The sequence below is a fragment of the Chiroxiphia lanceolata genome, chromosome Z, assembly GCF_009829145.1.
Source record: "Chiroxiphia lanceolata isolate bChiLan1 chromosome Z, bChiLan1.pri, whole genome shotgun sequence".
Classification (NCBI taxonomy): Eukaryota; Metazoa; Chordata; class Aves; order Passeriformes; family Pipridae; genus Chiroxiphia; species Chiroxiphia lanceolata.
In genome coordinates, this window is record NC_045671.1 from 49,482,993 (window position 1) to 49,616,671 (window position 133,679).

At 38.6% G+C, this 133,679-nt stretch overlaps 1 protein-coding gene across 1 annotated transcript; it reads left to right on the forward strand.

Moving 5' to 3' along the window:
• Positions 1 to 61,208: 61,208 nt before the first annotated feature.
• On the forward strand, positions 61,209 to 121,555 carry CHD1 (chromodomain helicase DNA binding protein 1). Its single transcript, XM_032676890.1, has 37 exons — positions 61,209 to 61,303; positions 63,021 to 63,229; positions 80,550 to 80,754; positions 81,793 to 81,897; positions 83,190 to 83,257; positions 87,399 to 87,548; positions 87,843 to 88,120; positions 91,274 to 91,499; positions 92,353 to 92,453; positions 92,713 to 92,891; positions 93,915 to 94,042; positions 94,542 to 94,758; positions 95,300 to 95,389; positions 96,208 to 96,398; positions 97,224 to 97,412; positions 97,728 to 97,890; positions 98,262 to 98,414; positions 98,882 to 98,953; positions 101,887 to 102,036; positions 102,621 to 102,769; positions 103,015 to 103,111; positions 103,229 to 103,324; positions 104,281 to 104,457; positions 104,625 to 104,785; positions 106,125 to 106,166; positions 106,894 to 107,024; positions 107,400 to 107,538; positions 108,256 to 108,406; positions 109,438 to 109,560; positions 109,927 to 110,064; positions 112,286 to 112,549; positions 112,976 to 113,116; positions 116,424 to 116,602; positions 118,273 to 118,369; positions 118,570 to 118,627; positions 119,581 to 119,791; positions 119,980 to 121,555. The coding sequence occupies exons 2-37, from the start codon at positions 63,177 to 63,179 to the stop codon at positions 120,341 to 120,343; spliced, it is 5,436 nt and encodes a 1,811-aa protein (XP_032532781.1). The 5' UTR covers positions 61,209 to 61,303; positions 63,021 to 63,176; the 3' UTR covers positions 120,344 to 121,555.
• The last annotated feature ends 12,124 nt before the right edge of the window (positions 121,556 to 133,679 follow it).

Consider the following 133,679-nt stretch of genomic DNA (forward strand, 5'->3'; position numbering starts at 1 on the left):
GCTGTTTGGTCGCTAAAGGTGCAGGGCCTGCAGGGGGCGCTGTTGGACCGCCGAAGATGTAGGGCCTGCAGTACCCGGTCGTGGTCGGCAGGGGGCGCTGTGGGCTTCGGCAGCCACCCCGTGGGCAGAGGGGTCTGGAGGGAGCAGTCCCGGCCCGCAGGAGAAGCCGGGAGGGAAATAGGGGGACCCCTTCTCCTCAATGGAGGGAAGGGGTGGGGGAAAAAAAAAAGTTCACCCCTCAAGAGGACTCACTGTTCCCAGATGGTAGTGTTCCAAGGCTCTCCCCTCTTTCTCCCAGCAAGCACAGACCTCTCCGATGAAAAGAAGCAACAAAGACTCGTCGGCCCCGGCGGGAATCACAAGACACTGGCGGTGCAGGGCCGGCAGTCAGGTCTCACCAGGACGAAAAAACCAGGGAAGAGAGCTGGCTCCCAGACTTTCCTCTAGAAATGCGTGAAAACAGTCCCCGTCCCTGTCCTGGCCCGAGCACTCTGTCGTCTCCCGTGTCCTCCTCGTCTCTCTCCAAAACATCCTCCCCTCACCCCAGCAGTTAATGGCCCATTAAGCAGATCAGCCAGTTCTTTTGTAAGGCTAATCGACTCCCTTCCCCCTTCGAACTCTGTTTCTCTTACAGGGAAAGCAGTGGAAGGGAAAATTCCTCTCTCAGATTTATAACCCATAACAGTATCCATCTTGCAGTATGTAGCAAAGCCAAGGAGGAACTCGGCTCTGATGATAGGGGATATCAAGCTGACTTGCTAAAAAACACAGAGGATCTCACAGTTAATTTATGCCATAAAGTTACATTGTACAATACTCTGTCTGGTTTCACATCCTAATATAATGTCTTTCTCACGCCTCTATGCTCCACTGATCATCTAATTCAAAAGTACCCCCCTTACACCTGGACAAAAAATTAGACAAGACTTGACTTAAATTGGGATAAAAGTATATAGTGGTTAGTGAAAATATGAGCAAGAAGAGCAACAATCTTCTTGTAGATTGAACAAGGCTATGAAAGCAGGAAGCAGTTGCCTGACCACTTGATGTACTTGTATTCTCTCTGAGAATTGTAAAAGGTGCATATGTAGTTTTATTTGGTTTTTACTATATTTACATATTCATATAGTCCCTACATTATACTCTGGAGTTTTTCCTGATATGTCCACCTATTGCAGGTTAGTCCTTTTGGTGATGACTTTGTAGGGTTGCTGCAGGAGAAGTCTCAGAGATCACACAGAAAGATGTGATCTAGTAGTTAATTTATTGAGTTATATTCAGTAAATTTAGGTACGGAAGATATTTAATATGTACTGGTGGACTGGCAGTCAGTACTGCTTACTGTAATTACTGTTAGTATGACATTAAAAGTTTATTATTTAAGCTTAGCTAAACATATCTTAAATATTCTATGCATGCAAAAATTGTTCCTTACCAACCCCCTGATGCCTAGTGTCAGGTAAGGGACCACTCAGCCTCAATGGGTAGCCTTGAGAGGTGCCCCTGTTCTAGGGGAGATACTGTACCACGGCACAAACAGATGCTAATGGAAGGAGAGCTCAACATACCCTGATGGCTGCAAATATTTCTATTGTGAAGCAGTTGATTTGTAGTTCTGCTGTCAGATTTTTCATGCAGTTTTGGCCATTTATCAGCCTGGTCTCCAGCCAAACCTTTTGGAGGTGTTGGTGCTCAGGTCCCACTGATAGCCTCCCACAATAGGCTTAAGTTAGGTTAGTTCTACTTGCTGAGCATTGCCTTGAACCAAATTCTGTTAGTTCAAATGGGAGAAGTGCTTCCGTCACAAAGGTGAAAGGAGCGAACCTACTGATAGGAAGTGGGGTTGTACAAACCTGGCCATGAGCAACCTCAAGGCCCTTGGTATACAACTGTAAAGGTGCAAAACATGCAAGAAGAAGGTGAAAATACCCATATGCCTACATCTTTATTTCTCCTGAAACTTTGCCTTGTCAAAAATTTCCATTTCAAGATCCCTCATAACTTAGTTTCCCCTTGCTTGTGGCTAGAAGGAAGATAGTCCTTTCCTTGCTACCATCTCTATCCCCTTTCCCTGGCTTTGATTACCCCAGTTTACAATCTCTGAACAACCTCTGACCCCCTTCAAAGACCTTCCTGCCTTCTCTTGACAAGCCTACAGCCTTACTGTTCTCTAGTGCTTGAGAACCTCTCTTTTTTTCTCAACATTATCAACTGTGTCGTAAAAAGTAGCTCTGAAATATTTCTTTTTACAGAGTGTTGGTCTGTTCGTGTGGCTGAGATTCTTGTTTGTTTGCTTGGCTTTCTTCCTTTCCTACTTACTTCCTCTTCAGCAGCCTTTCACTGGCTCGTTTTCCAACAAAAAGGCCTCACAGACAAACCTGTGAGGTCTGTAACACAACTCTCAGCCATTTTAGAAAATAAGTATGACTCGGTCTGAATCTTTATAAATAAGCACAGATTCACTTTCTGGGGAAGAATCCATGGCATTAAATTGTCTGAAAGACAGGACGAAGCCTGAAAATTCTGGATTTAAGTGCTACATGTTTTGAAAAAGTACTTAACTAGATACTGCATCAGCTCCAATTCTGGTCCTTTATATTTTCAACTGGGGAGAAGAGGCAAAAGAGTTAAGCTTACAAACAAATCATAATTTTGAGGCTTTTTTCTTTTTATAATGATATAACTAGAACATTGTATTATACTAAGTCAATTACAGGATTAGGGGATATTATTTTAAATACTTAATAAGGGAAAAGCATACTGAATTACTTATGAATAAATTTGTAAGTTTAAATCTGTGCAGATACTTATAGGTGTTTAGTTTTGATATGAACTTCTTTATTTCTTCTACATTCAAAGCTCTCTTTGAATGATATATAAAGCAGAGATAATAACATACTTTCTTTTTAAGTGTAAGAAAATTGACCCTTTAACACAGTAATTGCATCACTTTGTTTCAAGTTCTTTCTTACCCTGTGGCCTCTGAATATAATTCTCCAGATTATTATTCTTTTAGATCTTTCAGATTGCAGTAAAATTGCTGCAGCAAAAATGAGCAACATAATCTTAAGAGTTTTTCCAATGACAAGCCTGCTTCAAACTGATTGTTTTATATCTCCTTTGGGCTTCCATGCTGTTATTCCCTTTCTTCTTTCTCTCACATTTGTATTTTTCAATAATTAAGCAACTTATGTCACCCATTCAGCTATGTGCACAGCATTAACACCTTTGGAATTCAAAATGCAGAAGTTCCGTACCATTCAAAGGCAGGCAAACAGAACTGACAAGGAAAGTGGACAAATACATCCATAAATGTAAGTGAAACAGCAGTTTTGAATACTTTAGAACTTGTTGCAGCGTGCATGAGTGATAACAAATTTTCTCCCTTCCTACAGTAATTAAAACACTTGATGGGTTTTTACTGTTTTGTGGCTCTATGGTGAACTTGCCACTGGCTGCCGCATGAGAGGAGCCCCGAAGAAAAGATACAAGGACTCCCTGAAACAACATCTCAGCCTTGGCCATATTGATCACCATAACTGGTCTACTCTGGCCTCAAATCGGGAGGCCTGGAGACACACCATCTATAACGCAGCTGTCTCCTTTGAGAACACACGCAGGATCACTCTCGAGGAAAAAAGGCAACGCAGAAAGAACCGTGTCTTGCAAAATACACCATCTAAGGAGTCTTTCTGCTGCGCCTTTTGCAATCAGATATGTCTGTCACGTATTGGCCTCATAAGCCACCAGCGTGCCTGTAGCAAATGTGGATAAAGCCTTCCCAAATCTTCGTTCGCGAAGCCCAGCCATGTTATGGTATGATTAAAATAGGGAGTTGACAATGGGTTTTGCTTACAGCACAGAGACGCTCAAAAGCCTAAATTATGAGGGACTGTCATTTACGCTAATGAATCTTAGCTCCATAACTTTCATATACCCTAATACACAGCTTCCGGAATTAATAATAGGACACAAAGACTTTCACTTCTGAATTACTGGGCTGAGTTAGCACAAGTTTAGGTTGAGTAAAGGACATCTGTACATACTGACCCATGTATAAAATAAGATTCTGTTGTTAATTTAGTTCCTAGTGGACATGTCCCCATAGGGCAATACAAACTGACAATACAAATTGACAATAATTCATGGTGTTTAAAGATCTCACTTCAGATTCTGGACCCATGAGGAGTAATGGCCATAAACTAAAACACATGAGGAAAAACTTTTCCTCAATGTGAGGAAAAACCTCTTTACACTGAGGATGGCAGAGCACTGGAACGGGCTGCCCAGGGAGGTCATGGAGTTGCCTTCTCTGGAGACAGTCCAAACCCAACTAAGCTAGTTCCTGTGTCACCTGTTCCAGGTGACCCTGCCTTGGCAGGGGGGTTGGACTGGATGATCTCCAGAGGGCCCTTCCAACCCTAATAATTCTGTGGTTCCATGATTCTGTAACTGGGCATAGCACAGGCAAATTCTTAGAAAATAGATGAAAGGCTTTGACTATGTTGCATTATATTTTGAAGCTTAACAAGCCTCGAAAGTGAAAACAAATCACATACAACAAGTCCACATGACAGAAATATTTATAAGCAACCTGATAGAATAGTTTCACAAAAACACAGCTGAAGTTACTTGTAAACTGTTACAATTGTCAGTTGCTTCATATACATAGCTATGCAAAACCAGTTACATATTGGGACTTTGTGATTAAAAACATTGGCACTAAAAGAATGTTCTAAAATAAAAAGGTAGTGTCTTCAGTCAGTTTAAAGCTTGCACAAATCTGTGTAACTGGGAAGTTAAATAATTTGTTAAATGTTATTTCTAGAACTTCAACCTTTTCTCTGTTTTTATTTTCCCATGCTTCTTTGGGAAGCTATCTTCTTTCAGAGACAGCAATACCTGATAAGCCTTTTTACCTCACCACTCTGTGAACTTGAACTTACACTTCAAAATACTTCTGGAGAACTGGCAGCAGGTTCTATATCCTTCAAATTTGAGTGGTTCTGGCTACATCTTTCTGTTCCAGATGGACTTTTCAGTCTCTGCATACTTGCTCTTGTACCATCATGATTTTCTGTACCAATCTTCATAATCTATTCAGACATCATGCTGGAGTCTAGATCATGAGTGCTGTCCACCAGTATAAGCAATCTTTTTTCCTGAACATATGCAAAATGTAATTGTTTTAAAGCTTGCTAGCACACAAAAGAGCAGCAGATATGTAGCTCAAAGTTTCAACCTCTTGTCTTCAACATCTTGATGACTTAACTTTTTATAGATGTCGGAGGACAAACAATACTGTCTTGTGAACAATACTTCACAAGAATCTTCTCCAGAAGCTTTTTCAGTGTTTTCATCAAATAAAGGGAGATAAAGAAAAGGGGGGAGGGAGGAAAGTGGACAAAAGAATAAGGGAGAGAGAATCTGGGAATAAGTGGTTTAAAATATCTCGGAACCTACTGATGAAAAAGCAGGCTGAAAGAGTGAAGAGCACAAATTCAAGGTTTTGATGTGAATTACAGGGAACTGAGAGGTAAGAAGTGGCATGTCCAAAATACAAGGGAGACATCTTATAGAAACCACTCATTACAACTAGCTCTCACTTATTTTAAGGCAACAAAAGAGCTGTCTTTTCTTTTGACATGAAATTATTTTCAACAGAAAGATTGATGAAGACCTAGATCCTAAAAGAGGGTGGTAGGAGGATGAAGTTCTTGCAAATAAGTATTTTTGATGGAAAGCAAATTCCCAAGAAAGTTCCAACTTGTCATGTTCTCAGAGCTAGCTGCTCCTTGTACTGCACTGAAAGGGAAATTCTAAGCCACTCTGAAATAGCAAAACCTAACTGTAAGACATTAGGAATGGAGGGAGGAGAAAGAAAAGTCCCATATGGCCAGAAGGTGATAATAGAATAGTTCTGCTGGAAGGGGCCTACAGTGATCACATACTACAACTGCCTGACCAATTCAGAGCTCACCTAAAGTTAAAGCATATTAATCAGAGCATTATTCAAATGCCTATTAAACACTGATACTCTTGGCTGTCAGTGTCTTAAACACTGACTCATTGATCACCTCTTCAGGAAGCCTGTTCTGCTGTTTGAGCTCCTGGTAAAGAAATGTTTTCTGCTGTCAAGTCTGAACCTCCCTTGCTGCAGCTCTGAACCATTCTCACACATCCTGTCACTGGATCCCAAGAAAAAGAAATCAGCATCTCCCTCCTCAGGCACCTGCAGAGAGCAATGAGGTCACTCTTCACCCTCCTTTTCTTCAAACCAGACAAACCCAGAGTCCTCAGCCACTCCTCAAAGGACACACCTTCCAGCTCTTCCACCAGCTTGGTTGCCCTCTGTATTGTGTCTGGCTGGAGTTCATTTCCCCACAATAGCCCTCACAGTGCTGTGCTGTGCATTGGCAGCTAGAAAGGTGTTGGTAACACACCTTTTGGCTATGGCTGAGCAGCACTGGAACAGCATCAGCACTTGTCCAACATCCCCACCCCTCAGCGTCCCATCAAGGGTGTGGGCAAGATCCTCCAAGCAGTTTCAATCACTTTCATATTCAGGCCCTGTCATTTCTCATAACTATCTACTTGTGCCATTTGGCTTAATGCCAGATATGTTTTTCCCATCTGTTTGATAATTTTGGACTTGGAATGGCAAGGCAATAGAAATCTGAAAGTCAGTGTTGATAACATTTAAAAGAACAAAAAACTTCCACCAGCAAAAAGTCAGTAAGTACCTGCAGGTATGAACAGTATGGTTGTAATGAGGAAGTATAACTCTTGGAGTATCATTGTGGAATCCTAGGTCTTCTCTTTTCCACTTGTCCCTCACTTTGTTTTCTATCAGTACTCAAAGGAGACACAAAGCAGTTATGTATTGCACAAAATTTCTCTTGGAATTAAAATCATCATTAATTGTTCAGTGAACCCTTTGTCCAGAATAAGGGATACAGCATAAAACTGCTGACAAAAACCAACAAGTGTAAAATTAAAAGGTCCATCTGTGGACTGATGTGTGCTTTAAAGACGTTACCAAATTTATGTGGGCTGATGCCTATTTCCTTTTAAATTAATTTCATATTCTAAAGGAAAAAGCTAAAGTTTTTCACGTTACATTAGCATATTATTTAAAACAGAGCTTAAAGAAAATAATTCAAGCAAATACTCAAAAACTACAACTTTTACCTGGAAATCAAGGCAAAACAACCTTACCTGAGGAAGAATGAGGAAGGAACCTAATACACTGCATTTGTGAAATTTTTCGTGAAAATAACTGCCCAGAAAAATATCTCTTATTTTCCTCCTGTTGTAGAAATATTTTCCCTTATGTTCCATTGGTTCGATTCAGAAAAATGCAAGCTAAGAAGAGACTATTATTAGTGTTAGATAAACAGGTAAATAGTGTAAAAATTTGGTGGTTGCAGGTTTAGGGGTTTTTTAGTAAAACAATATTTCATTTTAAAAAGGACTTTATTCTTTTTGTTTCTGCTACTTTTTAGTGTGAGAAGAAAACACATTTCCTATTTTTCAGGCTGGCAATTATATCTAGTGGTTTGCGGAAACAAACCCCAAAACTCGCAGAGTATTGAAGCAGGTATGTTTATTTACAGCGCTGGGTGCATGGCGAATAATTTCACCAAACATGCACACCTGTTGCCTTTGTTCAGCTTCTTTTATGTGATACAATGTTACATATGCATTAGCTGTGTCAGCAAATTCCTGAAAATTGGGAGGGGAAATCATTAACATACACCACTCCTACAACTCTGGCTTGGAATGCCCCTTGGGGGTCTTCATTTGAGGGTCTTTTGGATGAAGTAAGGGTCTTCCTCGGCTCTGAACTACTCACCTTTGCAAAGAATGCTGAGCTGGCACTGGCCACTCACCTCAAAACCGGTTTCATCTTGTCTCTTTCTCTCGGAGCCCCCCTTTATCAATCTTCAAGGTCTCCCTCAAAGCTCCTTATCACAACTCCAAGGTTTTTGCTTCTGCTAGAATCCTCATTATAAAGTTAACCATGTCCTGTCTGTAAGTCAGCATAAGCCAGCAAGGCCCTATTCTAATTTAACAGCCATCATCATGGCTGGGCTTTGCGAATGAAGATTTGGGAAGGACTCTACCCACATTTGCTACAAGCGTGCTGGTGGCTAAAGAGGCCAATGCGAGATAGACAAGATCAGCTGCAAAAGGCACAAAGACTCTTTGGATGGTATCGGCAAGACACGATTCTTTCTGCGTTGTCTTTTCGACGGTGATCCTGCGTGCATTCTCAAAGGAAGCAGCAGTGTTATAGATGGTGTGTCTCCAGACCTCCTGATTGGAGGCCAGAGTAGACCAGCGATGGAGATGAATGTGGCCAAGGCCAAGATGTTGCATCAGAGAGTCTTTGTATCTCCTCTTCGGGGCTCCTCTCTTGCAGCAGCCAGTGGCAGGTTCACCATAGAGCAAGATCTTAGGGAGGTGGTGGTCCTTCATCCTGGAGACGTGCCCTGCCCAGCGCAGCTGTGTTCTCATCAACATGGCCTCATTGCTCATAACTGCTGCTTGTTCTAGAACAGATGTATTAGTTATGTAATCTGACCAGTGGATGTTTAGGATTGTACGGAGATAGCGTTGATGGAAGCGTTCTAGGAGTCGCAGATGGTGGCAGTAAATGACCCGTGATTCGGACCCATATAAGAACAGGCTAGACACATGTCTGTTGGCTTGGTTAAATTGTAAGTCACCCTGTCTTCGGACTGGTGTTCAGGTTCCTACCGGCCCTGTGATTCATCTACTATAGCCATTAAAATAGACAAGCAGAGAGATTATAAAGAATGGAGAAAAAGATAATCCACAAGTATCAATGGTGCCAGTAGTTTAAATACCAATTACCAACATTTTCTGAATACACAGGTAGGAGAACACTCCAATTAAATGTTTGGTTTTTACTTTCTTTGTCTCTATGAGAAAATGCAATGAAGAAAATTATTTTAAATTACAGTTGCTGTAAAGTTATTTCAGTTAATACATGAAGAGGAAAAAACATTTTTTCAATATTTTCTTGTCTCCTTTAAAAAGAAAATAAGATTAGAATGCAAAAGACAGAAGATACTGAATATCTAGTCATTTTGCAAGAATGCAGTGACTTGCTGCAGTTTATGGACAGATAGGTTTTAATCTTATTTGTGTGCTTCTCCTCCTTCACATCCCTTGAAAACTCTGTGACTTTCTCCACTGTGGTTAGAGGCAAGTGTAAACAAAGAAAGTGACTTTGAACTTTGTGTCACAAAGCAAATGGTTTCCCTGGAAACATCCATCACAATATCTTGAATTTCACTGCCTTCAGTTTAGCTTTGGATGCATCAGTTTGAAAGGAGAATCAAATGTGTCTGGTTTTAAAACTTAGGTGAAATGAAGCAAGAGTTTGTTAGTGTAATTGAATCATGACTGAATGAGCATGCAAAGTGTATTCTCCCTGCACTTGGAGTTAGACTAGATGGTTGTTTCTTTTCTAAAGTGCAGACCACTAGAGAATGTATCTATGATTAGACAAAACATGCAAACTATCAAGAATGCAGAACAAGCCAGAGAGACTTTTTAACACAAGCTAAAGAAGTCATGCATTCACCATTTCCTCATTTTTTTTGATTTACAGTATGCTTTCACTTTCCGCAGTGAAAATTATTTGTAACTTAGTTGTTTGCCTCTCTAAAAACTGTTGGCATGCCATACAGCATAACTTTCTAATCTTCAGACTGACATTAATTGTAATAGAATATTTTTAAATTTTGTGTGTGATTTGTGGCTGTCTTGAAAATTATACAAGTGTTCCTTCTTTGTGTCAAGAAAAATTGCCACTAGTACTGTCTATAATTTAGCAATTGTGATTGCTGAATAACAGCTAAAAATATGAGTGAGAAGTTGGTGATTTTTATAGATCTGAGAACAGTAAGAGGGTAGTTCTTACTTTGCTGTATTGATCCTGACAGGAAGACTTCAAGGAGTTAGTGATCCATACTCAGCTAACCTGGGTGATCCCCGCCTGTGCTGTGCTGCACTAAACTGCATGTGAAGGGTGGCCTTCAGGTCTATGTTGTGCTGCACAAATCTGCTCGTTCCAGAGTAAATTTAACCAACTAATTGTGGCACAGTTGCCTGCAAGCAGTTCCCCCTAGGAAATGACTAATCATGCCAGTAATTACACAACCAGCATGGCCTTGTCTGTATGTAACAGTGCAGCAAAAAGTTCTCATGCAAACAAAGTTTGTGTTGTGCTGTCCCTGGCAATTTGTCAAGAACTTTCCCAAACAAAAACAGCAGCAAAAGCAGCCCTTCACTAAAACAATTCCCTGATAAAGTATGCATATATACTTTTTTTTCCCAATTAAAATTCTTATTGTATAATGTTAGATCATTTGCACTTAAATTATTTAAAAAAAAGAAACCAAACATGTTTTTCCGTAGGGGACATGTAAGGCAACTACACCATAAGTCTCTCATGACATGTTATTTCCTGCTAGTTCTGTAATATTAAAATATTACACAGGGCAGCTGGAGACACTTTCTTTGCTATTAAGGACTTTTTTTTTTTTTTTTTCACCATAGTAAATTATTTTCATCTGTAAATTACAATGTTGCCTAACAGGCAGATGATACATTTAACTACAACTTGTAAAAAGAAGTGATCTAATTTTTGCAAAGAATGTCTCCAACTATATTTCAGCTGAGGGCTTTCCTTGTGGTGGAAACATTTGACAAATAATTGAAAGATGTGTGGAAGAGGAATATCCAAGAAATTACTGTTTGTTATGCTGTCTTCTGAAGTCATTTCATAAGTAGATTATGCTGACATATGAGATGCTGCTTTTGTAGTATATACAGCACAGTAATAATTTACAAGTTGCTGGTGTCTCACAAGACAACCTGCCTTTGGAGCCCAGAATACAACTTGGTTTTCTCAGTGGGCCTGATAAGTTCTAATGGAAAGATAATTGTCCTTTGTGTAATGAAAAGGATGAGAAAATAAAGATAAATGTGAACCAGCAGTATTTATTCCTGCATTTCCTTCATCTCATGTTCAGTGTTATTTCATTGCAGTTTTGTATGCATTCTGTTTTATCCTCTTCTACTTTCTGGAAGTTAATCAAAATCAGAAAGGATAAAAAGAAAGAAGCTGCACCAACAGTTATGGTTGCTACAGTTTTGATTTGACATGTGCCAGAAACTTAATAATAAGAGTTATATGTTGCGGCCTGAGTTTCAAAATCAGCAGCACAACAGTTAGGTGAACTTGCTTTGCATTAGCTAGCAAACATTTTGGTTTTCCACCCTTCACTACTGTTTTTGTTGTTGTTGTTCTTTCCATGAGAACCTGATGATTTTGCCTATGTAATGCAAAATTGATCTTTATAAATCATTAATGAGCTTCCATGAGTTTATGAGCTTTAATTACTGCACTGCACCTCAAAAGATCTGTGTATTTTCAGCTGTAATTGTGCATCAGCATAAGAATTTTAACCTTCCAAATTCCTTTAAAGGATACTTGTTTTCCCTTTCAGAAGTAATTTGACTTTGTTAGCATATTTGTCAAATCTACACTTCTATGGGCCAGAGATCAGATGCTTGGCAAGGTCCATGTCAAAATAACTAGAAAATGAATGTAATTACAGTATATGCTAGAGTTTCTTGATGTCAACATTACTTGTAAAGGCATATAATTGCAGTGTATGTGTGGATCAAGCTACCACTGAAACCTGAGTTTCAGTGTTGACTGTGATGGGAACCTCTAGAAACTATTTAAAACTAATTTTCCTACCTTTTGGTATCTTGAAAACTGTAAATATCACTGATCCTTTATCTAAAAAGATGAATATTGCTGATGAGTTTATAAACACTTCCTGACTATCTTGTATCGAAATTTCTGTGTTGTTTTTTTTTTTTCTGGTGACTGATGCTTTCTTGCTAGCCAGACTCTGCCCCAAACTTGTATTCCTTATTTTGTAAGGATTTTGGAACTATTTCTCCTATACTCACAGATCACTAACCCTGAGGTGCCCCTCTACCTTGGGAATCAAACTAGACTTTTAAATAGCTTTGGGTTGTATAAATGAACTGCAGAAATTATGATATAACAATCTGTTACAGCATAATGCAGTGATTCGTTCTCTTGGTGCTCAAATAACAAGACACAACAGCTTCTCTGTGCTGAATGGCCTGTGTTTGCTGCTGCCACTCGATCATCTGTACCTGGGTCTCCAGTGGTCCTGTTAAGAATATCTTTGGGATTTTGCCATGGCTCCCTCCTGGCTGACCTCATCACACTGCATGGCTGTGGAAATGTTTGAACAGGTAGATGGGACCAGTGTTCAGACAGAGGAGCTGGACACCTTCATCACCCACAGCACAGATGTAGCCCCTAGAGCTAAACAGGCAGAGTTTAGTCTTTTGGAGCCCATCTACAGCCTGATTTTGATCTGTGAACTATATGAATTAAGACAACATACAAAAGTGTTATTTTTAATTGAATTTGTCATCTTTGCAAAAAAAAAAAAACCAAACAATTGCCTTCTCATTTTCTCTCATAGTCAGACTTGTAGCTGCTTGGATTTACTTGTCAATCAGTTTGGTTTTTTTTAGTGAGGTATCCTAAATGAACATAGTCTACATTACACATTTTTCTTCAACTAATTTGCAAAACTTCAGCTGAGAAGTTTTAAAATAAAGTTTTTAAATAAATCTGCAGGTGAGTTTGTACTGATAACTCACTTGATTTCATACATTTTGGTGACATTGCCTACCTGCTGTAAGAGCCTAAGAGATGAATGGCAGAATTCTTTTATCTTATTATGAAGTTCATATTAATTCTTTTCCTTTAGTGGAAAAATGGCTTACCTGCTCCTAAAGAAGGCCACTCACTTTACTACAGAGACACCATAAGAGATTGTCTTTTCCAGTTATACAATTTTAACTTCTGATATTTTTCAGAACAAAGCAAAAATATTTCTTGCCTCTAGTTATCTAAATTATGTTGGTGGAAGGTTTTTTTCCCCGACTTTATTTGGTTAATATGTAACAATAATATAGTAAGAAAAGAGATCTGTGAAGAAGTAAAAAGTCCATTCTTTTCAACATCTGATTTAATCATGAGATGTTGATCACCGGTCTCAAGAATTCAGATACTTCAAATGATCTGCAAGTTCAGTTGTAGATAGAGATAAACTAGATACTTCCTTTTAGGACAACAATATATTTGTAATATTGGTGCACTTTTTGCTATACAAAGATTGTTGGGTCATTGAAAATAAAACTTACAGGCCAAAAATTAAAACAGGTAAAAACATTTGAGGTTTGTAGTTGGAAATTTTCCTCAGAAACAGTATGGTAGTTTAAGAAAAATCATTATCATGTATTCCAGACTGTTCTCTTTCAAGGAGTACTAGGACTTCCCTTTGTAAAACTTCACTTTGAAGTACATGGAACTATCACAGCATAAAATCTAAGTAATATTTTAAGTTTTAATTATAAATTCTTCAGCAGACTTTACACTGAATTCCCTACAGGAATTTTTCATCAGTTCCCCAGGACTTGCTTAAATTGTAAGATTGTTCAGGTTGTTAAAGTTGTTAAGCCCTCAAAGACACCTGAATAGAAGCAGTTGCTGTGACAATGTAGTTCAAATAATGTGTTTAAAAGGTTCTTAAGCGTCTCCATGCCTTGTTAATTAATGTATTCAGTTACTGCCACAGAAGGTGAATTTTCTTGGGTTTTGCCCCTGTCTCTGGGAGGGGGGAGAAGAGTGAAGCTTTTCCTGGCAACTAGGTGGAGAGAGATTCTGTTGTCCAAATCCCTGTCCTAGAGGAGAGAAAACAAAGCATAACAAACTGAAATCTCCCCATCACCCAGTTTAACTCTTATTAACTGTTTAACTTACATCAATATGGGGGAAGATTTTCTTTGTTGTCTAAAACCTTTAAAATTGCCTTTTGAGTTTATCTCCACAAAACCAGGACACTAGATGCCTGCCAAAGCAAACAAGACAAACTGCTTTCAGTGAGAATGAAGAAAACTTTTCTGATTCCTGTGATATCCACGAATGATTCCAGTGCCAACGTGGTAAAGGGTTTGATTTTGTTATTAAGATAATGTTCAAAATATTTATTCTCTGTTTAATAATTGTTTCAGCAAGTGAAAGGATTCCCTGATAATTTATATAAAGACTTACATAGGATTTCATGTGAAGATTGAGAATGATAAACACATATTTGATCCCTTCTGCCCTTACAGCATTAAAACATACAACACATGGAGTTACAGACAGCCTTCAGCCTTGAGGTAAAAAGACAATAAAAGCATAAAATTACTTGCTTTTGCTTCAAACGCCAGCAAAAGGCAACTTTGAAGTAAAAGACACTGAAAAGCCATCAAATGACTTCTACTGCTTTACTTCAAAAGGCCATTCCTAGACAAATCTGCAGAGAAACTGCATGTTTGCCTAACCTCTACATCTATTTCTACCATAATAGCCACCTGAGATTATTTAAATTATTATTAACATGTTTGTTAAATTGTTACTAAGGGCAAAAAGCAGCTAACAGAAATGGATGGACAAAGACTGAAAAATTAACTGCATTCTGGACACTGAGGACAGCTTGGTCTTGTTTACACGAGATGCTGAGTTTTAAGCTATGTTAACATATTGTGATGGTAACTTGTGTATGTATCTTTGAATTTATTGACTTCTGGTTTTCTATAACAAAAAAGGCGGGGGGGGGGGATACATCAGGTAGGACATTTAGGTTTGTTAAGCCTTATATTCTTCGTATTAATTCCTTTTCAAATTTTCAAAATAGGTATAGTCGTCAGACATGACTACCAGAAGTGACAAACTGAGAAACATACAACTAATAACCACTACAAAAACTCAAACTCTGTGATTTAAATAGAGACATAATAAAAATTCTAAGTATGAGTGTGTGAAGTGAGAATGACTGAAGTGGCCACTTCTGTATGAATGAGAGAAGCTGTGTGAACATGTTTGTGTGTAGATATTTCATGCTTCATGTGCCTTAAACAAATTACATTTGTATCATAATATGAGAAATAAAATAATCCGGTTTTATTACAAGTAAATTGATTTAAGTGGAAAGCAGAAGGTGTTGGAATTTTTTTGCATTTTCATTAAATTTCAGGAATTTTAGGTGCCTCACGAAGATTGTAAGGTGAAAAAGCCCCATCGGGGCTTGACACCAAGGGAATGTCGTGGTCGAGGTAGGTACAATACATAAACCCGAAAAATTTACTCTGGCCGCGTGGTAGGTCTTTGTATGCAAAAAGACCCCCCTGTGCTGTACAGGGGGGTACGTCATCAATCAATCAGGCGGGAGGGCGACACCCCCCTCCCGAGTTCGAAAAATTGCCCTTTAAGGTAAACTGTTACCTGTTGAATATTCAACATCTTAGGTGGCCAAGAGTACAAAGGGCGCGCGGTTTTCGAATGGGGTGTGCTTTTCCATGCGTGCGGCTTGGGACTGCACCCAGCGCTGCCAATAAAGGATTTCTTACTGCAAGTTTCCTTCTCCTGCAAGTGTTTTTCTTTTTGCTGTTTTTTATAAATTAAAGAGATTTTTCTCACAATAACACCTGTTCTCTAAGGGCCATTTCCTTGAAATAGAGATGAACTTCTCCTGGTTGCACAAAATCCTTCAGATAGATAAAGTTATCAGTTACATGTAGGCCCTTCGGGAAGTGGGAGTCGATGTTCTGCCCGGTTATGCAAAAACCCTCAGGTTAATAAAGTTGTTGTTTATCCCAAATAAACACAAACCCTTAGGAAATACAGGTTCAAATTTATGTCAAGTAAGTTTCAAGGATTACAGATAAAGGTTCAAATAAGTAAGTTTGTTGAGAGACCAAGGTGAGCAGTGAGCTGAGTCACTGTGACACAGGGGGTTTACAAAGTTTACAATGTACTGTTATATGCAATATTCTGTACTTCCTCATAATAATAAAGAAGAGGGTGATGTAGGAGTCGGGTTACAGGAAGGATGCTGGATGAGGCATCCTGGGAAATGAAGTCCCGAAGTGCTTTCACACATGAGCAGTGAGATGCCCTTGATTACTGGTCAAGGGAGTCACATTACTTTGCATATAAAAAGTCACGTGCATATAAAAAGTGGTGATTCATTTGAATAAAGAGGATTTGGCTCTGAACCCCCAACAAGCTAGCCGGTTCTGTATGGTTTATTTACGTATTATATTAATACACTACAGGAGAGGGCAGTCTAAAGTGAGAAGCATTAACTGTATAAAACACTGGGCATCAAAGTTGTTAATCAGATAAATGTCATCTCAGTGTAACACTGTTCAAAGAGACTAAAGTGAATGCTGCTTATATAAAAAAAGGATTCTCATTATTTAAAAAAATTAAGGTGGAAGTGTATTTAAATTTTAAGAAGGAAGCTGGTAAATTACAACAGGATTAGAAAAAAAAGGATAAGAAAGCTAATTAAAAGGCTTTAAGAGGTAAGACAGAAATTCAATGAGCTTGCTCAGGTTATCACATTAAAGGACTCTTCTGAGGATAAGAATGAAAAACATTTTATCCTATCCTTAAATATCGTATGAGGAATGGGCATTTATTAGTCTGTTTAACACAGTTGTCAAAGGTTTCCAGCATCACGGAAAATTTTCAGACAACCAAGTTCCTACAGGCAGTACTTTAAGTCATTAGTAAATTATTTATGATATCAGATTATTTGTTAAAAACTTCCACGAAGGAGCACAGAGTGATGATGGTAGGCAAGGGAGCCCAAATAATACCCCATCCTAGATGGTCCCAGGCCCATAAACAGTAATGGACCAATCACAGGTCCACCACAAGCCCAAAGGAACAGAGCGACACAAAAGCAGGCAGAGTCAGGAGAAGGCACACTCTGTTGAGGCTCATCCTGGGATTTTCTCAGGAGGGGTTCAGCCCTGGTATCCAGACCCTGTTGTGTGTGTGTGTGTGTGTGTAGGAGGTCCAACTGCCAGCAGGTGGGAGGCAGACCCTGGAATTTCCATCCTGTTCAGTCAGAAAGGGGAACAGAAAGGGTGCACTGATGCTGCCTGTGTTTGCATGTTCACAGTCTGTGTGTCTTATCTGTTTAACTGAACATGTGTACATGTACTGTTGTGGTGGGTTGACCTTGGCTGCATGACAGGTGTTCACTTAGCCACTGTCACTCATCTTCTCAGCTGGGGAGCAGACAGCAAAGCTCATGGGCTGAGATAAGGACAGGGAGAGATCACTCACCGATTTCCATAATGGGCAAAACAAACGACTTAATTAATTTAATTTATTGCCAATCAAAAGCCAGAGTAGGATAATGAGAAATAAAACCAAATCTTAAAACACCTTCCTCCCACCTCTTCCTTGTTCCCAGACTTAACTTCACTCCTCATTTCTCTGCCTCCTCCCCTAAGTGTTGCAGGGGAACAGAGAATAGAAGTTGTAGTCAGTTCATCACACATTGTCTCTTCCACTTCTTTTACCTCACATTCTTCCACTGCTCCAATGTAGGGTCCCTCCCATGGGAGACAGGACTTCACAAGCAGCTCTAGCATGGGTTCATCTCACAGGCTGCAATTCTTCACAAACTGCACCAACATGGGTCCATCCCATGGTATGTAATCTGGGGCCATGGGGTGCAGACTGATCCAGACTGGATCTCCAGCTCCTGCCAGCAAACCTGTTCCAGCATGAGCTCCTCTCTCCACAGGGCCACAGGTCCTGTCAGGAGCCTGCTCCATTGTAGGCTTCCCCCAAGGCCACAGCCTCCTTCAAACATCCACCTGCTCCAGGATGGGATCCTGCATAGGCTGCAGGTGGATCTCTGCTCCACCATGGACCTCCATGGGCTGCAGGGGCACATCTGCCTCACCATGGTCTTCTCCATGGGCTGCTCTGGCACCTGGAGCACCTCTTCCCCCTCCTTCTTCACTGACCTTGATGTCTGCAGAACTGCTTTTCTCACATACTCTCCCTCCTCTCCTGGCTGCTGTTGTACAGCTGCTTTGGCTCCTTCTTAAATCTGTGGAATAAATCTCTGTGCAGCCATTTACACTACATAATTTCAAATTCCTGAAACAAAATCGAGTGCAGTGCAGAGCATTGTCTCTTCCATTATGTAAATCAGATTCCTCTCCTGAACATACCAATACTGAAGGGAGGCATCTTTTCAAACCACTAAGATAATATTGGGTAAAAACAACCAGGTAGAACTCTGAAATTTCCTGAGAACTAAATGTATCACAGAGCAAATCAAAACTTGACTGGCATGCTATTAGAACTCAGGAAAGCTTTCTGAGTTTAAATGTGAAGACCTTTAATTTCTAGGACAATATTTCCAAAAATAAAACTCTAACCTTTAAAAGACTGTGACCTATATTCTGTGCTGCTCAAGAAGAGCAAGCTTGTCACCTGAAGAATGCTTCTAACCCTTTCTACATGGTAATTTTAAGCTGCTAAGTAATTTTGTCTTGTTTTAGAATAGAGACAAGATACTGAGCTATTGATTAATTTTTCTTTTCATCTCATGTACATGGTGCATTTCTAGCTGAAATTTTAGTAAGTAAACAAAAGGCAAGGTGTGAGTGGAAGCATATTTGTGTTTCTTTAAGAAGTCAATAAATAAATTTTCACTTTAAAGACTTTGAAAATCTAGTTGTATTCATGCATGAATAATTGGCTTTTCTAGTCCTGATGACTTTTTCCTGGTTATTGCCTCCTACTTGCATAGAATTTTCAAATGTCTCATAGCATTCCTCAGCATCAAAATTATTTGATAGGATTATGTTTTACTCCGTAGCTTTAAACTATTTGGCCACAGTCTCTCATCTGTTTCCATATGACAGAGAGGCAGAATTCTGGTGGAAATCTCTGAGGTAAAACAACCCACCTAAAGGCACAGTCAGTTGCAGATTACTGTCTAGCACCTTATCAGTTTCTAATATAAATTAAAGGTAAAAAGTCACTGGGGTGGGAAATCACTGTTGGGTGGAAAATGGAAATTCTGACATTTTCTGAGGGTTTACAGGAAATTTAGCGATTACAGATTTAAGTGTGAGAAGTTTTTTTGACTTCAGCTCTATACAGTCAATTGACTCAGAGTGAGAAAGTCGTGACTGTTCAGCTTGGAGAAGAGAAAGTTGCGTGGAGACCTCATAGCAACCTTCCAGTATCGCAAACCCCAAGTGAGGGGGCCTACAGGGAAGGTGGAGAGAGATTCTTTGTCAGGCACTATAGTGATAGGACAGGGAGTAATGGGTAGAAACTTAAAGAGGGAAAATTTGGGCTGGATATTAGGAAAAAATTCTGTACTAGGAGGGTGGTGAGGCACTGGAACAGGTTGCCCAAGGAGGTTGTGGATGCCCCATCCCTAGAAGTGTTCAAGGCCAGGTTGGATAAGGTCTTGAGAAACCTGGTCTAGTGGAAGGTGTCCCTGCCCATGGCAGGGGTTTGGAACTAGATGATCTTCAAGATCCCTTGCAACCCTTAAAATTCTATGATTCCATGATTTGATGATAATTTACATTTTTAAAAATGCACTAATGGTCAAGTGCAAAGAGAAAAAAGGCTACTGAGCAACTCACGTGGACAAACTAAAAGCAACCAATATATTCAGCAATAAGGTCATTATGGCATAAGTTTAGCAAAGTGAAGTGTATACAAGAAATAAAAGTTCATACAACTTACAAAGCTGTATTGGTTCACTGCTGAAAAAGTGCATTTTAGAAGTCCTTATGAATTAAAACTTCCAGACACTGTTCTACCATCCTGGATTCAAAACATTCACATAAGAGAAAATTATGCCATGAGACTAAAAGACTGTTTCAACTGGTTTTAACAACATGTTAAGTGTTGAATCAAAACTTCAGCTACGTATGCTTGTGCAGAAAGTCACTGAGCAGCCCCTGGTGTACGAAAAGGTAAATAATAGGAACTCTAGAACAGTTATGTAAAGACCTCTGTTATTGTTGAAGATAATAATTATTTTGTTCTTGACAGTTCTGTAAAAAGCATAACTACATACAGCTCTGTCTCAAAATACGCTTTTCAGTTCAATAGTGGATGATAGAAAGTAAGTTTTGCCTGAAAAGTTTTACAACAGGTATATATAATGATTTTAAAAATAAGTATATTCCTGAATGAGGCATACAGTAGCAATGAGCAAGTGGATAAGTATTTTTAAAATATCAGTTTCAATAACTATTCAAAGCTCTGCTGAGATACTGTATTTCTTTGTCATGAAAAACAAGCTAAAACCCTTAAAAAGGTTTTTGCACCTGTTATGATGACTTTTACTTTCAATTCAGTCAAATACATCTTTAAATATTTTTAAAATTATTAACTAATTAATTAACTATTATGTTAGGATGGTGGTTAATCTTTCCAACTCCATCACAGAGAAAGTTTACAAATGAAAAGATTCTGTCTTTGGAATGATTCATAGCCTAAATTTAAGACACAAACTACCTTACACTCTCATAAATATTTGGAGAGCCAGATTGAATTAGAAAATCATTGTCAGGTTTGGAAGCTCTTAATTCACTTGTCTACCATTGGTTTCTGTGTTGCCATAGTTATTATATTGTCTCCTTGCATTGGCTAGCCAAATGGCCAATCCCCTGCTTGGCCCAGCAGCCCTTATAAGCTGCAGGAAATTTGAATAAAGTCTCTTCTTCGCTGCTGGATTCCCTGCGTGCTGCGTGGTCTCTGTCTCCGGGCTTGAGTGCCTCCGCCGCCTGTCCCTGCCATGAGGGACGGGCGGCGGGGGGGTGACTCCAGCCCTGGAAGCCTTCTCAGAGCGGCCGGCAGTGACCCCCCAGAAACCCCACAAACTGTGACAAATCACTGATTACACTTGGCTGATATGAGAGCAGATCACAAGAGAAAGAATGGGTCAGTGGTTGCAGTGCTAAAATGAAAACTGGAACAATGGACTTTTGTTCTCTGAACATCTTTAAACAAACTATTCAAGTTCCCTGTTGGAAAAATTATCATCCTTTTGCCTCCTACCCTTCTTTTTCTCCAAAAGCTTTGAGAAATGAGCTGATGCTAAAATTTTGCTGTTTAACTGAAGAGGTCACTAAGCATGTTGATACAAAAAAGAGTATAGAGATATTCCAAAATGAAACAAGTAAGAAGAGAGGGAAGGGGGCTGTAATTCTTCTCTATTTCAGAAGGCTGTTTAATTTAAGATAATCCAATCAAACAGAACAGAATGAGTAAAGCAGATCTCTCAATACACAAGAGAAAAGCAGGTGAATAATGAACCTTACCAAAACCAACTCTGCCTCACTGCAATGCCATTGACAGGGGGTTGTCCTTCTCAATAATACTGCTCACAGAATTTGTAGCAAGTCTTGATTAGTGAAAAGTGCTCATTAACAACTAAAATAATAAACTTGTCAATACAGCTCTTATTTCTGAATCTTAAATCAGAAACATTAAGAGTTAGATATAAAAAGAGGGTGCCATATTATTAAAAAATAGAAATTCTCTGGAGATGTTTATAGGAGTCACTTGATGAAGGCTTCACTGCTTACTGAAATACTTTACAAAAAAAAGAGGGCTTTTTTGTTGGTAGTTGTTAGTTTTTTTAATGGTTGAAAACTCTGGGCCTGTTCAGCCTCAAAGAGACATGACTGAGAGGGAACCTTATCAATGTCTGTAAGTACCTGAGGAGAGGGTGTCGAAAGGATGGACCAGGCTCTTCTCGGTGCTGCCAGGCAACAGGACAAGGGACAATGGGCAGAACCTGATGCACAGGAAGTGCCACCTGAGTATGAGGAAGAACTTTACTGTGCAGGTGATCGCATGCGGGAACAGATTGCCTAGAGAGGCTGTGGAATCGCTCTCAGTGAAGATATTCAAGAACTGTCTGGACAAAATCCTGTGTGATGTGCTCTGGGATGACCCTGCTTGAGCAGGAGGTTGGACTAGACTGTGGTCCCTTCCAATCTGACCCATTCTGTGATTGCATGATTCTGTGATGTTGATGGGTGGAATTCTGAATATGCATTGACTTCTCTTAGCTCATAGATAATCAAGCTAATCAACCTAAAAAGAAATTTAAAAATGCAAAGAATTTCAAAACTACTAAGGGCTTTGCCATAGCTCTTGGCACAAGGTTGTCAAGACAAGAGTCAAGAAAGCAAAAGCAAATAGGAAGTTCTCAGTTTCAGCCACAAGCTTTGTCAAACTTTTAAGTTTCAAATTATGTATTCATCTTCCACAGCACTTAAAGTATAAAGGAGGTATTTTTATAAATTATTCACAGTCACTTCATTGTACAAGCCTGAGGAAGAAAACACTTAAGGAGTGATACTATTAAATATAGAAATCTTATTTTTTCTACTTTGTGTTGTACATAAAACAAAAAAGAGTCAATCATGCATATTTTATGGTTATTAGTGTGGTTAAAACACAGACTTTAATTAATAAAAGAAGGATTTTCATTAAAATGGAAATGTTAGAGAATTTCATTGTCAGTGCCACCAGAACTATAAAATAGTCTTTTGGACCTTCATCTTTGGTTTTTTGTTTGTTTGTTTGCTTGTTTTTGTATGCTATAATAGCTTGAATGGACTAGTAACAATGCAATTAAATTGAAGCTATAAACATTGATGCTATGGCATAATACAGTCTCTGTACTCTGTGCCTCTTGACCATGCAGAGATACCAATCACCAAATTTAGGCGTTAGAAACCCTAGAAATGTTAACCATCTTTTATCTAACTTTTCATTTTTCTTTTGTTATGAAATGTGTCAGAAAGAATCGTATTAAAAACAGCAAAAGCCACACTGCTACACACAGAGCATGCCAGTCTCCACACCAGTGTCTGCATCATGAATTTAGTTGTGAACATTGGCATAAGTTTCAAGAAGCCACTTCAAGAAAACGTTTCTCAAGAGAACAGGAGAGAAAGTTCACCAATACTAATCTTTGGTTCTTTCTTTTCTTTCTCAAATGATCTCATTTGTAAGGCTGTTCCTTCTTCAAAGGGACTATCCCTAGAACCTGAAAGGCAATTGCAGGAAAATTATGAACTTCTTCCCTACAAAGATGGTCAAATGCTGGAAGAGGTGATCAGAGAGGCTGTGGACTCCAGCCTGGGGATTCATGTGGCTATGTCCCGGAAGCTGGAGAGATCTGAGATCCGGGATATGTTACTGGGATGACTGAGCATGTGAGTCAGTTCTTGGGGGTCTAGACTTGTCCATATACCTATTTCCCACTAACAGATATTTATCTGCCAGAGGGAACAGTCTAAGGACATTGATGTTTTTCTGAATTTTCAAGAGTGGTGTGTTTTCTCCTATGATCTGTGTTGCCTCCTTGCATGATGTGGACCACATACATCTATTTGGTGTGACTTCTGGGAATACACGTACAGCATTGTTACTGATTGGGACTAGGGGCATGGAGCAGCAGCGCACTACCACATTCAGCAACCTCTAACACAGAATATCCTTCCAGGACAATTTTTCTTGGATTCTGAGTTCTGAAAGAATCTGAAGGAAAGCTAGATATCTGAAGGGAATATCAAGAAAAGGAATGGAGATGGAGGTTAAAAATGGTAACTCCTCCTTCTAGGATGGACAATGACCTCCTAAGAATTTCATACAATTATAATGATGTCTAGATTTTAGGCACAAAATGTTGAAATCCAAGGAACAAGAAACTAGCCTGTATGACCTTTAAGATCAAACACAATACAAGAGGTTACATACTTTTTACTTCAGTTCTTTAGGACAGCAATAATTAAACTTGGCCTGTGTGCATCTTTTCATTCCCTGTCCCAACGCAACAGCAAAAGTTAGCCTTGTTAACAACTAGTACCTGACTTTGTTTACCTAGAAATTTAAAAAACAGCATTTAGTTCAAAATTATCTTAGAGGTTCAGACTGTAAAGCCACATGCTATGGAAAAGTCCGTATTCTACATACAAAGTAACAAAGATCTGAGTGTAGTATATAGATTAGGTATGGAAACAGGAAGTTTGCAGTTTATGTTGTTCATTAAATAACATTTCTGAATAGTTTTTCTGTAATTTCATGACTCACATTGCATTAAATACTTCTAGAAGAAAAAAGAAAAAAAAGACACAAGGGTCTCTTTAGACCTCTATCATATTTAATAAAATTTTTGCTAATAGTCTCATTGTCATTAAGCACTTCAGTAAGTTTGAATGGCTCCATACTCATTAAAAAATAAATACATTTCTCTGATTCATCAGCAGTAAACTATCAGACTATCTTCTAGTCCTAGGAAAGTCTAAAAGAAAATCTCTTTTTCCTTTGCTAATGGCCCCTTAAGTTTCTATATCATGACATCAGTCCATATGTAAGAGGTATGTCTTTTTTTGGCTATAGACACTTCAGAAAAGAAGAGCCACAGAAGACTACTTGATTGCAGTTAAAACAATTCATTTAATCCATTTTTTTTAAAACAAAACCATTAAAATGGCAGATGAAACTTAGTGTAGTTACATGCATTTACTGTAGTTAAGGCAGTTAAACTAAGAGTAATGTATGTGTGCAATAAAACCAGCTTTACATTTAAAATCAAGACTATAAGATTACCCTTGCCATTAATGAGTAAAATCACAGAATCACGGAATATTCTGAGTTGGAAGGGACCCAAAAAAAATCTTCAAGTGCAACTCTTAGCCCTGCATAGGTGTCATAGTTTGAGAGCCCCAAAATCCAATTCCCTAGTCCAAGCCCCCTCCCACATCTCAATCCAGTGAGATGGTTTTTTTCCAGACACCACACGAGACTCAAATGGGGGAAAGGGAATATATTACAATGACTGTACAAATAAATACTACAATACATTATATACAATCTTAGCTATCTCTACCATGACATAAAATTATTTACAATGGATCAAATCTCTTCTCCCCTCCAAATAAAAGTCCAGGAGGGAAGAAGGAAAGGATCCCTTTCTATAATCTTTCAGAGCAGTAGTCTCTAAGGCAGCAGGCTTTCTTCCTCTCATGCATGCAGCAGCTGTAGCTGGATCTCTGCCAGTACTCACAAAGGGGTATCCAAGCCCCCTTGGCCACTCGTTTCCAAGCGAGGGTCTTCTTCCGTAGGCTGTGTTCACCAGGACAAGAGTCACTTCACTACATCATATCATGAAGCTCAGGGGTCTTCGTGATGGTCCTTATCTTCAGGGGATTCAAGTCCCTTTGCAGAGCTCTGTGCTCTGTCTCAAGCAGCGGGGGGGACAAGGTCACCCCCTCCACATTCTTCTCGGATCTTTTCAGCTCCTCTCTGTAAGTGCTGCAGCACTTTAAGACTCTTTTAAGTAAGAGTCCATCATCTTCCTCCCTTCTCGGAGGTCTCAGAGGGGTATGGGGTTTTATTTCAGTCCTTACCCCAACTTCCTCTCTCTCTCTGCTGCTGCAGGCTCTCGTTCTCTTTCTCCTTCCAGGAGTTCTCTCTGTGTGCTGCTTGCCTGTTGTTGCTGCTTGGTCTTATCTCTCCTGGTTCTCTACCACCGCTCCGTCCACCGCTGTTCTGCCGCCGCTTTTCAGTATCTTTTGATGCGGCTCACAGTGGAGAAACATCTCCCGGCTCAGCTACAGACACTTAGCCCAGTCTAACACTGTTCCAAGTCTCTGCAGCCTCCAGCCGGGGCTGGGGAACCAGAGTCCCCCCAGGGGGGGCTCCTGCTCTCACTCCTCATGGCTCTCACAACATGGCTACTTCTTCTACAACAACTACAACTACCTTCTCTTCTGTTCTGGTTGTGATATGTTTATATTTTGCAGAAGCGCTCATTGGGTAAAACCTCAAAAATTCAAGGGTCACCACCCCCTGGGGTTTTACCATTTTATAACTGCAGGGGAAAAACTGTTTCCCCCCACTACAATAGGACACTCCAAGAATCACACCATGTGCCTGAGAGCATTGTCCAAATATTTTTTGAACTCTGTCAGGCTTGGTGCTGTGACCACTTCCCTGGGGAGCCTGTTCCAGTGCCTGACCACCCTCTCAGTGAAGAATCTTTTTCTAATATCTAACCTAAACCTCTCCTGACACAGGACATTCTCTTGAGTCCTGTCACTAGTCACCAGAGAGAAGAGTTTGGTACTTGCCTCTCCACTTCCCCTCAAGAGGATGTTGAAGTCCACAGTGAGGTCTCCTCTCAATCTCCTCTTTTCCAGGCTGAACAGACCAAGGGACCTCAGCCATTCCTCATATGGCTGGAAGCTAAATCGTGGAGTTATGACACAGTTTCATGAAATCACCAGCTTAGTATTCTGTAGAAGTCAAAAAGCAAGCCACAGATAAGGAATATTAGGAAGAGAACAGATAACAAAACAGACAATACTGTAATGCTACAGTATAAATGAATGTTTCTTCCAAACTTCAAATCCTATATGCGTCTTTCCCCTCAAATCAAAAAGGACATATTGAAAGAAGAAAAGGTTCAGAAGAGAGCAACAATATATGGAGACTGGCTATTGTTATAGGTTATAAATCTGAGAGAGGAATTTTTATTTCCCTGCTTCCCTGTAAGGCAAACAGAGTTCGAATAGGGAAGGGGGAAGGGAATCAATTAGCCTTACAAAAGAAATGACTGGCCAGGCTGCATTCCATGCTAATGGTCCATCGAATGCTGGAGTGAGAGGAGAAGGTTTTGGAGATTTGGGGAGCTGGCCACCCTAAGGGAGAACAGGGCAGACCGCGGAGTTCTCGCTTTGGGATGGAGACGGGGGTCTGCGTGCGTGCACTTGGAGAGGGGGCCTGAAGGCCTGCCTTTCTGGCTTCGCGTCCTGGTCAGCTCTGACTGCTGGCCTCAACTTGCCTGCGAGCTGTCTCTTGTCTCCAGCCCGGATCTGCTGTGTTTTCATCAGAGAGTTGCATGCCCATGGGGAAAGAAGGGAGGCACTGTCATCTGAGGACAACAGTGAGTCCCGTGGGAGTGAACTGCTTCCCTTCCCCTTTCCTTCCATTGGGGGAAGGGTCCCCATTTTCTTTTCAGCTTCTCCCACAATCCGAGACCAACCCCCAGACCCCTCCCCGTGTGGTGACCGACAGAGCCCAACAGCGCCCCCTGCAGGACAACACGGAGCACTGCAGGCTCTGCACCTCCAGCGATCCAACAGCGCCCCCTGCCGGCCACGATTGGGACTGCGCTAAAGGACAGAGAAGTATTCATTCAGACTTTTTCTTTTGTTTGTTTGTTTGTTTTTTAGGACTACTGTCTTGTTTTTTTGTGTTCTGTTACTGGTTTTGCCAACACATATATCTTTTAATAAAGAGTTGCTATCTCTTCTGTTTTACCACACTTCCTCAATTAAAACCCCTTAATTTTGAATTTACAATTGCTGAGAGAGAGAAGTTTGGTCTATCTCATAACTCATCCTCTTTAGCAAACATTCCAGTCTCTTCAGACTGAGACAGCTATATAAGAGATATGCTCAACCAGGCTAGGACTGTTCTGTTTGGAAAAGAGATAATTTGGGTACGAAATGACGGAAGTGTATAAACAAGAAATAGTAGTATGAGTTAAAAAATAATCAGTTTCCTCTACTATGATTTCCAGGGAACTTTAAGCAAAATAATTAGAGGGTCAGATTCAAAGAAAATTAACAGAGACAGATATAGAGTACAGAAAAACATAAGAGTGCTGTGAGTGCAAAAAAGTTTCTATGGGTTCAAAGGGACACTGAATATTTACTTTGGGTTATTAAGTAGATTGCCCGCAAAGCTGGAAATGGTCAGAGGCTGAAGACTACTCGGATGAAGTATTAGATGTTTGCTTTCTCACTTATCCACTTATGAGTAGTTTTCCATTGATCCTGCTGGAAAACGATTCTGAGGGAGTGAAGTTGGTCCAAATTAGTACACCCACTCTTACGTTTTCCCTTAGAGGGCCAGATTGTCATCTAAAGCCATGCCTTGAGCAATTATGTCTAAATGTCCCCACTCCCTTTCTGATGTCCAATTTTTGGTAGCCCATTTAGAAATGTCATATGTAGTCTTCTGGGCACCTATATGGGTCACTAGTCATGACCCATTGCATTTTGGCATGAAAATATGATCACTGTCCTTAAGGTCAGCTGGTATAACCAAAGATAAAACAAGCCAAGATATTTTTGAAAATCTTATACAAAGATTTCCCTCAACATATATTCAGATGTTAGCATGTGTTAAAATGTAGGTTACTTTGGCTACCCAGATAGTAGTACTCAGTAATATTAAAATTAACTCATATACATATACTAACCACAGCTCCCTGCTTCCTAAATTGAATCTCTAAAAAGGCTACATCTATCTTTTCTGTTTAGCCTGGATATTATTCTCTCTCGACCCACATGCAGCATCAGTAATTGTGACTATGTAGCCATGCAGGAGATCAGATCAGTGTAATAACCTTCAGGGAAAAGAAAGTTTTCCTTTTCTGGCTCAGTCCATTCTCAGGTAACTGAGTGAACTCTCCAGACACAGTGTGTCCACATTTCACTGAAGCCGATGCAAGGTAAGGGAGAAGGCTGTCTCTGTTCCTGACAGAATGGCATTAAAGCAGAAGGTCCTCCTGACTGTGCCTGTGGACATACAGTTGGTATATGTTTAATGTAGACATCCCCTCACTAACAAGAAATTAATTTATTTCTCCAAATTAAATCTAACAGAGCATAAAAATCCTTGTCAATGAGGTTGAATCAATATTTTATTCCCCTGGAGGCTGGGAAAAGGTAAAGAAAATGGTAAGAACACTCCTATACCCATCTCGGGGGGGAGCAGCATTCAATCAGCTTACCAAAATAAGTTGCATCTTGTGTCCTGCTTCTCCAAAATAACAAAATAGCCCAAAATTTTAGATGAAACCTATGTCTTGCTATTAGAAAGACTTATCAGGAAAAAGAGACAGAAGTTTCTATATATGCTAAATGGCAGAGAGATAATTTTGTTTGAAGATCTATAGACAGGGAGAAAAAAATCAAAGATAGAGGCATTTTAGAGTCTTGTAAATTTAAAAATTTAGAGGAAAATGTTTTCATTATCACTTCAGCATTTTAATGGCATCTTTTCCCAGCACCCTGGCACTTATCTTCACTAATTTATTCAAATCCTCTATGCTCCAACAACAACACAAAACTGATCAGGCATGGAAAGCCCAATATCATAGACAAGATTCTAAAGTTAAAACATGGTTGGATACAAAATAAAATAAAGACTAAAACAGACTGAACCTAAAGTTAAGTCATTACACTACTATAATTAAAAATGTGAGCATTTTTTTTATTCATGTTTTGCATGGATAATTCAAAAAAATCTCATCACAATATGGAAGTATTCAGTGTGTAGAATTTGGAAATACTGCTTTTTGGTCTGTAAAAGTCTGATAACAGATGTTGTTTTAGAAGGATTGAGAGACAAAAAACAAAATACTGAAACAAAATACTCCTACGAGAGAGCCTACAATGTGTGATTTTGTTACATAAACAATACGTTTTCTTAAATATCAGACAAATCTTGTGTTTCAATAGGCAGCACTGATTTCAGATTAGAAAAAGAAATACAATAAAATAAAATATTCATCTGAAAGAAACTACCTGGCTAGAAAATTAAATAACTGGCTAAATGTATGGTTCTTTTTAACTCAATCACACTATGTGATACATAATTAGTATTAGATCCATCCTCCAGAGATGGGATCTGCAGCATAGGCCTATTGTCTCTTTATAATTTATTTATTTATTTAGGTAGCAACTTACTCATTAAGGCAGCTCTGAGCAAGCTGAATCATGTAGAGTTTTGTAAATGTGGCACAGATTTACTGTATAAGACATACACATTCTTAGAGCTCTAGATTATCACATTGGGGCTTCACTGCAGAGCTTACTTTCAAGGCAATTGTGGGAGTAGTGCATGGATTCTTCCTAGTTTGGGTTTCTTCTAGGCTAAGAAATGCCTTCTAATTGCTGGTACTTTACAGTTTGAGATATTTGCCTTTTCTTGCTTCTTTTTTTATTCCGTTTGCTGTTATGCATAATAATTTCCCCTTTCATCTCACATGTTAATTTGCTTACCATTTGCCTCTGATTCAGGACAGGACGTAAAATTTTATTGATTTCTGGAAATTAACAAACTATTTTAGTTTCCTGAGTATTATGAGTTGGAAATATGACATCAGATTTCAAGTATTTGTATACAGCATGATCTCCTCCCATTCTCCATGTTACTTTCCATTTAAGTAACACATTTACAATTTCATCCAAACTCTGTGGTTAAACTCTACTAGTTTCAACCACAAAGGAAAATCACAGGATATGGTTTTAATAGATATGTATTTTAATAGATATGTGTTTTAGTAGATATGTGTAGTTTTTAATTAGAACACTCAGGCTATAATGTAACAGCTGACTCTTGTTAAACATGTTTATCTACTGTATAGTTATATATCAGAAATAAAGACTTAAAGTCTTGATATACACCAAGCAGAAAGCTGCCTTCCTCCTCTGAGAAATATCAGTGGCTAAAACTCAGTAGATAATAAGCCCCAAGACTGTAGCAACATAGAAAGTAGAAGTTGTGGGAAATAAGTATGTAAATCTGTTGCCATGACAACAAAATTCTAATTCCATTTTCAAGAGGAAGCCAGTTCCTTGATGAAAAACAAACTGCCTAAATAACATCAAGAATTGTGTTAACTGCCAGTGGGCTAACTGGCTCACATAAATGTACAAAAATCACCACAGTCTCTATGCTGCCTGCTTTAAAACAAGACACTTACCTACCATAAAAATACTGAAAGCATCTCTGGAAAAAAAAAATCACCCCCCCCCCAAAAAAAAAACAACAGTAAAACAAAAAAATACAACAACAAAAAAACCGCAATACTTTATACTTCAATGTGGCAAAGGAACACCAACTCAAAAGTCAACAACTTCACTGGTTCAAAAGAATCTAACACACTGCAAACATTGCAAAACATATTTTCTTTCAGTTTAGTAAAACCTATGACAGCTACATAAGTCCACTTACATAAATATAAAAAAAGACACACATTTTCTTGGACTTTACAGTACTACTTGAAATTCAGATGATCTTACATACAACTACTGCCAGGTTCTTTACTAAAAGCACTTCTCATGGTGCCAACTAGGCTAATATTCAAAATGTTCCCATTGCAATGAACTGTAGCTCAGTGGTAAACAGCAACATTTGTCCCTAGAAATGTATCACATATTTCCTCCCCTTCAGAAAACTAGTGATAAAAATAAAAGCCTGACTCTTGGGATATGCCAGCTGAAAAACCAAATATTTGATCAAGGTCTGCAATGAAATGGCTGCAACAGTAACTAGACCATCAGTTGCAACATAAAAAAGCCAAGAGAACCAGTGAAAATATGTTATCAGTACCTTCAGATACACATAGCTAGCCTAATAAAGGTAGATGTCTTAAAGTTGAAGACTTAAGGATTCAAATGAAGACAGCAGTTAAGTTTAGGCAAAAAAGCAACTCAACAAAAAAAAATCTTTACCTCAATAGCATATTAAATACATATCTTCACCTTTTCCCCATAAATTTTATGAAAAAAGCAGTCTTTGCAATATTCTGGAAAGCTCATTAAATCTAATTGATATTGGACTGAGAGTAAACTCCAGAGACTGCACAGAGAACATCCTTCCCTAAGCACCTCCACAAGCTATCATTGTGCAACATATCATAGAGGAAAAAATAGCTCTGGACACATAAAAAGTACCATTAAGCAAACAGACAAAGTAACCTTGGGCAGCTGACACACAAGTGACACACAGACCTGTGTTGCTTTCATTCTACCTCTTCTTCACATGGAGAGAAACAACTTTTCTTCCCCTCATGTTTCTTTAACTCCAATTTAAGTGTTATTCTTTAAACAGACTAGGTTCTAGATTATAAATGAATCTATAAGAAATCATTTAGTGTTCATAAGTATTTCTGTAATCTATTAGATTACATGCTGACTACTCATGAACGCATTTGAAGTTCTCTTCAAATAATAGCTAAAGAGAAGCCTCCAGCTCAGATAAGGAACGGCAAATCTTTCTGTAGCAGAAGCACCTGAATATTGTGACCAAAGTTCTGGTGATATTTTCGCCTCTTCATCTTAGCTGGCCACAGATTCATTCAACTACCTACCTTGTGTTCTCTTTATCAGCTACTAACATTGAAATTCAAGACACTCAGACTAAGTGGGTCTTGAACAATAACTGATTTGGTATGAATCTGTCAAAACTCCATTCCATCATTTGCACAGTTTCCCTCCACTGCTTCCTAGCAATAATTAAGTCTGGATTTTTGTCCAAGTTTTCAGTGTTAACCCAATGTGAAAGAATAGAATTGGTATGCCATTCTCAATTATTTTTCAGTATTCATCATATAAAGCCTTTATCTTTATTGACAGGAAAAAAACATGTATCTTTAACTAAGGTAATAAAGGGTGAAGTAACAATTTTCTGAAGAGAAATAGAAAAGAGACTTGCTCTTAGAAGGAGCTAAAGCTTTTTTCTAGTTAACACTCTCTCTTCACAAGCAGCAGCACATTATTTTAAGTTGCACAGGGGCTTAATCTACCTTGATAAAAATAGCACATTATTATTTAGTGACTGTAACCAACTGAACATGCAGATCTTTTTTAGCTGTCAATCTTCATCTAAATCAGTATTTTTTTTTCCCTAGTGCCTGGCCTATTACAGACAACATTCACTTCTGAACTATAAAATATATAAAAGAAAGGGAAAAAATGGAAAAATTCACTTGATGCTATCTTCCCTCCATCCATTCCATGTCTCATGGAAATTACAGCTAGTAAAGTATGTCACACAATGACAGAGAAATATACATGCTTTGAGATTTTGGAATTCATAGAATCATACAATAGCCTGCATTGGAAGGAACCTTAAAGATCATCTAGTTCCAACTCCCCTGACAGGTGGCAGGGACACCTTCCACTACACAAGGTTGCTCAGGGCCCCATCCTACCTGGCCTTTAACACTTCTGTGGATGGGGCATCCACAGCTTCTCCGGGTAACCTGTGCCAGTGCCTCACCACCCTCACAGTAAAGATTTTTTTTCAAATATCTGTTCTAAACCCATTCTCTTTCAGTTTTAAGCCATCCCCCCTTGTACTGTCACTTGTAATAATAACCTCTCTCCATCTCTCTTGTATGCTCCCTTCAGATACTGAAAGGCTGTAATTAGGTCACCCCAAAGCCTTCTCTTTTCTAGACTGAACAAACCCAATTCTCTAAGCCTTTCTTCATAGGAGAGGTGCTCCATCCCTCTAATCATGGTGACCCTCCTCAGGATGTGCTCCAACAGGTCCACGTCCTTCCTGTGCTGGGGCCCCAGAGCTGGATGCAGCACTGCACTGCAAATGGGGTCTTACCAGAGCAGAGGGGCAAAATCACTTCCCTCACCTCCTGCCCACCTCCCTCATCCCACTTTGGATGCAGCCCAGGACACATTTGACCTTCTGGACTGCAAGTGCACATTGCTGGCTCATGTCCAGCCTCTCACCCACCAGCTCCCCCAAGTCCTTCTCAGCAGGGCTGCTCTTGATCTGTTCATCCCCCAGCCTGCGTTGATACTGGGGTTTGCCCTGAACCGGGTGCAGCACCTGCCACTTCATCTTGTTAAATCAAATGAGATTTCCATGGCCCCAGTTCTCGAGCTTGTCCAGGTCCCTCTGGATGGCATCCTGTCCTTCAGGTGTGTAAGCTGCACCATTCAACTGGTGTAACCTACAAATTTGCTGAGGGTGCACTTGATCCCTTCATCTATGTCATTAATGAGGATATTAAATAACGCTGGTCCCAGTATGGACCCTGAGGAACACCACTTGTCACTTAGTGTCCATCGGGACTCTGAGCCATTCACCACTACCCTCTGGATGTGATTATCCAGCTACTTTCTTATTCATCTAACAGTCCACTCATCAAATCCTTCTCATACCAATTTAAAGAGAAGAATGTTGTCGGGAACTGTGTCAAAGGCTTTAGAGAAATCCAGATAAATGACATTTGTAACCCTTCTCTTGTCCATTGGTGTAGTCCCTCCATCATAGAAGGCCACTAGGTTGGTCCAGCAGGACTTGCCCTTGGTGAAGCTGTGCTGGCTGTCTCTAATCACCTGCATGTTCTCCACGTGCCTTAGCAGAGCTTATAGGAGGATCTTCCATGATTTTCCCAGGCACAGAGGTCAGGTTGACAGGTCAGTAGTTCCCAGGGTCCTCCTTTCTACACTTTTTAGAGACGGGTACAATGTTTCCTTTTTTTCCAGTCACCTGGGACTTCACCTGACTGCCATGCCTTTTCCATATCACAAGGAGTGTCTTAGCAGCTCTATCAGCCAATTCCTTCAGGAGTCTGGGATGGATCTCATAAGGTCCCACAGGCTTATTTACATTCAAGTTCCTAAGGTGGTCTCATGCTCCATGCATTCCAGGAGTCTCCCGGCTGAAGTCCCCCCAGCAGAACCAGAGTATACAAACATGAGGCCTCTGGCAGCTGGAGCATGAAAGTCTTCATCAATAGGCTCCCCTTCACTGGGCAGCCTGTGTAGACACCAACCATGAGGCTGCCATTATTGCCTCAGTCTCTGATTCTTACCCAGAGGCTTTTGACCTGCCTTTGGCTAATTGTGGTGTGTTGCAGGAACTACACAGGAGCAAGCCAGAAATACTACCAAAACCTAAAATTTTTCAGCACCAAATAAAAGGTGGTTGTTTTTGAGGTTTTCTTAATTCTGCATTACAAACAAAGTAAATATAATAAAGCTCATGTTAGCCAAAGATGTACAGGGTCCTGAGTGGGCAGAGACAGCTGGCAGCAAGAGTGACTCAATGATCAGCAGCAGAGAAGGCAGCTGGAATGATCCATCAAGCCAAAAACATTCGTAGAAGCAGATATGACATTCTGTTATCAGCAGAGCAGCACAACTTCAAAAGCTTGACATGGAAAACAATAAATTTTTGTCTCATTTATTTCAGTTTGAGATAAAAGAAATTCCCAGCCATGGTCCAAACCTACCAAAAAACAGAGGTGTCCAAATCTACACTGGAACACCAGCAACACAGTTAAGAACATAGCAAATCAGCAACACAAAATTCAGTGGAAAAAGCTCCTGGCTGACCAGAGAAGAATTCCAGGTTTCTGCATAGAATGTTTAGAGCACAGCTCGGGCAGTCAAACAAGAAGTGAATCTCATCAATGCAGAGATCATATAGGTTATAAACCCATATATGTTTGCATTTAGATAAGACCAGGGAGTCTTCCTTGCACTTATTTAGCTCCATATTTAGCTTATTGAAACAACATCTTGCATACCAGTAATCAATCTATAATCCAATAGGAACCAGGTACCTATTTTAATGCATTTCTTTGGGCACAGAGTACAACTAATTTAAAATCGCCATATCAATGATTTAACATGTAATTTCCAAATTGAGCCACTTGGAAGGCTCCTGAGACATCTCATTCATAAATTTATTAACTTTTAAAGCTTAAGAGTAAATGCCAACATACTACTACTAGCCTATAGGCTATTCAAGTCAATATAAAATTCCACTTCGAATATCAGCTTTACCATACTGTATAAAAATTGCTTACTAATGAAATGTATAGTAACGTATAAATCAATTGCAAAGGTATAAAATGTTTGCATTTTTTATTTTTAAGAAAGTAAAAATTAAAATTACACAATTGATTTGCATAGGTTATAATACCTGCTTCCAAAGAGATTAGTAGTCTTCAGAAATATGAGCTACACATGAAAATTGTAAATTATATTTCTTGTGATGCTATTAAATTTGCTTAATAAAATCAGATCAACAGTACTACAGTTATAAAAATTATATTTACGGACTCACAGGGCACAATGGGAATAGATTTGAAAGTAGTTGCCTGAAGCTTTGAGCTTTATTAGTGAACTCAAATGCCACCTACTGACCAAACTGACAGGAATATTTCATTTTGGTTGTATGAAGGGCATCATCATCCTATTGTATCACACAGAGATCCCAGAAGAAAATTCACAAATTCTGCAGACAATAATCCCTAAAGTGAAAAATACTAGATTCTACTTCCAGTCAACCAAGCTCCACATTTAACACAGCCACTCTCAGAAAGGCAACAGAGGTGTGAAGGAAAGTATAACACTTTTGAAGATAAAATAACTAATTGCACTGAGCTCTCATTTCTAAATACCACAAAAATAAGCAACTGTGGAAAGTCTAGAAATGACAGCACTGTAGAGCTGTTCTCACAAGTTTCTCCACTCAGACGACAGATGCACCTTATGTGACTTCTACAGACCAGTTTTCATAAATGTCTTTTCACAGGCTCTGTTAGTACTTTACAGATGGGAATTTTGCTGCAGGGCCTTAAAACATAATTCCAGCTCTTTATGCCAGGCCTTACTCTCCTGTGCGACACAAAGCACAAATGCCTGCCTGCACTTCCACCATCCCAGTTCAGTCCACCAGTGCTGGTAAAACCTGCCAATGCTGCCATCCAATGGAAGCAATCTGACACATCCTGGAAACACTCACTGGCTGAACAGTCCTGAGGATCAGCTGTCTGTAGGGTCAAGGGGTCTCTCATTTCTATGGACACAGCTGTGTTCATGACATGTGGCACTCAGAATTGCAAAGGATCCTAAAGAGTTCAATTAAGAGGTCCCACATAGTTTTAACATGCTTTTCCCATCTATCTCCCTTTGATTTCTCAGCCTTAACCTAACCTCCTAGAAAACAAAACAAACCCCTCACACATAAAAAGCAAATTATCTCATGGTCTAGTTAAAGGTGAACAAATCAAATTTACTTGTAAGGAAAGGGAAATTACTTTCACTAAACATACATGAAGAAAAATCCTTACTCTTCCTACTAGCTGGAAGATTTAAGTTATGCTAACTTTAATTAAACACATTTTACTTTGTTATAAAAGATCTAAAAATGTTAGCAATTCTGAAAAAGTCCATTATATTATTTTTTGAGATCCAGAATTTTAAAAAAGGAATGCCACCCAGACTTTGAAAGGTTAGCAACAGGCTTGGAGAGGCCTGTACTGGTATTTTAGGTTCATTTCTGACCTGTCTAGCTGCTGATATTCACATCAGCTACAGAGACCATGACTGCTTTAAACAGCAGTGAGCAGGAGATGGTTTGCCTAGACTTACAAATAAGGAGGAGGCATGTTAGTAACAAAGGAACATCCATGACATTGCCATCTCAGAAATCACTGTTTCTCCTTTCATCATGGCCGGGCTTCGCGAACGAAGATTTGGGAAGGGCTCTACCCAGTTTGTTGCAAGCGTGTTGGTGGCTAAAAAGGCCAATACGAGATAGGCATGACTGGTTGCATGTTTCTCCTTTAATAGGCTATTATTACATGCATGCAGAATTGTTCCAGTGTCTCAGCTATATCATCTGCACTAAGGATCTCCTCTGCTGTACTCCAGAGGAGTCAGGTCAAGGAGGAAGGGACTACTGGGACTCTTCTGGGCATGCTATTTTGAAACTTTTGATTTGGGTTTAACACATCCTTGCAACGTACCTTTAGTGAAATCATGTCTCAACATTTCAGTAGGTAATTCATTCAGGAGTGGAGATATTCAAAACTCACAGTGGACAATCAATCTTGATATGTCAGAAGTTTCACCTGTTTTAGCCTGCCCAATAAAATTGGAAAAGAAAAACGTAATTTTGCTTTAAGTCTAGTTTTCTTTCCAAATTTAGCATCCTTCAGAGACAAAAGACTTTCGTAAGACAGGATCTTCAGGCACTTAAAGTTTTACTTTCTTCCAGGAATAATACAGAAGAATAAAGAAGCAGGTTTTTGGCTAAGAACTGTAAAAAGTAGTAAGGGAAAAGTAGTAAGGCTGCCCTAAAAAGATACACAATACATATGGCTGCTGTTTGTGAGATGCAACTGAACAAATCATGATTTGGACTTCTTAGCCTTCTTTCATCCCTCTTTCACCTAACATACAGAAACTCCACAGCTTTTCATTAGAGGGATAGATATAGGCTAGAGAAAAAGAAAAAAAAAGTGCTGAGCAAGATGAAATGTCATCTTTTTAAGATGTCACAGAAGATGAGAGTGTCCTGACACACTCTCCAGAACAAAGATTATAGAAATAAGTATACACAGACTAAAAGGCAAAGCAATTAGTATTTTGGGATGCTTGGCAAGTTTAGCACTGTTTTGCTAAATACTCTGGATTTATATTACGCCATTAAATTAAAATTCTTTGTTCTCTTTAGTGAAGAGAATTTTGAGGCATTTTCTAATTGTCATGATGAACTATCCATTTATGCAAGTAACTTTTTATCTTGATCTGAAAATTCCATTCTGTTTCATTCCATATTCTGAATATGCTCTTTAGCAAGTCAAGATCTACCTCTTCGTAAGCCAGAGTCATTTTGATGCCTAGCACTTTTCATTATTTTACTTCTTAAAGCATTGAAACAAGAAAAAGCAGGATTATGATGGTGTTTCTGTTGGACATGCTTTGCTGTGTGTTATCTACAAACACACAACAGCATGGGAACAAGATGTTTGTAAACTAAGATGGTATATATGCCATGTTAATTTCCTTTTTCCTGTTTTTGCGATCTACAATCCAAGTTTTAGGTTCTCCAATGCTACTGTGTGAGGATTTGCATGTAAAGTAGCTGTGGTATTCCTTTACTGTGGTTAGGTGCTTGACTGCGGTTATGGAGAGGCATTTTTTTTACTTTTTTTCTTACAACTGATTGACAAAACAGTGACATCCAGGCTGCACACATGGAATCACAAGGTCATAGAATATCTCAAGTTGGAAGGAACCCATAAAGATCTTTGGGTCCAACTCCTTGCTCCTTGTAGGACTAATTAAACTATACCATATATAACTATATAATCTATATATATAACCATATATATAACCATATATAACTATATAATCCTATCTGAAGGGTAAGGAGAAAACAGCAGTTCATATTCACATCAGCAAGGAGCCCTAGAAGCCCACTTAACTGCATGAAATCAAAGAACCAGAAACTGCTGAGTGTCAAACACAACTCCTCCTTCACCTTTGAAGAAGTTATTTGAAAGCCTGGTTTTGTTTGAGATAATACCTCTCTTTCCAAGGTGTTTTAAATACATAATATGAAAATGGACATTTAACAAATTTGAAAAAGATGACAAAATCTTGCCACATTACGGATACCAATCAGATTATTAATGTCTCATGCAGAAATCAATTCTATAGAATATGACTATATATCATCAGACTCCTTTCCAGCCCTCTCAGATAGTCAAATTAATTTTATCCTCACAGTATCATTGCAAACATTGGGAAATTATGAGATTTAGATATTGAACTACAGAAAGAACTTCAAATGAAGCAGCAAGACACTTTCAGTTTTCCTCTCTAGGAATCAACAACCTAGACTTAATGCCTGCCTATGCCTACTCCCTGCCTATATCTATTAGGATCAGACATATTATTCTCTCTCTAAGTGTTTAGAAGCGCCTTCAAGTAGAGCTGAGCAACGCAAGGAGCCATGGGGAAAACACTCCACTTCTTCCTCATTTCCCTGTCTTCTCAGCTTCATGGTACCACAACTTAACTTCTATCTAACTGAAAAAAAAATGCTGGAGAATTTATGTAGTAGAGAAGAGCCATGTCAGTGAGTTAGATGAACTTGGTGAAGAGGCAAGGCTGGTGTCAGAGAAGGAAAACCAAAATGTCCCTTTCAGTAACATCAATTGCATGTGCAGAAGACCTTCTCAAAACTTCAGTCCCAATGTGGTTAGGCAGTGTCTGAGTGATTGTAGTGTGTAACATGGGTTAAGCAACCCCAGGAGTAGGGACCAACACTGCAACTTCAACTCAGAAAAATTGAAAAGACAATTTCTTTGAAACAGCAAACAGATGCTTCACTCTAACAGAGCTGCTGTTGACTGTTCTGCTATGCACCTCAGTAGTGCAACTCCTGATCAAACCATAATCAGTCTTCCTTCTTGAAATAAAAACTGTCTAAGAAAGACATTTCCCTCACAAGGAAATTTGATGTTCTCAGCTGAGAAGCTACAGAACAAAATTAAGACAATTTCTAATCCCATTTTAATATCTAAGTGGGATTTTTTGTGCAAAATACAATCTAACTAAGGTCTTCAAAATATTAATCCAAGGATACTAAAAACCCCTATAAAATCAAAGAAACACTATTAAGTCTATTTTGCAAGTTTTATGTAGACATTTCTTAGAAATGCTGACAGTGTAGATACGTTGATATTTTAAAATCAACATAGTTACCTATGGAATGATCTAAGCTAAGATACTAAAGTCAAAGATAATTGTTTACTTCTGTAGAGCTGGAAGAAAATAAGTTGCAACATGAAATCAGTTCAATCTCTCCTAAAACTTCATGATTTATGTTATACAGATATCCAAATGTTGCATGTCTACTTCCTATTGCTAATATAAAAAATAGCCTATTTCATGTTGACCATTCATTTTCAGTGAAAAAAAGTCATATTTGAATCCAGCTCTAATAAGGTAGTCCACAAAATGTAAACAGTACCTGAATACCTTTGCTTCCAAATAGCCTGGAGCTTAGATACAATATCATATAGGAAGAATTAGAAGTTACTGTGTTGCCTAGATCTGTTTCCTTGCAGTTCTTTGACTGTAAGCTGTTAAAAGGTTAATGATGCAACAATTTCACAAAGAGGCTGTATATTCTACTCTACCCAAGCATGTTCCGTGCTCTAGCTGTGCTTTTCTTCAAATCTCTGTGTCAATTATTCTACGATGTCAAGGAGCACCAAGAAAAACCCAAACTACCTTCATGTTACAGGGGAGAGAGAAAAAAAAAGGTGCAGTAGGGAATGTCTGCTTACAAGTAGAAGAAACAGATTGCAGATGATAGAAAATAAAGAACAGAGATCAGTAGACAGCAGATCCACATTTTCACACACTTGTCTTCACACATATCCCAGCTCTACCTACTACCAATTCTGTTTGTTGCTGTAGCAAGGTGTTTCAAACAGGTTAGGCATCTGCTCCAGGCTTCTTGGTCATCCAGGTTGCTTTTGAGTAGATGATCCCAGCCAAACAGCACATAAGTATGAGAAAGAAACAGTGTCACTGACAATGTGACAGCCTGAAGAAGATAGAGAGGAATCCAGTGGAAAACAAGTGTGTTGGAAGTCAAGTGCAAGAACAAAGGATTCCTTAGAAAAGGAGAGGAGTTATTAAGAATGTGGATAGGGGTCCATCTTCTCCATTTGTCTCTGACATCAGTAATAAACAGAGGTTATTTGGGGTATATCCCTACCTTTTTCCACTTCATATTCAATACAGACCTTAGTCTGTGATTTTTTTTTAAATCCCTTTTGAACTTCTTGATGTTACGTGTCTCTATAGTCTACTGCCAGTTTTGTAGGAAAAAAAAAAAAAGTGCTTTGTTTTCTAAGTTTTAAATGCTTTTCTTCCTAGCTATTTCCTACTAGTTCAATTAGTGCCTCTTATTCCAAGACTTGACAAAAATAGTACTTGCTGTATGTGCCTTATCCATCATTTTCATGATTTTGTAAGCTTTGATTGCATTGCTCCTCATCCCTCTTCTCCAAAAGCTGTTCTACCAGCTCTTTCAGTCTTTCCTTACAGGGTGTTTGTTCCATCCTCTAAATTATAGTACAACCGTATCAATGGAAAAAGAGCCAGAAATCAGGTAAAATACATCATCTCATGGTTTTAAAAATTCATAGTTTCATATTTCTTAGGAAGACAAAAAGGGAAAAGTTTCTGTTTAGGAGAGACAAAAGTGACTGCTTCAGAAAGTCTAGTTGTCTTAAATTTATTATTAGAGTGTCTGTATTTCCTTTTACTCTGGTTAATTACAGGAAAGATATTACCCACATGGCTCAAGTCAACAATTATTCAGAGTTCTTAGATTTGTCCAGTTAATTACTTGGCCATTATAAACACCAATAATGTTTGCAATGTGTTTCCCTATTTCTTAAACAGCAGTTGTTAATAGAACCTAGGCCTCATTTTCTGAATGAATGGAGAATGTATACGTATAGTCAATGACTAACAATATTCCACAGACCTGGAATTATTACACTGTGCACAAGTACTGTATTTTTGGTTACTCTCCATTGACAACATTTGCCTTTTTTTATTCTGAGCTATAGTGCCTTTGTTATTTCTCTCACAAACTCTACTTTTAGCTTCCTTGACATGGTTTTAGTCCCTCAGTTATGGAGAAAGTGTAATTCAGCTGCACAACTGAAGCTTAGAAACAACGGAGGAAAATTAATTGTCTTTTTTGTAATGTTTAGCCGAAAATAAAGCACCTTGGGTAAGTTATTTTATTAAAATTTTAAATATTATTAGAAATTATTACACTACCCCACATAAATCACATCAGGCTTAAGTAGTTTAAAATCCACTGTAGTATTTTACTGAATAATTTACAATCTAGCTTCAGTATGTTACACAATGATTTCATCTTCCCTGATTTCTATTAATTGTGAAAATCTCACCTGTCAGAAAAACTTCTTTTGTTGCATGTTTATAATCACTGACTACATTGAAACCTAACTCAAACTTGATTTTAGTGTTCAACCTTCCTCTACGGTATACTACTGTCAACAGCTATTATGCTCTGCTAAGCAGCAAATGTAAATTGATACTCTTTTCAGGCAAAGCTTTCAGTTGGTCTACCTTTTATTCCCTACAAAATTCTTTTCATTCTGTTGAACTCAGTCCTACTCATACAGCAGGAAAACCTAGCACTGTCATTCTGTCTCTGAAGAAAACACGCCAAGTTCCCAGGCCTGTTCTTGCACCTTTACTTAAAAAGGGACAGCTTGTCGTGAGCAGCTCATCATCCGAGACTTCAAATTGCAACATTCTTATAAGCCCTTCCCAAGTTCCTAATAGAACAATCAATTTTCTCCTTTTTTTAAAAAAAAAGTGCAGCTCCGGCCACAGGTAAAGGGCATCATGAATTCTTTCTTACTGACACCTTCACTTGTGGACAGGCAGTTTCCTAAGACTAGGTAATCAGTTTTCTGATAAAACCAGGCTTAAGCTTTTCTCTCTCACCCAAAGAAAAATCCTGCCTAGACACTTCTGCTTGTGCACTCTTAGTCCTGTGTGGTGCAGAAGAAAAAACAGTCCATTTCCTAGAAGCAGTTCCACATGTTCTGGAAATGCCTATAGATAAGTTACCACATTAGGAAGTTCTTAGCTTTTCTCCTTGATACATGTTTCTGTGGACTTTTATTCCAGCATTTACTTCCTCCTACTTTCTCTGTTGTGTCCTGTGAACGCTTAAGTGTTCAAATTCAAGGTAGTTTATTACACTCTGATGTATGTATGTTATAAAGGAGTCCAAATTAAAGAGCAATTTACCTGCATAATACACATAAATTGCCATAACTTCACCATTAAAGAAAAACCTGAGCACCTGCCAAGAAAATGACCATGCTTGTTTACCCTTCAAATAGTCTTCTGTTGGAATTGATATATGCCTTTGGACAATTAACAGTAGATTAAGGAACTGGATTTACTTGAGATGCATCTAAAGGAAATTAAAAAGGGTATTCAGACAGGCAATGAATTTAGTCCTTTTTCTCACCCTTCTTCTGTTTTTTTTTTAAACTCTCTATGTTCCTGAATAATACAATGAAAAATATATTGGGGATGGCTAGTCATTGTGTTTGAAAATAAAGTTTATTTGTGAAAAATTATGTTTGCTTAAAATGTTCTTTTATTAAATTCTGAATAGGTTGGATTGAAAAGAACAAAAACTGTGACGGTCTATTTTCTCTTGATATTTGCAGAAAACTGGAAATGAGGTTTTACTTTTTATGCCTTGACTTTAAAAAAAAAATTAAAAAAGGAAGAAAACAGAAATTTTAAAAAATCTTGACAAATTACGAAAAATAATAGAATTCTCCTGCTCAGACAACATGAAAGGTACCTTCTTGTGTCTCTGCCATTTATTATAATCACTTTAAGTAAAGCTGTGTCAACTAGGAGAAATAAATAGTTTAAACCACACCAACAGAGCTTGAGATCTGACAAGCCATTCTTCAGCTGAACATTTGGCAACAATAGTCATTATCTTGTCTCATTGACAATGTTATTGTTCTCTCTTTAGACATGTTGTATTCCTATATTCCTCGGTTTTTCACTCTCACTTAGCTTTTCTATTCTACTCTTAAAAAAAAAAAAGGGGGAGGAAGAAGAAAAGAAAAATTAAGTTGATTTAAGGCAGCTAGAATAGGTGTACCCAGAGTCCAATTCTATCCAGAACTGGATCTGATTTTGTTTTTTTTTTTTAATTCTGACTTCATTTCCACACTCCACCTAATTCCCCTCCTCTTTTGATTCTTTTTTATTATTTTGAGTATTCACATGTAATTTAATGCAAAAGGAATAGTTGTTAAAAATTACAAAAACAATGACAAAAACCCCCATACACACACACAAAAAAGAAAAACAAAAAACCCAACCAAATAAACACAAAAAAACCCCCACAACTAAACCCCACACCAACAGCTGTCAATCTTACAGCAGCTTTTCCTTCTATGTATTTGTACAGAAAAAAAATTTAGAAATTCTCCTTAGGAAAATGTAAGTGTCTTTTAGTTTAAGATCATCCAGTACTGACACTTTATGTCAGCCAAGTCACACACTGATCGCCTTGTGTAGCAGATGGAGCTGCTGCAATGAATTAATTAAAAATCCTGGAATGATTTTTCCCTTTCATATCTGAACGGACGAGCCAATGTGCCACCGTAACGTTGATGCCTTTTTTCACTAGAGGGAGCCAAAATCCCTAAATACGTATTTTTAAGTATTGATATTTCCAAGTTTTCAGTCTAGTCCTATGTTAGCAGTTATTGTGGTAAAGATAAATGTGCAACTGCAGGAATATTAGTTTTATTATTAATAACAGTAATATATTATTGCAGGATTTAAAAAAGGACATTAAAAAGATACTGGCTTACTCCTGCTGGTACAAGTTCACAGGAATTTTGGCAACTAAACATAAAGTCTTGGATATAGCAACAAGTTATGCTTTTGTATCTTAGCACTAGTGAAGAAGTTATTTTACATTTAATCATCTCATGTACTAATTCATGCTCAGAACAGGGCTGTCTCAGCATCTCTGTTTTCAGTGACAGAAAACAATTTAGAACACATGATAACTTTAGAGTGCATTGCTAATACTTGTTATTGAACAGGTATATTTGAGACTCAATTTTGCCAAGGCAAAGCAGGGATAGGGATTATGTGGAAGTATGAGGGACATTACAACAAATAGCCAAAGTCTTTCATCATTCAACTTCAGCAGTCCTTCTCACAGAAAGATTTTGTATGGGGCCTCAGAGCTGATGAGGAGTTTGAGAACAGGATCAGCCATGGTGCAATGTTAGTGCAGCCTGGACGCATGAGATGTACATTTTGCAGTAACCCAAAGGCAGCATTTGCTAAGCCATCATACAGGAAACTACACAGCCAAGCCTGGCTTAACCATGTACAAAAGATTACAGCTGGAGAACATAGTGCTAATTTCAAGTGTAACAAGGAGAATGCTCAAATGGGCCTTTAGGATGAATAACTTATCTCCTCCAGCATTTTGATTGTGTTTCATATGTTATCTATGATCATTCCAGTGTTGTTGTAATACTAAACTGGATTTCTATCTGGCAAAAGACTTCATACAGAGAATAAAAGAACTGGATTTGGGGACTTAGGAGTTTGGAAGTTTTTTTCAGGTTTTTCTTTTTTTCTTTTTCCTTTTTCCCCCCCTTAATAACTTCTGAATATTAAGGCCTTTGGGTTACTGAAAATAAAATTTATTTTTTCTTAGCTATAAATCCTCTATATCCCTCTAAAAAATTTTATACAAGACCATTTAGTTTTCATTTGTTATCTAGATTGCTCTTCTCTTTGGTTTTATAGTTGGCTGTTTATGATAATTTATCTAGGACTAACAACTGCTCACATCAAACTTAATGCATACACCACCATGCACTGCTTTTTCTTTAAGTTATTTTCTATATGAAAGCGACAGAAGAAGCAAAATGCTCTTGTTGTTGGAACTAGATGATCATTAAGGCCCCTTCCAACCCAAACCATTCTAGGATTCTATGAATCTATGACATTAGAAAAAGAAAAAAGAAGAAACAAAAGAAGTTAGTCTTGAAAGCAACATGTCCTTCTTGGGTTCTAATGAAAGAAATTATCAAGCTATCTTCTGGGGGAATTGTTAATGCTCCCATCAAAATACCTCTTAGTGTTCCTTACTAGAGTGGGGTTTTTGGTTTTTTTTGTTAGTCGATTTCAATTTATTTACCTAAACAAGTTTTACCTTTCATCCAATCTCATCGTCCTGGAAGGGAAAAATGTGCAAGAGAGTAGGAAAGTAATTACTCTTTATCAGGGAAAGTAACTCTCATAGATTTGCTAGTGTAGCAGAAAGACAGCAAAGTCATAACTAAGTTAATTTAAAATATGTTAGGCAGAGTTCTTCAAAAGTTGAAAGCAGACTATGATATCTACATTGCACTGCATTTGTGCTTTGAATTTATAGTCACATACTTGCAAAGTTTGCTAAGATTTTAGGCTGGTTTCAAGAAATAATGTAAACAATTTGGATGTAAAAATGAAAATTCCCTACAGATAATTGGAATTAGGGGCAGGTAACACTTGTTTAAAGTACTTTAAAGCATCACTCAAGTCTAATCTTAGCACAAACAAAACCAAAAGATAAATACATAACATTGGCTTTAGTATCTAGAATCCCATCAATTTTCAGACCTGGACAGAGTCAGATTGTTAATCCACATTCAGTGTCTGCATATTAACTACCAGTGCAACTTCAGCTCCCTGAACTTAATGACTCATGACACTCATTCCAGCCTTTCCACTGCATTAGTGATGCTAAAGAGCACTTTCTAGAGGTTTCTGTTGATGACAGCTTACTTGTCCAGTATACCTCTCCAAGGCACAACAGCAGAAGCCTTGTCTCCTCCACCACTCACTTCTGCAATGCCCAAGTCTCAGTACAAACACAATGCAGCTGGGGATGCTTTTTAAGGAAGCTCTCTCAGTGAACCCTACAGGAACGGTAACCTACTTTGCATAACAGAACTGTGCTTGAAAGCACTTTTGAGATCTAATAAAGCTCTCTACGTACAGAAAAGAGGAAGTAGCAACTAAGCAGTGAAGACTGTCTAATAATAAGTTGCACCGTAGTAACAGAGTTATGCATTAGAGTCTGAAAACATCATTTGGGAGTAAATGTAACTTGCACTGTCTCTGGCTGGGATAGATTTAAATTTCTTTATAGCCACCTGTATCATGCTGTACTGTGCATTTGTGACCAAAGCAGTGTTGATAACACACTGGTGTTTTGGTTGCTGAACAGGGCTTGCACAGTCAAGGCCTCTCTGACTCTCTCTCACTGAGTAAGCCAGGGGTGAGCAAGAGCCTGGGAGGAGATGCAACCAGAACAGATGACCCAAACTGGCCAACTGTAAACTCCATGTGCCATGTAATGACATGCTCAGCAGTCAAAACTGGATGTACAGTTTTCCAAAGTAGCCAATCCTCGGACACAAGCTAGGCATTTATGTGCTGGCTGGAGATGGCAAGTCACTGCCTTAGCATCACTTGCTGGTTTTTTCCTCTCTTGTTCATTACTAGACTATCCTTATCTCAATCCATAACTTCTTTATCCAAAAAGCAAGAAGCACCTCTTTAATTCAGTCCATGTATTATCTTGAAAAGTTTCCATACCAGTGGATGGGAATGTGGGGGTTGGGACAGAAGATGTATTTACTTTTTAGGTCAAAGTAGTATGCAGCCTCTTCACATCTCCTTGAAAGAAATGAATTAATTATACAGAAAATATTTTTTCCCATTTTTTATTCTATGAAAGAAAAAAGTGTTGATTAACAAATTCAGTATGGTTAAGTCCAGCAGCAATTTTATAAGGCTTTATACTTCAGTTATAGCAGCAAAGAAGAATTTTAAGTTAAACTTTTGACTAAAATTTGGTTTATTTTAGAGATTTTAGGGAATGCCCTTACTCTAAGATTTTCCCATGAGCTACCAGTATTGGATGCTATGTTTTGCCATAAATAAGGCCTTTCACTATCACTGTTTTTAACTTTATAATGGAAAAAAAAACAACTAGTGATATATCTTAGATTCTAGAAGAATGATTGATGACTGCTTCAAAGTTTAATGTCTAGGTTCCCACACAAGGAAAACACATGTGCAAATTCCACTTCTGAATCAGAGACCAAAGAATCAAACTGATATTTTAAATGTCAGTTGAGGACCCAAACAATGGATTTACTAACTTACTCTTACTTCTCCCTTCCTTAAACGTTTTTTGCCCCTCAGGCAGCTGATTCCCAAGATTACATTCTTATGAAAGGAAGAAACTACATCTTATTCTGTATAATTTTGGTGAAGATATGCTATGTAAATATATAGGAGAACCAGAACTGATATAGTCATTTGTAAGCAAAATTCCACAATGCTTCTTTCCTCATACCATTACTTCAGAATCCTAGATCCTTTAAAGATGTGAAAGAATTAGTGTGTATTGAAGGAAGCAACATGTGTCTGTATAATCCAGGCTTCTCTACCAAAGGTAGAGACCTTTGGTCTCTACCAAAGGTAGAGACAGATATACTGTCACTCTCATTTACGAGTTGTACGTGGGCCCCTAAACCTTTTTTTGAAGTGCTGATTTTCAGAAAAATTTTAAAAATACAAACAAACACACACACCCACACACACACACACACACACACCCCCAGTACTGCAATAGCAAATATTTCTTACCTAGTTGAGCAATGAGTTTAAGACATAGTTCTTTCTTTATACACAACCATTTAGGACAAGCTCATTAAATTCCTTGGTTTGCTTTATACAAACCAGTATCTTCATTTTTCAACAGGAGAATTCATGTTTTGGAATCGTGAGCCCCAAGCAACTCATGACTGTGATATACTTAGTTAAAAAAAAAAAAAGTTTTGAAATAGACACTACTTTAAAAATCCATATAAGACATCCTTAATCACATGATTTTGAAGGTATCTCATCAAGCATAATCCATCACTATTCCTGTATCCTAATTGCCAGATCTGTCTCACACAGCTGTGTGATCTCAAGCAATTCACAATCACTTTCATATTTATCTTCTCACTCATAAATGCAGCTCTGGGATTTTTTCATAGCAACAGAGTGCACCAAAGCAAGGCACATACATATATTCTCTTTATGTCTTGGAGCACTCTGTCTTTCTCACTAGTCTTTACAATTCTCTCGTTTTTGGAGCTCAGGAATAAAATGTAGTAATACGCATAAGTAAATAGCTTTCTCCCTTTGACTATGCATGTACTTCCTTAATGTCAGCATATATTTTAAATGATTTATCAAACTGCTTGGTAAACCATATGAAATCAAAATAAATTCATTCCTATTCTACACTACCATGATATTTAATGTTCAAGAAAATGTTTTCCTGTATGGTATTCACTGCAAAGTCAAACTTAAAAGTACTATTAGACTTACATTTCCTGGACTTTTAAAATAGAAATTGCCATTTTATCCTGATCTAAAATTTCCTTTTTCTTTTCTTCAGCTAAAACTCAGTACCTAGTCTATTCCAAATTCAATAATTGAATTTACTTTTTTCTTTAAATTTTGACACTGAAAAGGAGAGAGGGGAGAGCAGAGTATATGTATTTTATTTATCTGTATTTAATTATATTAATATAATTATTTATTATATCTGTCTTTACAGAAAGATGTGATGGAGTTCTGGTGTATGAAAGAATCTTCAATCAACAACAACAAAAAAATTAAAGCAGCATTTTGTGTGACCAGTTGAATTGAGGTGTGTCATTTAATGTGAACATTTTTAAATTGAGGTGTGTCATTTAATGTGAACATTTTTATTATATTTGCAATAATAGTTAGAATCATCAGGATCCCATACACTGATCAGGAGGACTAACCAACAGAGCACTAAAGATTTATTTAAATAAAGACACCTGGCATAGTTCTCTAATTTGGTCATATTATTTTATTCCTCATGTCTTCAATGAAAGAAAACCCAACAGTTACATCAATAGTAAAGTTTTGGGGTTTGAGATTTTCTTCCTTTTTAATGGATATTCCGAAAAAAGTACATATATTTTTGCAGTTGTATTTCTATATTAATTTCCAACTAAAAGATTGGATTAAGACTGTGTCTATATATACTTGACAGGACACTTTCTGAATTTTAAGTTGTCTGTTTCTTTAAATGACTATGGGCCTCTTAAAGACAGTCATACATTGAAATGATATGACACTGCTGCTTTACCCAGTACACAGAGGAATGTTTGGTATCCATATCATTGGATGTCCTCAGTTTAGAAACATGGAATGGCCAAATGTGCTCCTGCCATGAACATGAAAGTATTAATTCACTGTGATGCTTTTCTTTAACAAACAATAATATTGCATCTTCCTGTTTCATAATAATTTACTAAGTTTGATGAAATCTCACTGAGTTATACCAGCACTTTCACTTCCACTCTGCACCTAAGAGTCACACTGCAGAAAATTAGAGAAGATGTCCCGTAATTCTGCATGCGTAGTTTGAAAAGTCTGGGATCTGATCTGCCACTATCCCAACATATAAGTTTACTTATGTTGCTGTCTTGAGTATCAGCCTAAATGCAAGCACGTGTCCAACCTTACAGACATAGAGATGTATAAAACAATACATGGTTTCTCAGCTCCTTACGGGATTCCTCTAGGGTGATTGACTTAAATTTCAAACACTGAGTCTTTTTCAGGTTTGAAACAGGTTGAACACTTTTGCCAGTTCCCTCCAGATCTTGTATGTTTTGAAAAAGGACAAGAAGTTCTGTTAGCTCTGGAGGGGCCAGCTGTTCCCAGCCTCCTGTGACAGAAAGGCAGGCAAGGCACAGCTTGTGTTCTCTGTCAGCTCTATACCTCCTGCTTTCTGCTGCTACAAGGCTTTTTGTATTTTACACATATATATGCAAGGATATAAGAACACAATTTCCTGCAGTGCAATACAGTGCTCTTATTTCCAGTCATCAGATCCCTCAGTCTTGCCACACAGCTAGCAATTTACTAGGACTTCCTCAGGAAACGGAGAAGCATGTCAGCAAATGACTTTGTCAGAGCCATCAAAAGGAAAATTGCTAAATCTCTTTTGCATAACTTGGTGCATGCATAATTCATGGCCCTTCATGGGACAAAGATGAGTCCTGAGTTGTGTCTCCCAAGCTGTGCTGAAAAGGACTATTCAGTCTCAGCACAAATACTACACACTCCCTGTAAGGCTCAGAAATGCCACTGTTACCTGGATGTATATCCAGCTACTGTCAGCCACCAGAAAAAACTTCTTATTCTCAGTATTATGGACTACAGTTCTCAAGGAGACTGAGCAGCTCAGTGAGGGTACAATATGAAACTTTTTGTAGATACTGGAGCCCTTGTTACTGTGAAACTGACCTGGTATCTTATTGTGTTGGGTCTACAAGGCAACATTTTGGTTGCTGGGGTGAACTGCAAGGAAAACCTCTGTGAGGAGGGCTGCCCCAAGTGGTTCAGCCAACTCCAATGGACACACTGAGCCCTGCAGCCAAAGTGGTGGCACCTCTTGGACAATTTATTTAAGAAATGGTAAAAAACGCTGCACAACAGTTGGGAGAGAGAAGTGAGAAAAATGTGAAACAGCTCTGCAGACACAAAGTTCAGTGAAAGAGGGTATGAGGTGCTCCAGGCACTGGAGCAGTGATTCCCCTGAAGCCCATGCTGGAGCAGGTTTATCTTGAAGGAACTGTGGCCCATGGACAACCTATGTTAGAGCAGTTTGCAAAGGACTGTATCCCAAGGGAAGGAGCCACATGGGAGTACAGGAAGAGTGTGAGAATGAAAACATGGCAGAGAGGAGCTGTTACAGATTGATCTCAGCTTTCATTTCCCATACCCCTGCACCACTCAGGAAGACGAGGTAGAGGAGTCAGGACTGAAGGAGTGAAGCTGAGCCTGAGAAAAAGGAGGAGGATGAACAGAAGGCAGTATCAATATTTTGTCTTTGTTTCTCCCCATTCAACTCTATTTTAATTAGTTTTTCCCAATGATAGTCTGTTCCTCCTGTGATGGTACTTAGTAAGTGTTCTCTCTATCTTTATCTTGACTCATGATTTCTCCCCATCCTGTTGATGTTAAGGAGGGAGAAAACAGTTCAGTGGGTATCTAGGAGGCAGTCAAGGCCAACGCACCATATGCAGTGGAATTTGTCCCTACGAAGAAACAGAACAGTCTGATAAAAGGATCCAGTTTCATTGACGGACAAGTTACAAGGACAAAAATAACTTGTTCACTTAAAATCACAAATTGTAGCAGAAAGAAACAAACAAAAGAGAAAATTGTAAAATTCACATTACAATTTCTCCTTACTCATATCACCTTCTAAGCAAGCTTATGAGCCTCTATGAGCCAAATATTCTCCACAGTTCACACTTAGCATGAACTCACAGAACTTTATCTTTTCTGCTCATGCCCTCACATACAGCTTAATATTTTCTAGCACATGATGTAAATCGTCTCTTCCTATTTCCTTGCCTTGTAAGACTGGGCAGTGGAGTCTCAAATGATAGTCTGACAGCGGAAGTATCTCTCCTATGTTTCTTTGAGTTTTAGGGTTGACTTAGCTCTCTTTTACTTAACAGATTTTTTTTCTACTATAGTGAGTACTCAGCTCTACAGTCACTAACTTCTAATCTTTTGGTAGAAGAATTAATATCAATAATTTCAGACAGAATTTTTATCCCATCTTGTTGGTAAAACCTGAAGACAGGGATCTATATTTTAATACACAAATGAACTGTCTCAGACAAGGCCTCAAAAATTTGAGAAGGTCCCATTGCCATTCTTTTATTTACATTAGTAGTAAATGGACTACATAACTAGTGTCCTGAAAAAAGACACAGAGACATGTTCTGTCTTTAGTGTCTTGCCGTAAAATTTCTGCAGTTAACAGTTTGTAGCCTTTTTCTCCTGCTGCTATTGTATCATTTTAATTCTCATTTATTGTGCCTTGCAGGAGTATTTTGAAGATTACATTCTTAGTGACAGTGCAAACGCTTGAAAGGAATGAATATATTTTGCATTTTCACAACTCTTCTCAGCTTCAAAATCACTGCTTTCCACCACTCCCTACATCAAACAGCCAATTGTCACTGTTTAACCCAGCAGTATAGTGCAGGCCTTCTCAGTAGACTTCCCTATGGTTTGTATGTTATATGATTAAGTACAGAAGGATGATTCCTCTTTCAGACAGAACTCCTGTTTATCTTCCATTTAGTAACTGGAATAAACAGTTCACATATGATTCCTTCAATTTCTTTGGTCTGTTTTTCCCATCAGCAGTAGGGTTAAGGAACAAACCTTAGCTTTGAGCTGACTTCTGCACGCTCCTAACGGTTCTTCTCGGACCTAGACTATACTAGCTCAAACACTGAAAACATTCAGTTACTTTTTATAAACTTATTTAGACCAAAAAGTACTGAAGTACTAAAAGACTAATCATTAGTATAACCTACCATTATACTACTATAACTAAGAAGGAAAAAGCAGTCATATACAACTTGGACCAAGTGTAACACAGTACATGATTTTATTTGCTCTAGTGAGAGAATTGCATTACTCCAGTACACGAGGCACAATGTTTAAGGTTTTGACCATGTATAATTATTATGTTAGAGTAAAATATATTAGTTTACTAAAATTGACACCTAAGACTGGCATTCCTGTTGCAGGGAGGAAGCTCCAAACATCTGCATTGTAAACGCTTGTAGTATAAGCTATGTCAGGTTGGAATACGAGTAGGGGAAGCTTGTGACTGAAATAGCTGTGCAAACAACAATTTCAGATGTAAATACAGTGTTACATACAGTAGCATATAGCTAAGTTCACTTTATGCTTCTTAACTTCCGGTGAATTGCAAAATCTAAGGCTACAGTGACATGTTACCAACAATAGGCATTTTATGCATAAGGCCATGTGACAGTGCTTACCAAATGAAAAACTGGTTCGAAGTAATACATGGTGACAGAAGAGGGCCTGCAGCACAGAAAACACCTTATGGAAGGAGCTCATTAAGCAAAGGTGCACATTTCATGACAGCTGCCCAATACAATGCCTTTTGCTGTTGCACTCCAGCTGCCATGCAGATCTGGCCAATGCCATACAAACCAGTCCAGCTGGCCAACCAGCTGAATTTTGGAAGACGGATGAGGAATGAGACCACTAGAAGTACATGATACACAAGCAAGCAAAGGAAGAAAGAAAGGTGCCAGTTGAACAAGACTTGTTATGATAATATTGTTGCAAACCCTGAAAAAAAGGCAATCTGTCCTAGAAATGGTATAACAGCTCTCTAAAACAGAATTCTGACGTCTTAAGTCTACATGTAGGAGCTGACATATTTTGATTGTTGAAGGGATGTTTTAAGTAACTTTAAACACAGATTTTTAGGAGTATTTCATAAGGCAACATTAGAGAGTATCTTTAAAACACTGGTTACTTTCTTTGCCAAACATTACTGACACTCTTCTACTAGAGCTTCCTAACGAAAAACACTCATGTGGTTGCATTGACTTTATTTACTTTTTCATTCACTATCTTGTTCTGCAGTAACTTTTGAAATCAGCTCGCAAGTTCAACCCAATCTATCAAAAGTGTTGGGACTTTGAAAGTACAAGTGTGTGGTTATAAACTAAGGTCTAAATGAATGCCACTGGTATCCAACAAAGCCAGGTCAGCCTCCTGTGCTAACTGTCGCAGCCCAGCACAGTTAGTAGACATGAAAAGGAACCTGAGGAGTTGAAGAGTAAGAAAGATTAGGAAACAAAGATTGAGATGGTGTTATATGGAACACAAGTGTGCAGAAATAAAGATCTTAGCTAGCTGTTCCTGGAACACTTATTTGTCTTCTTTCAAGTACTTGTAGATTGTCAGATACAGGATGGTATGAACCTGCAACAAAGGTAACTAGTCTCGTTCCATAAACAAACAAAAAACCCGTATCTACTATCCAGTGTGCTTATGACTGGGTCTGCTCATGTCATCATGTTTTCTTTTCTAAAAAAAAAGCCAGTTATGTTTTTAATTTAAAGCCCAAGTGATTTTAAACCAAAGTGCTCTTCTGAAATAAGATTTTCAAAGTGATCGTCAAGAATCAAAATACGATGTATCCAGTCTTAGACACTGCAGCTGAACACATATACTTTCCTAGGTAACTGAAACACTAAATAAGCATTGCAATAAAGTACAACTTGTCCTAAAGAAAAAACGGTGGCAAGTGGAAATATAGTTTGAAGATGGTGGTATTGCTCAGCAATAGCTTTGTAGAGGTCATTGTTAGAATAGCTAACAATTCCTACCATCAGGAACAAAGAAGGCTTTACTAGACTCCAAAATAAAAGTAGCAAGAAATGTCTCTGATCTGTTCTGGCCTTTTGGCTTTTGCATGTAGTAAGCATGTTCACTCACTGCATGTTTCCCCTGCTTCCCCCAAAAACCAACAAAACCAAACAACCACACTGCAAAACAACCAACCACAACAAAATAGTAACAAAAGCAAACCACCCAAAGACCTAAACCAACCAAGTCCCTCATACGGCCACGGACTAGGGCTGCAACTTTTATTAATTACAGTAACAGCTCTATTGCACATCCATGAGCAAAACAACCCAAGGCTGTTGAAAACAGAAGTGGGAGAACTGAAAGCATAGGCCAAAAATAAATATATTCATAACAAACCAAAGTCATCCAATATGCTATAACAAATCAAGGCTACCCACATTCCATTCATATCAGAAAATGTCTTTCTCTTCCAGACACACCAAAACTACAGGAAACTAAAGACTGGCAATATCATCAAATAATGATGATAGCAAAGGCAACTAAGAAAAAACAGTCTACTTCTTTCATTATCAGAATCCAAAACACAGCTAAACAAAAGAAAAATCTAGAATTGACTGCATAACAAGCATTTCTTCTCAATAGAAACGTTCCATATTTATTTTTAAAATCCTCTGAGTTACTATGACCATTCTGACTTGAAATAAAAAGGCTATAAAAATAGTATGATAACAGGAAAACAGACACATTTAAAACTAACATCTGACAATTATTTATATAAAGACTACTCATGGCTTGAAGAATCATTACTGTAAGATTCTTTTTTAACTCTAAACACTATAACCAAAATTTTTATGCACAAACATTTAAGTGGTTACTGTGATTAAGTAAGTCTCTAGTAAATAATTTGTCTCCTGCTCCAGAACATAGTCTAAAGCAGCTTACTGTAAAAAAAGTCATAGGTTTGTCTTTACATTGAAAATACTAAGGGTTATCACCTAAGCAACAGAAAAAAAGTTTACTTCAAACTCAGTTTACACTTGTGTTAGCTAAACATTGAGAAGAAAACATTAATAGATACTATGCATATAAAGCAGGCAAAGTCTACACCCAGAAGCTGCTTTTTTGAGAATTAATGCCTCCAACAAATCAATGGTAATTTAGACAGACCTTACAAAACAGTAGTTTAAAGAAAACTGTGAAAGTTTCTTAGCTGTCCTGATAGATGCTAACTTTAAAGTCTCACTATAACCATTTAAATGCTACTGTTTAAACTATTTCTCTGATCTTCTCAGCAAAATATTCAGCCAATGCTGCACTGATCCAATGTTTCTGTTGAAATGTTCTAATCACGTACAGATACTCTATTCAGACAAGGCAGCAATCTGTTCAAACTTTACCTGATAGTACTATAGATCAGGTGTAAGTAAAGCCTTGAATCATGCTTGTCCAGTTACCAATTTGTTGTTAACTTTACTTAAACTCATACAGTTAAGAAATTTTATGCATACACATACCAGTTGAAGCTGTTTTTTTTAACTTGAAAATCATTTAATTGAAGATGATGTACTGACATATTTTTAAAGCAATTGTACAAATAATTTAAGAAATTTATAATTAAATTATGAAAAAACCCCATACTTAGTTGGCCAAACTTAGCCAATTTATTTAAACTACTCACCAGCTAATTTTTTTCTTCCATAATTTCAGTTTCTATGCACTGCATTTAACAAACCTACCTGCATTTTAAGTATTGACAGATTAATGAAATTTAATTCTAACAAGACTTTGTATCTTACATAAAATTCTTTTGACATAACTACTTCTGATCAGCTGTATGTGTAAACAAGACCTAAGCAAGAACTAGATTTAACCCAAACTCATTTCTAACAAGGTTAGTCTGAAAATGGCCCACAGGCTAAACTGACAAAAAGTTTAGACTAGCTTTTTCCTCCTAGAACTGAATCCATTTGTTTTTCTTTTAGCTAATTCTATAAAATAAGTTATTTTTTGTTACCTTTGTTTTCTTCTCAATCTCCATAATCTTTAACACTGTTCAGCTTGCTGGGTGGTGAGGCCTCAGTGAGGAAGGGATTCTGAGCATGGTAAGAAAAAAAAAAAGAGAGAGCTAGCAGAGGTGAAGAAGTCAAGAAAGATGTAGTATTTAAGTCATAGGATAATGGCTTACATAAATTGTTATTTTTTTTTTAGTAGAAGAGAGAATGTAAAATTAAATAGAATAACTGTAGGGGTAAAAAATTAATGAAAAGAAGCAAACTAGGCTATACCTGCTGCATATAATGTCTACTGAAAAGAAAGAAAATACTTGTTAGTGCATTATATCTCCAGTTGTTGTATTCGAGCTCTCTGGGACATGTTTTAGAACTAACTGAAGGGTAGAAGGACAAAATCAAAGTACGGTAAAGGAGTTGTTCAGAAAGAAGAAAAAGCAAAAAACCAGTATATAACTTCTTGTGTAGTTAAAACTTAAGGATATTTCTTGTATCCATCTTGCCTCACTAAAGATTGCTAGATCCAGTATTTAAAGCTTCCCAACTTTATAATGGAGAAAGCTTCTTTGTCCAGAAGAACTTCTAAATGTTACAAACAGAACTTTTCTTAACAGAAAGACTTTTCTTAAACATACTGTGTTTGTTTACAAATATAAATGCTATGCTAAACATGAATGACTACCACTATTAAAAAGACACGTTAAGGTAAGTAGCCTGAACACATAGACACTGAAATGGATTATGCTAATTGCAAAACAGTGCACCTATCTTGGACAGTGTATTGATTATATTTTGTCTACAAGCAAAAATCCAACTCATGAACAGCTATGGAGTGAGGCATGGGGTAAATCAGTGACACCTTGGGCACAATAAATATTCTTGCCCACACCCTGGTGAGGTACAGAAACTTGTAATACAGTTTCAGAAGAAGACAGCTTATTCCCATGGGTGGTAGCTTTCCGTAATAACAAAAAGCTTTGTCCCTCTGTCCTTAAAACGTTGTGTGTCACATTTCTCTCTTGATGCAGACTGAAGGCTGTATGTACTAGAAGTCAGTATTACTTATGTAATAAGGTGTAAAATGCTGCTAAGATAGGAATATCATCCATCTGGGAAAGAAAGAATTGGTTAAAGATGCGATATGAAGAAGTTCTGATGTGAAAGAAAAACCCTTCTCTCACAAACATGTGGAGAAAGATCTCCAGATACTGTTGTGACAATTTTAAACCACTGTAAATAACAACTGCTGCATGTGCAACTATGCCATGACCCAGTTCAGAAAGTTAAGGGACCAGAAAGCAATTGGTTTTGAGTGGGGCTAGTTTTTGGCTCATATGGCAGACAAGGATGGAATCACAGCAGTTCTAACACCAGTTATTTAAACCACTGTGAAACCATACCTTCAAAAGGGATTTCCAAGGCAGCTGAGAAACTCTACCAAAGGAATCTAGCTGAAGGAAACTGAAGAAGCCAAGAGTAAAACATAACTAAACATGTAGATGTGCTGGTTTTGGCTGGGATAAAATTAATCTTCTTCACTGTAGCTAGAATGGGGCTATGTTTTGGATTTGTGCTGCAGTGATGATAACACAAGCATGTTTTAGTTACTGCTGAGCAGGGCTTACACAGAGTCAAGGCTTTTTCTGCTCTTCACCCTGCACCACCAGTGAGCAGACTGAAGGTGCACAAGGAGTGGAAAGAAGACACAGCCTGGACAGCTGATCCCAACTGACCACAGGGATATTCCAGACTACACAGCATCATGCTCAGTACATAAAGCTGGAGGGAGGAGGATGAGGAGACACTTGGAGTGATGGTATTTGTCTTCCCAAATCACCATCACATGTGATGGGGCCCTGCTCTCCTGGGAATGGCTGAACACCTGCCTGCCCATGGGAAGGGGTTAGACAAATTATTTTGTCATTAATTATCTTAATTTAAAACAGTTACTTTCATTTTGAGACTCTTGAATTTACACTTCAGTCCGTTGCTCTTGCAGAGCTTGTCTATCACAAAATATTCTCGTTCAAGCTGATTTGGGCAAACTTAAGTGCTTCAGTAAGAAACATAGTGTAATTATATCCTTCTTGTAAATTTTGAAGCAGTTTTCTTGTCTGACCAATTCCTAATGCAATTTTTTAACTCTACAGGTATATTTTTTTCTCTGCCATCCCCCCCTGAGATTTTGTGGTAATTTCCTATGTAGTGCTTGAGAGCTGGGCTCGTGTGTATGCCTCATCTGGCCTCTGCAGTGCCTCAGTGCACGACAGCCAACTCCACACTGTGCCAGGTGGGCTGAAGGCTCCTTGGTAGGCTCCAGGAAACTCCAGCAACGCAGTTGAAGGGTAGTGGGTACATCAGCTGCCCACACTCCACTGAGCACTGTTCACCCTGGAAGGGCAGCCATGAGGTAAGCTATAGGCCCAAGAGGTCTCCAGCTGACAGACTGTGGCTCTGATCTTGGGTCCTGGCCAACACAACTCTTCAAGCTTGAACTGATTTGACAGCTGCTGTGACCACCTTCCTCTCGTATACCCACACAGTGACTGGCTTCCTTCAAGCTTCCCTTCGTTGATGAGCAGTGTTTTCCTGGTGATCTGACTCCTTGCACCCTTGCAGGTGTTCAAAGGTCTGGTGCCAGACGTCAGGCAGTAATGTCCCCATAATCCTCTTGCAGCGACAGAGCCTTATGACCGGGTGTGCCTGCGCCTGGCAGAGGGCAGGTAAGCTGCTTCCTCTTCCCAACGCGGTGTTGTTTACAGCACGTCCTCATTCAGCTGCTACTTTCCTTTGCCGCCCTAGGAGCTTTTGGGCACGCAACTTAAACGACTTTTTTTTTGTGTGTTTTTTGGGGTTTTGGTTTGGGTTTGCTGTTGTTTTTTTTTTTCTGATAACTACCGGGAGTCTCGTTTAACTAACGCTGACCACTTTGCAAGCCATGGGCGTAGGTCCGGGCGTATCTCCTTGGATTCAAAGAGGAAGGCCAGCCCCCACAGAGGGTACAGTGCAATCCCCGATACCACTTTTGACAGCGTCGATGGACTGAGAAACGCGGCCGCGTTTCTCGCCGGGCTGTGATTTCACACCGACAAACCCCAAACAACCTCCCGCGCCGCACAGCGCGGAACCGCGCCGGGCTGCGCTCGGGCCATGGCGCCCCTTGGGCCGCGCCCTTCGCCCGCACACCGCCATGGGAGCCCCTTCCCCGCGCCAAGCTGGGAGGCAGGGAGGGAGGGACGGCAGGATGGCGGGCGGGCGGCCGCTGCCGCCGAGCCCCGCTAGCTCCCCGAGCGCCCGGCTGGGGCCCACCTCCGCCGCGCTGTACGAGGCCCGGCGGCGCGACCCGCCACCCCCGGCCGAGGCTCCTCCTCCCGCTGCCCGTCGGTCCCAGGGCGCAGGGCTGACATCACGCCCGGGGTTTCCATCCGACCGCGGGAGGGGGAGGCTGCGCGGAGCGGCGGCGTGATGGCGGCGGTCGGCAGCACTTAGGAGGAGGCGGCGGAGCAGAGAGGCGCCCACCCCGGTTCTCCCTGCGCCCCTCCCAGCGCGGCCCGGGCCCCATTGTTCGAGCGGCAAAGCGAGCGAGCCCGCGGCGCAGGCAGCGCGGAGCCGGCGAGAGGAGCGGCGGCCACTCAGGCCCCGCCGCGGCCACGGGAGCCGCCCGCGACACGGGGCTGCGTACGAGCTCCCCGCGGGGCGCAGAGCGACCTCGGGCCGGAGGCTCCCCAGGGAGGGTCGGGCCGGCCGGGCCCCGCGCACCGCAGGTAGGCAGAGGCCGCCATGGCTCCTCCGCTGCCTCCGCCGGCCGGGAGCCGTGCAGCTGCCGGGGATGGGAGCGGGCGGGGGGGCGGGCGGTGCGGAGGAGATGCGGCCCGAGGCGCGCTGCCGGCCGCGGAGAGGTGGATGCCCGGCGCCGGGCCGGGTCCTTGGGCCCGCTCGCTGTTGTCCGCGGAGGGAGGGAGGGATCCGCTGGGACCGAGACGGGCAGTGGGGTCGAGCTGCTCCCGCTGGCTCCTGCGGGGGGAGCCAGTGCGGAGTCGCCCGGGCGGCCGGAGAACGGCCGCGGCTCCGCTCCGGCCGTGGGGGGCGCCGGGGGAGGCAATCGTGGAGGGCGGCGGCGGCGGCCTTGGAGGCGCTGCCAGGGAGCGGCGGCCGCGCAGGCCGCGCCGAGAGTGGGGCAGGCGGACGGCCCTGCCCGGACTCCCTGCGGACGAGCGGCTAGGGATCGGGATCGGCGGGGAGAAAGTTTTGTCGTCGCCCGCGGTGTTCCCCGGGGCGCTGCGGGTGCGGCGCTGTCCGCGCGGGAGCGGCCAGGTCGCCGCCGTCGCCTCCGCGGGATCCCTGAGCGCGCTGCGGGGCCCCGCCGGGGCTCGGAGCTCCTTCTAGTCGCTCTGCCCTCGCTCATCGCCATTGTTCGCAGGCCGGAGCGGCCCGAGCGCAGGGCAGCGCCCGCCCCTCAGCGAGGGTTCCCCCTTCACCGCCGAGGTTGGGGCTGTGGCGTGTTCGAGGGAAGCACCCCAGGGCAGGCAGACCCTAATCGCCTTCACACCGTTGATTCCGAGGGCGCAACTCTTGATCTGATTATCAGTGAGTTTATACTTGCGGCCCATTTCCCGTGAGCCCAAACTTTCTCTGGGTTCACCGGATACTGACTGCAGCGATCTGACTTAAGATACGCGTGTATGTGGAATAATTATCATTCCATCTGTGAGATCTTGCTGGTGTGATTTAGTGGGGACTCTTGTTTTAAACGGGACAGTCTTAATTTTCCTGCTCCTGCCCACAGGTGTATGTAAGCATTATGGATGTACCTGGAAATGCCTCCACTGTGTTTTGTGTATGAAATACATTTTACTAAGCAAATTTTAGCTGAACCTTAATATTTATGGGGTACAAGTAGGCATTTTTTCTTTAAAATTTAGATTTGCTTTGTTCTGAAGTCAATACTGTGGCAAAAGTTAAGACATGAGGTATAGTACAAATATGCAGTAAACTGTTCTTCTCACCCTGCAAAAGCTAAAGAAAATGTAATTTCCATAACATTTCCTATTCTGCAGCTAGTGGTTTGGCAGAAATCACCATCTTCATAGCATCATCCATGAAAAGTTTCATAAAGAAGCATAATGGCATAAAAAAGTGTGTATTGGGACCCAGATGCAGTCAGACAAAAAGCTGGACAGGTCTTCTATGCATTTTTTATATTTTAATTAGCTCTTATATGTTTTTTAAGTGTAGCTAATAAAAAGACCTGGTTTTTGTTTGTTTTCACAGCAGGAAAAACAATTTTTTTTTCTCAGACAAGAAAATGGTGATAAAATGAATTGGCAATGAACAGGTAGCACAAAAAAAACTGTTTTTGAATTACAGACATGTCAAACATGCCCCTTTTCACTGTTAGTGAAAAAACCAGTTTATTTTTGGTATCTCTTTAATTGCAAACATACTTTAAAATTGTGTTCATGTTTTTCTTTACTGTCTTAGGTATTTTTGGAGAAATCTTGAATACCCAGTGAGAACACTAAAGCAAACACATACAGAGTCTGGAAGACGTACAGAGTACCAAGAAGTGGATTCCTAATATCCACCTTGTAACCTGAGTGGACTTTTATTTATCTTTTATACTTCTTACTATTTACAATGAATGGGCACAGTGATGAAGAAAGCGTAAGAAACAGTAGTGGAGAGTCAAGGTAAGCACTCACTCATTTCAGTTATTCTTGACTATATATTAGGCTCCTATATTTTGTTTACTAAAACTAGTTTATATTTGAACTTAGTGCTAAAGCTTCATGGTTAACAAGTGGATCATAGTTAGGAGGACTGGACATGCTTTCTTACAGGTGCTTCATCTGCTTGTTACATCCACATGGTTTCAGCTAAGAATGGGAATGATCTTGTATACATGTTACATAATAAAGCTTAAGAAGTATTAAAGCCACGTCAGCATCCAACAGAGTAGTATTACTCTTCTGAGGAAATAAAGTGTGTGAAGTGTCAAAAGTGGAAACATTGAATTCAAATGTTAAACTAAAGCTACCGTCTATAAAGTGCAAGGCACACATGCGTAATATGTGTTGTATAAAACCCTAACTAGACTGTCTCTAGGTGGGGTAGTGGTTTGTTCAGTTTTTGGTAAGGAGTATTTCATGATTCTGTTAGTCTTCAGAACTGTCACAGTAGTATAACTGCAAGTGCTAACTTTGTATTTGTTATCTGAAGTGAAAGTATTCTTTTGAGTTGTGTTTTTAACTAAAAAAAAATAAAAATCAGTCCTCTAATGTCGAATTACAGTCTTACAGCAAGTGCTGAGGGTTCACATGTCCGGAAAAGCCTAATTAGAATATCCTCGCATCCATGCAGAGTGACAGCCAATTTCTAGGGGTGGAATTAAGTTCTCTTACTAGAATAGTTCCAAGTTCAAAAAGTCCCTCCTGTGCTACAAAGTTTAGATTTCTAAAACTAGAAATATGATGAACGCTAAAGGTTTAAAAGTCAACTTGTGAATAAAAGGTGGGTTTTAGGCTTCTATTCTAAGAGGTGATTGTGACCATGCTGTTTTTCTGCCCTTCTCTCTGTCTGATCACAGCCTGGTGAACTGGTTAGCTAATTCTGTCAGTCAGAGGGTCATAATGAAAACTATGTTCTGCAGACTTTGTGGAAACTTCCAGTTGCGTAGAGAGAGATCTAAATTATTGTCTCAAATAAAGAAGTGCAAGAAGAACATAGTTGCCAACTGATCATGTGCTAGCCATGAAGCTTGCAACTTACCACAGTGTTTGATGGACTGGGAAGAAGGGGAAGAAAGAAGTGTTTTAAGTGACTCTAGGTGCAAATCGCAAGGAAATCTATGAACAGTAAAACAGAAAATACTTTAATAATTCTTGTGTATTTTTATGTCAAGTTTCCTGGTGTACACAGGATTGTCCCAGAAAGACAGTAAATTTTCAACCTTCTGAATAATTTGTACATTCTAATACATAATAATTTTTGAAAATGTCTGCTTTCATAAAAGTTGATATTGTTTCAGTTAGCAAACACGTTTGAAGTTCTTCTGGTGAGGGGCAAAATATTCCTTGTTACTTAAACCCAACCAAGCAACAAAAAATTCCAACAAACTTGAACTCACCCGGGACAAATCTGATGATTTTGTGTGTGAACTTTCTTATTACTTGAAACAAGCCACCTTGCTAAAGATTTGTGGAAAAACTATGTTGTATTGAACTGTGACTGCCCATAAATATCAGTGTATCAAAATTATTTAAAAGCTGTAGCAGTTCAAAAGACTAAACAAGTTAAATGTCATGGAGTTCTCAGCAGCTTAACTTAAAGTAGGTATCAGAAGGATACACAGTACTCAAATTTTGATAGTCGCCGGTGGAGTGAGACTTTGTCCTTCATCCTAAATGTCTTGCTGAGCACATTTTAAAACTTCAAAAAGATTTAAAATGCAAAAGACTATTTTTTTCCTGGGCTTGTGTCCCTTGTTAACCCCATAGCCTAATTCACAGGGAAGTCTTGGAAAGCTTACTTTCGTGTTTGACATGCATTATCAGGAAACCATTCTTGTAAATGAAATGTGAAAACTTCACATTTTACATGATGGAACTCTGTCCTATCTAACCTAGTTCCATTATTAAAATAATACGGAATATCCTTATATGACTTGCCCTTGGTTTTTAGTCTTTTTTTTCTTTTTAATTTGTAGGTTTCCAATACTCGAGATGGTTTTCACTCCAAGGGGAGTTGCCTTAGCAAGCTGCAGACAGATAGCTAACTGTAACTTGGGAAGTGTTGCGGTAATTAGCCTTCAAATCTGAAAATGTGAATTTTACAGAATGGAAGTAGAGGTCACTAACAGAATATGTTTACTAAGCTTCTAGTGGTCCCATTCCATGCAGAATGCTAGAGAGGGAAGTGGAACAAGTGAAGAAAGCAGTTGAGAACTGCTACTGGCACTAAATTGCAAAGAAGATCAAATTCAAAAATTAGTAGGATAAAAGAAGAGATGAAGGCAAAACCAGTGATAATCTGGGCAGCGGCATTGGTGATAACTACAAGAAGTCTTTGAAAACTTGTGTCAGTTTACAAATTTAACACTTTAAAAGTGCAGTAAAGCCTTTCGTGTCTGGTGTAAGCTCCTGTGGCTGTCCTTCTGGAGTGACAGTCTTGATAATAAATACAACCTGATTTAGGGGAGCCACCATTATAACTTTAGACAGTTAAGCAGTGGATCAGGGCTACATTTGCAAAAATACACAGACAGAGGACACAGCATCATATTGTTTTATGGAAATAATTATGACTTGCAAAAGGTGTGGAAAGTCTCTAGTATTCTCAGCAGTACAAGGGCTGGAGAAGGTTGATCATAAACCTTCAACTACGCATGGATCTGCTTTGTGGTAAAGAATGGTAGCTCTCCTTAACTCACTGTGTCTGGCTGTGAAGATGATTTTTTTTTTCTGAAGTGTGTGAGAGGAATGACCAGTTTGCAGTTCTGCTGCACACCTTGCCAGGGTTGCATGTGTTCATCTGTCTACTACATGACTGGAAAACTTTCCCTTGTTGCAGGTATTGGTCCTGAAGTTCTGTTTTGTTACAAGTGGAAAAGTGCATGGCCACACTATTTGGACTTTCCTTGCCTATTTCAGTAACCTCTGAAGCTCTAGATCAGTACTAGAACCAAACATGATGGAAATTGAAGGCTATCACCTAGTCTTGTTACTTGGTGCTCTGATTTTTGTCCAATAATTGTAGTGGATTCTATTCTTCAGCTTCTTGTTTACTTGAAAAAACTACTCTAGTATTTTTAAGTAGCTCAAGGTAAAATATCAAAGGTACTGTTCATCTGGAGAGCAAGTGAGTGTAGACACACAGAGTTTACAGCAGTACTCTGCGAAGCTGACTCCTAAGTGAAGCATCTTTGTATAGTGTTCTTGAAAAGAGTTCCATTACAACCTTCAATATGAATAAATACATTCAAGTTACATAGTAATAAGAAAGCTTAATCAGCAAGGAAGGGCAGTTATGCCTGAACTGCAGGGTAAGTACCAGGTAGAACAGGGACTGCAGCAGTGAAACATTGGTGCTAATTGAATAACAATCTGATTTCCCATCTCATTGCTCTTCCTGTGTTCTTGCAGACCAACGTATAGAGGACTTGACCAAACCTTCCTTTCTGTAGGTAGTAGGACATATGCTCAGTGCAGTATAACTGGATGGTAGCTACCTGGGGTGTAGTTCTCCCATTTTTGCAGTAAGCAGAGGGCAGCTGCTTACACCAAAGACTTCTACAACTGTTTGCACACTTAAAAGTCATTGCTAATAGAAGATAGTAATTTCAGTGGGTTTAATTCTCTTTGTGGATTGAATAGTCTGTGGACCACAAAAGGTAATTAAGTGAAGACCAAAGACTTTGTCAGCAGGTTTCAATTCGCTATATAAATTCATACCTGTCATAGGAAGGAAAAAAGATATATTAAAAGTCACGACTTTAGGTTCTTGCTTTCCTGAAATGTAAGTGGGAGTTAAAACAGAGATTGACCAAGCAGAATTATGCACTGGATTATTTTTGATAGTAGTTTAATACATAATAAAAGTCTGTGTATACAGCAAGAGAGAGCATATGCATAAAACTATATGTGTGTAGATGGATACTTACTGCACAGGATTTCTCAGATCAACAAAAGAACCTGAATGGTAAAGAAAACTATTGGTAGAATTTACTGTAAACAGCTAGTGACTAAAGCAAACTTCTCACTTCTGTTAGCAGTATTTTTCCCTTTAATTAGCAAATTACTCTTTTATCAGGAGTGATCTCTTACAGAATTGAGCGTTCTAAAGCATAGTAAGGTGTCCCTATCCAAGTTAAAAGCATCTTTTGACTTCTTTTTGGAAGAGTTCGGATAGAACATGTATTAAAACCCAAGTGTGGTTTTTAGTGTGGTGGGTTTTGATGTGGGCTTTTTTGTTTGTTTGTTTGTTTGTTTGTTGGGGCTTTTTGTCTAGAAACCTTTCCAGCTAAAAAAAGAAATTATACACTCATGATCCAGATGTGATCATATACATGGTTTTAAGTTTGGCTTTGGGACTCCTACTGAGTTTATCCAGGTCCTGGTTATAGTCTAACCTAACTGGATAGCAGATACCTGTTCCACATATTATAGATGCAATTCCACCATTCTGTGAGTTTCACGATTTTAGCTGATGCAAGCTTTTTGCATTCCACGAAACAGAAGGAAGTTCTGCGAAACAGGCAGTCTATACACCAGACCTATTCAAATGTGGCCCCTCAAGTGGCTTCTTTTTTTCCAGTTAAATTCCATTTAATACTTTTTTGCTGGTGGTCTGCAAGGAGTTTCTGGGAGAGACATTGTGGTGTTGCGTCTCAGTCCAGCTGCATACTGAAGGTTGCTCTTAAGATGTGTGACTTGTTTCTCTCAAAGACTTGCAGTGTGGTTCATAGCATCGTGAAAGTTGGTAGGTAGTCAGCAACATTTGGTAGATCGAACATAATACTCTGCCAATATTTATTGGCAGTAATAAATAACATAAGTCATCCTTATGCATCTAAGTCAAACAGTGAAGATTTCTTGCAAAAAATAAAATTAAGAAACCCTCCACTTACATGATATTTGCCTAAAGAAATTTGCTTGTGAACTTGCAATTTTAGGAGTTTGGTACTTAGTCTGTTACTTCTGTGCATTTCATATTCAAATGCTTGCCTGTCTTCAGCTTGTTTTAAAAGAAACCAACAACCAAACAAAAACCAGATAGTCCACTGTAGTCTCAGATGCTTATCAAAGGCCCTGCAGAAAGTAACCTCTTTTTTAGTATGTTGAACTTTATTTTGGATGACTTGGTACTCTCCTGCTGTTCTTGAAAAAGAACATTATTAAGGTAGCTTCACCTAATGAATGCACTTAAAATCTGTGACAATAAACTACCCGCTCTTGGGTTCATTATTATTTTAGACCTTACATGGGAGTTTAAATGCTCAACCAGTTCTTTTACAATGTGACTTGTTTAGCTTTCCATTTTAGGATTTATATTCCTGGTGCCTAGTTCCTCATTGTGTGATCTTCTCAGGGGCACCTTGTTTTAAGGGATAAGCTAGTGAAGCTAAACTTAAGACTATTGAAAAGAACTAATGGCTCTGTGTCAGGATACTTGCTTTAAGCCTGTCATCTGCCCAAAACATTCCCCTTTTTCATTTTAAGGGGTGGTAGTTTGGAAAAAAAAGATAATATTTCATGTTTGTTTTAACCTGTTACCTCTTCTGATACCTTCATTAAGCTGTGGTGCTTTCTTTCAGAAGAGTCTGCAAATAAATACTGCATTCAGGCATGTATTTGTTGTGAATATGTAGGGACTAGCCAGAAACAGTGTTAATAAAAAAGAACAGAAAAATTCCTTCAGTGTGTCAGACTTCCATATCAAATCAGATTTGACATGTGCTGTGTACAAATGCAGCTATCAAGGGCTAGAGGTAAGAGGTTTCTTAATATGTCCTGAAGGGTGCTCTTTCTAGAATTTATACCTTAGTTTGTCAACATGCACGAAACTATAATTTTTCATGTAGAAATTCCATCCTGAGAACTGCTACTCATTTTCAGTGTATACTGTTGCCTGCTGCTGAAAGTTATTAGTGACAGCTGACTTTTTAATCATTGCCGTGGTTTGTTTGCAGGATAGAGAAAAAGTCTCACTGCAGCAGTACTGAGATCACCACTGGTGCTTTATCAGTCATTTTTGTTTCTATTTTCCTTAGCCTTATGATGGTCCACTGTTTCATACTGTCTTTGTTTATTTTGGTGTTTTTTTTGTTTTGGCTTTTTGGGTGTTCATTTTTTCCTTTTCTGTTGAATAAAGTGAATGCAATGTAAGGTTTCTTACCCAGGGGCACCTTTAAACATATAATGCCATTTTCATATTACCTTTTTTTAAAAATAAGTAATATATTTAATTTGCCTGGAGCTGGAGGAGGGAAGAAGGCTTATGTGATGCACAGAAGGACAACTCAGAAAAGCAAGATTTTCGTTTTGAGTAATGGAGTTAAGTGTCTTAAAAGAGCATAAATGGTCTTTATTGGTTAATCTTGGTAAAAACATTTTTTTACTGTATCTATTATATTAACACCACCTCTGTTTTGCAGCCCCATTGTTTTCATCTACACTTCCTGTTCTAATTTTTATGGTGTTTATAATTTCTTAGGCGTTTTGCTTCTTGGAATCCATTAATCTTGGAAGAAGGTAAGGAAAAAAAAAGTTGGACCACCAAGTAAAGTTGGTTAGAAGACATCAGCAGTACAAGAACAGAGCAAAAAGACATGATGTGACACAGTAAAATAGGGTGAATTTGACAAACACAGGTTTATGGCAAACATTCTTGGTTAACTGAGAAAGAAGTCTTGTATGCTGGCTATTTGGCTGATTATATGAGTGTGGCTTTTCTCCAGAAGAGTTGAATGAAGAAAAGCAGGTTCCAGCTCTGGACTCTCCTGCAGAGAGACCTTCTCGACTAAGTTAGGAAAAGGTGGGGGAGAGAGAAACGTCCTCATTTATGCTAACTGACTTAAAATAGTGGAGGTTTTCTTTTACTTTCCGGTTTTAATCAGGCTTTTGTTTGGAAGAAAGAGGTGGATACAGTTGCACGGAGCACAGACAAAAAAAGGCTGGTTAGGTTGTACTCAAACCATCTCTCTTACTCTACCCTAAATGTCTATGGCAGCATGGTAAGATATCCACTTTTGTGTTTTGCTGAGCTGTTTCCAATAGGATCATCTTAAGCAAAGACCCTGGCCTATACAGGAAGAGAAATTGTCAAGAAATAACACACTGTGCATCTCCTTTTCTGCAAGGGGGACTCTGAAGGGAAGGGACCGGAAGCACTGTTCCTGAGACAGTATTTATGTAACAGCATTAAACAGCAGGAGGCAGCTGATTGTGACAATACTCCATCATTGAGGAAATATGTAATGTTCCTTGTATCCTACTTCTAGAGATATGATACCAGAATCTTAGTAATTAGTAATGCCAATTCAGGTGATTAATTTTCTGGAGGTCAGTGATGCTGCTTTGCACGAATGGGCATTACCTGTTGCAAGGAAAGTTAGTCAGATTATGGACCCTAGTTAGACTACATCAGCTGACACTTAAAGCTCTTTGGCTAGAAAATAAATTGCTTATAGACTATGTTTCAAAAAACACAGGTGTAAAATTAAAGAATCCCATAGGCAAAAGTGGTCAAAAAATCAACCAAGGGTGTTGGAATGACCTCACAGCTCTTAGCTCCCTGATTTTATGTTTTAACATCTTTTTTGCAGAGCTTAGGTTCTGTTTCTTTAATGCAAGTAAACTTTCTTGCTATCAGACAGAGGGTTTTTGTCTTTAATGCAGCAATGATTTTAAAAATCAGATTTTATTACAGTGTGAAATGTCTTCACTTATCATTTGGTTTGCAATGGTAGCTTCCTTTGCTACTGACAGAAAATACACATTTTCTTATTTTGCATCTCTTTTCCTTTTCAAGGAAGATAAACCATTTCTGGAATTCTGCTGATAAAAGTTGTTAAAATAAGAGATTACTTGTCTTCAAGCTCTGCAAAAGCTTTTAGACCTCTCACAAGGCTATTATGATTATTTTTGCCTTGATATAGCTGGCTGCTAGGGTGTCCGCTTCAGCAGATAGGAAAATTTCAGCTGAGTTACTATAAATGTGATGAAACTTCTGGATCGTGTTTGTCTTTTCCTACAAACTTCAAAAACTCAATTGCATTTCAAAAACTCTGGTGAACAGGCTCTTCTCTAAGTTTGCAGTGATGCTGGTAGACAGTGCAGTGTGTTGGGAGTTCTGCGTGCTGTTGCGCATTTTCTCAGTCACATCCACAATACCCCACTTCATGGAAAAAGGGAGAAGGTATTATACCACATAGTAGTTTAAAGACTTGGAAAAGGACTTGCAGTGTGTCACAATTCAATGTGGATGCATGTACTAAAACTGAAAAATACCAAAGACCCCTTTTTCATTTGAAGTCTGTTTAGCTTTTTTTAATAACTCTCTATTGATTTCTAGTGGCTTATACTTCAGTTTCAGGACAGGAGTCTCAAGAAATACTGTCTGTTCACTCCTGCTTGTTTTTTCCCCCTCTCCATAGGCACTTTTGAATGTTTATGAAAACAGAGACTGTTTTAAAATGGTTTATCTGTTCTTCCTGTTGGTGGTACTGATACCATGGGGGAAATTAAAGAGAGCAGCAATAAAAATGAACACACTGGTGACGACTGAGCGTGTTTTCAAAGTATGGTAGCTCATACTGTTTCCAGTGGTGTTTGAATTGTGCAAAAATTTCTCTAACTCAGAGCAAGGGTAGGAGTAGTTAAGGAGAAATTCTACAGTTCTGCATATCTTATTTCTGCCTTCCCCCTTTACTGTGAAGAGATGACAGATGTAAATGCTCTTGAATTCTGTGTGTGTAAATGTGTGTACCTTTTCTTAAATAATTCCATCTTTACTCTTAGGCTTAGCATCTAGCATACTAGAATTTAATTTGAATTACTACTCATGTGGAAGAGAGTTGTAGTTAATTCTGCAAAAGGGATTACAGATCTATGTTCATTTTTAATAGCCAAGGCTTGCTTAATATGTCTGGGTTAAGGAGAAATCAAGGCTTCTCTTCCTTGTTTTTTTATCACATAGTACAGTGATTTCCAAAGTTCTTGGTTTTGCACTCCTATCAATATTTAAGCACACATCTTTAATGTATGTATAGTTCATTTATAAATTATATACATGCAGTAATACCTACATACTAGTACCTACATTATAAAACGTACACAAGAAATAGAAGATTTAGAATTATGAGATAAAGATTAAATAATATTTGAAAATGTTGGGGGTTTATTGGTTAAAAAAAAAACCTTTTACCACTCACTGAAAAAATTATGAAGAATATTCTTGTTAATTAAAATCTTGATTTAACATTTTGTGGTACAGTGGTTTGAAGGTATGGTTCTCCTTTAAGTTTATTTAGGTAAGATAAAAAGAAAATCTTGTTTTAATGACTGACACAGCTGAAGAAGATAGCTAAAGATAAATGGCTTCAGGGGGAGGAAGTGCATTGTTGTCTGCACTTACTAAATCACAGTACTTTTTTTTAAATCATATCAACTAATTGTGTAAAGGTTTTTCTTAAATTTTGTCTAATAAATTTCCATCTACCTTGTCAATCAGTTCTTCCATATTTAAAGCTTTGCCGTCCTTCCAGATTAGTGATTTTAACAAATGAGTTCAAAACCCACTGAAACTTTTTGTAAGATTTTCAAACAGATTAGAAATTTCTGTCTCCCAGCTTTTAAAATGTACAAATACAATAGCATTTATAGGTGACATGCATTGATTTTGCTAATAAGATGACATAATGATGGAAACATTTCCAAAAATCTGTTTTCAAAATGCTGTCTCTGTAGCATGAGTTTCTTTTGAAAACCAGTTGCTTTTTTATTGTTGAAATGTCATCTTCACCTGGAAGGGGTACACAAGGTTTGTTTTTCAAAAATGTCTGTTATGTAGCATGCTACTGGTAACAAATGGATTCCACAGAAACAGTCACTGTATTTGAAACACTTCTTTTTGAAACTAACAACACTCCCAGAGGCCACCAAAACTAATATTCATGGTCAACAATGCTTCTAAGCAGTTGAACCTCTCATGGTATAAAACTTTCTCATGGTCACTCTTTATCTTGTCACAAAGTATTGTAAGTACTTTAGTGTTTAGTGGTCTTATTTTCATAAAGGTAAGAACATCAGTGACATCCTGTTCTCTTCTTGCTCCGGATTCTTTGCTGCGATAAAACTTTTTTTTTTAATTAAAGAAATAGTTTACTGTTCATAACATAGCTTCTCTAATACATTTCCTTCAGTGACTCATAAAAAGTAGTTTTTTGTGTATTTCGTTATTGAAAGAGAAAGTAGTAAATACCAGAAGTTGGGACGTGATAGAAGCATCTGAACTTTCATCCAGCTATAGAGCAAACTTCCTACAGTGGATGATTTCTTCTAATACTTGTTTCTTCAGATCTTCACAACTGTTTTCTCTCTGCCTTTCAACACCATTTGCTGACAGAGAAGTGCACTTCAGTTTGTCACTGTAGGTTTCCATGCATTATTTTAGCCATTTTTACAGTAGCAAAAAGTAAATTCTCTGATGGCATGTGGCATGTTTTTCCCTTTATCTTAGGTAAAATAACTTCAGAATTCAGGCTGCTAGACATTTATCATTAAAGTAATGAAATTTTGTAAAGTGCAAGATTGAATATCACATGACTTAAAACCTTGCTGGGAAAAATGAAGGTTTGTCTTTGTGTTCTGGATGGTTAGTTTTCAGATGTCTTGCTGATTGTGATGGCTTCATGCTGCCATTGGCCAGTGTCTCAAGGCACAGTATGCATTTAGGGCGAGAATAATTCTTAGCAATGGTGGATGTAAATACCTATTTCAGATAGTCTTGATAATTGAAACTTTTTTTAACCAACTTCTTGTCAGATGCCATTAGATTGTCATTGTATTTTACCTTGTAGTGTGACTGATGAAGAGCTTGTACAGGAGGAAGAGCTCTGCCATTTTCTTGTTCACTTGCACTCACAGTATTGGTGTTACCTTCCACTGTTTCTTTACAGGGCTCTTTTTAAACCAGTTCTCCATTTTGTAAAGGTTAGTTTCATTAAAGCTAAGTAGTACTATCCATAAATACACCTAATCAGGCAGAGGCAGTCTGAAGTCCATCTCACTGCACAGAATAGGAATGGAATGATTGCACTGCTGTCGCTGCTCTGAGTTGTGGAGCACAAACTTCCCTTGGGATCCCACACCTGACACAGGGCCCTCAGACTTGTGGACTGAGTGAGCTTACCAGTGACAAACCATACATTAAATGTTTGTAAAGGTGAATTTGTCGTTGGTTTTTTTGGGTTTTGGGGTTTTTTTATTTCCTGGGTTGTTACTTTGTTGTGGCTTTGGTTTTGGGTAGGTTTTTTTGACTTCATTTGTTTGTTTTAGATAAAAATAAATCTAAATAGAAGTTCCAGTACGTTCTTCACATATCCTGTTGGTTGTCTTGCACACCTTCTGGTTGTGTGCACCCTCTTTGAAGACTACCTTCATGTTCAGTGGTTTGTCTTGTCAGAGAGGTGCAGGCTGGAAGAGCGGGAAGCTGTTTCTCTTTCAGTGAACACCTTAAGGGCAAATAGTGTAGCTAAAAGATTGGTTCCTTAGAGGATGATAAAGCCTTTAGGTAAATCCTGGCCTTCCTCACATCAATTAGCGGAAGTATGGATTGTCTTTCTCACTAGAGAGGCTGGCTTTCAGAGGTAGATTCTCAGTTAAGTCCTGAGGCAGGGTCACTGGACCCTGCTCTTGTGAAAATGGGAATCAATGACTTGTTAAGTTTTGTGTAGATCGGCACTACAGGTGAAAAAAAAATAAAAAGTACAAACAAAGTCCTGATGATGTTACATCTGCGGAGGCAGTAGCAGTTGGTCTCTGTATGTTGAATTGATATGATATAGTAAACTGGTAGTATCTGTGCTGAATGGAAGTTGAAATGGCAACGTGTTGCTACAGTGGGGGTTCAGTAGGACTTTATTTTCAGTGCCTCATTTCTTAATTATGGACGCAGCTTAAGAGCCATGGCTGGAAAATGCCACAGATACACTTTTCCATTTGTTACAAGGGGGAAAGGTAGCTCTTTATTCTCCTCTTTACGCAACTCATCTTCCTTTGTCTCAAACAAGTCTGCATATTCTGGTGGATTTCTTGATTTTTAGAGAAAGCTAGATAGGTCTGTGGTTTTATTTTATTGCTGCTGCTTTCTTACAGGTATTTTGTAAAAAACAAATAAGGCGCTCCTTTATGTCAGAAGCTGATCACTGGTGTGCTCTGGTGTTAGTCTAAAACTGCTTTACATGAGGTAGAAGCAGAAAAAACCCAGTTGGTAATCAAGTCTGTTCTTTCTTTCTGCCTTGTAGATACAGAGCTTTAGAGATAATTAAGTAACTCTTAGGCTGAAAAATTCTAGTCAGTTTCTGTTTAAATAGATAGCTACTCCTGTTAGACAGTAGAGGGTTTTGAGTTTTTTTTGTTGTGTTGATACAAAAAGGTTTTCTTTAAACTGCCTTTACACAAAATATTATCATGAGAAGTGCTAGACGATTTTTTTTTTTAAGTAGAAAAAGGAAGAGGACAGTCTGCACCCAGAAGTATATAATAATTTAATCATGGCATAAACATGTTCTCTTTTGGATCTTTTCAGTGACTTAAGTGATAAGAAGAAAAATACTAATTTTCTCTCTAATAATGAAAACACTTTATATGCTGAAAACTGAGCACTTGAACTCTGTAGCTCTTAGTGTAGGGTGTGTTTTTTGCCTTAGGCTCTGCATCACTGTTACTGTTCGTTCAAAGCCTTTAAATTTCTCAAGAGGAGAGTCTGATATGTGTACTGGCGCAGTCCACGTATCAAAATTTGGGGATTTATAGGTGTTACATATCATACCGTGCTGCTTGGTACTGTCTTAATGGTCTCCAATTTGCCTTTATTGCATATGTTCATGCAGAGTTTACTTATTTATTACTCCACTTCCTACTTCCTTTGCAAACAGGAGCTTAACGTTTCTGAGTTACAGTGCTGTCTTTGTAGAGTTGTAGAGTGCCTCCAAGTCAGTGTTCTGCTGAAGCCCTTGCAACATTGTATGAAAGGACAAGATAAAATAAACAATCCATTTCTAATCCTCAGAGCTTGTTAGTTACTTATCCTGTGGCCAGTGATCCACGAAGTTCTTCACAATTCAGTAGAAATGAAGCTGTATTTGTTAATCTTACCTGATTTTTTTGTATGCGCTGTAGTTCTCTGAAGATGTCAGAGAGTATGTGGTGCACATGGGGAAGTGTACAGGCAGAACCAAGTAGTTTCACACATCTGCATTACTTTGGATGATTATAGTTAAAGGAGGCTCTGACCAGCATAGACTAGCCTTGTCTGTTGGAACTCCTATAGTGCTTTCTAAGAGTTAATTTCAAACTCTTTTTTTATGCATGTGCATATACTGCTGTAGCATCCTAAGTTTTGTTCAATATTTCAGCAAGTCCTTTCTGTTTCCGTAGTTTTAAAATTACCTGCTACTACTTGGTTTGTCTTTTCACCTTTCCTTCTGCTAATCTGATGCTGACTAAGGCCTTTGAATTTCATACTGCTGTTTTTTTCGATTCTGTGTACCAATTAGCTGTTAGTCTCTGGTAGACATCCTGCATTGTCCTTCATATATGGTATCACTAGGGAAGCTCTAAACCAGCTGTGGTGAATGTTGCTATTTGTTCTTGTTTCTTTTAATTTAAGTCCTTTCTCTCCCCATCCCTTTTACTTCTACCTGCAGATTTGTTTTGTATTCTTGCATTTATTAGTAATGTGGTTGAATTAAAATTTTTACTCTCATCTGTTACGACCCGCCCCAGAAAAAGGGAGGGGGGTAACCCAGGTTTTTATCAATAATTCCCTTGGGGTGGATTAGAATGAAACGGCACTGAATAATCGGTGTCTAAAAACACATATTGATAAGGTTTATTTTAACAATTCTGTATCAACAGGCATGCTAGCATTTCTGTGTTGTCATATAACAATGTGGCATAGAGATAACCTTTGGTGGGGGAGAAAATGCATAGGGGACAATTTTGCATCAACAGGTATGCTAGAATTTTGGGTGCTGTCATATAACAATGTGGCATAGAGATAACCTTTGGGGGGGGGTGAAAATGCATAGGCAGGATAAGAGTGAGGGAGAGTAAGAGAAAGAAAAGCTGAGATTGGACAGATGTATATAGTCACCGCCCACGGGGTCTAGCGATGAAACTTAGTAGTTGCAGCTTCCATGTCTGTCAGTTGAAGGGTGGCCTTGATCTGCTGGGGGTGAAGGAGGGAAGCCCCCACACTCTAAGAAGTTATGAGTTATTATATCCATGGTCAGTGTCACGGGCCGTGCCTCCAGCCTCCAACCTCTCCCTGGGCCCTGCGCAAGAGTTTCTCTGTCTGGCCTGGTTCCCACCCTTTTCCAGACTGGCAGAGGGGGGGATGGGCTCCTATGGGCCATCAGAGGTCCCGTCCTTTCAGGGCCCGACACCTTCAATTGCCTATCAGAGGTACAATGCAACAGTCAAAAGCCTGCAAGCTCGGCTCTTCACTGGAGGGAGGGACAGGCCCAACTGTCCATTCGAGGTATAACGCAATCACTGGAGGGAGGGATGGGCCCAACTGCCCATCCTAGGGAAGGTCAAAAGCCTGCAAAAGTCTCCTAGAATGCATAAACCATTTCAGTCTGTGACACTCATCAGATGTTACTGTGATGCAGTTGAGTTGTATGAGTTTGCTTTTGTCCAAATCAGGCCAATCTAGTGTGAGCAATTCCAGGTATTATGGAATTGCTCTTACTTTGCTGGTCCTTCGCATAAACCTAATGGGAATTCATTACCAGAATCCCAGCTTTGTTGAGAGCTAGCTGGCAAAATAAGGAGTCTCTGTGTTTTCTCTGAATATTATATGATCTACATTTGTTCGTACTTTTTGACAGAGACCTTAGATGATAGCTGATCTCTTCGTAAATAATAAGATTTAACACTAGCTAGTTTTTTTGCGTCCAACTCTACAGCAAATAGCATTATATTAGACTTTTATTTTCCTTATCTCAGTCCATTTGGTTTTGAAATTAGCACTCAGTTCTTCCTGGGAAGAACAACAAAGAAAACTTCTCATCAACTGTCTGTCCCTGGAGATGTGCAAGAGCGGTCTGGATCTGGATGTTCTGGTTTAGTGGTTTAGAGGTTGCAGTCACGGTGCTGGGTGGACAGTTGGACTGGATGATCTTGAAGGTCTCTTATAACCTTGATAATTCTGTGATTCTGTCTAGTCAGTGTAATTTTTGCTTACTTATCTAAATAGACTGTAAATTTTATTTTTTCTTTTCTTCCTTGTTCTCCCTCCACCACTGTCTCCTGTTCACATGTTTCTCATAATGTTAGCAAGTTGACCAAGGTGGCTTATTCCAGTGATAGTTTCCCCATGCTACCTTAGAAAACACTACCTTGTTTTGGTTGCCTCAGGCTCCTTGAGTAATTGAACCTATAGTTAGCACTGTATTGATGTGTGTGAACTATTTTATTGCTGTATGGAAAGCTGACTTAATTACCACCCATATGGCTTAGTATTTTGCACGTTATTATTGTCCTCTTTGAGCAAGTGTTGTCTTGCATGGAGGTATTTGATTCCTTTCCCCTCCTGCAAGGTTATGTAGGATTTACACATTTTTGGTGACTTTTTATCACCGTAACTTCGGCTGGTATTTACTCGTGTCTCTTCATGCTGAGCTTTTTTCTATTTCTCTTCATTTATAGTTAGTGCTACCTTCTGTAGTCCCGCTGACATTTATGGCACTTTGTTTTGCTGAGAAATGCAGTTGTTTTATAATGGTGTGATTTACCCAGTATTTAAGGTAAGGCAACGTTTGTGTACAAAAACATTATTACAATGAAAATCTCTTTGGACAATTGTCATCAAGTGCCATTAATTTCTGGCACAGTTTAACCTCCAGTCATGTTCTGTAGTGGATGACCTGCTTTATTGGCAGGTGAGGTCAGTGTTACAGCACCATGCCTGAAGTAAGCCTTTGATGAAGGAAACTGGAAATTTGGGAACAGCCTTGTTGCTTCCCAGTTTTCCTCTCAGCAGGTGCAAGGGAGCCCAGCAGCAGTGTGTTTCCCCACATCTCCCCCTCCAGGGCAAGGAAGTTTCACCATGGTGTGTCTGTTTGCCTCTCTTTCTTTCAGCGTTACCAGTTGCAGATGGCTGATGGAGGTGCAGCCTGCAGGGGTCTGTGTATGAATAGCTTAATTTTTTCTGCACTGGCACAGTTTTGTTGGTGCCAGCAAAAGCAGAAAGAGGAGTGGGTTTGCTTTGTTTTGTAGCTTTAAAATGTTGTCAGTTTAGTGTGCTCTTGGGCAGATGATCAGTCTGCCCTCTCCCCTGCCCCATGTCCAGCTGACTGTACTGTCAGAGATTGACTGGGCTTTGATACCACTTTTTAACATGTTTGATTCTGCTTCATGTTTACTCTGGTTTTTAAGCCTTTGCAGTCAATGTGTACATAATTTAAAGTTGTTTTGCTATGTGGTGTTTCTTTTCTCATGATACCTTTGAAATTAATTAGTAGTATTAGTAGTATTAATTTACTGAGGAATCTTACTGAAGTTTTAACTCAGCTACTCTGTGAAGTTGTTCTAGACAAACAAATGTAAAGTTTTTGAATGGTCATAAAATAAATATTGGGCATCCTAAGTATGTTAAATCTGGTGTAAAACAAATATACAGGTGAAATAATCTGGCAGTTCAAGTGTATGCCAAGGAAAGTGCCTTGGCGCAAGTCATACCACACATGACAAATTCAGAATTGTCTGCATGGGAAAATTGTCCTTTTGTTTAACAGAAAAACATGATCTGTGTAGCCTTTTGGTTTTTTTTTTTAAGGAATACTGCTAATCTGTAAAGATTGAAAACTGTTTAGTTGGACAGGTCTTTATGAAGTAGATTTAACTGTTAAAATGGGGTTTGATGAAGCTAAGCAAGGGTTTTGGAGGGGGTGAAAGTGGACAGTTTGTGTGGGTAAAAAACATTTCTATCACGTTTTATTTTCTTTGCTTGACTCTGCCATGTTAATTTGAATGTTTTTGCATTATCTTTCCTTTTTTTGGCTTCACAGAGAGTATCTGGTTACAGTTTGAATTTTTATTTCCTATACATTTTTAACTTCATTCATCTGAACTTATTTAATCGTCTGCGTCCATTTCTGTGCTACCTATATGTCTGGTCTAACTTAACAGTTGACTTACAGGTGAAGCTAAGGCAACTTTTTTTTTTCCTTTTAATCCTGTTACCTTGACAGTTGTGTAATATCCTACTAACTTACCATTGCAGCCAATCAGATGATGATTCCGGGTCAGCATCAGGTTCTGGATCTGGTTCAAGCTCTGGAAGCAGCAGTGATGGAAGCAGCAGCCAGTCAGGCAGCAGTGACTCTGACTCTGGTTCAGAGTCAGGCTCTCAGTCAGAATCAGAGTCTGACACATCTAGAGAGAAGAAACAAATTCAATCTAAACCACCAAAAGTTGACGGATCTGAGGTAAAGAAAACACATAAATGAACCCTTTGGAGGAAAGGAGGGGGAAATATTAAAAACAATCTTTCTGTGCAGTTAGTTTCAAGAGCAGTGCTCATTTAAAAAATAAAAGAATATAATGAAGTGTTCTTAATTAGATTTTAACTTGATTGGATTAGTGAATGCATTTCCTTATCTGCCTTAAACATTGGGCAAGTTTCTCATATGTAAATACTTGAATTAGTGCTTTTAGAATTCTCACATTTTTAAGTATTTTGAGTTAAAAGCCTACCTAAATTTCATCAGAGTGAAGCATGCCCTAATTTATTGGAATTTACAGAAGACAAAGACACATGTAATGTTATTTCTGAGATTCTATTTTTACATTGTTTCTCTGGCGTTTGGTTTCCTTGTATCAGTAATTTACATGTTTTTTCTCTAATGCTTGCTTTCCTTGCATCAGTAAATGATGGTATAAAAATGTCAAGCTTACATACAGTTGGCCATCTTTATCAATAAGTCAGCTAAAGGCAGGAAAAAGTGGTGTTTAGAAATCCCTTTAATCCAGTGGGCCAGAGTTACCTGCGTTCTCCTTTGTTGTATGGACTTCACTGGAGTGTTAGACCATATTTATGAAAGGTAGTAGTTTATTAGTTACCACAAGAATTGAAGACTGTTAAGAATTCTGTGTTATTTTTTTTTATGTACTTTGGTGTTACTGTATGAAACGAAAACTTAGCAGTTAAGTGGTCTGAAAGAATTCATCTGTGTTAGTTTAAAACTTAACTTTAAAACTCTTAAAAGTTTTACCTTAACAATACCTACACAACTGTTGCTAAATCCTTGTAGTAATTGTCCTGGCAATTAGCACATAACATTCTGTTTTGCAGAAATCTTACTACTTTAAAAAGCTAGCTGATATTATTAGTTAATACAGTATTTTGTAATGAAATTGATAAAGTAAAGATCAGTCTTAATAGGATGTTACTTAGGAAAAGTAAATATGTGGTAAACTGGAGACTCAGTATGTTTAACTGACTTGGAATCTCTGTTCCTTTTTAGTTTTGGAAGTCTAGTCCGAGTATACTTGCTGTGCAAAGATCAGCAGTGCTCAAGAAACAACAGCAACAACAAAAGGCAGCCTCGTCAGACAGTGCTTCAGAAGAGGTGATTAACATAATTTAGATTTTTAAAATGTAAATATACCTGTCTTCTTGTCTTATATGTTAAAATAAAATTAGTAGGGCCAACTGCTATTCTCTGAGTGTACGTACAAGTCTGGGTTTAGTCTGTAACAGTAATATTCAAATAACTGGCAATTTTATAAGGAAAATAAAAATATCTCTAGTTACTTGTTTTCAAGTGAGTTGTCCCAAAATTAGAGCAGCCTCGATTCCATGCTATTTTTAGATAGATATTCTGTGTTGTCTTAAGCCACACAGTACTGCCTTACATTGAATATTTGGCTCCTTGAGTTTTGTAAAGACAGATAAAAATGCTAAAGTATTTTTTCAGTTTGTTTCTGTATAAAGTGGCTGCTGCGGTTTTTCAAATATTCCATGTAGAGTAGAAAACTATGGTTTTATAAATTTTCTAATAGTTACCACAAACGAATTCTTGTATTTTAAGTGAGGCCTGTATTTCAGGTGTTTCAAAATCTAAAATCGTAGGCTGAAGAAATGTTGACTTTGTGCTATATGAACATCTTTTAAGAACACTAGTCTGAACTATGAAACGGAAATTATTTGCAAAGCAGTCTTTTTGTCCTTCGTTACAAAGGCTATGCCAGATATTGCAGTCATTTGGTTGGATTTCTAGTTCTATGTGATTTAGCAGCTCCTCGTTTAAACTTAAAATTTAATCACCTGTCATTAAAACATAAATTTACACCGGTTAAGCACTCTCTTCCTGAAAGATATTTTTCAGGATAAAAGTTAATCTAAATCTAAACTTAAGCTGATGAGATTGGCTTTAGCAAAATCTAAGTTTAAGAGGATTCTTGTTTTTTCTTTGAGTGTAAAGAAAAAAGCAGCACACTATTCTGAGAGTTTTCTTAAACTGCTATTTTAATATGAAACAATATGGAAGGTGAGAAGGCTCCTTCTCAGAGTAGGAGATTTTATTAGAATTTTGATAGAATCGTCTTGATTAACATGAGGCTGCTTAAACCATGACCATGTGTGTAGTCACAATGTTAATTTTTTAAGAAGGGGTTTTTTGTGATGTTCTCCAGAGCTGTGGTGGCACAGTGTATTCATAGATGGATAAATAAAAAAGCAATAGCAGTCTTTATCTCGTTCTGTATTGACAGTACACCACAGGGGATGAAGAGGGTAAAACATGAATCATATGCCTCCAGTATGGAGGTAAAAGCTGATTTATCTTTTAAATGTTAGAAGTACTTAATTATTTTTGTGATAATGGATTGGGTTTGTTTTTTTTTTTTCCTTCACCTGCAGGACTCTTCAAGTAGTGAAGATTCAGCAGATGACTCATCCAGTGAAAACAAGAAGAAAAAACATAAAGAGTAAGCTATTTTCATGAGTAATAGCACAAATTTTTTATCATAGAGACATGTGCTAATAATTTATGCTTCGTTTCCTCATCCTTGAAGTGCTTATGTTCCCTTTTTAATTCGTCTTGATCTTTCATATCCAGTTTTGCAGTTTTTAAAATAGACTCTCGGATGAACATCATATTAGTTTCTTACGAAAAGAGTCTACACTGTTGAAAACATTAATCAGTGCTTTTATTTTTAAAATACTTTGTTGCAGTTTGTTTTTGAACTGAAGGCCCTCCCTAAAAATTCATGTAGAAATGGGTTGTCTCACAGGAAATTCAAGTTACAATCCCTCAGTTAGTGCCAGATTCTTTTTGTTTGGATTTGTGCGGGGTTGTTTGCGTTTTGGGGTTTTTTCCCTCTCTGGTATGTTTAAAAGTTTTTATAGTTTTGATAGTAAATAACTTTATTAACTAGCAAAGAGCTTTTACTGAAAGTAGGCTCCTTCTAAATGCTAGGTTATATGTTGTAATTGACAGTTATGGAGAGTCAGTGACCTGTGTTTTTTATGAGCAGTGTGTAAAAATTGAGCCATTCTATCATTCTTTGTCTCCCAATTCATAAATCACTTCAGAGTTAAGGGCTACCAGTATAATTTCTTCAGGAAATGTTAGTTGAGTGGAAAAAAAAAAAGGAGACATAAAAAAAAGCACTGCAAAATGGTACTTCCTTAGCAATGAGCTGTTATTCACACTCTTTTGTTAGTTATGAGTTTGATTGCATCTAATAGCATACTCCATTCAGGAAAGATATTAAAGTTTAGGAAACTGTAACCAAATCACTTCATGTATCCATTGATCGAATGTTTATCCTGTGGCTCATATGAGAAAGTCTGTCTGTAGTTGTTATCTGACAGACAGATCAGAGATTTCTCAATATATGAATCAGTACAAGTTCAAGCCTTAGAGGATAGTGCTTTCTATCTATTATATTTCCAAAGAAATACAGGTTGTGGATTCATGTTATTATTTTTTAATTTACTGCTTGTAGAAAAAGTATTTTTTAAGGACAGCACCAAGGAATTCCAGTCGCTCCAGACAGAAAGACAGCTTCATTGGGGGCCCAGTGTAAATCCCTGTCTGCTAACATAAGCAGTGTGGGGAATAAATGGGAGGAATGAGAGATGTGTGCACACCTGCAGGGCTCTGTCTTACTGGCATCATGACTCCTATGACTGGAGTGTTGGAAGGATACAGGCTCTTCAGGAAGGTCAGGCTGGGAAGATGAGGAGGTGCTGTTGCCTTCCATGTCAATTACCAGATGGAGTGCATGGAGCTCCCCCTGGAGGTGGATGACTAAGAGCTTATGGATCAGGATCAAAGGGAGGGCAGGGACAGGTGACATTATAGTGAGGGTCTGCCCATTATAGTGGGCTGCCTAACCAGAAAGACCAAGCCAATGAGGCCATCTACAGGCAAAGAGGAGCAGCCTCACATTCTCCAAGAGATAGAGTAGCCAACAAGGAGAGGTACTATACTGGACCTTACTCTCACCAACAAGAAGGGGCTGGTGGGGAATGTGAAGCTCAAGAGTAGCCTGGGCTGCAGTGACCATGAAAGGGTGGAGCTCGAGATACTCAGGGCAGTGGAGAGGATGCACAACAAGCTCAATGGACTTCAGGAGTGCAGATTTCTCTCTTCAGGGATCTCCTTGGCAGAATGTCAGGGGACAGAGCCCTATAGGGAAAAGGAACCCAGGAGAGCTGAATGATATTGAAGGATTGCCTCCTCCAGGCTCAAGAGTAATGCATCCCTCTAATGAGGAAATCAGAGAAGAACACCAGGAGGCTTGCATGGGTGAACAAGAAGCTCCTGGACAAACTTTAACTGGTAGCTTACCAAGGATGGAAGCAGGGGGAAGGGTAGCCAGGAATGATAAAGAAAACTTGTCTGAACAGCCAGGGATCTGATTAGGAAAGCTAAAGCACCAGCAGAAGTAAATTTTGCCAGGGATATCCAGGGTAACAAAAAAAGCTTCTTTAGGTACATCAGGGGTAAAAGAAAGACAAGGGAAAATGTGAACCTTCTCAGGAAGGATATGTGATAAAAAATTAGATCGAGGTTGCATTCAAAGACCTGTGGTCAGCAGGTCAGTGTCAGCTGAGGACATGGAAGAGTGTCATTCCTCAGGAGCTGATATTGGGAACAATGCCGTTTAACATTGTCGTCAGCGTCATGGACAGTGGGATTGAGGGCATCCTCAGCAAATCTGCCCATGGCACTGAGCTGTGTGGTGCAGTTGACGCCAAGCTGGAGGGAAGGGATGTCACGCAGAGGGAGCTGGACAGGCTTGAGAGATGGACCTGTGTGAACCTTATGAAGTTCAAAAAGGCTAAGTGCAAGGTCCTGCACCTGGCTCGGGGCAATCCCAGGCTGGGCAGAGAATGCATTGAAAGCGGTCCTGGGGAGAAAGACTTCGGGGTGTTTGGTGGATGAAGAGCCCCATAGGAGTCATCAGTGTGCACTGGCAGCCCAGAAAGGAAATCGTGTCCTGGGCTGCAGCACAAGCAGAGTGGACATCATGTCAGGGGAGGTCATTCTGTCCCTTTGCTCTTGTGAAACTCCACCTGGAATGTTGCATTGAGCTCAAGCCCCCAGCAGAAGAAGGATGTGGGCCTGCTGGAGCATCCAGAGGAGGCCACTAAGATGACCAGAGGGCTGGAGCACCTCACCGATGAAGACAGGCTGAGATTGTTAGAGCTATTCAGCCCGTAGAAGAGAAGATTTCTGGAAATACCCTATAGCATTTTCCAGTACCTAAAGGAGGGCTATAAGAGAGCTGAAGGGAGTCTTCTCACAAGGGCATGTAGTGATAGGATAAGGAGAAATGGCCTTAAGATGAAGAAGGGTAGATTTGGATTAGATGTTAGGAAGAAATTCTTTACTGTGAGGGTGGCAAGGCGGTGAAACAGGTTGCCCAGAGAAGCTGTGCATGCCACATCCCTGCAGGTATTCAAAGCCAGGTTGGATATGGCTCTGATCAACGTGGTCTAGTGGAAGTGTCCATGTCCAGGGCAGGTACATTGGAGCTTAGATGATCTTTAAGGTCCCTTCCAACCCAAACCATTCTGTTTATTAAGACATTCTGTACCATTGTCCATGTGTCATCTGTACAGTAGACGTATTTGGGATGACTGAAACAATGACAGTGTAATTTCCTCCAGGAGACAATGTCCTGAAAGACAAGAAAGGGAGGAGGGATCAAAATGCCGATTCCTAGGCTTCCTGATGCGAAATTTAAGGAAGATGTTTCTTAGTAATATTCCACCTTTGATGAACAGTACTACTGCTCTAGCACCCTGGTCAAGTAGACCTAAACCTGATATTAGTATAAAGATTTATCAGTGTCTCAGCAGTGTATGGCAGACTCTTTGTTTTTTCTTGTACATTAAGCTATTAAGATTAAATTCACCTGTATAATGTCACAGTTTGAGTCAAGATACTGTCGTCACTGGGTACATCTTTCCTGTTGCGAAGTAGAAGATCTCAGTTAAGCAGAAATAAGGAAATCCTACTGGTCAGTCACAAATGTCTTACTCATAGTACCTTGCCTGCCTATGAAACACTGATGTGGGAGCTTAGTGGGAAGTTTTGGGAGCCGATGCCACTCACAGGTTACTGCAGTTCAGGTTTTTTTGAGCGTTTCTCAAAACTGCCTTTATTATTCTTTGGTTCTCATGCAAAAGTTGCTGATTCTTCACATGGGCTGCATAGGCATTAGACAGTATGGGTCACTCCAGAATATAATGACAGGACTTTATAATTTGAACACGTTAGTTCTGATTACTGTGTATCTTTCCAGTTTGACTTTTTAAGTGCTGTTTTCTTAATGTCATGTTAACTCATTTGTCATGCTAAATTTACAGTGTTGTTATTTTAGATTTTAAATCTACTTGATAACAGAAAACTTAGTCCAACTCCCATTGGTCATTTTTTTACTTATCTAGTATTTATTGGTGACAATTTTCTGTCTCTTTAGCTGAAATAACTGTTACGAGATTTTTATTTCTGGGAAGAATATTGAAATTACAGCAGATCCCTCGTGGATGAATAACTGTTCTAAAAAAACCAATAATGTCAATTACTGTTTTGTCTTTCAATATGTACAGTGAAGACTGGCAAATGTCAGGATCCGGGTCGGTATCAGGAACTGGTTCTGATTCTGAATCGGCAGAAGATAATGAAAAAAGCAGTTGTGAGGAGAGTGAATCTGACTATGAGCCAAAAAACAAGGTCAAAAGCCGGAAACCTCCAACCAGGTAAGAAGTCAGGCATTTGGATACTCTGGTACAATTTCTAATAAGCAGTTGAGTGTTTACACAATACATGTGACTGAAAACATTAATGCTTATTTTTTAAAAAAGTACCCTTTTTTATAAAGAATAATAATAATAATAACATGTTAATACTTTTTAGTGAATATCTTTTCCTGCGTGCTTTAAGTGAAAGTGGAGTAACTGAGCATGCATGAAATATGGGTATTCAGAAAGCAGTGTAGCAGATTTATTGTTGTCGCTTTTGACGCATTGTTGTCATATCTTACTGTCTTTAAGAATTAAGCCAAAAAGTGGCAAAAAGAGCGCAGGACCGAAAAAGAGACAACTTGATTCGTCAGAGGATGAGGAGGAGGAAGATGATGATGACGACGATTATGATAAGAGGGGATCTCGTCGCCAAGCAACAGTCAACATCAGTTACAAAGAAGCTGAAGAAACCAAGACGGATTCTGATGATTTGCTAGAAGTTTGTGGAGAAGATGTCCCACAACCTGAAGAAGATGAATTTGAAACTATAGAAAAGTTTATGGATAGTCGAGTTGGCAGAAAAGGAGGTATTTTTTTTCAGTGTTCTTAAGATCCTGGTGTGCATTGTGGCAACTTCAGCAAATCTTCTCAGCTATAGGTCACCCGTGAGGTTTATAAGCAGCAATAATTTTAAAGATACCAAAAAGTCACATTGTTTAGCCTTTCATTTTTAAAGTCCCTTCTAAGTATTGCAGAGAGAAATATAGAAAAATTGTATACCTAAGTAGAAAATAAAAATTGAAGATAGCTCTGTATTGCACAAATGCACACCATATTGTTTTGCCACTGTTTGTACACTTCAGTGATACTTGATCAGTATAAATTATATGCAGTGGACTGGAGAATGTGGACTAAATGGGAGAGCTGACTAATAGTCTGAAAACTGAAAAAATTTTCAGTTATTGCTATACAAATGCAGAACAATGTGTGGAATGACTACAAAATGCATCTAAAATTTCAATGGTGCACTTGTATGTGAATAATGGTGGGCATGTAATATTTCCAGTAATAATGGGATGCAGTGTCTAGCAGTTCTACTTTGTATTAGAGTCTGCAAGTTAAAATCATGGAATCATGGAGTGGTTTGGGTTGGAAGGGACCTTAAAGATCGTCAGTTCCAACCCCTCTGCCATCAGCAGGGACACATTCCACTAGACCAGGTTGCTCAGAGCCCCATCCAACCTGGCCTTAATACTTCCAGGGATGGAGAATCAACAGCTTGTCTGGGAAACCAGTTATAGTGCCTCACCCCCTTCACGGTAAAGAATTTCTTCCTAATACCTAACCTACAACTACCTTCCTTCAGTTTAAAGCCATTACCCCTTGTCCTACCACTTACCCCTTGTCCTACCACTGTGTGCCCATGTAGAAGGTCTCTCTCCAGCCACCTTGTAGGCCTCCTTTAGGAACGGGAAGGTGCTATAGGTCTCCCTAGAGCCGCCTTTTCTCCTGACATAACAGCCCCAACTCTCTCAGCCTGTCTTCATCGGTGAGGTGCTCCAGCCCTCTGGTCATCTTAGTGGCCTCCTCTGGATGCTCCAGCAGGCCCACATCCTTCTTCTGCTGGGGGCTTGAGCTCAATGCAACATTCCAGGTGGGGTTTCACAAGAGCAAAGCAGAGGGACAGAATGACCTCCCCTGACATGCTGCCCACTCTGCTTGTGCTGCAGCCCAGGACACGATTTCCTTTCTGGGCTGCCAGTGCACACTGATGACTCCTATGGGGCTCTTCATCCACCAAACACCCCGAAGTCTTTCTCCCCAGGACCGCTTTCAATGCATTCTCTGCCCAGCCTGGGATTGCCCCGAGCCAGGTGCAGGACCTTGCACTTAGCCTTTTTGAACTTCATAAGGTTCACACAGGTCCATCTCTCAAGCCTGTCCAGCTCCCTCTGCGTGACATCCCTTCCCTCCAGCTTGGCGTCAACTGCACCACACAGCTCAGTGCCATGGGCAGATTTGCTGAGGATGCCCTCAATCCCACTGTCCATGACGCTGACGACAATGTTAAACGGCATTGTTCCCAATATCAGCTCCTGAGGAATGACACTCTTCCATGTCCTCAGCTGACACTGAGCTGTTGACTACAACTCTTTGAATGCAACATCTGCCTACTTCTTTATCTGCCAAATGGTACAGTTGTCAAATCCATATCTCTCCAGTTCACAGACAAGGATGTCGCACAGGACAGTATCAAATGCTTTGCACAAGTCCAGCTATAAGATGTCTGTTGCCTTTCCCTCCTCCATCACTGCTGTAACCCCAGTTGTAGAAGGCCACCAGACTTGTTGGGGGTGATTTGCCTTTAGTGAAGCTGTGTTGGTTGTCACTAGTCACCTCCTTATTTCCTATGTGCCTTAACAGTTTCTAGGGGGATCTGCACTATGATCTTGCCAGTCTCACTGGGGTGAGACTGCCCAGCCTTCAGTTTCTTGTGTCTTCCTTCTTTCCCTGTGTTAAAATGAAGTTTCTGTTTCCCCTTTCCAGTCAGTGGGAACTTCACTGAAACACCATGACTTCTTAAATATGATGGATAGTGGTTTAGCCACTTCCTCCACCAGTTCCCTCAGGACTCGATGAAGTATCTTATCATGGATCTGATCCATGTACACCTTTAGTTTCTTTAACTGGTTTCCGACCTGATCTTTTCATACAGCGGGTGGTTCTTCATTCTCCCAGTTCTGGCCTTTGCCTCATTTGGTGTGGCAGCAGCACTTGCTTGTGAAGACTGAGGCAAAACAGTTGTTGAGTTACCTCTGCCTTCTCCATGTCCTAGGTAGCTGGTTCTCCCTGAGGGTCCATACTAGGATTCTAATTACAAAAACAAACACATAAAAAAACTCCCATGTAAACCCTGAGCCCCTTGGACTTCAGGGCTACCTTTCTGCATTGGTTATATCCACTATCTAAAGTTTTTGACTGCTCTCAGAACTTCTAATCTTCCTCTCAAATTCCTTCTCCATTGCTGTCCCATAATTCAACGTATCCTCCTCCGGTGCTTAGTGTTACTGCTGTGGTCAAAGCCTTAAGAACTAAGCTTCTCACATTCTTCCTGCCCAGATAATGTTGCTGCTTGTGATGCTTTTTGGTGTTGCCTCTCTCTGTGACTATCTGGCCCCAGCAGCTGGGGCTCATTTCCTTATCAGGCTATTTTCACAAAAAGGAGCCTGTTTACTGCTGCTGCAGTACAGTCTGTACTTAATTTACATTTTTCCCCAGTAAGATAACAGAGGCAGAAAAAGTGATGAAACATGTTTAGAAAGAAACAGATTTCTAGTGTCTCTGGTAGTGGGTTCACCATGTCTCAAGGTTGACCAAGCATAACATCTTTTGTATGCTCAGAGATGGGAGTAATATAACAGAAGATGACAGTGTTAGTGGAGCATTCCCTGGTGACTTTAGAAACTAGGAATCCAAATAAAATTCTCATGAGGAAAGATAAGATATTGCAGGATAGGTGTAGAAATTTTGGTTGCTTATTTGGTTCTCTTTTGATTACTTGTGCGTGTGTTGACACACCTAGATTATAATGGTTCAAATAATCATGAGTACTGTAGAATGCTAGTGAATTATACACTCGTCTAAAAGTATAATCAGTTACTTTCTCTGCTGCATTTTTAACTGGTTAACTTATGGCAATGCACACTTACTCAAGGCTTATGATGTGGTTTCTTTCTCAGCCACAGGTGCTGCAACCACCATCTATGCAGTTGAAGCAGATGGTGACCCAAATGTTGGGTTTGAAAAGTCAAAGGAGCCAGGAGAAATACAGTATCTTATTAAATGGAAAGGTTGGTCACACATCCATAACACCTGGGAAACTGAGGAAACACTGAAGCAACAAAATGTTAAAGGAATGAAGAAACTGGACAATTATAAGAAAAAGGATCAAGAAACAAAACGATGGTGAATATTTTTATGTAGACTTCCATGATACTTATTTTGAAACAATATAGATGCTCTGTTGTGCTTCTGAGACCTATTGCCTGGTTTTGAGGACATAATTTTGAGTGTCTGTGCAACAGGAAGACAAAAACTTTAAAAATTGAAGCCTCTTTAATATGTTCCTGTAAGATAATTTTCTGAACCTGATTTGTGTTTGTGTGTTTTAAATGGATTTTTAACAAGAAGGGTAATGTTTAAAAATAAATAATAAATTGTACCTTTTACTAATATTTCCATTATACTTTGATCAGAGTTCTCCAGGAATTGCTGCAGGGCTCAGTGTTTTCTTGGTGCATTAGCCATTTTCAATTACTTAGAAGAATTCTTGGCTCAAACCTGAGGTTCAAGCCTGAGAACAAAAACCTGAAGAAGTCCATGCATTTTAAAGTCACTTTTTTCATGTTCAGTTTTATTACTCTATTTAATGTATTCAGTGAATGCTGGTGGGATTTTTGGCAACTAATCATAAGATGGATTCTTACAGAGTGAGCCACCCTGAATACTGTTCCATGAAAATACCTTGTAAAGTACACTGCTTGTCAAGAGATTCAAGTCCTGCAGCTACCAGTGGTATTAGTCATGCAGCTAATGGAGAATACTTATTCTCAACAATAAGTATTCTCAGTCATTAATGATGAGGCACCTAGGCCAGATGCAGCCACTTTGTAGTAGGAATTTTTACGTTGTCCCTTCCAAAAAGCTTTATAAGGAAGACTCCTTATGATGGTTACATTCAGAGCTATAGAGTTCTTGATTTTTCTTAGTTTTAGAACTATACAGCATGTTAAGTGTTGTAAATTAATTCCTGTTACAGGCTGAAAAATGCATCTCCAGAAGATGTGGAATATTACAACTGCCAGCAGGAGCTTACAGATGATCTACATAAACAATATCAGATAGTGGAAAGAATAATTGGTATGTTACAAACTTGCAGACAGAAAACAAGGTCAAGAATTCTGTATGTTCTCAGGTTATGTTGTATTGGTAGTTAAGAAATTTAGAATGTGGGTATCACTAACTTTCTAATCCAATACAAAACTTCAGATAAAGAGAAAAACTGTCATACTGTTTGTGCTGTGAAGCTAACTTCTGTTGTATTATTATCTAAAATGAATGTGTTCATAAGAGTATAAAAGTAAAAAGCTGATCAGATCTCTGTGGTACTTTTCTGCAGCTCATTCAAATCAGAAATCAGCAGCTGGTTATCCAGACTACTACTGTAAATGGCAGGGTCTGCCTTACTCAGAATGTAGCTGGGAAGATGGAGCTCTCATTGCCAAAAAGTTTCAGGCACGCATTGATGAGTACTTCAGCAGAAATCAATCCAAGACCACTCCCTTTAAGGATTGCAAGGTGAGTTTGTAATTCACAATGGATTTATAAACAGTTGTACTGGGTCTGACTGACATGGAATTAATTTTTTTAAGAGCAGCTTCTACAGCCTGTGTTGTAGATTTGTGACCTAAACGGGGTTGACAACAGACAAGTGTTTTGGCTGCTTCTGAACAGCCCTTGCACTGTATCAAGGCCTTCTCTGTGCCTTGTGTCATCCTCACCATGAGTGGGCTGGGAGGCAGCACAGCAGTACAGCTGACCCCCAACTGACCAGAGACACTTGGTGCTATTTGTGTCAGCAGTAAAATTGGGTGGGCTCAGCAAGAGGTGGCTGTTGCTTGGAGACTTGATGATCATCAGTCTGCTGGTGAATTAATGTGTGACTTGCCTTCTGTCACTTGTGGGGTTTTCTTTCCTTCCTGGGTTTTTATTTTGGTTGTGTGGGTGGTTTATTTTTCACCCAGTAAACTTCTTATTTTGACCCACAATTTTGTTCTCACTTTCACCTTGTCAGTTCTTTCCCCTGTCTCTCTGGGGTGAAAACCAAGCAACTGGTTGGCAGCTTGGTTCCAACAGATTGTTAGCCAGGTTCAAGCTACCACACCAGTTGCAATAGTAAAAGGGTGAAATTCTTCTATGAATCTAGATATGAGATACATACTATGAATTTTTCTGGAAGGATTTCAGAATAGCAATAATGATGTATAGTACTACGTATGGAAAATAGCATCACTAAGGGTAGTTTTTTGTAGATACCTGTCCCCTGCATTTTTACTATCATTCAAAGATAGATTTGTTTAGTATTGTAGTGTATTTTGAAAGTAAACTTTGTGTGAGTCACTCCTGTTGTGAAATTTACATTAGCAATCAAAGTAATTTCAGCTTGCAAATTACTTGGTGGTTTTATATGGCCTCGATTTTGTAGATGGATAGAAACTCGAGTTGATGACCTAGTGGATACCTACTGTTATTTTTTCTGTAGGAAGTCATTTTGGTAACTGCAGCCAGTACTAGGACTGATGATCAATTTGCTTTTCACAGGTTCTAAAACAGCGGCCACGGTTTGTTGCACTGAAAAAGCAACCGTCTTACATTGGAGGACATGAAAATCTAGAGTTAAGAGATTATCAGTTAAATGGATTAAATTGGCTTGCTCATTCATGGTGCAAGTAAGTACAGTCTGAAATGAGTTTGTTTGTTTGTAAATTGTAAGCATTTGTAAAACATTTTCATACCATAAGCTCAAAGTACAGATCTGAGGGGAGTGGTTTTGCTTACCATTCTATAGCTGTTCTCAAAAAAAACCAGCTAAGATCTGTTGTTACTTTGCTTTTAGTTTCTATATGATGTCATATTTTTAGAAAAGCAAACAAATCTAAAACAGTAAAACGCAGAGCAAGCTCTTCTGAAATGTCAACATTAGTGTTATACTTTTAAAATAATACTCACAAGGAATACTTGCAAGCTTTTTGTTAATTTAAAGAAGGGGGGGATTGGAAATAGCTTTTATGGAAAAAGAATGGAAGTAAGTTTCTTCAGAATGTATAGTTGCAAAATCTTAAAAACGTGTATCATCAGTGGGTCTTAAAAGAGAATAGTTTTGTCTTATCCAATCCTTCCCCCTCTTTACACGTCCCCTGAATTGTTTTGTTTTGTTTTGTTGTTTAGAGGGAATAGCTGTATTCTCGCAGATGAAATGGGTCTGGGTAAAACAATACAAACAATTTCTTTCCTGAACTACCTGTTTCACGAACATCAGCTGTATGGACCTTTCTTATTGGTCGTACCACTTTCTACCTTGACATCTTGGCAAAGAGAAATTCAAACTTGGGCTCCTCAGATGAATGCTGTAGTTTACTTGGGAGATATAACTAGCAGAAATATGGTGAGTGTCTCTCTTTATCATTGGAAAGTCTTGTACATAAAAAGACTCACCTTTTTGGTTAGGACTGAGCAAATATTCCCTGACTTTAAGATGCAAATTGAAAGCTTAGATTTTGATTTGATGTAAATGTGTGTGAGGAATTTCTTCTGCTTAATAATAAACAGAATTAAAAATTTAGTCTTGCATTTGAAAACTAATTGTCTTCTTTGGTGTGATTATTTAGGTGGGTATAGTAAAAATAAATAAGAAAGCCAGTCATGAGCTTAGTTTATTTTCTGAAAGGTTGTTGGTTTGTTTTCTTAATGTTAGTAATCCTATCCATGAAAGTAAAAAATTATTATGTATGTCATATATGTATGTGTGTGTGTGTGTATACATATAGATATATATATATATAATGTAAATATGTGTTTTGGCCTTCTGTTTTGTTGTCATGTTAATGTACGCTATTAAACATCTACATCACTGCGGTGCTAAAGTTGATTACAGTCAACAAGACCTTTTTTCTGTAACTTATAGGTTGTTTTGATTCTTTTTGTAGATAAGAACTCATGAATGGATGCATCCACAGACCAAGAGATTAAAATTTAACATACTTCTAACAACATACGAAATTTTGCTGAAGGATAAGGTAATTGCACTTCTTTGGAGAGATAAAATAATTTCTCTGGTATAGAATTCTCTTTAGACCTGCATGTATTTCGTTTGTGGGTCATTAAATTTATGGAGGGTGTTTGGGGTTTTGAGTTTTATTTCTTGGAAGGACTTTTCTTTTTTAAGCACTTCAGGATTTTATGTATGTATGATAAGGCTTTCAGCCCTTTTCCATATTGTGAAGTGGGTAACACTTCGCTTTCTCCAGTTTTCTTGAGTCTCATTACTGTGATAATTCTCTCCCATCTTCAAGCTCTACTTCTTTGCAGACCACTCTCAAGGAGCTGAAAAAGAACCCAACCCCTAGCCCCAAATATGATACACAAATATGAAATCACATATAGTTTTTCTGTGATATTGTGCAAACAGTATACGTGTACATTTATTAATACTGTCTGCATAGTGGCAGCACACAGAGTTATTGTTAATCCTCCTAACAGTATGTGAAAATTTTTACAGATATTCAGAAAGCAGACCATTTTTCCTTTGTACATGCTGGGAAGTAGTAGTCAATAGTGATTTTTTTTTCCCCCTCTATGTAAATATTATTTTGGGTCAGACTTTTGGCCACTTTTTTGAATTATAAATTTAACTTGGCTTTCTTGGGATGTCTGCATGCTTTTCATTGAACCTGGCAAGTGTAAAGGCCATAATTAGTACTAAAAACATATAGCTGTCCATAATTTATTGAAATAAACCAAGAAATGATGCTGTTTATAGCTTGATTATATAGTGTGGAAAATGATGTAATATGTTCATTTATATAATGTTTCCCTCCTTCTCCATTTCTTTAAGTCATTCCTGGGTGGTCTGAATTGGGCATTCATAGGAGTTGACGAAGCGCATCGTTTAAAAAATGATGACTCTCTTCTGTACAAAACTTTAATAGACTTCAAGTCTAACCACCGTCTTCTTATTACTGGAACCCCTCTGCAAAACTCCCTCAAAGAGCTTTGGTCTTTGTTGCACTTCATCATGCCGGAAAAGTAAGAAAGAGTTTTCTGTCAAGTTTGTTGTTGTGAAGTAGAGTAGTGATTTGAGAATCGGTAGAGGTAGGGAGTTCTACTGAAAGGCAATTTAAATAATCTTTGTAAAGTAGGTGCATATCTTTTCATGCTGCTTCAAGTAAATAACGCTGGTAGAAGTTGTCACCTTTTCCGATTTTATCAAAAGTGCACAAAAATGATGGATTGTGATGAATCAGAACCTGGAAAAAAGGCTTCATCTTAGCCCAAGAGGAGAACTGCGTGGATTTACTCAGGGGAAGCAGAATGGAATTTTTTCTGTTTTAGCACTGTTAATGAAAACAAATTTGTACCAAGATGCCCAATATCCTGTGGTTCAGTCAGATAGCTGGTTTTCCCATATGTTTTACATACAGTAAGTTCACTGTATTGACCTTATTTTGTACTGATCTGTTTAGACCTAGGGTAAATTAGAGCTTGTGTGTAAAAGCACATGTTCCTGTCAGACATCTTGTAAGTGCCGAGCGCCATAACTCTCTTGGAGCCGTAGATTGTACTGAATTCTTGGAACTTCACAAGCAAAGCTATTGTGGCTGAGTGGCTTCGTTTGATCACAAAGTCTGTCCTAGTCTGTTAGCACAGACCACAGCTACACTTCAGCTAGACCATACAAGCTGCAACACATAAGTAGATTAATAAACAAAACAGAAGGGAGTAGGGAAGAAATCTGAATGTGTGTGTGCTCTTATGTTATATTTATGCATGTTGTGTGTTTATGTTACCTTTCTTACCTTATGTTATTTACAGTATGTTACTATTTTGTGCTCATGCATTGTTATGTTAAAGGTTTTCCTCGTGGGAAGATTTTGAAGAGGAGCATGGCAAAGGGAGAGAGTATGGTTATGCAAGTCTTCACAAAGAGCTTGAGCCATTTCTGCTGAGAAGAGTTAAAAAAGATGTAGAAAAATCTTTACCTGCTAAAGTTGAGCAAATTCTGAGAATGGAAATGAGTGCGTTGCAGAAGCAATACTACAAGTATGTACCAATTTTTTGTAAATTGTGCTGTTTCGGTGATGTGTCTACATGCAGTTTACTGAATTATAATGGTTTTTATACTGTACAGCAGTCGAGGCTTCTGCAGGGTTTCACAGCAAGACAAATCTGTGAAGCAAGGGCGCAGGAATTACGGTGGTCTAATGTCTATTCACGTAGTTTCTTTTGTTTGGAATATCTAGACATTCTTTTAGGAGGTGCTCTTTTTCTTTACCTTGTTCATATTTTGAGAGTTTACGTCTGTCTTGCTTCCACATATGGTTAGAAGTTACTAATATTGTACCTCTTATATCATAGGTGGATTTTAACCAGAAATTACAAAGCCCTCAGCAAAGGTTCAAAAGGCAGTACCTCAGGCTTTTTGAACATCATGATGGAACTCAAGAAGTGTTGCAACCATTGCTACCTCATTAAACCACCAGATGATAATGAATTCTATAATAAACAGGAGGCCTTACAGGTAATGTCACTTTTTAATTAAAAAAAAAAAGAAATGTTTTACATCACACAATTTTGTAGTGCTCTAGCACTTTAATAATTCTTATTGAACTGGAAAATGTTTATGCTGGGTTTTTACACTGAAGTAATGGTTTTTTCTTAATTGGAACTGAATAATTAACAGAGAATTGACTCAATAAATCTCCCTAGTTTCAATTACATATTATCATAATAAATGTTTTAAACTGTAGAAGTCTTAAGAGTGTTGAAGTTTACCTTCTTTTTTTTCTGCTCACAGTAACAGAAAGGAAAGCAAACCTTATAACCAACCTCAGAGTATATTGGAGTTGAGATTAATTTATTTTGCACTATGTGTTTCTTGTTTTTATGTAGCATTTAATACGTAGCAGCGGGAAACTAATCCTTCTTGACAAACTACTGATTCGTCTGCGAGAACGCGGCAACAGAGTTCTGATTTTCTCACAGATGGTGAGGATGCTGGACATCCTGGCAGAATATCTGAAATACCGTCAATTCCCATTTCAGGTAAGAATCTTGGTGGTAGTAGCAGTGAGAAGCTTTGATCTTGAGTATAAGAAAAATCTTTTCTCTACTGTGAGGGTACCCAAGCACTGGAACAGGATTATCCAGAGGTTAAGAAATCCCCATCCCCTCTGGAAGTTCAAAGGATACCTGGACATGACCCTGCCTGAGTAGGGCATTTAGACAAAATGAACCCTGGCAGTTCTTTCCAGCGTAAACTGTTTGTGATTTTTGACCTTTACCCCTTGGCTTAAGAAAACATGGGAATAAAATGTATTCTTTTTCTAACTGACTGTTGCTCTGTGATAAATAGTAGCTTGAAATTTAATAGATGAAATAAAAATTATGTGAAGTGTTTGATTATTTTTTTTTCCCTTCACATAACAGCTTTATCAGCTGAGAATTAAATTGCTCTGATTTTGAATATAGTATAAGAATTACTTTTTAAATATAATTGTTCATTTCTTTAGAGACTTGATGGATCAATAAAAGGGGAATTGAGGAAACAAGCACTGGATCATTTTAATGCAGAAGGATCAGAGGTATGGTATTTTTTTTCTTGAGGGATCTGTTTTATTTTTTCCCAAGAAGTATAAGAAAACATTTCACAAAAAAGGAGGCTGAGAAAAGTGAGGAATATATCAATAGTGTTGAAAATTCATTGATACTGCCTAGCATATAAGGTTTATATAATCTCTTTTATTAAGAAGAGGTTAAGTAGAAAACACATAAATTAGGAAAATGATAGCGAAGTACTCTGTAAATGGTGCAGAATTTTAACCTCAGCTTTGTTCCTGTGTAGAACTTGACAGTGTTTACGAGAGCACTGAACTTAGACAAGCAGTTAGCATCAAAAAATTCCTTTGGCAGTGGGCAGAACTAACTTCATATATCCTTGCACAGACAACCATATTTGAATAGTTTCAAATAGGAATTCTATTATCTTTGTTTGTTGCCACCTGTTTACTTGCCCTGAAAGAAATCTGGTAAAGAACTGATGTTTAGCAGTCCTTTGTAAGCAGCCTGTGAATATGTAGGTGTCTCTTGTGATTCCTTAGATTCTGAACTTGAACATTGGTAGCTTATTTAGCATTCCTGTTAGCAAGCCATTCCGTACCTTTGCTCAGCTTTAATCTTTTGTCCTACTTGCAGATTTGGGGGAAGGGAGTTTGGTTTGATTTGACTGGTCATTGGTTTTTGGGTTCAGTTTGATTGGTTTTTTTAATTGGTATTCGAAGGATAGCATTTGTTAGTTGCTCCTGAGCTTGTTTCTGCATTGTAGAGGGGAGAAGAACTGACCTCCATATTTGTGAAATGCAGAAGCTAATTCTATTTCAGATTTCTAGACATTGTTGATTTTTTTCTGAAATCTTTTCAGTTACATTGTATGTTTCTTGAAATGAAGAGGAATTTAAACCATGCATTTCCAAAATTGAGGCAAACTATGCATTTGTGCAGCAAAAAAAATCACGTTCTCAATTTTATTTTTTATTTGTTTCCTAAAATTTCATAACACTTTGTATGGGTTTTGTGTAGTTTTTATGTTACTGGGCTAAGGGCTACCTGGAAATGTTTAAAACAATTTTCAGGACTCTTTCCTGAGTGTAATGGTTTGCTGTTTCCTGTAGCTGTACTGAAAATTGTGTTTGTGTTTTTTAACCTGTTTTATTTCGTCTTGGTTTTCATATGTTGTTTTATTCAATGTATCAAGATCCTTCTGCGGTCTTTCATAGTTATCTGTGATTCAGTAATTCCATATTGTCACAGGTTTTTTTCACTTTGCTTATCCCACTTCCATATTAATCATGAGTGTGTTGAACAGCGTTAAACCTGGCAGAAGGCTTCTGGTTCCTATCTCTTAACCAGTTAGGTGTAGGCTCAAGCACCTTCCCTGCTCTGACATGGCTGCCTAGTCTTCCAGGGCTTGGGGCAGAGGGTAGGAGGGGGTCTTTGTGACATTCAAGGCTTTAAGAGTAAGGTTTTTGTACTTTTGGGCCAGTCTTTTGTTTTGTTGGGATGTTTTGGTCAGTAGTTGACATGGTTTGACCCTGGCCAGATGCCAGGGGCCTATTAAAACCACTCCACTACCCACCCTCCTCCCCTCTGCAGCTGGACAGAGGAGGGAGGAAGGAAAAAAAAAACCAGCAAAGAAATTTCATGAGTAGAGATAAGGATCGAAAGAAGGCAGTGTTAACAGGCAAAACAAACTCAAAGTGAGGATAAAACTTAAATTTATTACTAACAGAATAAGAACTAAAAAATGAGAAATAAAACAGTCTTAAAACACCTTCCTCTTCCCCCCACCCCTCCTTCTTTTCAGGTCTTCCCTCCCTCCCTCTGCAGTGCAGGGGGACGGGGAACACCGGGGAAAGGGGGGTTCGTTGTTGTTTGAGTCCATCGCTTGGGCAGCAGCTTTTTGCAGTTGGCTATTTACAGTCCGAAGGTCCTCCATAGTTTACAGGGGGTCACCTGCGTTACCATGGTCTTCACCACGGGCTACAGGGGGGTGTCTCTGCAGCTCCCGAGTCCTTTCCCTGCTTCCGTGGGGTCCCTCCCACGGGAGACAGTCCTTGATGAACCTCTCCAGCGTGAGTCCATCCATCCCTTGTTCTTTTCAGTCTGTTGCCCTGTGGACGACTTCCCCAAGGGGGTGCAGTTCTTCATGGGTTGAGCTGTACCAATGTGGGTCTCCCACCGGGGCCCCAAGTCCTACCCGGGAAAAACTTTCTTCAGCATGGGCTTCCCTTTCCACAGGCCACAGGTCTCCAGCAGGACTCTGCTCCATTTTGGGCCTCCCACAGAGGGGAGGCCTTCATATATCTACCTGCTTCAGCATGGACTCCTCCATAGGCTGCTGGAGGGTTTCTGCACCCCCATGGTTCTTCATGGGCTACAGGGTCTTCAGCTTTAAGTCTTTGGCCTGCTTCTGGGGGGGGGGGGGAAGTCCCTCCCTCTTTCCCCCCCTCTGGCTGCACCAACCTTGGTGACTGGTTGTTCTCCCGGACTGGAATTTCTTCTGCACCACAACCTTCTCTTCCCCTGTTCTTAAATATGTTTTCACAGAAGTGCATCTCCTTGGCTCAGCCTTGTCCAGCAGCAGGAAATGCCTCCTGGAACTGGCTACCATTGGCTTTTCACAGGACAGGAGCTTCTACTAGCTTCTAACAGAAGCTGCCCTATAGCCCCCTCACCCTCGCTACTAAAACCCAGCCACAGGTTAAACCCATGACAGTGGTCATCTTCTAGGATACTGCTTCCTTTAAACTGTTGAGAAGTCAGTAACTATCTATGAAAGAAAATGATAATCAGTGTTTGCTTCATACTTAAAAAAGCTTTAACTATAAAACAGTTATGGAATTGGTAGTATGTGATTTTGTAGTCTACCCTACGTACTGCATGAATAAGTGTTATATTGGTTCCTTTAGGAATATTACAGTCATTGGATAGAAAACTATTTCTTACTTTATGATTTCAGGACTTCTGCTTTTTACTGTCCACCAGAGCTGGAGGATTAGGTATCAACTTGGCATCTGCTGATACTGTGGTTATATTTGATTCTGACTGGAATCCCCAGAACGATCTGCAAGCACAGGCTAGAGCACACAGGATTGGACAGAAGAAACAGGTATACACACTCAGCTTTAAGCTCCAGACCTAAAGCAGGGTTATGTACATTAGCTGTTTACTCTCTGGCTGCACTATTCAGTCTTCATATATTTTTGAGAATAACTAATACTTTCTGCATTTGGCCAAATACATTAGGAGCACTCACTTTTTTTTCTAAATCTCCATATAGGCACAAATAATATGGCAACTGTGGTATTTGGATGGGAGAGGGAGAAGAGTTGTGGGCTTGTCTTGGCATCATGTCATTCTAGAAAATAACTGCTATATCAGACAAATCCCCCTTGCTTAAGAATTTCTTAGTTCTCTTCAGGATTGTTTCTTTCTTGCAGAAGACATACCATAACAATTAGAAATATGACATTATTGCCTGCAGCAATTCTTGTGTGGAGTCACTGAAGTTAATGAAAGATAGGTGTAAGAGTTTACTTATCTGAGATTTTTTAAATGTTTCTGTAAAGACTGTGGTAACATGATTGAACCAGTATTTCATATTTGAAACCTATCAATAAATTCTGAAGATATGCCGTGAAGACTGAGATTTCTCCTTGCTGTTGCTTACTTTTTTTTTTTAAATACACACAGGTAAATATTTATCGACTAGTCACAAAAGGATCAGTGGAAGAAGATATTCTTGAACGAGCCAAGAAAAAGATGGTATTAGATCATTTAGTAATTCAGAGAATGGACACTACAGGGAAAACTGTACTACACACTGGCTCTACTCCTTCAAGGTATGTTTGTGTTTGTTTCTGTACAAACTCACCCTTAGGAATATTTCATTCTGTTAATGAAAGGCAAAATAAGGTTAAATTAGATGCAAAGTCTTTGTAGATTTTTATTTGCATGTTAAATATATATCTTTAAATATATGGAGAGTTTTTATTTAACAGTGAAAAGTCTTAAATGACTTATGATTGTAGAGAACTTTTTCAAGTTAAAAGTTAAAGTGTTTTTCCTGAAATGTCATTTATTTCAGCTCAACACCTTTTAATAAGGAGGAGTTATCAGCGATCTTGAAGTTTGGTGCTGAGGAACTTTTTAAAGAACCTGAAGGGGAAGAACAGGAGCCCCAAGTAAGCAGTGTTTCTGGACTAGATAGATAAAACAGCCAAAAGTATGTATGAACTATTTAACTGTAAAGAAAAACTTCTCTGGGGTTCTGTGTTTTTTTGGGTTTTTTTAATCCGTAGGAAATGGATATAGATGAAATCTTGAAGAGAGCTGAAACTCGGGAAAATGAACCAGGTCCATTAACTGTAGGGGATGAGTTGCTTTCACAGTTCAAGGTATGGCTTTGTTCTCTCCTTCCTACTGTAATTATACTTTTGTTTATAAACAGTACCGTTTCTCTTTTGTGTACCTATCTGTCTCTTCATTCTCAGGAAGTAGATGCGTGAGTCACTTTCTAATAAAATATCTTCACCAATACATGGTAGCTACCATCAGTATAAGCAATTAAAAATATGTGCTATATTTTGATAATAAAAAGATATATTTATGGGTGTGTTAATTATTAGTATTCTAAGTAGTTATATGTTTTATTTACTGCCTTTGTCAAGCAAGTGTAATATCACTGAATGCAATATATAGTTTGTGTTTCGCAGTTGATAATTTCTCCAAGTAGCTTTTAGCCCTGAAGTAAACTTGAACATCAGGTATTTCTGAGTGTTATCAGTTAAACACATTAAATATGTGTACAGGAAAAAAAAGCAAAGCATGATACATTTGTTTAGTTCAGCAGATTATTAAATAACTCTCCTACTGATTGCTTATTCACAACATATTTTGATATCTACAGTGTATTAATGTTTGGTTAGTTTTATATTGTTATAGTTTCACATTAAGTCAGGCATTCAAATGTTCTTAGCCCTATTTTGAGATTAAACAACAATCATACAGCCACAAGGGAGTTGTTTCACTGTGCATCCATATTAGTCAACTTTTAAATGAAGAAAAAGATTTTCATTTCTCATCTTAACCCATGTTGAAAGGAGTTTATCTTTCCTAAATGAAGAAAAATACTTTCATGAGACTTGTTTCATTGTTTCATGAAGCAAGTTCTACGTGTAAATTTTACGTAGATTATAAAACAAGAGCATATGTATAAATAGAACTATAAATATATAATATGTATAAATGCATCAAATATGCCATCTGTGTTCCTAAAATAGTAGTTGATCAGTCTTTTTCAAATAGAGTCATGTGTTGATTTGATGAAAATATGTATATTCTGATATACAAGGTGGCCAACTTTTCCAATATGGATGAAGATGATATTGAGCTGGAACCAGAAAGAAATTCAAGAAATTGGGAAGAAATAATTCCAGAGGTCCAAAGGCGAAGAATAGAAGAGGAAGAAAGACAGAAAGAACTTGAAGAAATATACATGCTCCCAAGGATGAGAAACTGTGCAAAACAGGTGTCTCTTAGTTCTGACTTCTTGTTGACTCTGTTGCTGTTGGTTTAGTTTGTTGCTGTTGGGATTTGGGTTTTCTTTTCCTTTTCTGAACACATTTTTTTGACAGGGTAGGTAAAACTTATGTTTGTTAATCACATAGCTTTTAACTACTTATTCTGGAATTCTAGATAAGCTTTAATGGAAGTGAAGGGAGGCGCAGTAGGAGCAGAAGATACTCTGGATCTGATAGTGATTCCATCTCAGAAAGAAAAAGGCCAAAAAAACGTGGAAGACCACGAACCATTCCTCGAGAAAATATTAAAGGATTTAGCGATGCAGAGATCAGGCGGTAAGATACAGGACCACAAGTCATGTTTGAAGGGGCAAGAAATTACCATTATTATTAACATGTTTATTATTATTAGGCTTGAAAATACAGAAGGCAGTCTATTTTTATGGAAATTGTCTGAAATTTTTTTATTCTAGGCATTTAATGTTTTTACCTTTTGTACTTTGTGGTGCTGACATAGTGAACTGTCATGGCAAGAATTTGAACCCATTTTAATGAGGTATAAAATTAGGTTTGAAAAATACTCTTGATTGGTTTATTTTAATTCCTGCAACGCGTGAAGACAGTGATTTCACTGTGTGATCACTGACAGTGATTTTACAATGGGTGAACTTTTCTTTTGTAAAAAAATAAGCAAAATAGTCTGTTTCTCACCATTTTATCTAAAAACTGCAGTGCTGAAAGAATATGTAAATCTATTTGGTGACAAAAAAAATTGAGTGGATTTTGTGGGTTCTTTTTAAATTCTTGGCACTGTAATTGAATTGTTATACATGCTTTTTAAAATTAAAATATATAAAATCTTATTTGAAATTTGTACTACTGTTGGTCCCTCCAGTATTTGCTAAATATTTGCTAAAATATTTTTTGGTAGTAGGAGGAATTGGTTTGCTTTACATTTTTGGGTTTGTGAAATGCTACTTTACTTCTGAAATCTAAGTATGCATGTTTCTCTGAAATGCTGTAAAGCTTTCAAAATATTTTGATTTGAAGAATAACTTTTAAAATCCTTTTTGCATTTCCATGTCATCTGACAAGACAACGAATTGGGACTTTTTTCAAGGCTATTACTGTGCCTACACTAGCAATCTGAGACCTTGGTTATTGAGGAAATTTTTTTTTTAAATTATTTTTATTTATTTTTATTTAATTGTCTTTCTATTCTGGGTATCTCCAATTTCTTTCCATCACTTAGACATTTCAACACAGAGTATTTTTTGTGTCATTTTCCAAAATCTTCCAATTAACCTGTTGCAGATTGCTCCTTTTAAGAACTATATCACTATATAATGCATAACATAATGTCTGAAATCTTGATATACTGTAAATCCGCATTCAGTTTTTATGATTAGATACATACAGCTGCTGAATCTTTGGAGTTTTGAAATTAATAAAGTAATTTCTGAAATAAATTATACCTTCTATTGTTTTATTTACATCATTTCTTAAACTGATAAAACTCACTTTGTTTGGGTTATCCAAGTATATGAAACTGCCCTGCTCACTGTACCTTCCCTCCCATTGCCAATATATAATTTTTAAACAATTTTAAAAGCAATGTAGGTATTGTATTTTAAATGCAATATATTTAAATGGCAAAATTATTTTCTCTTACTAGGTTTATCAAGAGTTACAAGAAATTTGGTGGCCCTCTTGAAAGGTAAAGTTATTTGGTGATTATTTGTGTAGCAGTTTGGAATCTTGTTTTCATAAAAATTGGAATGTACCATGAAACCTTAGGCAGTAGAGAAAATACATCATCTAGTTTTTTGCCTTGAATATAGCATGACTTCAGCTGACAGTCTTTCACTTTTTCGTGTATAGTGTGTGTGCTAACAGCCACCTAACAGACTTTTCCATTTGCAGGAATACTTACTCTCTTTCTTTATGTTTACCTGCTGACTTGTTTTATCTTCATTTGTGATAGTCATTCAGTTGTCATGTTTGATAACCTGCTGAAAGCCTATCAGTTTACCCACTGTCAGTGTTGCATTTTTCGTATTGAAATTTTCATATTTCTTCATTATTCCTGTTTTAAGAAAAACTTCCCAACCTTATTTTCCTTAAAAATATTAATAGTTCATATGAAAATATGAGAGAGATATATATGATATAATGATTCCTTTTCTAAAGAAATGTGCAGTAATTTAATCAACACTAGGGTTAGTGTCCTTTACACTTCCTTTTTTACCACCCTTTGTTACCTGAATCATATACAGGTTTTTTTCTTGGTTCAAAATTGTACAGAGTGCAGAAAGCACAGGTGGCTTATTTGATATTAATATTGGTAAATTATTTGATCATTTTTCTAGTACCAAAGTCTAAAGGAGTCATTCAAAGTTGCCAAAGTTTCAGAGGTATAAAAATGTTTATTTGTTTTATTACAGGTTAGATGCTGTAGCTAGAGATGCTGAGCTAGTTGATAAATCAGAGACAGATCTTAGACGTTTGGGGGAACTTGTACATAATGGATGCATTAAAGCCTTAAAGGACAATTCATCTGGACAAGAAAGAGCAGGTACAGTGTTCAGGGGGCTTGAGAGGTCATTGAAAAGCGTCAAGAAGACTGAATTACTCATACACTCTAATCATAACAGAAAACAGTTTTGTTGGAAAACACAAAAATGTTGGCATACTGGGTGATTTAAAAAAGGGGTTATAGTAAGGTGACTGTTTTCCTTTTCTGTGTGTGACTTGTCACTGGAGAATGCAATATGTTTTTGCTTTGCTGTGAAATTTAAAAATAATCCTGTTATCTGGAAGATTCTTTCATTCTGGAGCTTACTTCAAGCATTTAGTTAAGAAAAGGTCATTTGGTATAATTGTTTTCTTTGCATTTTTCTGATGGTATTTGTAAAGGTAAATAATTTAATAGCTTTGTATTTATTTTTAGGAGGGAGACTTGGGAAGGTTAAAGGCCCAACATTCCGAATCTCAGGAGTGCAGGTGAATGCAAAGCTAGTTATATCTCATGAAGAAGAATTGGCACCATTGCACAAATCCATTCCTTCAGATCCAGAAGAAAGAAAGAGGTATTGATTTTTATATTTTTTAAAGGGCACAGTAATGTAGAAAACTTATTAAATTTTATTACTGTTTTTCTGACAACTTGACTCAAAGCGCACTGTTAAAAGCGTTATCCCTCTAATCCCCATAAGAAGTGGCAGCAGTAACCTGTTCCGCATCGGTACTTCATCCTTTCTTCCCTTGCCATAGAAGCCAGTAACAGCTTTGACTTCTCAACTGTATTCACTAGGAACTGTGTTCAGTTACTAATAATAATTAGGACTAGAATTCAGGTTTGCTCAGGATCTGCTAAATGCCTCTGCTTGGGAGGAATGTTCAAAGCACAGCAGTAGTTGTTTCTACTCTCTGAAGTTTTTCCCTTGCCAACTTGTGTATCACAATTTCCAAACTATCCACTTAGTTAGCGGTTACACTTGGATGATGATTTTTGCTTTTATTCATGGCTAACAAATTCTGTCATGCAGCTTCTGGCAACACACAGATGTCTGTTTTTCATATTTTAGTCTTAATAAGCTTTAAAAGACATTTCAGTGCTGATTTCAATAAATACTTTATGGAAATGTTAATAAAATATAATAATAAACACTTGGATTAATTTCTTAAATTTACCAGCTTGTTAGCAGAGAAAATCTAGTCACATCACTTCTAGGATGTTCCCTTCTCCCTCACTAAGCTTCAGATGTAAAAATCCTTTATTTGTCTTTCTAATCCATTTCTTCTAGATATGTCATCCCATGCCACACGAAGGCTGCTCATTTTGATATAGAATGGGGTAAGGAAGATGATTCCAACTTGTTAATAGGCATCTATGAATATGGTTATGGCAGCTGGGAAATGATAAAAATGGATCCTGATCTCAGTTTGACACAGAAGGTATGTCATCTACAACGTTTCATTAAGGACTATTTGTTTAGGTAGTGATACTATTAAGTAGAGTTACTGAAAGAGCTTATTTTATAATAAATGAAATTGCAGTTAATATTATACATCAGTTATACTTCAGACTACCCTTCTTCTATATTGTTATATTTTAGGGTCTCGTGTATTTGGTTGCAGTATCCTTCTTGCAGTCAGTTGTGTTGCCATGTTCTCATGTGGCTGGGCGTCTGTCACTTGAATTTTTCTTTTCAGGTCTTTTCCTTCACTGTTTTGGATGTTCTGGTTTTGTTAATTTTGTGTTCTTGAACTTTTGAGAAGGGAGGTTTTTCTAGAAATTTGATTCAGTTTCCCTCTCCCCACTCAGTCCCCAGATTCCTCAGTCGAAGCTGTTTTCTCTCCCAGCATTGAGAGTAGCTGTGCTAGAATTAGTGCAGTAGCCTCTTAGCAATAGTGAGAGACAGGTACTGAGGGAAAGACTGGGGTGAATGAAGTAAATTTTGTGGCACCGGCCTACAGATCTGGGATGTGAGGAGCCAGGTCTCTGTCCACATTTGTTTAATAATGATACCTACTCCTGCCTTCCATTAATTTCTGGTTCCATTAGTGTCTGGTTTTTGAAACCATACGTTTGTATTTTTGGCATCTGCAATACACTGTAATGAGTTCTGCATTTAGAAGATGAATGAGTCAGAGCCAGGAGTTCAGTGACTGACTGGTATAGGTGCCCAGAATTTCTTAGACGAACTGTCAGAGTGGAGACAGAAATCTGAGACTGGTTTTTTGAGCTAATTTTAGACTGTGAGACAATTTCCAAGACTCTGCATTAGTTGCTTGATAGGAGAGAAGTGAAAACTTTAAGAAATTCTCCATTGCTCCAAGCATTCTGGCATATTTGTTAGGTATAGTTGGAGTGAATTGTTTACTGCTTCCTTTTGCAGAGGTTTTTCTGTTCTGTGTGCTGCAGGCTAACATCTAAGATTGATAATATGTACTCACCGCTGTGAAACTACCATTGTTCTCCTCAGATTTTGCCTGATGATCCCGATAAGAAACCCCAGGCCAAGCAGTTGCAGACCCGTGCAGACTACCTCATTAAATTACTGAATAAAGACCTTGCAAGGAAGGAAGCACAAAGGCTTGCTGGAGCAGTAAGTAAAATTTGGCATTCAATAGTGAAATAAAACAATATGCTTCTAGGCGTGTCTGCTGATCCTTTTCTTTTTTTAGTTCTACTCTTTTTTATTTGTGTAGTATTACTCTGTTGCTAATCATAGTACATGAGACTAACTCAGGACATTTATTGCAAGTTTCACACTATATTATTCTCTTATTATTTGTGTGTATTCTCTACTATTGCACTATACTCTGTCTCCAGTCCTGAAAAAAGCAGTGGTCATTAGTGGCAATAAATAAAAGGAACCCTCTCTTTGATGTAAAAACAAATACTTTTTTTGCGACTGTAGTGCAAAGATGCTTGTCAGTTGACATTGTTAAAGAGATCAATTTACTTTCAGGGCAATTCAAAGAGGCGGAAAGCAAGAACTAAAAAGAATAAGATGCTAAAGGCCGCAAAAATAAAAGAAGAAATAAAAAGTGATTCTTCACCACAGCCCTCAGAAAAATCTGATGAAGATGATGATGAGGATAATAAGGTGAGTATCTTTCACATGGTAAAGATGGCTGTTTAGTTTTTCCTGTTAGTATCAATATGTATTTTGTCTTCTGCTTGGCTTAATAAAATTAAAACACCTGAACGTCGTCCTTTTCCTGTGGCCACTACAACTGATGTTGTATCATTGCAGGCACATGGAAAATTGTATCTAGTCTAATGACAAGCCATAACTCAGAAGTTATGAGTAGTTTTCCAAATTTTTATAAAAAAGGTTATTGTCTAGTTAGTGGTGATATTGCTCAGTTTCAGCATTCTTTACAGATTTCAACACTGCATTTGATAGAAATGGAAACCTAATGTATCACACAATTGTGAAACTAAGTGTTTTGGCTAGTGTGTTATAACTACTGACAGTGATTCTTAAGGTAAAGTTTTTTTTATTCGGGCTCTGGAAAATCATCAGGCTCAATTAGAAAGAGCAGCATGAAAAAATTATATTTCAAGGCTTGCATGTGAGAGCTCCTGTATACATCACGGCTCTCATTATCCAAAAAGACTTTTTAATCAGCTGTTTAATCTTTTTGTGTTCTGTTGCTTCTGATATTTGTTTAGGCCTCTGCTTTTGTTAGATCTTTTTATTTTTGTCATTTATCACACAGGAAAACCAGTAGACATAAAAAGTTAGGGTTATGTCACAGCTAATTTTGTGATTTTGAAAGTAGTTGAAATAAATCAGTGGAAATCTATATGTACCAATAATTTACTCCCTACTAGCTTTAAAGTAAACTATTACAAACCATTGTAATTGTTTGTCTACTTGTTCTAAAGGAAAAAATACTTCCAGAAAAACAAAGTTAAAATTTATTCAGTGTTAGAAGGACCATGATAAATTTATAAAATTATAGTAATCTTTAACTAAAGCATTCCTGTATGTATTAAAGTTGTACAATTGAAAACAAAATATAAAGCCAGAGGAAAAAAAAATCAGTGTAGGCTGTCTTATGTTTATAGCTGAAATAATGTACTTGGCATGAAAAGACTTAAGAACTGTATGTGTCAACTAGTTTCCAGTAAACTAATGTGGGCAACTAATCCCTAAAACTAAGCAGATTAAAGGGTTCATACCACTTAAAAATAAGTGTTAAGACTTCATCTCTACTCAGAAGACACTGCCAGCCAGTTGATTGACTTACTGTGTTTTGGGAAATTGCCTAGAATGCTGTCCCCTTTTGTGTATTTAATAACAGGTATTCATCACTTCAATACCTTTGGACATTGAGTATCAATTGCACTCCTGAAAAGTAGACTATATACAAGAGACACCTAAATGATTGGCCTCAACTACTTAGCTGCCATACTGCATACAGGATTTAAAACTTACCTGTTTAACTGCTAGAATTATCAGGAAACTTCTGAAGTCACTGGATTATTGCTAGAAGGTTTCCATGATACCTAAACACTAGAGTCCTGTTTGGGCTGATTACTTCATACCTCATCTAAGTACTTGTTCAGTTCAGGTATTGGACATTCCTTGGTCTGCTTTTCTGCAACAGTTTCTATATGTGCCCTTCCAGCGTGTATTTAAAGAGATGATAATGATTCTTGAACTTGTGTTACAATATGTTATTTACTGTCATATTTTTCTTGTGTCTGGAAGGATTTTAGTTTCTGTCTCCGGCCCTATAGGTGAAGTCATGAACTGAGATTTTCACCTTCAAGTAGTTGAACGGGCCCCTATCAGACAGTCTGTAACTAATGCTTTTTTAAAGCCTACTAAAAACAAACAGCTCTGGAAAAGAGAAATTCGGGACTCTGTTACCTTCTGCTGTGAATGTTTAATATGGGATTGGTAAAAAGTTGCTAGGACAAATCTAACTAGATAGAGGTCTTCTAACATCCCCATCACTTGAGTGTCCTGACCAATCAGCTCAGTTTTGCAAGACCTGCCTCTTTTTAGATTTTAGCTCTTCAGAGTCTAAGTACCTTTAAAGGGACCTAATTTGAAGTTAATTCTAAGTTAAATGGACACAATTTCTCACACCTAGTGCCTCTACCAAGTCAGTACTTGCTTTGTCACATCAAGGAAGTGAGTGCGTAATTCTCATCTGTCTTTGCAACTGCATTCAGTTCTGTTTGATAGATGTTAAATTGTGTGTCCCAAAAGAAAGAATGAACAGATAAAAAGTGTTTTAATCTGATAGTTGTGAAACTGTATAGATAGGAACTCAGTTTGATGTGACATATATGCTTGCATATTGCAGGATGAGATTGTTTCAGTGAAACATCTGCATAAAAAATTTAAAGCAGAGAAAGAAAATGAAGAAAAGCCTGAGCCAGATACTGGTATAAAGAAGGAAGCTGAAGAAAAAAGAGAGACAAAAGAAAAGGAAAATAAGAGGGATTTGAAAAGGGAGAAAAAAGAAAAAGAGGATAAGAAAGAATTAAAAGAAAAGGATATTAAAGAAAAGAGAGAAAACAAAGTAAAAGAATCCACACAGAAAGAAAAAGAAGTAAAGGAAGAGAAGGTAACTAGGTTTACTTGTCTTACATAGCACTAGAAAAGGCCACTAGGTTTATGTGAATGATTTTGAGATTACAAGGTGTTTTGGATCTGATCAGTTGTCATTTCATTATAGTCTTTTACATAATTTGAAGTTTTATTTTTCCTACCTGAAACCATGAGGACAGGCACTTGAAATGGGAAAGTACATCTTCAGTGATACATCCCTTAGTTGGACTGAGAGTACAAGTGTGTGCAAAAATTATTCTTTTCCTTTTCCATTTTCCATTTCCATCCCAGAGAAAGTAAAACATACTGTCATTGAATGTCAGCATAAATTTTTTTCTTATTACTGAAGAGAATGCAGTAGTTACGGGGATTGTCATATATTATAAGGTAATTCCAGACCCAGAATAAAGTGTACTTAAATATTTTTGTATCTTGTTCTTAGGTAAATGAAATAAAATCTGAAAATAAAGAAAAAACTAAAAAAATTCCATTGTTGGATACTCCAGTTCATATTACTGCAACTAGTGAACCAGTTCCTATATCAGAAGAATCTGAAGAACTGGATCAGAAAACTTTTAGTGTGGTAAGTCCCCTTTCGATAAGTCAGTTTATGTTTATACTCAAGTTTATGCTTAATATACTTAATAGTCTAAATGAGGACAATTTCTGATATTCCTGATACTCTTACTGGGCACAGTAACACAGATGATCTTTCCCAGATAAAGTCTCAGATCAATGAATGCTGCTGACAGTGTACAAAAATAATTTTTCACTGCATTCCAGCACTTTTATTTTACTTTTTTACTGTATTTGCTCAGGATAGTACAAAAAAATATCCCATGGTTTGTGTGATGAATAAACTCTACAGGTATATCCTCAGGAGTCATTTGTGTATCCTTCTTCTTAAAAGAGGAGACATGAATGAACTTAAAAGCAATTGATGGAGTCTCTGGCTTCACCTTATCATATATGCTTTTCTTCTTTGTTAGATAGCAAGAAAAATTAGGTTTCAGCACTTGTCTGCTGAAGTATTGCAAACTTCATTTAGTAGACACAGGAAGGAAAAAATGCTAAAACCTTTAGATATATCTTGCTGAAGTAATGTCTATGACACTAAAATAATTCTGTTTAATCACTACTTCTGACTAAGAACTGAATTAACATTTGAGAATAATGTATGTACACACAGTTTATGTGAAGTTTTATAGGTTAGCTGGGGCCTTTGGGAGAGTATTAATGAGTTACTTTGAGCAGCTATTCTCCTGTGGTGCTTTTGTCATTCAGATTGCAACAGCTGTGTGTTTTTGCCAGCCAGATCTGTTCAGGCTGTTGTGGGTGCTGGCTGTGACGTGCCAATAGGATTCTCTTGAGTATGGTAGTTGACTGGTTGATGGTTTTATTCTGAACATTCCAAGTAACTCACTTGTGATTTTCAGCATTGGCCTTCAGTAATTCAGATGGATATGTTTGTGTGGCTAATGACAGAAAATCATAAGTTATATTTTTCTGATCACTTCTTTATTTAAGAAGTGCACTGTTTAAGCTGTCTTTTTAAAGGCTAATCTGTGGCTCATGCGGTATGTAATCCAAATGCTTAATTAATTTAGTGGCATGAGCTGGCAATGGAACAACTTCCCCAGTTTTTTTGAGTTGTCCCTAGATGCTTACATGGTAATCGTAATATTTCATTTCATTCCATTCCAGATGTTTGTTTGGTTTTCTAGGTTTGGTAGCGTATGCAAAAATGGCACCGGGAAGGGGGGGGTGTTCTGGAAGGTATGTTTATCATCAACTGCCATGGTCAGGTGCAGTCTAATTAAACATTTAACTGCACTTTTAAATCGAATTGAGTTGTTCAGGCTTAACTTACTTCACTCATTATGACAAGCAGAAAATGCATGTCATGTTTACCATTCCACTGTACTTCGATACTATTCCTAAGCAAGTATCTGTAATTTAAACCCTGCCAGCTGGGTTTATCTGGGTTTATTATTAAAACATTGGATTCCAAGTGTGAAAGTTCAAGAATGCACAACCTTTATCTGAGTTGACATCACTGTTTTTGCTGGTCTAGGCATCCCCTCTACTCAGTGCTGATGAGACCACATTTCCAGTGCCGTGTCCAGTTCTGAGCCTCTCACTTTGAGAAGGACATGGAGGTGCTGGAGTGTGTCCAGAAAAGGGCAGTGGAGATGGCAAAAGGTCTGGAGCACAGGGTTTATGAGGAGCAGCTGAGGAAGCTGGGGATGTTTAGCCTGGAGAGAAGTAGGCTCAGTGGAGACCTTATTGCTGTCTAAAACTACCTGGAAGGAAGTGTAGCCAAGTGGAGGTTGACCTCTTCTCCCAGGCAGCCAGTGACCGGACAAGGAGAAGCATCCCAAGTAGTGCCAGGAGATGTTCAGGTTGGGTATTAGGGAAAATTTCTTCACTGAAAGAGTCGTTAAGCACTGGAACAGGCTGCTGTGGGAGGTGGTGATGTCACCATCCCTGGAAATGTTCAAAAATAAAATAACTGGATGTGGGACTTCATAATTACAGTTCAGTGGGTATGGCGGTGTTCAGTTAAAGATTGGACTTAATGATCTTGGAGGTTGTTTATCTTTATGGTTCTATACCCAAACTAGCTTTCCTCTAGGTAGCACAAGTTCTGCTAGTATCTGCATAGGAGTGAGGTTTGAAAAATGTCTGTAGAAGCGATTTTGATCCTTTGCTAGATGCCAGGTGTAATTGTTGCAGAAAGTATTTGTTTGAAATGTACTGAAAACTCTCATATTTAATTTTGCCATTGAGTTTGTATAGCTTTCTAGGTGCTAAAAAGTGTAAGTCTTGTCCTACATGATTGTGCTCAAAGTTTTAATTGTAAAATCCATTTGTAATGATGTTAATAATTTTCCACAGAAATCCTGTATATTAAATCATTGCTTGCGTGGCATCCCACCCTTAAGGGGAAGGGAGCGCGCAAGATTCATAGATGCTCGTGGTCAAAAAGAATGACAGAAGTCAGAGGGTCTGCAAAAGTTTACAATATTTTTTTACTAAATTATACCCTTGACATGGAAATCGGTATGTCAGTCCCTGACGTGCCAGATAAACCCACTGCAGTGGTTTTTGTACAGAGGGGTGAGGTGAAAGGGGGAGGGAGGGAGCGAGAAAGGAGCAGATGGTGGGGAGAAAGGGAGGGAAAAACAGTTATCAGCAATCCTGGCTCTAGCATTGATCCAGCAAGGTATCCAGGGCCCTTGGGGTGCCCACACACCTGGGCTTTGTGGGGCAGCCTTTTTATAGATAAGTTTTTCCCTCCCTGGAGGTCAAGTTTCTCGCTACGCACATCAGTTACCATGGGCAGTCAGTCCTTCCAGGCCTTACTAGAAATGGGTTGGAGGGCTTTGGGGGTCTTGGGTGGTCTTGTTGCCCCCTTGACAGTCCATGCCTCATCTTCACTCCTGTACCTGCACAGTACTGTGTTGTGCTTATCTTCAGAAGCCAGAACAAGGATGTTTGTCCCAGAAAAGTACCGCCCTAACTCTGTATGGGTCCCTTCTCTAGCCACAACAATCCTTCGCTGTCTCCACAGCTGTCCAGCTATCAGTGTTTGAGATGTACACATTAGCACCCTTATCTTCCAGGCTTCTACACCTTGATATCTGTATTTTATACAATCTTTCATAGATAATAAATTTCCAATGTGGTTTATAATACAACTTGTTCCAAAGGAAACCTGCAAAATATTTTCAGGAGCTGTGAGAAAGTCTTGTGTTTCATTTGACAGTATTGTCTTCACCTGCGTATATATATCATAGTAAAAGGTGGATCATGTTTTAGAATATTTTTTTCTTTTGAATTGATATTTTGAATTTTGAATCACTTGATTAATTTTTTCTGTTTTACAGTGCAAAGAAAGAATGAGACCTGTCAAAGCAGCATTGAAACAGCTGGATCGACCAGAGAAGGGCCTTTCTGAAAGAGAGCAGCTGGAGCACACTAGACAGTGTCTTATCAAAATTGGGGATCACATTACTGAATGTCTAAAAGAGTACACAAATCCTGAACAAATTAAGCAGTGGAGAAAGTAAGTTATTTATTCTCCTTAGGTTTGCTTGAAAAAGGGAAATCTGTAGTTGCTTCTATTAAGCAGAATAGCTTTTAGTTATTTCTCCTTTTTTTTTCTCTCTTTCTTGTATCTTTCTGCTCTTTTAAAGAGGAATCTATAGAAAGGTGATTATACATTGTTCTGACTTTAAAGGGATTGACATTAAGCATTTGCTGCACATCAGTGCATTTTGCTAAGTGGGTGGAGACATCTCACTACTTAATGCTGAAAGCAGACACTGAGGAACTCATCACTAAGCTGTGTTTAGTGGAAGAGCATTCTTAACCTTAAGGATCTGCTTTTTCAACTTTAGATGGTTTTGGTGGTTTATAATTCCTGCTGAAAATACACAGTTCTACAGTTGTGTTGAACTTTTTATGATTCTGAGCTACAGAATTCTTTATTGTTCTAAAAATGTACTCTAAAATTAAATTACATATTACATATTAACTATGACTTGATAAAAGTATTTATCATAATGTACTCAGATGCATTTTAAAAGTGAGAGAAGAGTTTACATCTTTATGGGGTGACAATTTAAAAAAAAAATCTTGCTTTGTAAACTATATTTCATTGTTACATTCTTAATGCAATTTGAGTTGCTTCTATCAGAATGTGCACTTAATATCTTTATGGAGATTGAAAATACATCCTGTGCTTCCGTTCTGCATATTATATAGGAACTTGCAACAGAGCTGTTATTCGTAATAATGCTACAATATTATGTGTAGATTAATAAAATACGTATCTCAGCTATCTTTTATAAGAAGTGGTGTAACTTGTATAAAGTTATAATGGTCTCATTAGAGTCAGCATTGACTGGTTGTCTACTTTTGCAAACTTCTAGACAGAAATTACTATGTTTAAATAATCACAGTGAAGGAGCAGACTGTTGCTTCCTGAGCCTACACACTTCAGATATTTCTCAACACCAGTATTCTGTAGACTCTTAAGCATTCCACCTTCAAATTTGACTAAAAGAATTCTGTATCTGTTGAAAGAACTTTACCTGTGATTATAGAAGCAAATGTTTCCTTAACAATTCTGACATCCTGACAACACAAGACCTGATTTGTTTTTCTTTGGTTCCTTCAAGCACAGATTAGGCACAAATTTATTTCTGTGTGACTTCCATTGTCTTTCACAATTCTCACTTGGTCTCAAAAGCTTTGACCAGACTTAATTCTCCCCAGTATTCTCATATAATAAAACTCGTTAGTCAGGATAAGAGATTTCAAGTTTGAAAGAATTTTTACTACTTTTTCTTTCTTAATTTTTTTATTTACGTTGTGGTAAATACTCAAAACTCAAACAAGCATTTAGAAGACATCGATAGCTACATTTTTAAGCATTTCACAAAAATTAACAGAATTGTTATTAGTACTACTTTCCATGCACTTTGCAGTCTGAAGTACTTACAAAAAATATTAAGAAGTGACTAATTGTTAAAGGAATTAGTCTTTCAAATTTTTTTTTTCAGGTACATAATATTTATTGTGCAATTAAGCAATACTGTGTAGATTTCATAGTGGTTTTGGTTTACTGAAGTACTGTTCAGATTAATTCAGTTAAATCCATGTTCTGTTGCATAATATAGGGAAAATAAATTTATAGAAGAATTATAACTTCTCTCCTTTCTTCTTCCTCAGAAATCTGTGGATTTTTGTCTCCAAGTTTACGGAATTTGATGCCAGAAAGCTGCACAAACTGTATAAACATGCAATCAAAAAACGCCAAGAGTCTCAGGTAATATATTCTATATATATTGTATATTTTAAGTTTTATAACTCTTCCTTTATCTTTAAAGGATTATAAGGAACACAGAAATACAGTTCAAGTAGCATTTGTGTTTGTATCATTGCAGTCTCTTTTGTTAGGATATTTTTCTGGTGTATCCAGATGAACTTTGGGATTTACCATTATGCTTTTGTACTTGTCTCTTTTAGCAACACAATGACCAGAATGTTAGTACCAATGTGAATACACATGTAATTAGAAATCCAGGTAAGAAACCTTAAGTATAACCTTAAGTATAATCTTGTGTTAGTTATCTAAGTTTTCATGTTTATTTCATTTCACATGTCTCCTAGGTCTGTTTTCCACACTGCTAAGTACCATAAAGAAAGGCTGATTAGCCAGACTTCACTAGTTTCACCAGTTTGCTGATGAAATCCAGCTGAATGTAGACTGAAGCTGGCACTTACAGGGTTATTTGACTGTCCTTTAAAAAAATTCAGAAACATTTTTTGTTTTAAATTTTGGGAAGGATGAGAAGTCTGCTCAAAAACTGTAAATTTCCTGGAAATTCTGTGCCTGTTTGTAGCTGTTGTAATGTCACTCCAGTGTAAGAAAGCAAGTTACTCCTTGCAGTCGTAGTTTGTCATTAGTTACATAGGCTGTCTTTTGTTGTTGACAAAATCATTGGGGTCTTCCCTGTGTTAGCACACCTGCCTTCTTGTATGTAATACTTCTGTTTATCTGGTGTGACGGAACACTTCCAGTAAATTTTCATGGCCTTAAAATCAGCATCGTGTATTTTGGGAATACCACTGGAATTCTTTTGCTGACAAGGTGTACCTTTAAAACTGTTACTCATACAAAGTCCTTCCCTTCTTAGAGGGGAAGTTGCTGCCATTCTGTCTAAAATTGCTCTGCTGGAGGCACCTCTACTCACTGCTCATTTGGACCACACTTTGCTTCATAGGCTGAATGCGGAGGTTGAGAAGTTCAGTTTCCAGGTCCTACGCATCTACATTCCACCTTGCTTCCCTCTTACTTTTAAGGTTTCTTTCCATTCACTGGCGTTAGTGCATTTGTCTTTCAACTGCTTAGACATTGTTTCGTTTAAATCGTGTCACTTCCATACTCCTTTGCATCAAACAGGTAGCATTGCTGTTTGAATTAGGTGAAGTAAAGACTTTATGAGACTTCCTTTTAACCTCTGCTTTATTAAACAGATGTGGAAAGACTGAAGGAGAATACAAACCATGATGACAGTAGCAGGGACAGTTACTCTTCTGACAGACATTTGTCACAATATCACGATCATCACAAAGACAGGCATCAGGGGGACACTTATAAGAAAAGTGACTCGAGGAAAAGGCCCTATTCAGCCTTCAGCAACGGAAAAGATCACAGAGAGTGGGATCACTACAAACAAGACAGCAGGTGAGTTTCTCAAGCAGTTTTGAAATCTGGGCAGAATTCCTCTCCTGTTTTTGTAGCAAGCACTGCACGGTCTCTTCTGAGTGATGCAAGGTTGCAACAGTGTCTCTAATGCCGGTCTGTCGATTTGACGTAATTGTGGCTCTTCATGTGTTCAGTAACTCTAATATGAATAATTTCATATTTTATAGATACTACAGTGATATTAAACATAGAAAGTTAGATGACTACAGGAGCAGAGACCACAGGTCAAACCTGGAGGGAAGTTTGAAAGACAGCCGGGCTCATTTGGATCACCGTTCCCATTCAGACCACAGGATACATTTGGATCACCGTTCCACTTCTGAATACAGCCATCATAAATCACCTAGAGACTATAGGTATCACTCAGACTGGCAAATGGACCACAGAGCTTCGGGTAGTGGCCCAAGGTCACCATTGGATCAGAGGTCTCCTTATGGTTCAAGATCTCCCCTAGGTCACAGATCTCCATTTGAACACTCATCAGATCACAAAAGTACACCTGAACATACATGGAGCAGCCGGAAAACATAACAAAGACTGACACTTGCTGGACCTTCTTTTAGCCATATACAGTAAACTAACACAGTAATTGCCTTACATGACTTGAAAGATACAGACGGGATATTCTATCAGTAGCAGTATTGTTACTTCTTTCCAGGATGCAAGGTCTATTATCCCAACAGAAGAAAAATATTTTTGTATTTAAAGTTTATGCTGCACTGTGCTGCAAATGCTGTGGCACTTTTTTTAAGAAATGGAAGATGTTTACTTTTACAGGGACCTCAACACTGCCCATTTCAGACTGGATCTTACTATAAAACTCTTCATGTCAAAGTGGTTTGAGGCTGATAATGTTTTAAGTTATGTTTGTAAACGAACTTTTAAACACTGACCTGTGCTCATATTTCAGGAGGGAATGGGGAGATTATTTTTTTTTCTTAGTAAAGAACTCTCAAGGACTTTGTTCACTTTCCAAAGCTACTTGTTTACATTGTACACTGCGACCACCTTGCCGCTTTTCATCACAAGCTTGAATATTTAAATTCTGTACCTATAACTGTAAAATAGCCAGGATTTCTCCTGTTTGTGATCAGTTACAATGCCTTTTTACAAAACAAACAAACAAATAATAAAAAAAAAGCAAAACACAAACAAATGGCTGTAAATTGTTGTAAATTTATTAAATGAGCTTTTCCCCCCCTCAGGCTTTTTTCGACTGTTCCTTTCCCCACCAACTCAGGCCTTCTTGTCACGAGTATGAAATAAAATCGGTGTACTTACATGTTTCAATAAAAGATCTTGATGGAGTCACTCCTCAGAATGTAAAAATGGGGAAAGGGAACATTTTATTCCACTTAGTGCTCCCTTTATTGGATACTTTAGACACACATTTTGGGGTTTTGTTTGGGTTTTTTTCCCTATTAAACTGTCAGTGTTGTGATTGTTTGTAATGAAATGGTAAGAAATACCCAGCTAAACTGTGCTCTGGAAAGCTTTTCAGGTGCATTGGTTTTAAAGGAGGAATGTTAAGTATCAGAAGACTTCAGTATCCAAATCAGTCAAAATTCATTGTAAATTCATTTGTGTTCCCTCTTCGACATGGGCAATAATGTCAAATGTGCTATGCAGCTAGTTAATATTTTAGAAGATTTGAATTATGACTTTATTGACAGAATTGTTACAATGCACACTGATTGTACATAGATAACTTCTATCTGACAAATTAAATTTAAACTAAAAGGACATGTGGGTCTCGTAGTTTTCTCCTGTGTTTTTCTCTACAGTGTTACTTTTTCTCACATTTACCCATAAAAGCATTAAAAGTACTAAATTTTAATCCTTGTGACAAGTAGGGAGGATACCTAGCCTGGCACCATTTGGCAGGAGCTGTATCTGTTGCTCTAGTTTTTCTCTGCTCTTGCAATGTTAAGCATTTTTTCCAATTAGACAGGTTTGTATGAAAGCATCAATATAGAATCAAAAATCTGTCCATGGAGTATTTCTTAGATCTCAGTGTAGGCACATTAAGTATTAAGCTCATTTAGTGTAGGCTGGGACTTGGTTAATTAATGTTGCTTCATTTCTTAACTCTTCATCATGACAGGGTCTAGAGGGTTTGAGTTGTTCTGCTTTCAAGCTTGATGGCTGCAGCAGTGTTTAGGCAGCAGAGTGGTGTCTGATAAGGTTGTGCAGCTTCCACTTCCAGGGGGGAAAATCTAGAAGTAGGAGTATCTCCGATCCCTGCCCCAATTCTCCCTGCTCAGGAAGTGCTGTACAGATCCATCAGGAGAGCACAGACAGGGCATCCCACCAAGCCTACACCAGTTCAGCTGTTACGGCACTGTGATCTCACTCACAGTGACCAGCATCACTGTGGTTGGTCTGCAGATGTTTGCAGTGAAGATACCTCAGATCTCTCAAATACTCAGTGGCTTTAATGATGTAGATCTTTGGGAATTAGTCTACTTAGGCTTTGTAACTTTTATTCAATCATTTTTACAGATACACAAATCACATTTGCCTCCATTTAATTTTTCCCCTCTGTTTTCCATTAAATTGTAAGTATTGGAAAAGACAACGCAGAAAGAATGTGTCTTGTCGATACCTCCTAAGGAGTCTTTCTGCTGTGCCTTTTGCAACCGGACTTGTCTATCTCGCATTTGGCCATTTTAGCCACCAGCGTGCTTGTGGCAAGTGTGGGTAGAGCCCTTCCCAAATCTTCATTCACGAAGCCCAGCCATGATGATGATTGGAAGTTTGATAGTCCATTGCTTATGAGGCCTGTTGTGGTGTATCTTACTATTAAATCTCTGCAAATGAGACATCATTCAGTCGATGCACATAAATTTGATCCTTCCTTTGTTCATTTGTAATGAACAGTCTCCAAGCAGTATGTCAAGTTCTGAAGCATCCATCTGATACTAGTGTTGCCTGTCTGTCAGAGGTTTTGGAAAGTAAGATTTCTGATGATTGCAAGAGAACTTCTCAGCTGTTGATAAAAGATTCTGGTGTCATCTACCACACATGGAAGTCTAAGATTTCCATCTTAATCCTGTTGCATATTTCTAGTCTACCATTCCCAGTACTACCTAAAAAGAATAGGTTGTTGGTCAGTCTGAAAAAGCACATTAAAAAACATAGTGTTGCTCTTAGTTTTAAGGAGAGGGAAATGCACGTCCAGGCTGCTGTTAGTTGTCAGGGGCTGTGATACGATGTGACCATCATTTGCCTGCTTGCAGCTGCTCTGTGTTTTCCCCATTTTGATTCTCAATGCAGATGTCCTGATGTCTGAGGAGCACTCAGCTACTGAGTCCTGAGAGCCTTTCACCACAATCAACAGGACTTGAAAAGGATTCAAGCACCAACCACAAGAGGGTGGCAGTTCCTGCAGGAACATGATGCTCCTACAAAAGGAGAGTGCCCTGACTTCCTGTGGTGGGTTCACCTTGGCTGAATGCCAGATACCCACCCAGCTGCTCTATCCATCCCCTTCTCAGCAGGACGGGGAGAGATTAAGGTGAGAAAAGAAAACACAAAACATGGGTTGTGATAAGGCAGTTTATGCAAAAAAAGAAAGCAAAAGCATCATGTGCATGCACACAAAGCAGAAGCCAGCAGTCAATCTCTACTTCCCATAAGCAGCGATGGTCGGCCACTTCTCTGAGCAGCAGGGCTCCAGCACATGTAACAGTTGTCAGCAGGCAGACATCAGAGACAGTGAATGCCTCCGGTCCTGCTCCTTGTCTCAGCTTTTATATCTGGGTTGATGTCATATGGTCTGGAATATCCCCTTGGTCAGTGTGGGTCAGCTGGCCTACTCGTGTCCCTCCCAGGATCTCAACCTCGATTGAAGAAGGAATGTTACAGTGTTGGTGCTGTGCTCAACAGTAGCCAAAACATGGGTGTGTTATCAGCACTCCTCTAGCTACCGATGCAGAGCACGGCACTGTGAGGGCTACTATGGGGAAATAAATTCCTGCTCAGCCAGACCCACCACACCTCCCTTTGAGACTGACTCCCTGATGAGTACCTTTGATGCCTGTCTTCCCTATTTCTGAATCTCGATTGGCTTGCTTTGTCCCTGTGTGATAGTTTGTCATCCACAAATGGATCTTGTCACTTCTACAGCTCTTGCTGTGTGGCTGCAGGATTCCACTTGCCTCATCCCAGTGAAGTACTCTGGTAGCAAGGCAGTTCTAAGGAGCTATTTCTATCTCCAGTGTTACCTTTAGTGTTGTCTTCAGTGGCAACAGTTCTTTTTGGCAGAAAATTACCTCACCATTACTTGGAAAGATTGGCAAGACTGAAGACACTAACGGAATTCGTCTTGATGAGACATTTTATTGCAACCTTCTCTATGATCAAGTTTTATTTGACCAACAAATTAATTAAATCCTGGCTTATTTTTGTGTACTAAGCTGAAATAAAGTCCTTTACAAAAATAAATGCTTCCTTCTGTCAGAGAGTAGTAAGTCTTAAGATCAGTAATACCTGGTCATGAATCATCCACTTGTACTAAACAAGGTTTGTTTTACTGAACTGTGTTGGGACAGGTATGTAGTGCTGTCACTTTATGTCTGCATTCTTCCAACAAGCTACTGTGGGTGCACCTGAAATTTAAGTTTTGTTCTCAAAATTTTATGCTGAAGCTTTTATTTGTGAAACACTCCAGAAGCAGTAGCTAAGAAATACAATTGTGTGAGACACTGATAGGAGCAGAATGAAGAGGAGGTTCATGGAATTAATTTTTTTTCTCCTGTAGTCCAATTACTAAAAATATTTAAGTTGAGAATACCTGAGTAATGGGGAGTACCTTCTGGTCCACCCATCCTTATGCTCTCAGAGATTGAATTCTCATTTTGGTGAGGATTTTGGAAACCCAGGCAAACTACTCCTCCCCAAAATCAACCACAGGAAATTTTAGAGAATAGAAAAGGAAGACAACACAGCAGAAAATTCATTCATATAATGTATCTATGATTCTGCAAAGCACAGTGCATTCTTGGGAAATGCTTAATGAAGAGTTCCAATCTGGTTTAAGTTCATACAGCTAAAATAGGGGCTTACTGGATTACCTGCTAGTCTAAAAGTCATGTACAGTGATGAAGGTGAGAAAGAGAAGGTGAGATGTGCTGTTAACAAGGAGCTGGCAAAATTGCTAGAACAGATAAAACCAGTGTGTCCCAGAGCATGGAGGTTTAATACAGATGCTGCTTAATGGTGCATTTAGCCCTTTTTTTTGACAGTTTTTAGATCATCAGAGTAGTTTCATGGTGGATTAAATACTGCAATCAAAAAGTTGTTGTCCTAGGAGCAGCTACTGTCAAAGCACATTGCATGAGCTTTATGGAAAGTGAGATGAAAAACACATAATTATTGAAGACTTAGGAAATTGCTGATGCAAGACTTTTGAGATATTTTACAGTATAAATTTAGATCTAGACTGAGTTTGTGCACTAGGGCTCAAGTCCAAAGAGCACACTTGGACATTATTACTATTTATTTGCTAAAACTAAGTATGTTATTTGACACAGGTTTTTCATCAAGCAGTTTTAAGTCTGTCTTCTCCAAAAATAAACATCCAGAAATCCTGTCAGAAAATCATATACCACTGATCACATATGAGAAAGTAATCAGAGAGTTTTTATTTCTGCAGTACTCTCAGACTTCCGCTGAGTTTTATTTGCAACAGAGTTAGTATTTGCTGAAGTAATTGGAGCATTTGCAAAATAATCTCCTCACTCATCACTTATAATTAGCTACTGGTTTTGGTTTGCAGAAATTCTAGTATTGGTAAGTGACTACCTGTATTGTATAGATCAAATGTTATTTTAACATTCCTTTTAATCACAGAGGAGCAAAAAGGACTTCAAAGCTCTGATTTTTGTAAGCATATTAGAACAGCATTCTTTTCCAGTCTTGGAACTGTGAAACATAGTTGATGTCTGAGCAACACATACAACTACCATGGAACCAAGTACCCCTAATAGAACTGTTAGAGGTCCACAGCCTCAAATGCCTTTCAGTTCTTTTGTCTGGAACTAACTGCTCCATCTCTCTGGTACTGCTTGCAAAGGAGTTGTTAATATGAGAGATAGATTTCTGTTTTAAATTTTTCATTAAATTTGACTTGGAGGGTTGACAATATTCTTCCTGTAATGAAATCTGCAGGTGAATTCTCTATCCAGAACAGAATAAGCAGGAGGTCAGTTTTGAAAGCTCTCAAACAGAAAATTGTATTTTGCCTTGCTGAACTCTCAAAACTATCGCATCTAGAAGGGTAAGGTCTAACCCAGTCTTTTTCTTAGCATGAAAGGGCTGGGGAATTATTTCCCAAGATCTTAAGGGTTCAATAAATCATGTCAAATTCCAAATAAATACATCTGAAGAGTTAGGGTGCAGTTATTCATTAACCATAATGCCAGAGGGAAACATGCACAGGAAGGCGATACGCCGTGAGCTGCAATGAAAACGAAAACACACACAAAGCACAGCATTCTCTAGTTTGGTGTTTTAAAACTGTGCTCTTCCCTTCAAATGTAGTGCACTGGTAGTGACTGAACAGAGATGCCTGGAGTGTACATCGGTGAGCTAGTACAACAGATCACCCTGTGGGTCCTCCATATGCTAGGATGATCTGGACAAGTTTTTAAAATACAAATTTTACCTGGTACGCTTTCTTTGACAGTGCAGCCTTCCTCATCTTGTTTTGAATGAATTAATTTACTCTTATCAGTGAACATGAACTTATCAGAAAAGCACCATATGCTCAGCTGTGACAGTTTTCAAGGATGTAACCTCAGAGAGTCATAGATGACTGTCCTTCTGCATTTTCAAAATTCCAGAGAAACTCCATAAATGTGAGTGCAAGCGGGAAAAAATCTAACCTTGTCACAGTGGGAGAGGGTGTGAAGTTTAAAGAGTTTTTATTATTTCAATGCCACTACTGAACACAAGAAACTGTGATGTCTCTTAAAGCATCGATTTACTTGTAAACTACCCAATTTGCTTTAAAATTTTTGAGTATATTATCTGTACTTGTAAGGATCCCTCATAATTTGGTGGAAAAAATATTGATAGGGACATCACAACATTATTTATGTATAAAACCCAAACCAGACCTTATTATTAGAACCACAACCTATATTTTCATAATTACAAAAAAAGACATTGTCCTTATTTTGAAATTTGCCTACATTTACTGTGAGTCGAGTTAGTTTTCCATTCATAACCTAAAGGCTTAAAATATGGGTTTGTAGTAATAACATACTGAATAAACAGATGGACTGACAGTCTGCCATTTCTTTACAAAAATCCATGTTTTCAATAAATACACAAAAAATTCAAAACCAAGGCAAGAATATTTTTAGATTACAGTATTTTCACTTCCCCCCCATAAATTTAAGAATTACTTGACATTTACATAATTGTAAAACAAATCACTTAAAAGTTAGGAGATTAAAGAATTAAGTTTGCTTTCAGAATCTTAATTTAGACCCCTCTCTGCAATTCTTACAATGCAACTTTAATGACAGTGCCCCAAACTATTTTTTCTAGGGAAGCCCACTTCATCTACTGCACTGAGTACATCATGACAGTACACTGCACAGAGTGCATGAAATAAATTCAGTATCTATTTTATAATTATTCAGTGTATGATCACGGGTAGGTCTCACCCAATTGGTGCTTTCCAGCCAATGCAGGGATGTCACATCTCCATTTTTGTGCCAAATCCAGTGCTTTCGTGGTTACTCCAGGTCTTCCACCCAGAGATGCAAATGTGCCACAGTACCAGCTGGTTTAGGTGTTGTTAGCTTTTTGCTTATCAATTAAGAATTTTAATGAGACGGTGAGGCACTGTCTGTTTACACCAAATATTCTGTATTACATAAAAAATAATTGCTCTCCAGTAAAACTTGACAAAACAAATTACTGTACTTATTGAAAGGAGTTAAGTGGAATGTGGCTGAAAAGAGAGGTTCTGATGGATTATCCTCATTCCTTCTTCATGATTATTTCTTCCCTGCGTACGTGTCACCAAGAAACAGCCCTAAGAAGTTATTATATATTCTTGTAAGTTTCAGTCTCTTAAATACTTTACTATTCCTATGGCCACTTTTTAGATACCAACTGCTCTTGGTTTTGCCTTTTATTGTGATCTTAGAAAGCTAAAACTGAAGAGGTTTTTAGGAGTGAGCAGCAAGCATTACACTATTTTCTAATCAGAAAGTACTTCTTGAAGTGCAAGATGTTTATTTACAAAGCTCAGATTCATTTTGCTTTGTAAATTCACTTTTTTCTTTGATTTGCTTTCTGTTCTCCTTTGCTATTCAGCCTTCTCATATGATAGAGATACATTCTTATAATTAGGGTTCCATTCCATCTTGAGTAGAAGATGGGGGTGGGGAGAGGAGGAATGTTACTTCTCTTGTCAGATATTCAGAGGAGCAGTTAAGAGTCACTGGAAGGAGCTGCACTTCCAAATGTGTTGAACAGCAAGTGAGCTGCTGAAATGCTTCCCTTGGACAATTCAGAGCATGGTTTCTTCTTTGAGATTGTGTGACTGTGACGGCTTAATGCCTAAATGGTTAAAAGAAATCCACTTGCAAATGTTTGCATGGGCTGTCATATGTAAAAAAATAAGTATTGATTTCTCTAAACTTACTAGCAATGGTCAGTAATTTCAAAGAATACAGTACCCTGAAAGCTTTTAATATGGATGATTTCTTTCCCCAAAGCATTGTTAATATTCGACTGTTTATTAATGTAAAATCTGTAATGATTAACCATGAGATTATTTGTATTAATTTTCAGCTCTGTGAATAGTAAAATTTGACACATCAAATTTCCATGTTTCCTATGGTCTGTGTATTTCTCTCAAACCTAATTCAGATGTAAAATATGTATGTTAACTGTATCTTGAGCTCCAGAACAGAGAAACATTCTTGCAATTAATCAAAAAACTAACAATTTGAGAATTAGGTGGTTGGTACAATTAGTTTCAGATCTTTCTAGATCTGACAGAACATCTAAAATTACCACTATAGCACAAATACAAGGAGATCATTATGGCTATTTCTGATGTACTTTATTGATTAATATTTCAGGTAGAGTTTACAACATCAGAAAGAGGGACAAGAACAGAAGAGAAAAGGATCACATAATCTAAGAGAAGACCTTTAAGATCAATGTCGCAGCTGGTGGATAAAGAAAGTGAAACTTTCATCATGTGTTTGGTTAATACCGTAACAGAACTGCAGAACCATTAGGGTATATAGAAAAGAGCAAAGCAGACAGATTACAAGAGCAAAGGAGAGTATTTCCAGCAATCCACCGATCTTAATTCCAGTCCAGGGCAGTGCTTCTGAGTCTTGTTAACCTGTGCCTGACCTTGGGCAATCATATCTCCGAACTGTAGCAGTAAGGGATATGTCAGCTTGACTCAGGAGCCTGAACTGCTGCACTGGAGGATGGAGGCAAAGTCCGTGCACACATCCAGGTGTGGGAAATGCAGACTCACAGGGGGCAAAGACTGGAGGGTATCCTGCCCCACCTGCAGATCTGTACTATAGAAGAGATTCAGAGCCCTGGTAGCAGATAAGGGGTTGGGATATCACGACCTGATGACACCTCCACATCTGGCAGCCTCTGAGCCTCTGGCAGCAGCAGCTAGGGGGAGATGGGAAGTGAGAGCAAAGAGGAACTGCCTGTGGTGGGCAGAGGTCCTGGTGACCAGAGTGACCCAGGTCTAAAGAGGTTTGCTACTTCACATGGGTTCTGTGGGGAGGCTGCCAAGGCTTCTCTGGTTCTTGGCCAACTCAAGCACCACCCATGTGGCCAGGGGGGACCTGGAGCAGAACAAGAATGACTGTGTCACTCTGGAGGCGAGGACCAAGGGCACCAGGGTCCTGTGGTGCCATTTGCCAGCAAAAGGAGGAATTTGAAGAGTGGACAGATCCTGTGGATCAACCACCACTTTTGCAGCTGGTCTCAGAGGCTTCAGCTTTTATGACCACCAGGCCATTTTGAAGATAAGGATGGATAATTCGTCCCACATGACTTGACTGTGGCAGAACAGCTTCTCATGTCTGTCAAGCCTAGTGAGAAGAGCTTTGAACTAGGAACAGCAAGGAGGGGGAGATGATGATCCAGCATCAAGAGAGGTAGTTGTGACGTGGATTCACAAGCAAAAGGCTCAGAGTGATGTGGACAAGAGAGACCTTGCAGCCAGCAAAATAGGGCAGGAGGCTGGCCCCACACAAATAAGAATGTGCGAAGAGGACTGAATGATGGTGAAAGTTCTCACCCCCTTTCCAGAAAATCATGATGACTGGGCACCTCTCTACATGCATAGAGCATGTAGTCACTACAGACTTCATCTGATTGTCACGGCTTTTCAATAACTTAGCGACATCTGCCAGATCCCTCAGGATCTTGGGATGCGTCTCATCAGGTCCCATGGATTTGTGGATGGTCAAAATCAAGGCTCATGTGCAAAAACTGGGGTTTCTAAATTTGCAGGGGCTATAGCCTTTGGCAAGGGTTTTCTTGATATAACCCCAGAAAGAGAATAGGCATTATCCATGTGTATAAGGTTATGTTACGGATTTTTTCTGTCTAGGTAGAAAATCTGTAAGAGTTGGAAAGTGAAAATGAAAAGCTTTGTTAACTTCAAAATGAAATGTGAATTTCTTCTTGTGGCTGCATATTTGCTTGCTTGAATTACATTTTGTGGGTGGCAGCGTGGGAAGGCATTGATGAATAGCTACAGATGGAATGGTAACTTCAACTCTGCTGCCTCCTCAGTGTAAGGAAGTTATGAGAAGTCTCTTTATAGAAAAATGCAGCTAATGGTGAGTGCTATAAGCTTGAAACAAAACTTTGGAGGTCACAGGCAGGGGAAAGAGCTTCCTCAAAATTCAGGAATTCAGCCAAAGCTGATACACAGTACTGTAATCCCTATATTCAAAGCTATGTGTACGGATGAAATAAATGAAGAATGGAAGAATTGTATTCCTCCTTCATGAGTGGGTAGACTGAATGCTGGCTCTATGGGTAAAGAAGAGATGAAAAGGCAAGATGAAGAAATTCCTACTTGGCTTAGTGTGTCTAAATCACCAAATAGTCACTCTAGCACATTAGAAAATTATATCCAGAGATTAAAAATAAAGGAGACTCTCTATGTACATAGTGACCCATATGCACATTTAATAAAGAACCCCTCACTGAGGGGAAATTACCTTAAAAAAAACCCAAACAAATACTTACATTGTTACCTGAGGAAGTTTCATTATTGACTGTTCAGATAACCACAATTAGACTGCAATTAACACCTCTTTATTTAAGGCAAGTACTCCACCAGAGGCCACTGTATTGCCATTTAACTGGCATTTTAAATAGCCAGTAAAAATATCTTCTGAGCAAAGCTGAAACAGGGAGGGCTTTTACTTCTTGTCATTAGATAATTCATTCACTTATAAAGGACCTGGTTTTAGATTGCAGGGCTGTGGGGTTTGATTGTTTTTTTACCCAGAGAGGTATTACATATAATGTTGATTTTAAGAATTTGCATTATAATTGTTAGCACTAGCAGACAAGACTTTCTCTTAAGACTGAAAGAGCTGGTAATGTTTTCACTTCTGAAGTCAACCTCCTTATTAGACTCTCCCTCTTACTTTGCTTTTAATTCACATCTTTGACTGGATGAAATGGATCTTTCCTGGTGGAACTAAATGGGAAGAAATGTTTCAGAAGATCATGTAACACACTCCAGCTGCTGACAGCAGTTTGCTCTGGTTGAGCCAGTGTAGAAATAACTCAAAGAAACAGAAGTAGAGATTTCTTACTACACTTCTGCTCCCATCAGACAATGTAGAAGCAACATCCTAACACTTTTTTGAAGAAAGCTCTATTTGTCTTGCTTCTCTGATTTTTACCAGAGTCTAAACCCCGAAGTAGAAAGTGTTTCCACTTGTACAGGCCCTCTGTTTGTGTCAGTGAATCAGCCACATCAGGATTGCCAACCACACAAAACAATGCACCAGACGAAAGTCAAAAAGTAATCAACAGTCTGTCAAGAAGATCTGCTGACAAAGAAGGAACTCTTAGCACTTCTGTACGCAAACATGCATGTGGAAAACTTTCAAGGACTCACACACAGAGGGTAATCCCTGAAGGACTTGATACTTTTTGACTGAGGAGCCTTGACTAGCTGTGGAGAAAAGGGCAGACTGATTGCACAGACTCAGGCACATCTGAATTGATTTTTCAGCAATTATTCTTATTATAGAGGAATATCTGTATCTGATTTCCCAGTGGGACTAATTATTGATCTCTTTACCATAATAAAGGCCACCTCATTTGCAAGAAGAAGTGAGACTTATGACTACTTTTTTACGTAAGTATTGAAAAAAAAATGGTGGCATTCCAAAGATCCCAAACACCACTGTGCAAGCCACATTTTAATGATCAGGGAGAGCCTTTTTACAGAATTTATAATTGCTGAAGGATTGTAAAATTCATGGCTAGGCTTCGCGAACGAAGATTTGGATATTGTAAAATTACTAAAAAAAAAAAAACGTTTTTCAAAAAGCCTACCCTGGTAACAATTCTCTCTCATGCCTTCGGATCAACTTACTTATTTTTTTAAGGGAATCAGTTCACTGTGTTTTCAGGAGGCTGGGGAGTGATGGCTGGCAGCACCTGAAGAAGCAAGAACTAGATGAAGGCAGGTCATGCCAAACCACTGGCACTACATACAGCTCAGGAACAAGGGATAAGAGATGGCATCACAAACAGTGATGTACCTGACTTTCTAACTTGCTCTATCCACCACAAAGGTAGCCACCATTAGGCTCCCTCTACAGAGAGACAGGGTTATGGAAAGAGTTATTTCTCCAATGCATCCCCCCTACAGGAAGTGGGAGGGGTGTGTTTGAAACCTAACACACCCTTTGAAGGCAGGTCTCATACACTTCCAAGCAGACTGGTTCGAAAAAGCTTAGCATTTTTCCTGAGAAAGGACAGCAGATGGATCTAGCCAGATAAAAGCTGATAAACCCAGCAGGATAAAGATTATTACAGTCGCCTGAGAAGGCAAGAAACCTTGTTTACACATCTTCTTTAAACAATTTGGCTGCAGGGTATTTAAGGTTTTGGCAACCTCAGCTGTTGAAACTTTTGCTTTCTGTAAAACACCTGCATGGTAATGGCAGCACAGGACACCAAAGAACAGCCTAAAAGATAAAACACTCTAATTAGAAAATACAGCCCTTGCTCCTATGCAGCCTTTTTCTATACTTTGCATCATTCACTGGAAAAAGTAAACAGTCTGGGATTTAAAGGCCAAAATTAAGATCAGAAGCCTTACCACTAAGATTTTACCCACTCAGTTTCTCTCCTTTGTCCCAACTTCAGCCTTTTTTTTTTTTTTCTTTTCTGGCCTTCCCCTGCCTCACACAAACCTGCCTTGGGAGAGGAGAAGGGGCCAGGACAGCAAGGAAGGGAGGGCTTTGTTGCCTTATTCAGGTCTGCTTTCAAGAGAATCAAAGAGTACAGGCCAGGCCCAGGTCTGCTGTGAGGCTTTCAGAGGCCAAGGTGTATCTATCAGATAGGCCTGGGAGACAGATGGGGTGCTCTGCAGCAAGTGCTGAATCAGCTGGCTTGTCTTGAGCAAGCAGATTGTCGCAGGATACAAACCTAGGCTGGAATTTAAAACGTACCCATCAGGGCTAGACTAATTTCACCTGATTTCATTTTAAAATAGCTGTCTGGGCTTCCCCTCTACTGAACAATAGCAGTAGGCATCTCCAGAAGGCAATTCAACCCAACCTACAATATTGCTATTTACTTCACTGAATACAGAGAA

Excerpts from the sequence above, each read along its gene's own strand:
- CHD1 (XM_032676890.1), top strand. The coding sequence starts at position 63,177 with ATGAATGGGCACAGTGATGAAGAAAGCGTAAGAAACAGTAGTGGAGAG. Across the intron at positions 63,230-80,549 it reads AACAGTAGTGGAGAGTCAAG|CCAATCAGATGATGATTCCG; the intron begins GTAAGCACTCAC and ends TTACCATTGCAG. Across the intron at positions 80,755-81,792 it reads CAAAAGTTGACGGATCTGAG|TTTTGGAAGTCTAGTCCGAG; the intron begins GTAAAGAAAACA and ends GTTCCTTTTTAG.